Source organism: Tyto alba, unplaced genomic scaffold (genome assembly GCF_018691265.1).
Source record: "Tyto alba isolate M040663 unplaced genomic scaffold, T.alba_DEE_v4.0 Super-Scaffold_21, whole genome shotgun sequence".
NCBI lineage: Eukaryota > Metazoa > Chordata > Aves > Strigiformes > Tytonidae > Tyto > Tyto alba.
The window spans coordinates 7,199,249-7,324,789 of record NW_024881295.1 but is presented as its reverse complement, the minus strand read 5'-3'; the positions used below and the strand labels follow the sequence as shown (position 1 = coordinate 7,324,789).

Genomic DNA, 125,541 nt, shown 5'->3' with positions numbered 1-125,541 from the left:
TCCAATCATGTTTCCCCAAAGCATCCTCCTCTCATCCTGCCTAGAAACAACCTCTGAAGAAAAGCTTTGTCTCTACTAGTAACTATTTTTTTTCAATACCATCCAGCTTACTATTTTATAGGTGGAGTGTGGACCCCCATAAAGCTACTGCCACAAGTGTGACCAAGGGTTCTCTGCAGAGAACCTTTGGTATTTGCCACTGCATTTCTTTTCCCAGATGCCAGGGGTCTGTTGGATTCAAAATAGGAAATCCTTTCTCTAAAATGTACTTGTAACACTTGTGAAGTGGAACTGAGGTGCAGGGATGTGCAAAAAAATTTAGAGACGGTGAAGTAGCAGAGCAAATCACCGAGTTCTCCACCCTCTCCCTGCGACTAGCTGCAAGAAGTGATACAGAAATGAATGCTGCAGGCTTGCAGGCTGCAAACATTCTCCCAATTAAATAGAAGGTTTGAAATTAAGTTTCTTTGAAGAAAAAAGTTCTCCCTCATCCCACGAATCTGAGAGCCAATGAGCAAAGATGTCAGTACCTTGCTAATTAGTAATACCAGATAAAAATGTGTGGCCTAGGCATGTTCCTAACCCAGCTCAAGAAACTCAGTAGATGAATTCTTTCTCCATCTCCCTGCCTGCAAATTTTAAGTTAAAAAATATTTAAGCATGTAACAATTTGGGGAGAGAAAAGGGAAGAGATACATTTTAGTCGCCTAGTTAGTTGTGTGCAAACAAACGAGGTAAAATCATGGTGTAGGGTCACTAGCCAACATCAGTTAATAAATGAAAATCAAGGCCATAGAGACCACAATACTTAGGAACTATTTATTTGAGCTATGAATCTAGTCTTCTACTCACATTGATTACACTCTATTGATGCACAGTAAAGCCCCTTTAGTTTTTTGTTGTTTTTAAGGCAAACCCATGGTGGGGCAGGAGCTCATACAGTATCTCAAAAGCATAGAGGTTAGATGGTTATTCTCAACAAAGTGTTTGGGTGATCAGTGGAAGAGGAGCAATTCAGAGCCCTAGTCTAACTTAAGTGGTGGATCCTGCATCTCATTTCTAACTACATGGGGATCCCACAGAGACCACCACAATCTCATTGGGTGCCTATTGCCCCCCTTCCCCTTGTTGGTTCACTGCAGAAAGCTTATCCTTCAAGAATGACCTCGAAAGACTTTAGACTGTTTCTGGTGACATCGCTGTCTTGTGAAAGTGCTGCTATTAACAGAGTAGGACCCTGACAAGAGGAAGAGGAGAAGAATGCCAATAGTTGTCACTTGGGGCTCAAATCATATCTTGTGTAGGCCCTTGTTGCTGCAAACAGGCAACAGTGCTGATGGGGATAGACAAGAGATGAACTGACTTCCACAATCATGTTACCTGCACGTATACTTCTTTATCATTAGCAACTATGAAAAGGAAACCCAGCATGATCCTAGTACTGTTTAACCTACTTCCCTAAAAGTCACAGTCAGTGCTTTAAAACTGTCTTGAAGAGAAATAAAAATGTATGTCCCTTAAAGTATAAGACCCAGTCTGAGATTTTCCTAGCTGTTTCACACCAAGTCAGATAAGGCAACTGATTGTGCCTCAGCTGAAAATTAGAATCTACTGATCCATCCATCTAGTAGGATTGCCCTCAAGTCTACAAGTTATTTGTCACCCCTGCTGCATGCATGCTTTCTCTCACAAAGCTATCGTGTTCTGATCACTTGCTTTTTAAATGAATTGGTCAAGCTGTCTGCATTACTCGAGCTCGGCACTGATTCTGCTGGTTAGAGTTAATCCACCCTTAACTGGAAACTTTGCCTTAAGTCCTTCTTACACAGCATAAAAAGTGAAACTGCTAAGATAATGTGAAGGAAGGCAGGAGAGACTTAAAAAACTCAAAAGGGTAGTAGTTGTACACAGTCTTATTTTTGCTGTATAGGGGAAATAAAGTAAATCAAGCAAAATAATTTAATTGGAAAGAGAGGGGCAATTTCAGGGCTATTTTCTTGACTAGCTGTCCACAAAGGTCTGATACAGTTAGTTCCTTCTGAACTGAATGAGGTGTCTTCAGTAATTCAAATGCAGCCCTTCACATCTAAAGGACAGAACATACAAAGACTTCAGACTGCTGTGTTCCCTCATAGATGAATCAGCCAGTATTCCATGTTTAGTATCACCAAGTTACGGCCGAGTTATACTAGTGCCAAAGTAGATGGTGCTGAAAGGAAAGAGAGCTAGGCTACGCAATGCTTTAGCTGGTCCTTTCTTCAGCATGCAGCAGAATGCATTTAGCAATTTGTTTAATGCTAGTGGCTGTTGAGAAGTGGGAGAAAGGGTTGTTGCTACTGTTTTTTATCAAAGTTACCTGATTACAGACTAAATTGTCAGCACATTTGTATGCCTAGTCATGGATTGACCATGACACGGGACAGCTGGAATGAACTTCTTCGATTTGCTCTCCCCTCATGTTTTCTTCTGCTTAGTCATTTGTACTGTATCCTATGCTCCTGAACTATATCATGCGCTCCATGTAAAAAAAGAGCAATCAGAAAGTACACGCTACCTGTATGTACTCATCTTCCCTGGTCCAGACAGCTCCTAAGCATCAGTGTCATCTGCTAGCATGGACAAGGGTGCATAAATAAAATCCAACATAATTAAAATGTTACATTTTAAGTTCCCAGACCATTACGCTGGAAATTATTCAGTAGCTTTAGAAGTTTAGGGACAACTGAGGCAAGTACTGCCATGGTGTCAAAATGCTGTGCACTGCTTCGAGTGGTTGATATGTAGCTGTAAATGTCACAGCTTCTTTCCAAATGCTGCTTCCACTTTAAGCCTCTTTACAGTCACCTGTGTGTGGTGTCCTTGAGCAATAGGAGGACATCTTTGAGAACTATGACTTTTTCTTGGCACTCTTTCATAAAGCCACACATATTGCCTTCAAAACTTTCTACATGACCCACTTTATTGCAAAAATATCTCAAACAAATCAGCAAGCCAAAATGAGCCATAATTACTGAGAGCAGATGTTTCCTAAAATGCTATGTGAAGACCAAAACTGAAATCACCTTTGGGAAAAGTGCTAGCTACAGAGCAGCTAACCTCCAAGACCGTTTGAATTTATTTCCTCCCATGGTTCTTCTTTTTGTCATTTCTTCCTTTTAGCCTCTTATTTACAAAATAATTTGAGATGTTTTGGGTCAGAGTACACCTGTGTGTGAGGGCTACTCCTTATGGCACATTTCTGCTCAGAGCCTCTCCCATACCATTCTCTTCTTCCCTTCTCTTCCAAGAACTCTTTTTCCCCTCTTCCAAGCTTTCTAATAAATTGCAATTGCCTTCACTTCCTTTTTAACTTTTTGGGGTTTGTATTTTTTTCCACACTCAGTACTAGAATTATTAGGGTTTCACCAGAAGCCTAGGTGCTAGAAGCATCACCTGATGCTTCAGGATGGATATGGCATCCAATAGCTACCATGCTAAATAAAGAAGTGTTACCCATTTGAGTGTTATGCCTCATACTATGCTTGGGCAAGTAATGCCAAGTGTCCACTCATACCACACTCTCTGGAGAGCTTCCCCTCTGTTCCTGGGCCTTGCCGCACAGGCGCAGATTTAAGATGCCTGCTGCCACGTGGCTCTGTGCTGATTCATTGGCTTCCAACTACAGAGCAATGCCACGGTATTTCTAACTGTTAAATGATGATGTCTGGTGCCTTGTGCCCTGAGCTCACTAATATTTGTCTCTGGCATTCATTGTCACAAAATAAAAGCAGTCTATAAAGATAAAATAACACTGTCAAGAAGGGACAGTGTTGGAAACAGACTGCAGGAAGAGAGATATTATCAAAGCCTGATTCCCTTTTGGATTCTCTCCTGTTATGTGCTACACAGCCCCTCCTCCTGCCCCTTAAATATCTGGCAGCCAAGTATCATGTATTGGGATTATCCTTCTGTAAGGCCATCTCCTCTGTACATACTTTTTTTAATTGGTAGAAGACACCGTAAAAATGGCTTAGTGACTTTTGACAATGACTGGAAAGGGGGAACTATTTTCTGTCAGTATTACATTATATGTCAAGTAACAACCACAAAGAACTTGCTGACAATTCATCACCTGGAGGGTTTGTTTGGGCTTGGTTTTTTGTTTTGTTTTGTTTTGTTTTTCTCAGTGTGAATTCTGTCCTTTGGAAGGAAGAAGTGTACTAGAATTTCTATACAGAAAAGAGGAGCAGAGTAACAATCTCATTTCCATTGCCCCCATTGTATCAATCTAACCTGGAGCAAGAGACCTGTTTTTCCTCTGGTCTCCCTGCTGAGGTGGTTGCAGTAGCTGGCAGTTATGGTTCTCTTGGTATAGACCGCAGACTTCTAGAACTGGATTGATACCAAAACTGATTACATTAAATCTGTTTTAATTATCCAGCTGATGTGATGGTACTGATTCCTTAGATAGTCCCTGATCCAAAGATCTCAGATGCTATAGCTGATGACTTTTGGCGGTGAGGCAAGTGACTATTTTGTGTGGAAACAATAAATTGACTTAGGAGCCAATAGAGCTTTCCTATTCAGAGCTACGAGGCTCCTCCAGATGGTCAGATGAATCATTAGCAATACAGAAAACGCGGCATTCATAGGCTGAGGTGAGCCTTTGATAAAGCATAAGCAGAAACAGGGTCAAGCAGTAATTTTCACAAGTATTGGGCTATGTTGAATAAAAACTAAGAATAAAAACTAAATTGACATGTTAAACTGAGAGGAATTTTCACAAAAATTTCTGTCAAACTATGGAATGAAGTCCCTGCCCTGACTCTAAACAGACAGTACCTTATCTATGAGAAAAAAAAGAATATTTTATGCATTTCCTCAATCATGAACCAGGGCATATAATGACAGAAGCTTCAAAAAAATTTGGTTTTCATCCTGTGCTGATTCTCTTGAAACAAGCAAGATTTAAATGGCCAGTACGCCAAGGAAAAAAGTCCCATTCTTTGATGTTTGTGCAAAGAAGGGCACAAGAAGCCCAGACCAAGGATGAAATTTGGAAAACTATATCCCTTACTCCATTAAGTAATTCTACCTAAGTAGCACTAATAACACACCAGCACTGATGTGAGCATACAAGAATCTGCTCGAAGGAGGAGGCTCCAGTGCTCCCTATCTGCATGGACCCATTCCTGTTATTTTCTAAATGGCAGGACTGGTTTTGATCTCTACATTGAAGCACAACGATGTTTTGGTGTTGTGGTGGGGTTTTTTGTAAAGAAATATTTATCTTTTCTAATATGCTTCTTCCTCTCCAGAAAACTTCTTAAGCTGTATCTCCCTTTCATCACCAAAGCAGGAAAGATGCTTTCATCTTCCATCTCTAGTTATACTTCTCTCACTTCATCTTTAACAAAAAAAAACAAAAAACAAAAAAATCCCCTTTTAGCAGCAGTGTTGTTCAGAACTGTGTTGGGCAATTCTTTGCCCTTCGTAATCTCTCTGTCTCCTGAAAGGATATGGGTAAAACCTCTAATTTGAAATGGATGTGATAAAATATCTGTGCTAAGCTTGTGGGAAGCACAAAGATAAACATATACTCTGCAATATTGGCCTACACCACCTAACAACTGCAGAATAGAGGATGTAAACTGCAAATCAGGGAATCTCTTAAGATAGGAAAGTAGAAAAGATTCTCTTAACTTTGATAATTACTTTGTTTTACCTCTGAAAGAGAAGGAAAGAAAGAAGCCAACCACAAAAAAATTTCTGGGAATGTGAAAGTGCCTTCACAGCACCAAGGACTGCCACACTAGCTTGTATGCTGCCGATTTAATTTTCCACGTTGAAAGAATAATTTAAAAAATGTTAAGGCATATGCAGATGTTTAGCTCCTTTGTCTTAAATAATGTATTTCAGTAAGAATGTAAATGCTCTTCTGTATTTGCATTATTGTGGATCTTCTCCTTCAGGGTACCTAAGACTTTGCTGGTGGTAAGTGAAGAGAGTGCTCTGTTTCCCTAATCACTGTAGAGCACTAAGGGCATCTCGAAAAGGCTGCAGCACTGAAAAGAATAGAAAAAGGGATAGCCTATCTTTGTTACTCATGCATATTTCTTTACATTCAAGAGACACCGTGTTTGTGATTGTTTATCCACCTCTAAACAGCTTTTCTACTGGTTGGGGTTTTTTTCTGTTTCTTGTTGTTTATCCTATATCCTGTACATAAGGATTAGCTATACAAATAATACAGACCCAGCTCTTTTCTTAGTACCTTTTAATCAGAGTCTTGTAGACCAGGAGAAAATTTTACTAGATTGAAGCGCACATTCTTTTTCAACACATAAAATTCTGATTTTGACTGTACTTTATTATTTTAGTTTATGCCAGACCAGGGCAAACTGTGCAAAACTGTCACTAACTCATATCAACTGAACCAAAATAAACTTGGTTTCAACCAGAATCAGCACCCAGGCAGCCTTTTGCACAGATTTGACTGATTCTGTTTAAAATCGTACATCTTGGTTGGCTTTGTTTAAATTAGGTACTTAAAGACCTGAGCCTGAAGTAGGCTCTGGATTTCACTGCAGTATCGGGGCCTGACTACAGACAGGAAAGCTAAAACTGCAACAGCAAAAAAGGGGAAGAAAATTAAGACAGAAGGATCTGGGCTAGATATTTCTAAACTAGGTAATTAATAATAGTTTGGTTTTTTTTTTTCCTACTAGAGGATGTTTTCTATATATTCTTGTCTTGCAACTAAACGAGGCTTCCTTCCCACTCCTGTAATTTTTTTTTTTTTCCGCCTCCAAAGCCACAGAGCCTGTGACCTTGCATTCAGGAAATACCAGCTGAGCCTTTTTTAGCCTCAATGTAAATAGCTGAATTCAGTGCTGTTAAATTTTTTCAGCTTTGTTTTACAAGATTTACAGACATCGAAAAATGTTACGGCATATTTAAACACTGAGAACAGTTCAATTGTCCTTATCTTTTTGTTTAATAAATACACAGTGTTAACTCTGCTTTGTCAGGTTGGGGTATGTGAATGCATGTGCGTGAGAGGAAATTCAATGAGCTGCAGTGCTGAGAGCAGCAGATTATTTTTTGCTCTTCTCAAAGCAAATAGCTGTGATTACAGTTCATACACACCAAAAAAAAAAAAAAAAAAGAAAAAAGAAAAGTACAGGCTCTTAATGTGTGTCGGGCTCTGGATTTCCAGTTGGCTGCTTTAACACCTGACATGGACAGAACTGTGTAGTATTTTTAAATTTTTATGTTGGACTTTGACCAACATTCACAGCCACAGTGATGCTCTCTGCACGCTGTTGGTTGTTAGCAGCTCTATATATTAACTTTACATTGACCTTGTGAATCTTGCACCATCAGAGGCAGATTCACTGAAGATAAAAATCTGTCTCAAAATGCTAAAGCAAAATTTTGTGTATTGAAATAATCTCAGACCAGACATAATTTAATAATGTCATACGAACTGACAGAAAGAATCTTCAATTAAGGTAAAAGTTTTGATTCTGGAATACATAATACTGACATGAAACAAACTGCATTTTTGAGGCATTAAAAAACTATTCTATTCGTATTTTGGGATGCTAGATGGTGAGTTTTAGATCTTGTGATGTAAGGTGCAGTACGAATGTTATTACTTTTTTATTTTTTATTAATGCTACTTGGTTTTATGGGTAATGTAGTTAGAAAATTGAGATCTGTCTGAATTCCAGGGCTTATCTGGAAGTTCAGGACTACTCAGTAAAATCCTTTATTCCCATTCCTGAAAATGCATGCATTAGCTTCCTAATTCAGTTTGGAGGTTGCTTCCTCATGCATTACCTTAACAGCTGATTGACACTTGTTTTTACTGGCCCACTGTAGCATGAGCTGCATGTAGTCTATTTTATTTGATTATTACCTTGGAAGCCAAGATCTGCTTAACTTCTACTTTCATCCAGCTTTGTTTGGTATAAAGCAAAATTTAGCTCTGTCCAGCAGGGTGCTGAGCTGTCCCTCCACTAGTGAAGGCTATTTCATTTTGAGCAATGCTTTCTACCTTGCAATACTGAGGCCACCTGCCACGTGCTAAAAGGAAACGCAGTCTGGGTGATAGGAGGGTACTCATTTTCAGAGGTTGGTACTCCAACTTTAGGGTGAGGCTTCAGCAGCGTTACAGCAGTGCTGCTATTACTGTCTTCTGCAGCCGCTCTGAAAGAAGCGGGGTAAGCGTGGCACAAGGGGTGCCACCTCTCTCCATCCAGCAATGGGAAAAGGGGGTTCCACTGCAGCACTCGGCAGCAATTTGGATCCAACAGTCTCTTCTTCAACCATGTGGTGCCGGTGAAACTCTGGAGGGAAGAGCCAGGCAGCGCCAACAGTCAACAGAAATGGGGAAAGCGGGAGCCCACAAACAACTAACTGCTCTCGCTCAGTTTTCTCCCTTTTTGCGCTACCTGGCTGTTGCTCAAAACCTTTCTCCTTTTCTCTTCGTACTTATTTCTCCAGAGTTCCCTTTCTTTTTTGCTTTGATTTCCATATACCGCTTCACCCCCAGAATAAACCCATGAGAGGAAAAAGTAATAATCGTAGAGTTGATGCATGCCATCACTTTGTCTGTTTAGCCCGCTGGGTTATAAATATGTTCTGCTGAGTACTTTGCAAGGCAGGGATCTGTCCCTGAGTGCTTGTTAGGCACTGCTATCCTAATGTTCATTAAAAACTTTATGCCAGCTGAGGATGTTATTATTAGCACTAATTGGTGTAGCTCATCTTACTTCACTTGACATGAGGGCAATTGACAGTCTCCAATGTTTAAGAATCACTCTATTTGTAACAACACTTCATGCAGTATCTTCGTACAACCTCTCACATCTGCCAGGGGCACTTGCAACGTCATCAAAAAGCCTTCTCTAACTTTTGATCATGGTAATGAAGCAGTATAGGTTCCAGCAAAGAAACTTGCTTTTCTTAAACAGGTTTCAGAATAATGCTGCCTTTCATGGTACTCAATTTAGTATTTTTAAAGATTACTTTTCAAAACAAATATCCCTACAACAGCAATATGTAAACAGAGATTAATGTTATACATACTGGGACAAGTCATTTCAACTATGCCTGTGTCTTGCCAAAAAAATAGCAAAACTAAATGAAATTGATAGTATGGAAATGATAACACTCTTCTCTTGCCAAGTGTTAATTTCTAGCCCTGAGCGCCCTCTCCTACAAGCTATGGAGTCCTCAGCAAATTGCATTTCATCTTAAACATGGAAAAAGAGATTCAGAGACATGGAGTCTTATCCTTTTAAAGCATTAATGAGAGACAAAGTGTTAACATAAATGAATGGGACAAAACCCAATATTTTACTAGAATCTATGTAACATATGAAGGATGGATGCACTTCAGCTTTAAATAATTACAGACTCCTTTCTGTTGATAGTTACTTAAATTACTTGAAAGATGAGTGAATTCAGTGCAGAGGGATTTGTCTAAATATAATTGATGATGAGCTACTTAAATAGGTTTTTGGTCTGTTCTTCAACTTTCAGTGCTTTTTTCAAGGTGACCGATCATAATTTACAGCAATGGATAGCAGCAATTCCTAGCAAGCCAGCAGTGCCATTGATTTTGACCTAAGCTTTCAACTGGCAAGCTACCAATTACTTCTGTAAAGGTTTCAGCTGCTCTGTGTGGAAGCATACACAGTGCTGGCTCTTTGGCAATTTGAGATAGCAAGATAGCCAATGTATCAATTCTCTTCTATTGATAAAGCTCCTGGACAGTAGCTGCTGTAGTGCTACTTCTAGAATTGGAGATTTTTGATCATCTCAGATTTAATGACTTCCCCAAGCAGAGGACTTAATGTGCATATATTGCTTAGCAGTAATATCTAATTGGCAACAGACACAAGAGATACTGATTGATGGGCTTATAGGGGTGCGTACTAGAGTATACATTGTGCCCCAAAATCCCCCTCTTTTTGGTAAAAATGGGTCAAATGTAAAGTATATCACAAGGAAAAGATATGAAAGCATACTAGGCAAACCCTGAATGAAAATCTAATTGAAATTCACCATACAATGCTTGGTTATCTGTATAGGCTTAAAGACTTTAGTGCAAAGTGGAAGGTTTATTTGCACAAGTTTGGAGTCTTGCTTTTTGTTTTGGCCTTTTTTCCTGAGTAGCAAGGACTTTATCTAGTTTACAGCTTTTAAAGATACTGTATAAGTTCTAAAACTTCCTCTAATCACAGTAAGCAGATTTGCAAAATCCTTTCTCTTCTGTGCAGAGATCTTCATCAGACATACTATTCAACTACCAGGAAAGCTATTTCTTGTTATCTGCTATCACTGGAAACTCCATCTATCTTTATTGCTAGAATCAACCTTAAAAAAAATAATAAGCTGCTATCATACACTAAAATGCAGGCACACATACAGGATAAAGTATATGAGCTTTCCTTTAGGCCAAAAGTTATTTTAAAGTTACTTTATCATAACTGTATTGGCTTGGAGATTTTTGGTAGGATGAGCTAGAAGATAATACTTGGGCGGCACTGCCTGGAAGATCTTCTAGTAAGATAGCCTAACTCATTGCTGCCCCTACTTTGCTGCTTGATTTTTTTGTGTTTTTTAGATTGTAAATTCTCGTGGGCCTGGTTCTCTTCTGTTCTGCATTTGTGAAGATCCTAGCCGAGTGAAGTCTGAGGCTTGAGTTCCTCCAGTGCATATAAAGAAATAAAAGGCTACAGCACAGAGGTTGAGTAATACCATCTATAGAATATGTAGAATTTCCCTTGTAGTTTCGGGACTTTCTGAAGAAACTTTCGGTGATAGTACAGAGATTTTCAAAGAAGTTTTAAGCACTATATACCTTCCTTTTAATTTGTCTTGCTTTATTTCCAGTGGCTTTTGTTTTTTTCATGTGTAGTGGTTGTTCATAGTAATAACCCCTAAGAGAAAAGGCGGTGTAACGCTTCTGAAAATACAACAGATGCTTGTAATATCATTGCCCTCTCTACAGGGACTTCTGTAAACTGATTCCTTCCTACACTCAGCATGTTAACATCCAGGAGTGGAATATTGTTCCTGGAATTTATAATGGGTCCAGGGACTCCAAAAATTGATCCACGGGGTCTTATAATTACAGAAGCTCCAAACTATACGTTATCAAGCTGCCTCGACTTTGCTGGTTTCCAAACACAACTGAGTTTGCATTTACAGCCTATTCTGAATAATCTTCACTTGGTACATCCTTGCTCAGACACTGTCAAGCAGAATGATTATCTGACAAGTACCAATATGTTTGGAAATATTCAGCACAAGTTTTGGTGTGTTATTTAAATGAATGACTTCTTTCGTCACCCTTGAAATATGCATCGTCACTCTGGCAACCCCTGTATCCTAGAAGGTGTGCAGTGCAATGAGATGTGTAAACGAACAACAGGCAGGCAGAATGGCATACATGATGAATGAGAAAAACAAGTCATTAGGAAAGCCTGGGATAAAAACAGAAGGGACAAAAAAAAAACCTCTCGCATGGGGGTGAGGTGGGAAAATGGGGTTGGTTTCATTTTCTTCTGTCTTGGCAGATTTCTGGGAGTGCATGCTTAGAGTGAAATATGTATGAAAAAATGCAAAAGCCCATGAAAAAACATAAACTCCTTGTTTCCAACATTCAGTTCTTTTATGGCATTATTTTGTTTTCTCTGACTCCCTGTTATTTTCCACTGATTTCTCAAACGCTCCTATGAATAAAGTGTAACCCCCACACTGCTCTGCCAGGCTTTGTAGCTGCAGTCACTTTTCTTGCCCAGAAGCCCCTTCCTCCTCGTGAGCTCTATGGTTATAGAAAATTATTTTCAGCCATAGAAAACTTCAGCGAGTGCCCACAATCCCTGTTTCTGCATTCCTGCCACCTCCTCACCCCACTTGCAGACATTGATAAACATTAGCTGTCAGCCCGCTTCCTTCCAGGGCATCTGCTCTAATATCCAGCTCTGCTCTAAGCCCCATCGTTGGCTTTGCATATGGCCTCTACCTGTTCAAGGGAGTATATAACAAACATATTTCCCTCGGGAACTGAAGGGGAGTCAGGCTTGCATCCCCTCAGCTAGCATTTCCTCTTATTTCTGATCAAAAATATTATTATTTCAGTAAGCAAAATGTACTCATTTTTTTTCTCCTGTATTTGGGGTTTCCTTATTCTTTTTTCCACAGTGGTATCTTTACATCATGATTAAATGGATGAAGTTAAATGCTTTTCATATAATTTTTTTATTAAGAACTCTGGTATTGTAAAGTGGGATATTTCTGTAATAGTGTGTAACTCAGAATTGATGTTTTCAAGAATAATGTGTAATGCTCATTTAATTTTCAGTGGGATATGATTTTAAAATTTACAAATTTACATGTTATAAACTTTCACTGTCCTGTAATTTGGGAGAATTAAAATGCCAGTGCAAATCTGTGCAACTTTTTTTTTTTTTTTACTCACCTAGCTTAAATCTTAACTTTCTCCCTTTGGTACATGTGACTACCAGTAGGGTTCTTGAATATGTACAGGGACAACTGCCTGACCAATTCAGGGCTGACCAAAAGTTAAAGCATGTTGTTAAGGGCATTGTCTAAATGCCTCTTAAACACTGACAGGCTTGGGGCATCAACCACCTCTCTAGGAAGCCTGTTCCAGTGTTTGACCATCCTCTTGCTAAACAACTGCTTCCTAATGTCCAGTCTAAACCTCCCCTAGTGCAGCTTTGAACCATTCTCACACATCCTATCACTGGATCCCAGGGAGAGGAGCTCAGCACCTCCCTCTCCATGTCCCCTCCTCGGGGGAGCAATGAGGTCGCCCCTCAGCTTCCCTTTCTCCAAAATAGACAAGCCTGAAGTCCTTAGCTACTCCTCCTCCTCAGGGGATGTTCCTTCCAGCCCTTTCACCAGCTTTGTTGCCCTCCTCTGGACACACTAAAAGACCTTCACATCCTTCTTAAATTGTAGGGCCCAGAACTGCACCCAGCATGCCAGGTGAGGCCGCACTAACACCGAATACAGCAGGATAATCACCTCTTTTGCCCAGCTGGTCATGTTGTGTTGAATGCCCCCCCAGGGTGGGGTTTGCCCTCTGGGCTGCCAGGGCTCACTGCTGGCTCACACTGAGCCCACTGCCAACCAGCACCCCCAGGTTCCTTTCTGCTGGGCTGCTCTCCAGCCAATCCTTTCCCAATTTATATCTGTGCCTAGCATTACTGTCCCAGGAGCAGAATCCGGCATTTCAACTTGTTAAATTCTATCTCACTAATCATAGCCCAATGCTCCAATCTATACAGATCCTTCTGCGAGGTCTCCTGTCCCTCAAGAGCCTCAATAGCACCTCCCAGCTTGGTATCATCAGCAAACTTGCTAATGGTGCATTCAACTCCACCATCCAGATTGTTGCTAAATATATTGAACAGGACTGGCTCTAGAATTGAGCCCTGAGGAACACCACTGGTGACTGGTTGCCAGCCAGGTGTAGCCCCATTCACTACACCCCTTTGAGCTCTGCCCTTCAGCCAGTTCTTCACCCAGTGCACTGTGAACCTGCTCATCCCACAGTTGGACAACTTGTCCAAAAGCCTGCTGTGAGGATAGTATCAAAAACCTTACCAAAATCCAGAAAAACTATATCTACCACCTTCCCTTCACTCTTTAGGCAGGTGACCCTATCACTGAAGGATATCGAATTAGTTCAATAGGTCTTTCATTTTATGAACCCGTGTTGACTGTGCCTGATGATTGCATTATTCTTTAAATGCCTTTCAGTAGTACCCAGTATTGTCTTCTCCATGATTTTTCCAGGAACTGAGGTTAGACTAACAGGTCTGTAGTTCCCTGGGTCTTTCCTCATGCCCTTTTTGTAGACTGGAATAACACCGGCTAGCTTTCCGTCAGCAGGGACCTCCCTGGATTCCCAAGAGCTTTGGTAGACGATAGAGAGGGGTCCTGCCATAACATCCACTAGCTCCTTCAGAACTCTGGGATGAATCCCATCAAGCCCCATGGACTTGTGGACATAATGAATCTGGTCTAAGATTTTGTTTTACCATTTGGGGTTTTCTGACTGCCCTAAATACTTTTGTGGAAATCCCAGTCTTTGATGAGAATGGTAGTGCATGGGCAGAACACCTTATTCCTACTTGTATCAGCATCCATTTCTACAGGTAGTTGTCCTGCAGTAAGTATATCAATCCAGCTCAAGCAGTAAAATTTTTGGTGTTGGTAAGATGTTATGTGCCATTTTCCTGGGATACATTATGCCAAAATATTTATATATTAGGTACATAGAAAGTGTCAAACACCATAAGCCTCTTCATGTCTGAGGCATGTACTTGCTATTGTTAATACAAAGAGCAGTAGTAGTACCACCATATTCTATATGCATTTGTTAATTGGCTGCTTACCTCATCTACGTGTGAAGTCCCAACTCCATTCATCGCGTGTTCAGTTCAGACCAGAGTTCTTTATCTCCTCTGGACAGTTGAAATGAACCTGCAAATATACTGTGAGACTTTCTACACTGCACCTCCTCATCCTACAAAACCACAGCATCCAGCATAGCTTTTTGTTGGTCCTTTTTTAGTTCACTGATGGATTATAGACATCGTGCATGTTAGCCTATCTGCTTGTCAGTCACACTCTCAAGTTCTCCATTATCTCAGTTGCACAGTTACAAGATCATTAGACTGTCTAGCATTGCTTTGGCCAAGTCATGTTATTCAGCTTTAAGTACATCTATTCCACTGGTTTATGAATGCTTCTTGTCTTCTGAATTCCCTAACTCTTTTTGAAATAAAAAATGTATATGTTTCAAGGCACTGCAGGTGGGATACAAATTTGAGAACTTGTAAGACACCATCACTGGGTTTTGTAAATACCACGTTATTTTTCATGCGTACCAAAAAATGGGAACTGCCAAAACATCCCAATAATTCCCAGATCTAAAATCTTCTCCAGATTACATTTGCAGTAAGATGCTCCATGGCCAAAATATGTGATACGATAAAGTCATCATATAGATTGTGTGCAGATTTATTTGGGAAGATATTCTTCCCTTCAGGATTACAGAGTCTGTTTTTAGGGACTGGTCTTGTGTTTAGCATGCCAAATGTTTATGCAATTCATCTTCCATGCTGGTGCTCTGACGTGTCCTTGCTGTCGGATGTTGGAAAATTGTCCAGAGCAGAGGGGTGTTGGACAGCCTGAGAATCTGAGCTTTTTCCTTTTGTATTATCTTTGTTATCTAGACATGCTACTTTGAGATTTACGCAATTCACCTTTTGGAAATTTCCGAAGAGTGGTTCATATTTTTCCTACAACAACCCATCAAACCCCTTTCTAAATGATGGTTTTGACTTCTGTAATTCCTAATAGCACTATAGTATTTACCTTTCTGCACCTCAGCTTGCCCCTTTTCAGGCTGAGGCTGTGTAGGTAGGAAAACTAATGCCATATGTGTAAGCATGTTCATCAAAAAATGCTAATAATCCCACACCACTGGATAGTGATTTGTCTTTTTGGTTTCTTTTTGGTGAGGCCCTTCAGGAATTTGCATAAATTGGGAGACAGGTAGGCGTAAAATGGTGATGAATGGCTCCCTTGGCTTGAACACTAAACAGCAGCTCCAGCTTGAGTGATGAACTAAGGGTATTCAAATGATACTTATAGAAAGGTAAGAGATGTCTTCTCAGGGTGCTTCTTCAGCACAATTATCTCTGTTAATGAAGCATTTGCAGAGGAGCTTGCTGGACTTCTTGGACTCACCTCTGGACAACCACAGCATCACCAGTGTCAGTGGAACTCTGCCCATCTAAACGAAGCTGGAGGTTTTTGCACTGTGATTTACAACATGTGCTGCTTGGACGAAAGAGAATTGCAGTTGTACACTGGGTTTTAAAAATATTTTCACTCTTGAAAGAAGCCTGATTGACAAAGAATATGAGCCATTGAATTATAACGCACCAGATTTTACTAAGAACACTCTAAATATGCAAATTTATGAGAGGGGAAGCAATATTCTTACTCCTATTTAGGATGGATTTGATAGACAGAAATAATTCTCTTGTCACTTGTTACAGAGAAGAATTATTAATTTTGCTTTGTCTGTAGAAAGGCAAAAGCCAGCAATCATGTTACAAAGTAGGTTGCATAAATTGGTTGACTTTCAATGCCTCTTTCCTCATCACATCTTAGGAAGAAGAAAAGATTTCTTAATGGTGCCAGGTTCCATTAGAAGAGTAGAGCAACATAGTTTTAATTGACGCATACCATGTCTTAGGAAAATAACAGGCAAACTCCCTGACCATTCAATTACCATATAAATAAGAATGCACATACCTCCCCTCATATCAGCATCTTGCTTTTTTTGTTGTTGACGAAAATATGTTAATGGCTAAAAGCAGCTTTTCATTTGAATAATGACTTAATGCTTCTGTGAATTTCAGATGGTGGATTAAGCCCTTTCTTTAAGAGTTTGCAATTTCCCTATAGTTTACCAGCTGCCTTTACTCAAGGAAGAAAAAAAAAAAAAGGCAAATCGGAGACTTCAAACCTCAGCACCTGCTAGGGCGCTGCTGTGGTTTATAAATCTCTTCAGAGAAATGAAGCGTGCAAGTCCTCTGCTGTCTTTTGTTCAGAAGACTATCACTGATGGGAGAGAGGAAAAAGTCGAGTGGTGTGTGTTTTACGGTGCAGACCAGGCTTTTTTTTTGGTGTGTTGCCAGGTGGAGGTGATCCTTGGCAGGTACACACTTCAGATTTACAAGATAGCCGAGGAAAGAAGCAGCACTACCTTCTTTCAGCTTGACTGTAGGAAAGGAACCAGATCTGAGTCAAAATTAATTAATGTGCAGGCCACTAATGTTAACTGTTCGAGCAGGTAATTATTTACGGGGAAACAGTACTAGCTGTGGTAGTTGCATGTGATGCCTCCTTCATTCTGCACTGCAGACCATTCCTGCTGCCAGGAGTTTTGTTGTCTCTCCTAATTTTTCAGCAGTAGGAGGATGGAAAACCCATTTACTTCATATTCAGTGGATTCCCAAACAGCAGCTGCCCCATTTTCACTTGCTCTTTCCCATACTTCGGACACCAGACATCAAACTGGCTTTGATCCAGATGAAAAATCAGTAACACTCCAGTCGAAATGACAAAAACATTGGGCAATAGCACTTAAACCAACCATGAGACGTGGTCCGATAGTGTATAAAGATGTGGTTCAACAGCCAGACTCTAGGCCCTTCTCAATTTCTGAATGAAAGCTCCAAGTTCAAGCAGGTATTGCAGTTCAAATCACTTTCCTATTTTAGGAAGAAAAATAAAGGCAATACCATGCTCCCTACACCTCCTTTCTGAGATAATTTGGACTTGAACACTGACTGCTTAATAGGAATTTTGAGCATGCCAGGGAAGGTGAGAAAGTGGTCTGAGGCTGGACCGTGTATCAGTGGAGCACCCCAACCTGTAGTTGTATGCTGTGATATACAGAAGCACAGGGCTCTGCAAGTGGTGGTTACTAGACCGAACTCGCTGTTAAAATTGCAGACATGTCTGAATCAGCTGTTAAAAAAAAAGCTTCCACTAGATGGAAGGCTCTTCTTTCTGCTTTCTCCTCATCTATTCCCCCTACTCACCAAGTCTCAGACCTGAGAGCCACTGTGCTTTGATTGTACCCCCATGTCACTTGGAAAAGCACTTACACTGCACTGGCAATTCACTCTGCAAGGGCCATCTTCTGTGTCTGATTTTCAAAAGGTGTACTTAGCACATCTGTCTGAAAAGTCCAAACTGTTAATTATTCGCTCCAAATAATATATATGTTCAAGCTGAAAGCAGAAAAAGCATCAGGCTTTTCACAATAGTGATTTGTTTCTCCCAAGTGAATTCCTCAAAGCATCTATGTCTTTCTATCCCTTTCACTGTGGAATAAGAATCTACGTCCATTTGTCCTGCTAGAGAGGATAATAATCTACATAGTACTATACACTTGGAACGGTGCAGATAAAGGAATGTGTAAATGGATACCTTTGCTTGTATTTGCTGCCAGCAGCCATTGTGTTTCTCTCCCAAGATTCAATATTGCAATAATTGTGCTATAATAAAAGGATCTGTTTCATTGGTGTAGAAGGGGCTCTCCTGGTAGTGGAGTAAGATTTGGCTTAGCCATCTTCATCAAATAGAAAAAAAATAAGTAGGGTTCAAGCAAGCATAACACTGATATAGAAAAAAATAACATTAAAAAAATCCAGTTTAAGTTTTCTTTAGATACATTCTGTATTTTTTGGCCATTGATAGTACACTTGGATTCCTAATTTCATACATCCATTTTGAAAAGCAAAACACAACACTCCATAATGGCATATAGAGAATTTTCAGCATAATAGATAGAAGTCAACAGAAGCCATATGGAACATGAATAGGATTGCCTTGCTTTGTTGCCCATTATCATCTTGGTCTACTTCCATATGGTGATTGAGCTCTGTTTACATGACTTTGATGTGTAGGCATCTACGTTATTGGAGCTGTTAACCAATTAATAAAAATCTACTGCCATATGTGCTGATTCTACAGTTTGCTGTTTTATTTGCATTGGAAACTGATTTGGGAAGAACTCTGTTCTCAGTTCTGTTCTGATGATAATAATATCCTTTTCTACAGAAACTACACTCACAGTCGCACTTGTAAGTTGTGCTTATTGAGACGAAGCTCTTGATGTAAACCGATGCAAAGTTTTTGTAGGAATTCAGATTGAAGCAGTTCGTGACCTGAAACAAGCCGAATCTTCTCAGCCCATAACTTGGGAGCAAATTCTGATTAAGGAACTCATGTCAGAAAGCAAAGTTTAAGTCATTGCCTTATGTGTAATTCAGATAAATGCTAAAGATGAGGTGGAACGAAACTCATGAACAGGTTTCTGGACAAGGGCTGATGAAAATTATGAAAAGAGCTTGATTTTGAGGTTGTTTATCAGTTGTTACAAAATTTAGAAGGGGATTTAAATTTCACTCTGGTTGAAGGCCAGATCTTTTATGGATTCTGTTAAAATCTTCACGAGGGACAGGTTTTTTAATGTTTTCCTTCTATAAAGTGTGAGATTTTATTGACACATCTGGTATGCACTGAAAGGCAGGGCCTCAGCTGAGTGGACCACTGCTTGGGGCCAATGTGTTTCTTTCTGAAGCCTGTGGTTGCACAAGATATTTCTCAGAAAAATCCATATCTGTAATCTTTCTCCATTGATCCTGACTTATCTCTGCCCTCCAGGAATTCCCAGCCAGGCTCATTTTGCTTCTTGTTTACACTATCTACTAAAGCAACAAATGTATTTGTACAGCAGTGCTTTGGTAGTACTTGTGGGTCATACCACACTACTTTTGTAGTTATTCTATGCCTCATAATGAGCTTGTTTGAAATGAGAGTATGGATGATTTGCCAGAGTAAATTGTTTTGCTGCTAAATTCAGTGACACTTACACAGCAAATGAGGGTTTGGCCCATATTAGCATTTATTTCCTTTAAAAGGGAATGACTTTGAAAAGAGCCCGTAGATTCACGGGACTGTTATTATCATAGCTCACTAATGATAATTACTGTGGAATTTCCTGTTTGAGGAAATCCAACAGTGAGTTCATAAACATGTGTGAAAGCAATGAAGAGGAAAAACAAAATTCAAACTACTCTTCAGTCCCTTAAATCTTGCTTTCGATTCGCAGCTTCCTTCAGCATTCAATTCTATTTTGTAGCAATGAAAGGCTCTGACAAGTTGCCTGAATGGAGGGTAGTATTACCGAAACAAAACCAGAAACCAAGCAATTCTTTTTTATTGACATATATTATTTTTTACTCTAAGTGGTGCAACAGGAATTTCTACTTGCCTTTTAAATTAATGTTTTTGCTTTATTATACATACAGTAGTACTGCACTGCCATTTTAGAAATTAGAGACACATTGAGAATACTGGAGGTTCCACCGAATCTATGTATTTATATTGCATTCATTGTGGTAACTGATACATTATACAACATAAATAAAAAGACACGGTGCCCATATTAAGTCATTTTGTGTTAGAGAGCTCTCATTTGTGACTTTCTCTAAAGAAAATTTTAACAATAGTGATTTATGTTCCTTAAGTGAACCTGTACATAAATTACAGATTTAGAGATGACAAACATCATACATTTGGTTCTGGTTCATATGAAGTAAAATACTAGAAGATATACACACAGTAGAGTCAAATATGGTACACCCTCCTATATAGTAATCTCTTATTTTGAACCAAAAAAGGTTGCATGACTTACTCATCTTAGTCTGGTGAGGTGTCACAGCCTTACTCGAAAACATAACCTTGATGTTTCTGTTGATCTTTCCTCCAGTTTGCATAAGGTCAGCTGGCTTCAGTGTTGAGTCTTATCTTAGAGACCCACCATGCAACCTACTGCACCTTGAGAGAAAACAGAGGTGATCTTTTACCAAGTAAAAATGTGCACCCTGAAGTTATTCCACTATTTTATCAGTAAAACTTGCCTTCTGTGATGAAGTCTAATCTATACTTAGCTTTAGATCCCACCTTTGGAATACTCATCATCTACCAGCATGCTTAAAATAACACAAGTGGTATACACCTTGCACAGGCGTTCTGCCACCGGGAGATGATGAACAGCTCAGTCAGCAGCGAAGGCTTCCAGTAACAATCCTACAGTTCTTACAGTCATCGCTGCTTTGATTTGAATTTTGCTGCTCAGAAGATGTCAGTGACTGGAAGCTCTTCCAAATTTCTAATCTCCTTTTACAAACTGAGCTCAGTGCCATAGGATGGGATCCATGTAAATCTGTCTCTACACAACCAGTTTATTCAGACATGCAGAAGGATGCAGAGGGACTGACATACAATAGGGGAGAGTCATGCTGGATGAGGGAGATGGAAGTACGGTGGTCCAGCCAAAAATCTGGACTTGCATTCCTCCCCTCTCATTTGTGTTACTGCACTGAGGAATTAAATGTCACTCTCAGCAAGGACCTCACCATGGTCTTCTCCATCTGGAAGAAAGCAGTCTGGAGTCTCGTATCAACTGGGAGCTAATTAAGAAAGCAGCAAAGTCCATGGAAAGAGATCTCTCTTAAGACCAAACTAATACCAGAGATAAAGCTCTTTCTAGGTTCTGTAGGACAAACTTAACACTTCATTCACCCATGAGTTTCACTTCTGCATCTTCTTTTGAGATGGCAGTTGGAGTGCAATTGGAGATGAGCAAAAAGTTTTTATTTTAAAATAGTAAGATTAAATCCATTGACTGGGCATGTTCATAAAGGGGAAAGTAGAAGCAGTGTTCTTCAACTGTTATTTTTGGGTTGAAGACCAAATGTTAATACAACAAAGACACAAACATAAAGAAATGCATTTGAAATGGAAAGGAGGTATACACAAAGCAAAGCCAGAGCATTCAGGTTGCATACATAAAATCTCAAAGGCATGATTGTAAGTAAATATGGGAACTAGGCAATCTGAATGTGTGGTTTTGCAGAAGAAACCAGTGATGCAAGCTTTGGAGTAAAAAAATATATTTGGCTTTTTTGGCCCTGAGGGATTAGTCTAAAATCAATCACAGGCATGCTGTACCTTAATTACATATCAAACATAGTAGCCACAGCAGCCTAGGAAAGACACTGGGACGTCTAGACTTTTGTGTGGGACTTGTACTTGGTGAGAAAACAGACTGATCCAAGCAGCTATAGACTCTTTTATCTGACCTCATTAGTACACAAAGCTTTAGAACAAATGATGAAGGAAAAACTAATTAAAGATGTGGAGGTATACGAAAAACTAGTTAAAATGCATCAAGTCTTCACTAAAGATAGAACATACCAGACTAAGCCACTATCTTTGTCTGATAAATCATTTTCTCAGACAATGAAAATACGGTAGATCAAATCTATCTGGACTTCAATAAAACATTTGAGAGGATGCCATGTGAGAAAATATTAATTAAGATGGAGAGATGTGAATGAATGTAAGAAATGAAAAGTAAGGACAATAGTGTGTGCTGAAAGGGAAACTCTCGATGGAAGGAGGTTACTAATGCAGTTCCATAGGGACTGATCTCAGAACTAATCTTAGTTAAAATTTTATTAGTGACCTTGGCACAAAAACCATGAGTGTGCTAATAAAATTTGCTGATGGCTTGAACCCAAGACCTGCTGTTACAACAGAAAAGGATTGGAATACCCTATGGAAAGAACTGGATGAGTCTGTGGACCGGAGAAAGAGAAATGACATGCAATTTAATAGTAGGAATGCGAAGTTGTGCACTTAGCAGAAATTCCTATTAATTCTAGTAAAGTGAGGTGAGGAGGAAGCTTCTCCAGATGGACAGCAGAAAGAAAAGATACAGCATGAATGAATCACTCGGGAGCAGGAGTCCTCAGTGAGCCAACTTCTGTTTGGAAAAGGCAGTGCGAGGGGTGTACCATGCAGCCAGAGCTGTAAGGGCAGTCATACCAGGTCAGACCCCACGTCCCATAGCCCACGCTTCTTATAGTAGTTGCCAGTAGAAGCTGGGGAAGGTGAGTCTGACAGGATTTTCCCAGAGCAGCGGAAGCATCCGGCAATTTGTGACTCAGTGAGGTGGTGTTCTTGTGCCTCTAATTGTGTGCGTGTGTGTCCGTCGTCCCCCCCCCCCCCCCCTTTTTTTTTATTTTGCTTTTTACTTATATTGACTTATCTCAGCTTACTTCCCGCTCTTTTACCGGCACTGACAAATTCCTAGCATGAGTTTGAGGGAGTATAAAGAAAGTGGCATGATCCCAGTGAAGTTGTGGAACAAAAGATCAACCTGGTGTCTTTTGTCAGGATGCTGACTGTACTTTGGGCCTCCCCAAACCGCACAGGGTCACTTGGGTAGAACTAGAGGAGCTACTGGTGTCACATGCTTGTATAAAAGTATGTGAAAAGGGTAAATGTTGGTCATACACACTGGAAAATTACACTGGTCAGACATGGCCTGCTCACTCCCCAGGCACAGGGTGCAGTGCCACTGAAGGTTTGCAGTGCCGAGCCCACCAGCACGCGTGTGCCTTACAGCGAAGGGCCACATCTGCCTCCTCGAATGCACACGGCTGGAATGAAACACAAAGGGCGAGTCCCCCCTCGGAGCTCTGTGTCAGTATGTTCATTGCTCCCCGCTGTAGTCAGATGGCAGTGCTCAAAAACTTGGTAACTCATTTATTTTTCCCCCTGGACCACAAAGAGGCAGTAAAAAAAGATGAATTTCCACGTCTTGCTTTTGGATCTGGTTCGGTTTTCCCCCGTCAGCCCCCGCCCAACAGGCCGGCGGGGCTCCGTGGGCCCGGGCACAGCCGCCCCGGCCCCCCACGCCCGGCCGCCTCGCCTCCTCCTGCCGCCAACCACCCGCGGGAAACGAAACTGAAAGCCCAGGGCCGCGCTGCGGCTCCGACACCCACCGGCATTTGCTCCAAAAGCCGCGCCCCCCCCCCCCTCTACACCTGGGTGCAGCCCGAGCTCCCAGCGCCCCGCTCCGCCCCGCCAGCCCGGGGGCGACAACGAAGATCCTCGCTTCCCCTCCTCTCTGCCGCCGCCTCCATTTCGGTCAGCGGAGCCCGATCCCGGTACCGGCCCCGGGCCTGAGGCGAGGGCAGCTCCGGCGCGGCCCAGCCGCCCGCGGGTGGGGCCGGCCCCGGGGCGGTGCTGCCGCGGCCCACCCGCCTCGCCTCAGCCGGGAGAAGCACCTGTGGTGCCAGCGAGCCCCGCGCCGCCGCCGCCGCCGCCAGGTACGTGAGGCCGGCCCGGCCCGGCCCGGGGAGCGCGCAGGGGCCCGGGCTGGTCTGTCCGCGGGGGCCCGCCCCGCCCCGCCCCGCCTCGGCTCTTTACCCTCGGGGCTCCGCGGCGGTTTCCCCCGGGGCGGCAGCGGCGCCCTCCCGGCGAGGGAAGGTGAAAGCAGCTGGGCTTCCCGGGGGCGGGGGGAAGGTGAGAAACCCGCCGCCGGGAAGGGTTTGGGGGGCGGCGGGGCGGCGCGGCCCGGGCCCGGGGCTGCCTGGGGGGAGCCCGGCGGGACCCGCGGGGGCTCTGCCAGGGAGCGCTTCGGAGATGCGTGTGGGTGTGCACAGGTGGGTGTCAGACCGAGCGCACTTCGTGCTTCTCCTTGCAACAACCTGTCGTGCAGCCCTTCGGGTGCAAGGTGCGCTGCCTAAAGGCGAAGCAACCCACGGCGTGGTCTGGGATTTTATTTCCCGCCCCCCCCCCCCCCCCCCTCCATTTCTCTCCATCGGGTAGTGGCTGCGCCGAGCTCACGCCACGGAGGGTGCCTGGGCAGGCTCGGTGTGTCCTTTCTGCAGGAGGCTTTAATTTTTAGTTTACCACAATAATATGATTCAAAGGTCATAACCAGAGACAGGTTTATACAGTAACAGGTATTATACGAGGCTGTCATTTTACACCGATGCTTACACCTCAGTCTGAGAACTGAGCCTTGTGGCTCTTTGCGCAAGGATATGACTCAACTGAATAGGATTTTGTACCTTAAGAATGTGTGAAATAGTTTTGCTGCGTCTGATGGTTGATAGGTGAATTTGTGTTCTTGTGGCCATCCCCACTGATTTCATGGGGGAACTTCATAGGACGAAAAGTTTCTGTATGTGAGTCCTATTGCAGAATTGGAGCTTGCATCAATGCAAAACCTCATAAGAAACACAGAAAATGGGGTAAAACTTACAGTAAACATTATGCGATTGAGATTCTGTAACTATAAGCCATAAAATACCTCTTAAGAGAACATCTCCAGCGATATATATTGATACATTGTGCTTTTAGGGTTTTCCTTCACTTTCATCCTTTTTGTTACCAGCCCTTTGAAAATTGATGCCTCGTCACAACCATTATAATGTACATACATTTGTTCACTTTTCAGCACTCCTCCTATGTGTGTAGCATCATATTTTTGGCACGTAGTTAAAATCTGTGTCAGTGTACATGTGCACAAGAGGCTGTATTCATGTTATAGATGAAACTTTCACTCCAAGCTTTCCAGATGTTTGAGTGATGACCTTGTTATTTTGTAGCAAGTTTTCCAGGCAGAAGGTGGCACAAAGCTTAGTTAAGACCGATTTAACTCCGGGCAGGAGTTGTGGGGGGATGTGATAGGCTGGGAGTACAGACTGGAACCGGTTCTTCTCGTTTGTTGCCATTAAGCATTCCTACAATTCCTCCCACTCAGCTCCCCTTCCAAACGCAGGCTGGTAGAAGTCCACCAAAACCATTTAAGGTGGACAAAAGACACTTGCAAGGCAGGTAAGCAGCTCGCCTGAAATCTAATGGAAAAGCTTATTCCTTGTTAGATGCCTTTTCCCTTCCCACCAGGGTAACCAACCGCACAGCCAGGAGTTTCCTGACCTTGATGCTGTATTGTATTGATTACCTTGCTGGGGTTTTGGCTTTTTTTTTTTTTTTTTTTTTTCTTTTTTATTAACACAGGTGGGCTGTTGGCCTGGTAATTCGTCTCTGAGCTGAATGATCACTCAACTTCTTTTCATCCTGTCTTTCACTTCTGCAAGTCCAGCCCAGATGGCTGGATGCAGGAGTAAAGCTCCTCATGGAACGGTAGTCAGGGCCATTGAAGGTAGGATCCTTGCTTCTGACACCAAAGCCTCTTCCAAGGAGGAGTGACCTCTGCTTTTGGGAGACGTTCTGACATCTAAGTGTGATTTTTGCCACTGACATGTTCTAGGCCTTCGGTATGCTGCCTAAAAGAGCATGCCATTTTAGCCTGAAATCTAGCAGTTTGCTGAGAGGTTTCTGAATAGATCTAAGTCAGGCAGTGATGTTTCTGTAACCAAATAAATTATTTTTAAAAGTTGCTTTTACACAAGTCGCTTATTCCAGCATCTTCAGACAAAAATGTGCAGCAATGCTAGGTGGAACTAACTTTAATAAGTAAAATGAAACTGAATTCCCTGTGTGGTTTTCTTCATTGTTAGAGCAGGAATTCAAAAAGTAAATAAACATGGGGAGATGTAAACCGTATTTTTAAAGTTCTTCTGGATTGAATAAATGTTTAATAATAGTACTGTTGGGGAAATGTGTAAACAGTATTTTCTATACTTCCTTGAACTCTTAAGATTTTTTTTTTGTTAGGAATATAGATAGAGCCATGAAGTCATTGTGTGACTGAGCTGAGAGAATATTCTACATGCTTATGTGGGTATTGGTTTTTATCGGTTCTATTTTTTTTCAGATAACTTGTTCACAGTCAAAACAGTCCTTGGTGTAAAGGGCTTGTGCATACTATAACTATTTATGCTGTGCTGACTGGATTGGTTTAATTTTGAAATTCAGATAAAACAGAGCAGTCATTTTTTAATAGGCATTGTGTTATTGAAACTATTACTCTCATTTCTTTTAAAATTGATTTTTAATTTTTTTTTTCTTTTTAATGAGACTTAACAGAAGATTGTAACTCTAGGGTGAAGATTTTCACCCTGCAGACTGTCTAAACCACAGTCCAAGATCTTGCTCTGGCTAGGGATGTAGGATGCAACTCTGAGAGGTGGAAATTAGGGAATCCAGGCAGGATGCTGCTCAGGAGAGGGTCGAGGAGCTAAGGCTGGGGGTGTCTCGACAGCATTAGTCTGAGTAGCTCTTGCTGCTCATCACATTTGCAGCTGGGGTTTCTGGTTTCTTGCCAGCCTCCACACCAACAAAACCCACTGCCAGACAAATGATACAGACTGACCGTGGGAACCATTTACAACCTGCTTGTGAGTTATGTGAGGCTGGAGTCACAAAGGTGGACCCCCCCTTTGCTTTTGAAGAAAAAGGAAATTACATTTGTATCTGGTGGCTTTCCTGCACATCCCCTGCTTCACTGGCCCAGCTGAACTGCAGAAAAGAAGCAGCTATTTCATGTTCAGGATCGAAGAGGTCTGGTTAGGATTTATATATAAAAAAAAGAAAAAGCACATACTTTTTCATAAAAAAACAGGCTATGTGGACACTATCAAAATTTTAACAATATAAGAAAATAAATACAGAGGAAAAGAATTTGGAAAATATAAAATCCTGATGGTTTTAACTGATATTTTTTCCCAAAAAACCCCTGTAGAATATGTGGGTAAAAGTACTGATGAAGGGAAAGTTTAAGTCAGCAATATCTTAAGACTGAAAAGGAATGAAAATGCAGAGTAATTGTACAAGTATTACCAAAAGACCTTTATTTTAGCAACACTGCTGGATATTACTATAATAAGGCACAAATTCTGTTGTATGTGTACACTATTCCAGCCTGACAGCTTACAAACTGACAACCTGGTGCCTTTTCAAGGAGACAGTTGTCAAAAAAGCTTTCTTTGGATCAAATGAGGGACTGGCAGTATTACCAGTATACTAAGGAGTGGTTTTGTTGAACCATCAAATTTTCTCTGATCCTAACTAAAGTGAGCTTTTTTTGTTATAAAATATAGGGCGTTTTTAAAAGATTTAATCATTGACTTATAATACGTGGTTTAAGAAATAAGAACATTTGAGGGAATTAAAAATAAAGAAGAAATTATTATTCCTTCTCTGCTTCTACTGGATGTCTTATTTTGGTGATACTTACCGAATCTTTCATTCTTTATTACTGAATTCACTTTATATGATATTAATGCAATCCATATTCTTTTTAGAGTTTTTCTCCTCCTCCTGCTTACTCTGTATTTGGAGGCATAATCTTTGATCTATGATGACAATAATTTTCATGGCATATGCAGACATTGCAGACAGGGAATAAGTAGCATGAGCTGATGAACATGTAAGAAATGACAATCCTCTAATCATGCAAATATGGGATGTGATGGGTCAAGCCACGCATTTGTAAGAAATTTTTAATCTGGTGAGTGCTGCCATTTACTATACCTGGGCCTGCAGGTGCTTCTGAGAATCAAGGACTACGTGTCCAATACCAGCCACTCTGCATGGAATTCTAGCAGTTATTTGGGTTTTTTCTCTGTAGACTGGTGGCTATGCTCAGTTTTCTTCTATTCTTAAGCCAATTCTTTATGTCAGGCTAGTCTCCATATGCTTAGTTCTTTGAAGAGCAAAGCATCTCTCTATATATAAATGGTTTTGAGGAAAACCAAATATATATAGGTATCTCTTTAAGCTATTTTTTCATGCTTTTAAACTGTTCCAAAAATAAGGATTATACTTCTGTTTTCACTGTTCAGGAAGCATGGCAGGTATGTTGGTTAAGGGGAGCAAGCTAGGATTGGCTCTCCTGAGAGAATTGCTCTGTTCATATTACTTACTTGTTGTCTGTTGGCAAACTCATCATCCAAGAGAAAAGTTTTGTTTAAAGACTTGAAAAGTACCTCATTGGAAATCATTGGCAGAGGCAAAAATGGATTCTGAATCAACTTTAGTAGCTCTGAGACCATCCCTTCTCTCCTGCATGCAAGCCTTGTCTCTGACTACATCCACTACATTACTTAACAAGAGGGAAAGACATTTCAGTAGAAATGAACGGTGGTTCTTCAGATCACATTCTCCTTTGCAGAAGCTGAAGAAAGAATTACATGGAAAGAAAAAGTACTGTTCTGAGCCTGTAATTAAAAATAAGTCTTTGCACATATGCATAGGGACCTAAAATCACATTGTCGAGGCAAACTCATCTCTGACATTCCTGAAGAAACCTTAGTGTTAGGCTTGGGAAGCACACTGATATTCTTGTCACAAACTCTGTGGCTTTGTATCCATATATGAACTTTTAATTTTAAAAAACATGACAATTCTATTGTAGGATCTTATTTACACCAGTGTAGGTCATCCTCAATGCTGAATCTCAAGATTAGCTGTGTGGACTTCCAAGTCTTGATGTGATGGAATAACTGATAGCAATTGGAGGTTGCACTTTCTGAGGCCAAGCAATGTAAGAGGATGTAGCAGCTGATGTGCTGATAGGAAAAAAAAAAAAAAAAGTTAGAACAATCTTGGGTTTCATTTCAAGCTACATTAGTGGGCACAGATTTTCTGCTTATTATCCCCAGTTGGGACTCATTCAACTTTCTTATCTCATCTCTTCTCTCTTATCTCGTTCAAATCCCATTTCTTTCACTTAGCCTTCTCAGTAACCCTTGCTGAACTCCTATCTTACATGCTTCTTTTGAGGTTGGAAAATTTCAGCCCACAAATAAAGTTGTGAAGAACTGGAAATAGAGTCTCAGAACTGGAAGTTCAAGGTGAAACCAGCCAGGCTATGATACCCCTCCTGTCCATAATACAGAAAATCCCCAGCAGTGTAACTTCATTGCCTTTCAGTGATGTCTGCCTTAAGGGCTTTTTTATTGATTTGTTCATTCTGAAGATATCTTTGACACTTTTTTACATTAATATATTCTGGGAGTATTTCTTTTAACTGTAGATTCTTAGCAAAGACTATAACTGACACTGTGTGCTGTGCAGTGCTTGTATTTCATTAGAATTTTCTAACTTTGAAATTAAGCCTGCTGATGGCTTTGGGCTTCCTTTTTTATATGACTCACACACTCATCAGGGAATGTACTGTCTTTGGTGTGATGCTGCAGGATCATGGTGATAAAGCTGAACATCAGAACTTCAGGAATAGCATTCACCAGGAATTAGCTGTTCTGTGACATACAGTGATGTTCTCTTATATAGTGACATACAGTGACAGCACAGCTCAATGAAGATAACATGTAACGAGTTCCAGCCTATACCAAGTTTCTGCAGATAGACACTTTAAAACAAAACAGAACAAAAGTTTAAACTTTAAGCTCCTGACAGAGTTTTTGGGCATTTGCATGGCTTCATGGTAGTCCTCAGTGGGGGTTTTGCTGGCCATCCCAGGCTCACACGGATGAGCACGGCAAACTTGGACTAGGTATGAAAAGGGATGCACAAGAAAAAGTCACAAGGTTGTTTACAAGGAAATAGGTCTGTTTGGTTTTTTGTTTTTGTTTTTTTTTTTCCCCGTAGTCTCTAATGAAGAATCTTTATAAGTATCCACATATAAGTATCAAGATTAAGAACCTGATATCATATAACCTACGCTATTCCTGTTTTGTCTGATGTTGCTCTCAAACCTCTGTTGTTTCATACATACACACATGTGTGTCTACTAAAAATTTTCCACTCAGATGCCTACCAGCTAAAAAGCTGTAGAGCAACCTCTGAACATTAGAGAAAACTTTTTCCATGTCATTTGTTAGACCATTGAATATAAGGTCTATAAATGCATGAAAATGTGCGCACTGAGAAACCAGTGTATTGGATGCTACATTCTGAAATACTTCATGGTATCTTTTGTCACATAACTAAAAAGAACTAGAGAAGATTCCAAAGATAAAGCTAGTGAGTCCATTCTTATTGTTAAGAAGGCATTGAATTATTATGGAAGAATGCATAGTGTGCCATAGAAGAAACTGGGAAGACTAAGGCATTTCTGTTCACTGACTTTCCACTTCCATCTTTACTCTTACCATTCAGTATTTCAGCCTACTATGTGAGGCAGAAAAAAGTGCAAAAAGTATTTTGTTTGCTATATATGTAATCTTTTGTGTGTTTACACATACTAAATATGTAAATTAATTGAAACAATGAAAATAGTCAAGAGTTTTATGGGCTTTTTTTCCTCTAAATCTCACTCTCCTTTCTCTCTTGTAGATGTTACTAATGAAAGTCTTGTAGTGTCATGGGAGCTTTCACTTCTGGAAGCTGTCCCAAGCTTGAGAAGCCACTTGCTGGAAGCTTGAGTTTGGGGCTGAAATTCAGAAGTTTGGCATGTTCCCTACAAAACTGCTTTTGAACAAAGCCTATGCACTAAGGGCTGATTTTCAGAGAATGCTGACGCTCCTAGCAGTTCATTTATATCCATCTTCAATCCATGGTAGCATGGGAACCATGGTAGCTTTAGCTTTAAATCTCAGTTTGATATAACTGTGCTCTTCTGCAAGGATATAGTGCTTATTGTCACCTGTTGGATGAAATAGGAATGAAAAGGTCACTTTTCTGAAAAATATTCTATTGGTTTAGGTTTATGGGGTTTGCACCCTGTGTTTTAGAAGCTGAGAACTGGAAACTTCAACCTACTTGTTGAATGTTAGATGAGACTGCGTTTGTGGTGGGAAGCTAGGGAGGCCCCTACTGAAGCTGGGTGCTCTGGGGTGACTTGCCACAGAAGGTGGACGATACTTAAATTCCTCAGAAGAGAGTTTTTAGTACAAGTGCTTATCCTGTGCTTGGGAGGAAGATACTTGACAACATAGGAGTGAGAGCCTATCCCAACTCAGTTGAGGTCCGCGTGAATTACAGTGGTGATTTCCTTGAGCACAGAATCTCACTCTGTATGTGTAAATGGCATTAAACCTGTAGGCAAGTTTTCATGTTAAACTCTGAAGCCAGAAATAATAGTTGTCTGAAGGTTTAGTATTATCTTCCCTGCTTTGGTGTGTCTGCTGGGTCTTGTTTAATTGGCAATGGTTTTTTTTTTGATCTTGCCTAATGGTAGGAGAATTCTATTGTGACTGTGTTCAGGTAGCAGAGTAAGTTGTGGTTATGTTTGCAGCTTTGTTTGTCTCTGCATCTGGACTTATTATACTTACTGTTTTGCTTGACAGAAGGATTAAGCAGACTTGACAAACTCACAGTTGTAATCTTATCTTTGCAGTCAGAAGCCTACAAGTCAGGTTAAAAGATAAATTATTTAGACTTGAAAAGGAAAATACTGCAGAAAAAATGAAAACAAAAAAAAATATTTTTTTGTGCTTGATTCAACAGCTGTCTTTGCAAGTAGAGCTGGTAGTAATGCATATTGGTGTTATCCAAATGCAAGTGATATTATAGGTCTCTTAGAAGTCTTAAGTTTAGTTCTGGGTGTAGTGGCCTCATTGATGGTTCATGATAACCTGGTGACATCTCATGTATAAATAAGTAATGATTTCCTGCAGTTAAAACAGAAAGAAGTACAACACTGATACGAACATGAAAGCTAGTAATTTTTAAATAATTAATTGTAATTAGTGTTGGATATTGCATTTGTTTTTTTGTCTGACAACCTGGTAACTTTTCTCATCCTTTATTTTGTTATTCCTTAAAAAATGATTCTCTCCCTTCTGCAGGAGACCCATGCAAAGAAACTGGTTGTTTACCAAGAAGTCTGTGAAGACATCCAAGCATAGAATGGTACCAACTAGAAACCATTAAAAGTACCAATTAGAAGAAATTGTAAACTGGGCAAAAATCTTATCCTTAATTTCTTGAAGTTATCTTTGCTCTTAATTGTACCAATAGTAGGTAAAAGTTTTTTGATAGAAATATCATTTTAATTGAAAGATGCCTTTGAATGGTTAAAATAGCTTCTTGTTCCAGCTGTTAACATAGTAGGGCCCAATTACCATAAGTAGTATTCTTAGAAATTAACCTTTCAGTTTCTTTTTTGTTTCCTCTCCCATCTCTCTTTCCCAGCAGACAGTAAGTGTGAATGAATTGGCTCTAGAGCCAAATGATCCTTATCTGTCCTTGGGGTAATGTCCTGGTTGGGGCTGGACTAGAGTTCCCGTTGGTTTGGCAGCTGGGGGAGTGCTGCAGCACCCTGGGACCCCAGGGGCTGTCTGGGTCTGAGAGCCCTTACCTGGGGGCAGGGGCGGGGGGAGCACAGCTGGAGGGCTGGGCCCGGATTGGCCAATAGTCCATGTCATGTGACATTGCGCTCACTATATAAAGGCAGGAGAGAGTTGAGAGGGGCTCTTACTTCTGGGGGTATGGCTGTGGGGCCCTTGTGTTTGGGATCTCCGGCCGGGAGCAGGTGGGTGGTGAGCAGCTGTATTGTACATTACCCGCTGGTACTGCTGTCACCGTGTTGTTCTGTCACTGTTACTAAACTGTTTTTATCTCAACCCGCCAGTCTCCCTTTGCCCCTCCGATTCCCTCCCCATTCCTAAGGGGGTGGGGGGTGGGTGAGCGACTGCGTGGCGTTTAGCTGCTGACCAGGCTCAAACGATGACAGATAACTTTTATGGAGGATTTTAAAGTCAGATGGAGAGAAAACTTTACACTAATGTTTAAGAAGATTCATGAAAGCCTTCAGAAGCCTGACTAAATCTATGAAAAAAGAAAGAGGGGAGTCATTGGAAGTCATGTATACTAAAGACTAGATGAAAAAGCAATAGTACTTCTGAATTACACTTCAGCTGAAGCTCATAAAGAGCTCTACTATGGTACTGTTACTGACACTGAATAGTGCGCTTCTCCTCAAGGAGCTCTCTTTATTTTCACCAAGTATCTGCCAGATGGGTACAGGTTGGGGTGCAAGCTGAAGGTTTGGGTTCTGACAGCTGTAGTCAGAGGGGAGTGGAACCAAATTTCATTGTAATATTGTTCATCCTGGTACCTGTGGAAGTAAAGCAAAATATATCTCAACATGAACTAAGAGTGGCAAGATCCTAGTAGGTGAAGAGTGGCAGAACTGCCTCCTGATTAATCAAGGAGCTAATGCTTCTTCGAGGCACTGATTCATGAAAACCTTGAACACATAATTCATGTTATCTGGACTTCTGTTGAGTGTATATGTGAGCTGGTGCATAATGGCTGTCCTGAATGCCTTCCTCAATCTGGGCCTAATAGGGCTGTATATCCATTTTACTCTGAGGTATGGCAAGTGATTTACAGCTGTGTATTCTTAATATATACATAAAAGTGAAGAAAAGGATAAAAATCCATGTTTGGAAGGAGGCAGAATATGCTGTGAAGTGCTTTGTTACATTGATGGGATTCTCAAAGTTTATGCTTGAGTCTCTATTCCTGAAAATGAAGCTGGTAATCAGTGTGCAAGGTTATTTTTTTGTTTGTTTGTTTTGTTTTTATTTTTGTTGTTTGTAGGGGTTTGTGTGTGTGGGTGCTGTATAATTTTAATTGACCCTGTGAGAGAATGGTAGGCTTCTTCATCCTGGCCTTGAATTCTTTCCAGGGTTTGGCATCTAAGCTGCTTCTCAAAAAAAAAAAAAAAAAAAAAAAAAAAAAGGTAAAATAAAGCTGGCTTAGTAATACTCATTCCAGCTGTTTCATATGGCATATTTATTGATTATGGCCAACAACAAAGGCAGCACATACATTAATCAGTCTAAAGAAAAAATGTTTTTCTTGCCAACCATATTGGTAAAGCAAGTGCGTAAAGCATTTTTGGTGAGGTAAGTTGTGTGCCCATATTCTTGGAAAGGGTATAAATGTTGTTCAAGACAAATTAGGGATTTATTTAAAAGGTTACATTTTGAATTATGTCAGTTAGAGGAGAATAGCCTCACCTGACAACCTTACTTACTTCTGATCATTGCATTAATGAGTAATTTGTATGTTCTTTTCCTCTGTTGTATGGTCTTGCTGTTTTCCACAGCTGACTTAAGGTATCCTTGTCCCCTTGCTTTTTTTTTTCTCAAATTCTGCACTCTTATGTTTATATACTGCTTATTAAATGCTTATTGAACGTATCAAAGGGAATGTTGTTGAAAGGTGCATAATATGATAAGCTGCTGGGTGCACAAGCTTCTCTTTCAGGTCACCTGAAGGGCTTGAGTACATGAAAACCTACCAGTTGTTTTTTAACCCTGCTGCATTCTTTGATTTAATAAAAAACAGTATGTTTCCCTCTGTGCCTTGCTGAAATTCAGATTTTTGTCTCACGTTGTAGTAGTATTTTAGCCTGTAGCAACACTATAGACTGTAGCAACACTAAAGACTTCTTCAGCATGTGATATAAAATTTCTGTATATTTTCCATTTTCATGATGTGCTGACAGAGAAGAATAATGAATAAACAATGTGGCCTTGTTAGATGTTAGCATAAGTTTATGTGTGTATACAACTGATACACTTGGATCTTTAGATTTGTGTAGCAATTAGCATATGTATGTTTGAAAGTTTAAAAAGATCTGGATACCAGTGTTATTAAGTACCTCTGAAGAGCCTTCTAGTTGTGTTTCCTGGAGATTAATGGGCTAATATGAATCATTCCTAAAATATGTTACCAGTGTTAGATTTCTTAACTGGGAAATAGGATTTATTGTTTTCCACATGTTAGAAATTTTGATTCTTTTCCAAGATGATAATTTGTGCCTGTTTGTGGGTGCAGTTAAAGAGAAAGGTAATAAACCAGGTGCAATGATAGCAAGTAATTTTACATTACAGTAGGGAAACGATAGGATTTCTTTTGAAGTTGACTTTTGTTAAAGTACGGAAAAGGTCTGATTGCAGAATCCAGTTAATAATACGTCATCATTTCAGCTACCATGCTACTGCTATCGCTTCATTTCTTTTTCTGCAATCTTTTACCTGAGAACTGCACAATAACATGCATGAATATAGACAAATACCTTTGGATAAGGTGATGAAGTTTTCAGGGTAGAAGTCTTTATAATGGGGCAGTGGTTCCAAAATCAATATTACCAAATATGTGTGCAAGCACATCAAGCAGCAATAAAAATTTGATCCAGATCATGCAGTGATGCACAATTCCATTTCTGTCAATTTAGTCAAAGTACATTGAGGCAGCAAAAAAGCATAAATCCTTGTTTATGTCAACTTGAAGAGGACAGGATTTCTTGATGCCACATAAATCTTTCTGATAAAAAAGTTAGCCTACCAAAATTGTTTGAACAAATTTGGATTTGTGCAGTTCATTTATGCTGTGTCATTTCTTTTTCATGTGACCTCAGTTTTTCTGATCCAGTACAGGGAACTTGAAAGTTGCACATAATAGATCATTGAGCCATGGCATGAGATACTTCTCATGCAGATTTTAGCTAGTCTTTTTGGAGCTAGTGTTCTGTATGATGTACCAGGTAAGAGAATTACACCTCTAAAAGATATGGGCATAGCAAGCACAGGACAGGAAGCCTTTTAGCTGTATTTCAAGCTTTAAGTCTAACTTTAGGGTTGGGTTGGGTTTTTTTTTTTCCAGGTTTTGCAATTTAGTATGGAAAGATCTGTCTTTTTGTCCTTTTTCTTCCTCTACTGGCCATTACTCCATAGTCTTGGCTGACAAATTTATTATTTTATTTTGCAGTTTTGCACACACAAGAATTCCTTGTGCTTTTCTGCAGACATTACCTATCATGAAATTTTGCTCACAAAAGCCAGCAAAGCATGTGAGTTGTTAGTCAGTTTTACTTACGGTGGCAAGATGAGCAAGAAACATTTTAATACATTCTTTACAATTCTAACATCAAGAAAACAGTTGAAGCTCTTGAAATGCAAAATTGTTTTTCAGTTTTTGTTCACTTGCAATTCCAAAGCATCTATAGAAATCTAGCATGGCATGTGATTTTAAAAGCATAGATTCTGAGGATGGGATGTGCAGATGTGAATAGAGGGGAAGTTTGAGGTGGACTGAATATAGAAGTGTCCTGTTCTCAGCTGGGACAGAGTTAATTTTCTTCTTAATAGCTGGTATGGTGCTGGGTTTTGAATTTAGTGTGATAATAATGTTGATAACACACTGATGTTTCAGTTGTTGCTAAGTAGCGCTTGTCCTAAGTTAAGGATTTTCAGTTTCCCGTGCTCTGCCAGCAGGCAGGTGTGCAAGAAGCTGGGAGGGAGCGTGGCCAGGAGAGCTGACCCGACCTAGCCAAAGGGCTGTTCCATACCATAGAGCGTCACGCTCAGTATATAAACTGGGGGGAGTTGGCTGGGAGGGGCAGACGCTGCTCGGGCATCGGTCAGCGGGTGGTGAGCGGTTGCATTGTGCATCGCTTGTCTTTTCTTGGGGTTTATTTCTCTTTTTGTTACATTTCTTTTCATAACTATTATTATTATAATAATAGTTTAGTTTAGTTTAATTACTAAACTGTTCTTATCTCAACCTGTGAATTCTACTTTTTTTTTTTGATTCTCCTCCCCATCCCCCTGGGAGGGCGGAGGTGTGAGTGAGCGGCTGTGTGGTGCTGAGCTGCTGACTGGGGTTAAACCATGACAGAAAGGAAGTTGGATTCAAAGTTGGATTTGAAGCGGCTGTTGTTGCTGCTTGATTATATTGCTAGTACCAAACGTGTGAACTGTTTTGGACCCTCCTAAGCCCCTTGGTGCAAGCAGATCAATGTCTTGAGTTCTTATCTGAAACATTTACTAGACTGCTTTGTCAGCTTCATGGACATTGTGCATTGAACTCTTACCATAAAACACTACCAGGCTTTGCAGTACTAGATTTCCTGACTTGCACAGTAAGTTATGATAACTTACAAATTGGTCAGGTAGAAAATGTTTAATCTTAATACTTGTGAGTAGATGGAGAAATAATTGTTTCAGGCAAACCAACAGCTAAGTGGGTCTTCAGTGCACTGAGTAAGAAAAAATCCAGTGCAAATGGAGAAACAGTAGAACAATAGGTACTGTTATAATCATTTAACTTGATTTTTAATTTAGGATTTATAACTAAACATGGTCTATACGTTCATCATAGAAAATGGCTTTTGAAACTCTCCTGTGCTTTACAATACTATTTCATTTTGGTGCAGCTCAGAGGTGGGAGGAGTGATTGTAAGCCTGGGTATTGCTACATCTCGACAAGAACTGGAAATATTGGCCTGTGTTGCATAAATATAAGAAGAATATTAATTTATTTTAAAAGCCCTAATTTATTCCAGCTAGAGGAATCCCCAGTGAATAATTATGCAATTAAAAAACCCCTTTTTATGATAATACAACAACCCTTTGTCCAGTAACTTGTGAGATTAATTTAATTAAAAAACACAGTCTTAAAAATACACTTGTCTGCAATTGAAAGTGTGTAATCCCTTGAGATGGAAGTGCTAGTTAAACAAGAGTTCAGCCCAACATAATTCTGCCACATTAGTGTGTATTACAGTATATTAATTTAGAGAGCAAGTTCCATAGATGACTGATCATTAATGTTTATTATGATTACACTATAGTAATCTTTGTTTAGTCAATAAACATTTACACTGAATCAAAAAACGGTGGTGTAGTGTGTAATATTGCAGCCACTTATCCATGTTCAGATAATTTTGTCCTAATGATACAGCAAGCATACATGACTTTCTGTTAATTTGCTATACATTAGGCACTTTTTTTTTTTTCCCCGCATGCTTGCACTGTGCCAGATGAACGAGTGGATGTGATAAGAAAATAGCTGCACTGTTTCAGACAACAAAAGAGTATTTCCAAAACCTCTTTGCTAGTAATGGGTAGAAATAATCCCTTTATTTTAGTGGTTTTAGAACTGGGAATGGCTAATACATTCAGATATTTATATGCAGTAGGGAGACAATTTTTATTTCACTCTGACATGCTTAATTCTTCCCATAAATAGATTTTTTGACTCCTTCCAGCAGAGGAGGTGTGGCAGGGCAGGGGGAAGAGATCACGCTTACATATTTCACAGTCAATGAAATGACAATGCGTCACTGGTTTCCCAGTAGAGGAGGAAAACTAGTGATGGGCAGTCTAGCAGAACTTGTAGGTTCAAAGTATAACCTGCTCTGTTTACCTACCTGCTCCTCTCCTGCAAGAGAGGTGATCACAAGCATTGTAGAGTCAGGCAAGGTGCAGTATACTTTGAGACTGAACATGGGAAAATGTTTTACTGGGTGAGCGAGGTCTGCATGGCAGCCTGCAGTCCAGAGTCAGCTCGCATAGGAAAGTCAGGAGTGGACAGAGTTGGGTTTGTGCATCCACGGGGGTTGTTCATGGCCCAGGACGTCCCAAACTGCAACACAGCCCCTGCCGCCGTGGAGGGGGGGATCATGCTGCACTACGCAGTAACCCTGTACTGTCGTATTTTTTTTCCACTCTAGCATCTGTACTACTTTAGTTATGTTCTAAATTTTCTTATATACAAACGTGTGTATGTGTAAGAAAACCTAATGAATACATTGTTCTTCCCCAAGGTTCTCTCTCGGAGGAAAAATAATTCTATTCAACAAAAACTAAACTTCTTATTTCAGGAATGTGTTACGCAATGTTTACCATCCTCCCTGCTGTGAATTCACTTTCTTGCACAGTGTAGCAAATGTGGCTTTATCTATTTTATATACAGTGGATGTTTGCTTTAAATGAATGCAGTACTGGTTAAAAATTGCCTAGTTGATGGCATTGGAAAATGAAGTCTGATTTATTATCAGAACAAGTACAATATAGCATCTAAGCATCTCCCACCCTCTCTTCAACATTAATAAATTTTTGTTCTAAACAAGATTTGAACCAATGAGGGTTAAGAGGATGCTTCAAAATTACATTTAACATCTTTGATAAAAATGCTTACTCTTTCTGTTAAGTTACTGGTCTTTCCTGTCTTTGCTGCTATATGTCTGTGTGGTGAACATAGTTTGCTTTGTATTCACACAGGTAACTTAGTGACGAAAATTGTTTGCTTACTAGGTTATTGAGCCATCAAGCTTCACCAAACACTGTATCACAAATGAAAACTGTTGCTTAGAAAATTACAGTTCTAGTTGACAGTATAATTGTAAGTACTAAGGAAATACAAATACATTTACTCATTCAGTCAGGTTTCATCATTAACAGTTGAAGCAGAAACAGTATAGTGGAATGAATTCTTAAGCCTTAATAATTTAGGAATTTGTGCAAATAAAAAAATACCTGCTTGCAAGTTTCAGACAGAATTCTGTTCTAACAGATATCAGACTAGCAGTAAGAAATGAACAGAAGACAGGATCGTTCCATCCCATCTTGAAGTGGGAGTGTTAAAAGAGTGTAAGCACAAAAAGCCGGGGGTGAGTTGCCAGCAAAAATTGGTATCAAACCGAGAGTCCCTAGACCTAAGAGCAGTCATGCCTGGGAGTAAGGAACTGGGGTTTGGGGTACAGGCTCTGTAGGGAAGTCATGACAGTGGGGATGAGGTCCACAGAAATACCAAATACCTGTAGCACGCTGTCAACAATAATTGTTCTGCCAAGTTGAGACACCAGCCAGGGTTTCTGCATGGTGCTAGGCTACACTGGATGGCTCTGTCACGGAGAGTTATTTTTTTGTGGCTCAGATGTACAATGCAGATGTGCTCTGAGTGGCCCAGGTGCTGGAGGAGCAAAGCCATGTTTCCTTGTGACTTCAAAACTCCAAAGAAACAAAGCAATTCAGGTGTTTGCAGGGGTTGGGTAATTAAAGAATAATGCTTTAGTATTTATCTGGGAATAAATACTGAGAGAAAACCAGCTGCATGAGCTAGGGCTTCTTTCCAAGTTTAGGACAATACATACCATCACAAAGTAAATGCTGTTCTCCTATTTTCCAAGCACTGAATAGATGAACCTAGTAGAAAATTGCTTTCAGAGAAATCAGTGCTGTTTGATCAGTGTGTAACTTGGTATGATAGAGCACAGAGACTCGTGACAGGGAGACTGTCTTCCTTTCTTTCTGATTTTCAAGGCTGTGTCTCAATCTGTCGCAGGAATTAACCTTTGTGTGTGCTACTTCTCTAGTCATTATATGAAAAGAATTCAAAATCCCTCAAGCTAATGTGATATAGAAAGGAAAAAGTCTTTGTCTGGATTTCTTTTAAGACCATATGCATTTAACTTTTATTTTTACTCTTCTATTTTAACATAATATTTTTCATCTTAACCTTAAAACTAGATAAATTCTTACATTATTTCTGGAACGAAGTAGGGATGCTACAGCACAGTGTTGTTTCATATGGAGGTGCGGGGTTCTAACCTTTATAATTTCTTTACTGTTTTTGTTAATTCTGAAAGAACAGAGGTGTCAATTTAACATGTAAGAACCTAAACAATGTTAAAATTTATGCACAAAATAAATGCTGAACAGTTGCAGGAATATTTCTAATATTTTGCTTTAAGTTTTAGTTTTGTGTGTTAAGTGATACAGAAATCAATTTATGTAGATGCAATTAAGAATAGTGATTATGCTTTTAAAGTTGATTGAAATACCCATACATAGTTGGATAGCCTTTTGTAAACTTGCATCGAACTTTTCAAATTAATAATTTTCTAATTGTAAATATGAATTTACCAACTTGTATATCATCACTCAAATTATTTTTTTTTTCAGTTTGCTGGATTTTTTTTTCCTTTGAAAATTAATTTTTCATTGAAAGTTTGGTTAAAAATGTTTTGACATTGCAGAGAAATGTGACCAGTTCTAGGAATTTGCATATATTTACCTTTACTGCACCGGAATCAATGGAATTTATTGCAGCAGTAAGATTAATTTGGGATTAGAGCCCAAATGGAAAATGTAATAAAATAAAAACTGTTTAAATTGTCCTGAATTTCAGGCTTCGATAACACTTCTCATCGATATTGACATGTGGAAGTAACACTAGAGTATTTACTTTTCCAGGCTTCACAGTATTGTCATTTTGAAAAGGGTATTTCAGTTCTGTGCAAAACCGGAGATGCAGCCGTGCAGCTTGGCTTGCTGCGTGCAAAGCCTCCTTATGCAGCTGGCAGCCTTGCAGCGTACAGGGCTCCAGGCTGCAGGCGAATCTGTACTGGCTCTTGGTGTGGAAGGAGAAGGCATTGCAGTAACCGGGAGACCCCCTTTAGTTTAAGAACGGTTTCATCCATCTGTCTCTTTGCTTACATACTTCCCGTTTCTGATCCGCTCAGTGTGGTAGGTACAGTTGGGTGTTTACATCACACACCTACTCTACCACAGAGCATAGACCTCACTTTAAGACCCTATCTCTTCTCCAGAATATGCAAGCTGCTGCCAGATATAACAGAGCACGTGGCTATAGGTTATAGGCTCCATCTTCCTTCCTCCTTGGAGCTGGCGGAAGGCAGAGCAGCAAGCGGGGCTGGACCGCATCTCCTCCCTCCTGCAGTGGCTGCATTGCGTTGCCCACTGTCGTAATGCTGGGAAGGCAAAGGAGGCACCAGCTCTCGCAGGAAAAGCAGTGGGGGTTTTTTGCCTGGGGAAAATAAAATACCAAATGCGTACAGCAGATTAGGGGAGTCTGAGTCCTGTGTGTAAACCGCTGCTATCAGTTAGGTTACACATATGGTATAAGCAGTGGCCTGACAGAATGAGAAGCGAGAGAGGATAGGGGGCAAAAAAGGGGAGAGGGTAGCTGGGAAGTGTATGACACCTATAGGTATTAAAAAAACAAAACAAAACAAAACAAAAAAAAAAAAAAAACAAAACAAACCACCACCCCCCCCCAAAAAAAAAAAAAAAACAAAAAAACAAACACCCCTTTATGCTGCCAAGTGAAACTTAAGAGTTTCTATGGTACGATAATTTGTCGAAACTGCAAAGAAGAAAGTATTTTCTGTATTTTCACCTGTGATGTAGATCTCGATGCCAATGTTAACAAATACTGGTATTTCAAAATGAGTGAGTATGTACTCCATAGGTAGCCTACCCTCGTAGCATTTTGCACAAAATTGGAAGTGCAAGATGGAAGAACGCGAATAGTTTGCTGGGCATTAGTCCTGTTGCAGCAGAGATCTGGGACGGGGAGCTTGTTAGAGGAAAAGGCTGTGAAGAGGTGGCGGGCACTGAAGGAACGCTGCCATCAACTCTACCACTCGTATTACTTGCGTGGCTGTACAGCTGCTTTGCTGTTGAACCCAAGTTCCCTTTTAAAAAGCTAATCCATGTGTTGTATATGTCGAAATATGGTAGTCCTCTTGATTTTATTTATACTGTCATGAAAATTGTTCTAGGTTGTGAACAGGCCCTCTGAGTAGCAAGGAAGGCTTTTGACATTAGCTGAATTAGCCCCAAATCAGTCCTTAAAATAAGAGGCCCAAAGAACCACAGCCCATTGTGCTTTTGCTGGCAGTCTTGGTGTCTACTTGCTATGCATGGTCTAGCTGATTTTCACCAATGGGTTGCCAACAAAGAGTGGTAGATCAATAAAGAATATGAAAATAAATGATGTCAAATACCTGAAACCAACTGCTAATGACAAATATGGGCTTTGGTTTTGGTAGAAATTGTGTAGGAAAAACACTGAGGAAAAGCACTATTTAGTGCAGGCAACCTATGAGAAGAAAAGGAGGATGTTTTGAGTACGCTTTTCACAAGTACATTATGCACTCAGCTCATGTGTTGCTGTGTTTATAAATTCCATAGCAAAGTTCCTGCAGTATTATAAATAATAAAATAATCTTCAGAAACCACTTACCTGGTTTTGTAGACGATACCCCTTAGCAAATACTGGGTTTAGACAGAATTCTCATCCTATCAAAATGTAAATTGCAGACTGATGTTACACGGTGATCTGTGTCACACCTTTTAAAAGTAACGAAGAGTATCAGTAGAAGGCAAGAACATGGGGGGGGGGGGGGGAGGGGGGGAAGAGAGGAGAAACCACACTATTTAAATTTGAAGAAGAACATATCTGACAGCTGAGTGAACAAAAAGAATAGGCATCAAAGACATCTGCGCCTTGACAAATGTTGGGAGGAATCCCTCGTCTTTGTTTGGACTATCCATAGATGCGAGTTCATTATCAAGCAGTTCTGCATGCGTGACTGCCTTCATTTTCGATAAAGTAATGCTCTTTTAGGGATGTCAGTAAGTAATAACCTTGCACATGGAGGGATATAGGATGTGGTATTTTGTAAAATACTTCCAAATTTCTATTATTAATAAAAGGCTTGTAGTTTGGCTCTTTTCAGGGCTTTTTTTTTTTTACTGTCTTTTGGGTGAGGTGAGGTGGGGGAAGGCACTAAATCTGACAGTTTACTAGAAACGGTAATACGTAGCATGGAATGCTATTAAGGAGATTATGTTATCTCCTAGGAACAGAGAATGCTGTGGTCAACGGGAAATCAATTTCCGAGGGTGCTACAGTAAATTTGTCTTGTAACTGGAAACTTTCTAATTGCTGCCCCAAGGGAACAGTAAGCTGAAAATCAGGCAGATGGTTTCCTCCCCATTTCCCTTATTCTTTGATTCCATCTAAATTATTTCTAGCTTCCTAGTAACTTTGTGTGTTAAATGTTTGAGAATGTTTTAACGCTATCGTAGTTGCTCTCACTTGTACAGTAACATTGCTGTTCGAAAGCCAGATGTTTTTTGTTAGGTTTTGGGAGAGATTTAAATCTGTCTGCTTTAGATTAAGCCACTACTTCGAATTATAGCATTAGCAATTCGTATGAAGGAGAAATTGTTTTTTATTCCATGCTATGCAGCAGAAGGATCGTGTCCTTTTTTTATTTTTTTTTTCCCTTCAAGCAGGGACTCAGAAATGGCCTTTTTTCCCTGTTCCATCAATTCATTGAGACTTTCATTACTCATGTCATCTGAAAAGCATTCTAGGGTCAAAGATATAGCCTAGCTTTTGTGACTTATGATTTTATTCATGATTTACAGTTAAAATTCAATAGGATGGAAAGGCCAGTTGTAAATCGGTACTTTAGAAGGAAGGTAGAGCCCATTTCCTTATAAGAGCTTTGGGAAATATTTGGTTGAGATGGTCTATGAAGAGGAGATATATTGAACATTGCCTTTCTTTGTTCTGGAAGTTTGTCTGAATGCAGGTAGTAGTCTATGAAAACTAAAATGAAAAACATAACAGAAAAATAAGTCACAAAGAACTTGTTGTGGTCAAGTTCCAGTTTGAGCAAAAAGCAGAAAGGCCTGCTTGAAATACTCGGTGGAGTTGGAAGCCGAGGAGTGAATACAAACGTGAGCTGTAGGCTGAATTTGGAGCCCCTTGAAAACTTCACAGTATCATTACATTCCTACAAAATGTAAATATTTTCTTTAGGGAAAAAAAGTTGGGAGGAAATTGTTCAGGTAAGATAGAAAAAGTCAGTTTTCCTTCTTTTTTGCAACTACACTATGCTTCAGAAACATTTTAAAATTTTATTTGAAGTAGGTACTTATCTACCATTTATTCCTGACCATCACAGGTACACATGATCAGATAACATACCAAGTACTTATGAGCAAACTACATCAATCACTAAATCATCTCTAATACATGCCACAAATTAGTTTCTAAAAAAACATTATCAGACTAGTTGATAATTGTTAATTTTACAAATGCCTAAATACCACTTATAATAATAATAAACAAATTAATTACTGGTTGGAGTATCAATCACTAAATAATTTTTTTACATCATAATTTAAAAACAACAACAGAATTATCATTTTGAATACAATGTAGTAAAATGAAAATGAACTGAAATATATCTCACCCAGAATTGGTTCAATTTTTTTTTAAGAAAATTGATGCTCGGTGAGAAATTGCATAATTTTTTCTTTTGAACCTAATGGGACTCTTTCTTATGTTGTATGTGCTCTTAAATTGAGAGTTTCTTGTAAATGGATATCATTATTCTCAACAAGAAACAAGTAAGATTGTTACAAAATAGTTGGTGTTTGAAAATCTTAAAAGTGGTAGAACCATGTTTGTATTTTATCTGCAGTGCAGCAAGTTCTGGCAATGAATGGTTGCGTTTGATGATAATTACGTTAGTGTCAGATCTGTGAAATGCTTTGAAAATTTATGGAAAACCTTCATTAGCCATCAGAAGCTCTTTTAAATATGATGGTTAGCAGGTACTTGTTTTACTGTGGTATTTGGGAGTTGTAGTCATATACTAGGATGCAAATTTGTGGTCGCTCTAATGACTGATCTCTCCTCAGGAAGATAGGTAAACCTATGCTTATAATTAAACAGACGTTTACTTGCTTTGTTGGTGTGCATTTGATTTCTAGGAAACTACTTCTATATCCCTTCTCTGGTTTAAAAAAAAGAAAGGATGGTATCTGGCTTTCAGACTTGTGGGCCTGGAATAAACCTGCTTAAGCTTTAGGATGTGCAGGGTGGGCAGCAGCAAGCAGGCAAACTGTCTGGTCTTTTTTTGGTCCAAAATAATTTCCCAGTTTCAGTCTTTGAAGGAGCAATACAAAATCTAACCTTGGCAAAGGAGAACATCGTACTTCTGTATGCTTTTTTTCAATAACCAAGCCATGAATTTGCCCGTTTCCTTTTTATTTAATGTGTTTAGGTGAAGTCAAACTGGTATAAACCAGGAGTTTTAAATTAAAAGGAGAGTTATAAAAGCGTAAGTTCTTTCCCACCTAGACACCAGAGTCTGGATTTTTAGTTTAAGGGAAGTACTCATTTTGCTTTTTGGAGCAGCTGCTTGGGGAAGCAGATTTTATAAATTGTATTCTTTGCTTCTGATGCTCACTTTGGGTGTCTTACTTAGTATTCTGTTTACAAAGCACTCTGCAGAGTGTTTGACAAAAAGCAGTGATTACACACAGGAACTGCTGTTTTTTCAGTTTTTTATATGTTAATGTTCACTTAAAATTTTCATGAAGCTCTTTCATGTGAAATGTGTAGAACTTAGAACTGCTATAGAATAAGTGACTTCTGGTGTGAGGGTATGAAGTGTATATATAGCCTCTTCATTAGAGAAATAAGAAAAAAGTAAGGTTTAAGTTATTTCTGGAAGTGAATTAATCTGTAATTCTCATGTTTATCTTTAAAAATGTGTAATATATAAGTATTTTGAAGAACAACCCTCCTGAAATAAAAACAGATCAATTTGTTGAAAGTCTTGTTATTATACATAGCTTTTCTTTTTTTTTGGACCGCTGTTTTGAAATACTTTTATAATATTCTATGGTGTGAGAAAATGGTGGCCAAACGCCAATGAGCTGATTCCTCAACAATAACTGGGCAGTAGATTTCTGATGCGGGGATTTTTTGTTGTCTTTTTATATCTGTATAGTGGGTAAAATATGCCACATTTGTGATGACAGCTACTTTTGTTTATTTTTGTAGGGTTGACCCAAGGACAGCTTCATTCTGCAAGAATCAGTTAGCAAGATCTGCATATTGTTCCTAAGGGGAAACATGTCTGAGATTGACTATGAGAAGTTAGCTGAAATAGGTAAATATTTTTTATTATACTTCAAATGACATCTGTGTAAAGTTACAGGTGATTTAATAGAGCATCTTTAGTAAGTGAGAGGCTTCACCAATATTTTGTAATACTTCTTGGAGCAATCCAATATGACTTACAGCCACTGTACTGATGTGTACCCTATTAAAGCCATTAGGGTTGAAGGTTAGTTTAATACATGCAGTTTTTATGAATTATTGGTAGATGTTCCTAGTGCAATTCTAGGCTATTGGAATATCACCATCATCACATTTTGTGGCACAAATGGGAGTCATTACTCCAAACAGACAAGTATTGAAAGCGTAGAGATTGCTGTATTGCATGTTATCTCCAAAGATGTTAGTTGAGCTGAGCAATATGAACATGGCATTAGGGGCCTCATCATTTTGAAAGATTAGTGTTAGATTAGTGTTACATTTGATATTTTTTTTCCCTTGAGTTTTTGAGGCTGAACCCCAGAGCAAGACTCTTCCAGGTGTGGGTGAGTTTTTTGGTTGTGTTTTCCACACCTTAGTGCCCCTCCCTCCCCCCCCCCCCCCCCCCCCCCCCCCCCCCGCCTTTTGTCTCGCTTTCCTTGTCCCTCACCTTATCTCTGATTTCCCTAGCTCATGACTTTCAGAAGCAGCTGACTGGCTTTTTTACTCCTAGGCCTGATTCAAAATCCTCTGAAAACAATTTTCCCCTCAGTCTTGACAAGCTCTGGATCAGGTTTCTCACGTTGTCTCCCAGCCTGGGTTAAACAGCAATAACTGTGAATAGTAACAGATGATCCTCTGCTGTAGCTCATGGAGCAGGGCAAAAAACTCCTCTGTCATTTGCAGGAGAAAAATGGAGCTGAGGTATCCCTCAGTTTGGAACAATGTCTCTTCTTTTTTTATTTGTGTTTATTACAAAACATCTCTTGGGCTCCAGTCCTCTTGTTCACAGGTTTTAAAAAAAGAAAAATAAATATACTAAGAATTATCTTACTAGGTTAGGGCTAACTAGTTAACTAGCTTTTCAGTAGGTATGATTACTGTTGGGTCTTCTTTAATCCCGGTGAGTAAGTGCAGTACAGATGGGTGTGGGTATGTACTTTGCTTCTCTGGTTTTTAGGCACATCTCGGAGCCAGACAGATTGATATCTGTACTTTGTTACAAATCCTTACCCCTGCTTTTTGGCAACCTGTCTATTTTTATGCACGCTACAAAATAATTTTTTATGGAAGGAGTTAGTCTCTGCCTCTGTGCCAAAGGCTGTAGTTAGCACATTGGTTGTTTCTTTTGTGTTTAACTTAAATATACATTTCACTTTTAATAAAGCCTGGTAAATTTCAGTGGATTATGGTAAACAGTTTACAGCTCCTGCTTCACATTCCCAGAGACTAGCATTTTCTATTTCTTTTTCTCCCTCCCCTTTGCAACTTTTTGTTACTTTAGGTGGTTACAGTGCTTAAATGTGGGGGAAAAAAAAAAACAAAAAAACCAACACAAAACAACAAACAAAACCCCTAATAAACAAAGTAGTGTTTTCCTTGTTCTGGATTTTAACATGACTGAAATATTTTTAAAAGGAAAAAATTGTGAAACTCATAGACTGCGTGATGTATATTTTATTATTCTCCGCTCTTGGGACAAATATATTCTTTAAAGTGTGGAAAATACTTTTCCCGTTAAGGTTAGTGTAGCTTTTTATGAATGATACACTCCTGAAGGGTATAAAAATACACATTTTTGAAATAAGAATTTAAACTTTTTTTGTGTATATTAAAAGGACTTTAAAGGTATATTTCTAAAGGTAGATTTCTGCTCGCCGCCACCCCCCGCCCTGGACTGCTGATCTGTTTTCTGATGAGTCTTTAATGTAAATTCAGACATAAAGAAATGTAAAAGTAGTACATGTGTTCCTGACTTCTCTTTGTCTGTGAGAAGCCCAGCCACTAGTAGCATTTTTCATCCTTGTGAAATGCATTTTTGGTACAAATCACATTAAAAATGAGGCAATAAAGCTTTCATGTGGCTGTTTATAGGATAGAAAGATGCTGAGAAACTGTGAGTGAAAAGCATTCCAAAATATTTAGTAAGAGTTTTTCTCTAACACTTATTAGCTACTGGTATATAAATCTGGCAGAAATCAATACTTAATATATTCTGTCTGCCCTAGTGTGTCTTGTGTGGTGGTCAAGGCATATGAAATATGCAGATGATCAGAAAGGCATATGTTCATGAAGCAATTTTAAAAGTGGCACTAATAATGTTACAGATTCTACCTTCTTAAAATGTACATGATAAAAAGAGATGGATGATGTGAAGGGGGTAGTGCACCTAATCAGAACATTATTTTTTCTCTTTCTGTGCTGTTAAACTACCAAGACACTTGTGTGTTTGTGTAGCAATTTAATGTTATTCCTGTCAGTTTCTAGGAAATATTCATTTGGATAGTGTAGAAGCATTAGTGACAGTAATTATCCCAGAATCCGTGTTCATTTGAATATGTACTTAGGATCAGCTCTGTTTTGAACCTTACAACAGTTTGGAAAACACTTGAGAAATAAACAAGCCAAACAAAACCAAAAAAACCTGGAACAAGATTGATAGACCTTGTGTTGCTCATTTCAGTGCAGAGTAGATTTTAATTTTAGGATCTAGTCTAGATTCTACTGAAGTTGGAGTGCCCATTGATTTTTACTGGGCTTTGAGCAAACTTTTACGCCTTTGCTTGACCTCTAGCTGAAATTACATGCTGGATGGACATTTGGCTGCCTTGCCTATTGCAAGTTCAGAAGGTTAAAGGATTTCAAGGAAACAGTGGATTCTAGGGGAGGTGAGATGGAGATTTGTTTGCAGTTTACTAACTTGATGCTATGTGGTGAGTCTGCTCTCAGAGAGCATTCACACGTGGTGTTAATGTGGAGTAACTGTCAACGCACATGTTAGCATACTGAAACTTTGACTTCTTCATTTGGGCAACCTTGAAACAAAAGACAAGAAGCTGCAGATGGATGCAAGAAGCAGATTGTGGGAGTATAGGTGAGACAACACCAGCAGTCATGAATAGCAGGGTCAGAGCATGCCAGCTGTCCCGTCATTGTCAAGATTTTTGTGAGCATCGCAGTAGGTATTAATCTTCGGGTGGATGTGAAGGTAGCTTTGAGGTATTGAAGAGTTGCTTTTCTCACACATGAGAAAGGGTAAAGAACAAGAAACTGATTTGAAACTGCAACAAATGGTGATAAAGGCCTCTGGTTTTGTCAAACTGAGCTAAAATTCAACCCTTTAGTAATACATTGGAGGCAAAAGATTTTCTCTGTTCATTAGCACTTAAGCATTCTTGCTTGCTCCTTTAGAACTGCAGAAAGATGAAGCAGAAGATACACAGTCAGAACAGAAAGAAACATTATTGCCTTCACCACCTGAGGATCCTGAGCTAAATATCAATCACCCCTACTACGATGTTGCGAGACATGGCATCATCCAGTTAGCAGGTATGTTTGGAAGATACTATGCCTTTACCTTACTACATCACATTTTTCTTACTGTACTCCTCAAGGTGACGCATAGGAATCATGTTGATGCTTTCAGCCTTCATCCTGAAAGGCAGCTGAATAGAAATATGTGAGCTCAGTGCTTTTCTACAGATGAATTGTGAGCCAAATATTTGAGCTTAATCTTGCTTTAAAATATAACTATAGTGATATATTATAATCTAAGGCTTAACTGTGACTGTAACAGATTTGTACTTTATTTGTGATATGCTGTTTTGTTTTCTGAATAACCTGAATTGTTGTGTAGCCACACATAATCATTTTTCTAGTCTGCCCTGGAAAGGGTGTGCAACTGAAGAGATATGGGTAACTGTATAAACACTGACAAAAGGCAGAAAGGAAACTGTTGATGTAAATGTTAACTGCATGTATCATTTGACTTTCTGTTGTGACATAGAGAGAAGCTATGGGTACATAGCATAATTGAATATTGGATCATATAATGTTTGCAGTTATTTATTTTTAAAACATTCTGGCAACATATAAGACATGTAGGCATATTTATGATAAGGAAGCACCTCTTTAAAGTATGCATTACATATTTTTTTTCCTTTTGGTTTATTTTTGGCATCAATGTGCTTGTTAAAATAGAATTAATAGTCGCAATCCTGAACTAAACGTATACACGTAGAAACAAGTAGTAGTATTTGACACTGCTCATCCTAATGAAGTCTAAGATTGTGTCTTATTGTGCATATTTTTTGTATCCCATACTTTAGTGAGCCTAGATTATGATTTTTCAGGAAAATTTTGAACTCGGGTTATACATAGGTACTTTCCTGAATTTAAGCCATAAACAGGATGTTATCCAGGTCAGTATCAGCTTTAGCAAAAACAGTCCTCTGGTGAAGTATGATTGTCAAGGGCAGTGAAATCTGTGGTAATTTGACTTCAGACTTATAGTGGGAGTAGAATTTTGCCCACAGTAACTTCTCTTCTTGAAGCTAGTTACACACAGGATGATAATTACTTTGTACCTTCTTTAATACTAACCCCCCAACATAAGACTCAAATCCATAAACAAGGGAATAACAGATTGTCCTGCTTCGGGCTGGAATAGAGTTCCTGTTTGTTTCAGTAGCTGGAGGAGTGCTGCAGCACAGAGACCCCAGGGGCTCCCCAGGCCCCAGTGCCCTCACCTGTGTGCGGGGGCGGGGGGAGCACAGCTGGAGGGCTGGGCCCCGATTGGCTGATATTCCATGTCATGTGATGTTATGCTCACCATATAAAGGCAGGAGAGGGCTGGGAGAGGCTGCCACTTCTGGGAGTGGGGCTGTGGGGCCTTTGTGTTGGGGATTGCTGGCTGGGAGCAGGCGGGTGTCGGACAGCGGATGGTGAGCAGCTGTATGGTACATTACCCGTTGATACTGCTGTCAGTGTATTATTCTGTTACTATTATTAAACTGTTTTTATCCCAACCCACGAGTCTCCCTTTGCCCCTCCGATTCCCTCCCCATTCCCAAGTGGGGGGAGGGTGGGTGAGCAGCTGTGTGGCATTTAGCTGCTGACCAGGCTCAAACCACAACACAGATTCACAGTCTTGCAATTCAAAAGCTACTACCTACTAGCCCACTAGGATGTTTCTTGCTCAAGCACCAGTTTTGGGATGGGGGAAATGCCAAGATATAAAAGTGATTAATGAAACCATTGAAATAAAACTGACAAAGTGTGAAATAAATGTGTTAACAGACACACTTGGTACACCAGAATCACTATAACTGTCCACCTAAGCACCTTTTCCGGCTGCCATATTAGGCTACATGATAACACCTTTAAAAGAGATCTTCAAGACATTTTTTTTTCTCCTGCTATAGTATACTCAAGATCAAATTCTGATGGGCTGTGTATTATCTACTTCAACTTTAATCACGCACAACTACTTAGTACATGTCTGTTGTTGCTCCTTATTCTTCATTTACTCAAGCAGCCATGGGAGTCATAAGCACTTGGTATTTGTCTGTTTCAGCTGCTGTTAATTCTAAAGGGTCCTTGTGTGTTTATTTTCCTTTGAGGAACCATTGTGATTTTAGCAGCTATGGGCAGAGCTGACTGGTGATAAGCTGAAATCCCTCAGTCTGTGCTTAAACAAAGTTTTTCTCCATCCCTCCAGACTGGGGGAAAAGGAGACAAGCTGGCAATCTAAGTAAGTTCTCCTTGACTGATCAATAAGATATTCCTTGCCGATTTTTAAAATAAATAGATAAAAGTTTACTTACTACCAAGGCAAACTAAAACCATAACTTTCAAAAGGGCTGTGTCATTTGACATGGTAGAGTTAAAATAGCGAGGGAACTCAAAAATGGGGAAAACTTTGGAATGAGAAGGTGAAATCTACTGGAACAGCTCCTTTGAAAAATTCATGCTTTTAGTGCTGGTGAAACAGAGAACGTGTGGTAAGGACAGAATGATAACCAGCCTGCCCCTTCCTGAGCAGTCCCACCCAGCTTCATCTTATGCATAGGCCTTATTCCTGTGCTAGAGAATGGGAATGTGCTTCAGTATAGTGAAGGGAAAGCTACAGTGTTTTTTAAAGAGACCTACCTGTAGCTTCCTTAGCTTCATCTTGAAACTTGTTCCATATCAGTGTTTGTTTGGAATAAAGTCCAAACATTAGGTATACTCCTGGTTTAAACTGACTGGAGCAAATGGTGGTATTCACGAGATGAACCTCGGCTGAAGCGTTGGATTATCTGCAGTGGTTTTGTCCTTAATACTGCAGTCTTGTAGGGAGAAAAGTCCCCTAGCCATTGTTTAACCTCAGAAGACAGTGACTTTAGCTGCCATTTCAGTCAGAAATATATGATGGGGCTTTCCAAGTCTACCAGACAATTTAAATGCAAGGCACAAGCCAGGAGCTGTGCTTCAGAAGGCAGCCTGCACCCTCAAAAGCAGCTCTCATGGTGGGATATGAAGGGAGAATGCAGAGACGCACATATGAATGCAGAACACGGGGAAGGTGAAATATGATCTGAAGACATGCTTCGCTTCCGCAAAACAAGACCTTCCTAGCCCCAGTGTTAACTGGTGTGGGGTCAGGTTTGACTGTTTTCTGGGTTTAGATTCAAGGAAAGGATGAGCTCTTCAGATTTCCTTCCCTTCTTGGAAAAGGCCAGTTCCTTTTGAAACAAAGAATTTTTAAATGTTTTGTACCTGGTTTATAATGGCTTTAATAATCTCTTTGAATAAGACAAAGTATAATTTCAGTGTTTGGAATGGCTGTTGTAAAGCCATTCTGAAAGCTGTTCCTTCAGTTTTAGTTCTCTGACTGAAAGGCAATGAGCTGTATTGTTTGAAATGATTGAAGAAAAATAATTTAGGTGAACATATTTGCAGTAATTTATCCATCTCATAGTGATCTAGCTTCCAACAGTTAATTTTTTAAAAACCCCTAAAATTCCTTCTTGCTTCTCACACATTAAAATGACTTGTACTTACTTTCCATAACAATAGCTTTGACTGTATGCAAGAGAGATTTTTTGAGTTGTATTCATGCAGCATGAAAATACAATTAATTGAATAAGAATAGGCGACATTTTTAAAAGATGTAAGTTTTAGTAATTGTTTATTAGTTACAGACTGATTTATGTCACTAATACCAATGTGCAGCTGACTAAGCATATGTAAATGGAACAGTGCTGCAATGCTGGTTCTTTTTATTTCTGTTTTGAAGGAGAAATTTCAATTTGTTGTCTAAAAATAAACTCAAGCTTATTTTTCTTTGAGGCAAAAAGGGATGTATAAGTATATATGATGCATCAAACTTCCTTATTTGCTATAGTTTACTTCTGTAATATGATTGCTGAAAAATTTTGGCAACACCTTTTTGTTTTTAATATGTGCTTATTTAGTAGGACTCTGTCTCTGATACTTGTGTTTTCATTAATTGCTAATGACATCCTCTTACGTGTTAGAGAAAACTTTTTAATGGAATCAAAGTCCATCATTGCTTTAAATCTATATTTCCCTTCTGAGCCTTTTATTGATTTTTTAGTTATATTTTAAAAATTCAGGTATCCAGCCTGGGTCTTTGTAGAGACTGTCCATATTTTTCTTCAAGATCCAGTTGATTTCATGCCCTTTTCTGATTTTGTATCAGTGCATGAGATACAGATTGGAATAGTGTTACATAGATCAGACAGTGAAAGGTAAAGTTGTAATTTAGTTTTTCTAACATTTAAGGAGAAACTGTAGTGAATTACCTAATAAGCCTAAGACCCAAGTCCTAATAATTTTCAGTCCATCTTAGTGACAGCTTTGCTACTTCTTGAAATACCTTCAGGAACAGATCTGTGGTCTGTAAATTGCAGTGCCACAGGAAAGAACTGGGTTTAAAGATTATTTTTCTTTCTTAAAAGATTTAGTTTGTTGTTTAGGGTTTTTTTATTTATTTCCAAAGGCTATTCCTGAAATCAGTATCTCTGACATTATTTCATGAGTACCCTTGCAGGGAAGAGAAATCAACTGGAGAGACCTGAGACTTCAGCACTTTTCAGGAAGGAAGCTGAGGGCTCTGGTTCATGACCTAGTTGCAGCACAAGAGCAGATTTTAATGTGGGCTTTGCACTTTACAAAGCGTGTCCTAACTAATTGAGTCTTGTCATGTTTTTCTCTCAATTGCTGTGAGAGGAGCTCCAAGATAAAGGTTGATACCAATGAAAAGTGTTTCCTGCTCTAGTGGAGAGGGAACTTGCCTGAGTGATAGAAACATGGCTTCATATCCTTTAGGCAGGGATTGAATTTGGGTTTTCCAAATTATGCACCACTTTTCTTCTTGCTTCTTTCTCCAACCATTTTCTTCTCAGAATGTGAAAGGAAATAAATCCTTATTTTACTGCATTCCTCACTTTGAACGTAAGACTGTGAGTTATAGTGTCTTTTTTAAAGATAAAACTGAGTTAATTATATCAAAATATATGGATGTGCTTTGTTGTTGAATCTGAGAATATATAACAGATCTGCTTTAAACATCATTTAGTAGAGCAACAGGCTTGCTAAAATAAATAATGGCTCAAAGTACCACATTCAAATGTTTGGGTATCTTGACAATATACCACAAGTCATTCTACACCCCAATATATCCTATTAAAAAGAAAATCCTAGCACTATTTCCCCTTTACCGAGTAAATTTAAATTATATTCCCTTTCTGTTTGACTATGCTGCTGTTTCTTTGCATTCCTTAAATTTTCTTTTACTCTGTCTGTGATTTATCAAAATACATAGTTTTGGATCACTGAAAGCAGTTTTGATTTTCAGTGCCCCTTTTATGACTAGAGCATTGTTCTAGTCCAAAGAGTCAACCAGGTAGAACTGTACAGGCATTAGAAAGGTAAGCTTCAGGAATGGCTTTAACTCACCCTTATTTCAACTTATTTTACATACTTTAAGAGGAGCACAGATGAAATGTAAATAATTGATTACATCAAAAAGCAAGCTATCCTTTTGCTTTCAGTTGATCTGAAGAAAATGTACTATGGCAAAATGTTTTTCGTAGACAAAATTTAAAAGAAAATTTGCTCATGGAGGAATCTTTGGGGAATCTCTGCCTTCTGAGGAGAATGAACAAGGTTCCTGATGTAGGTAGTCTCCTGAACATTCACTTATAGTCATTCCTATTTAGAAAGACACCTGAGCATATACTTAATTTTAATTGCAATTCTAACGTTTTCCAGAATTAGCCAGGTGCAGTACAGCTATAATCCTCTCACAGAAAGTTGGTTTCTAAATAAATAGGTAGGCACGAGTAGACTCCAGAGGAATGAATGCAAAAAGGGAATTTAGAGCTGGTAGTGTTCTCTGTATTTCTTTGGTGGATCTGGTCTCTGTCCCAAAGGATAAACTTTACAGTGGATATTTTAGTACTTCATCTTTAAGCTGGCTAATATCCATTGTAATATATTTTCATATGATGGTGATCAATGCCAAGAGAAAGAAGACTCAAATCTCTACAGCCAAAGGTATAATAAGCTTCTGCTGCTAATATTGAGACTCAGCTCTGTTATCTTGGCTGTGTATTTCTTAATTGACTAAGAAGTTTGCCATTATGGATGGGCATTGATCCATAGTGGATTAGTTGTGGGTGTATTTACTGTCCATTACTCAGCCTAGGCAAAACACAGAAGTTTCATGATGGCTTTTTTGCGACCCTGTATTTTTCTGAGTTGTAGAATGAGGCTTGAAAGCAGTTTGTCTTGCCATTTAAGATAGTAATTGAGGCTTAGGCTCATTTTCTCTAGCTTAAATTCTATGAAAGAAACAAATATGTGAGCAAGTGTTTTCACTATTGTGGCAAGTCCCCTGGATTTTTGACCCTACATCTACTCCCGTTGAAACCAATGGCAAAACTTCTATTGGCTTTAGGATGTCACTTTACTGTAATATGATAATGACAAGCTTCAGTGAAGTAAAATGATATTTCATTTTTCACTTATAAAATACTAATGTTTAGTATCATCAGAACAAAAAGCTCTTAAAAAGTCATACTAAAATTACAGCATTCAAAAGATCTCATTTGCAAATTGGAATGAGCTGTATCATCAGAAAAAACTTTTTCATTCTCAAGAAGCAGTCTGAAAGTGCTGTGCCATCCAAATTCTTAATTAAAAAGTAGAACAATCCCCTTTCCCACTTGCCCTTCCTTGTGTCTTCCTGTAACTTTTTTCTAGTGCTAAGTTTGATCTCAGAAGTGATGGCTGATTCATACCTGTTTCAGCGAAATCCAGACAAATAAAAACCCCAGCAGATAGCTCCTCTTTTAATGTGTATAAATCTCATTTTGGGCAGTGTGCTCGACACCCCGCGCGGTACTCGCTGAGCACGGAGGAGGAGGCTGGCGTCGCCGTGCTGTGCTCCCAGCGCAGCTGAGAATCCTGCGGCTGCCCCGGGATGCGTCTGCGCTGTAGCAAGTGCCTGATCTGAAGGCTGGAGCCTCCCACTCGTGGGCGAGAAAAGTCTGACAGGTCTTTTTGTGGATGAGGGCAGAATCTGAGCCGGTGACTTTTAAAAAGGTGTAGGTAGTTGGCTACAAGAGTGTGAGTTCCCAGGCAGTTAAGGCAGTCGGTCTTTGGGAATGCCTTCTAAATATCTGGAGCTCAAAACCAGTGCAAAAAGGTAAGGGGAGGAGCGTATTTTTCTAGGCAGGGTAGAACAGGTTATCAGCTTTGATCTGAAAGTGTTTGGTGACATTAGCCTGTGAAATGAAGTAGATTAAAACAAAACTACCTTTTTGACCTGAAAGTGAAACGTGAAGGAGTAAAGCTGATATTGCAATTATTTTTCGCTTTGTCCCCTGAAGAAAATGAGACATATTTCAGTTCTGTCTTGCAAAGTCCAAGCAGTAGGGAAATACTTGTTTTGTGGGATAAAAATATACTCTGTGTGGATTTAAAATCAGCGTACTTCCCATTACACTTTCCTTTGAATGTGAAGATAAGTGCCACTCCCCACTTTACCTTTAAACTGCACTTTATGTGTTTGGGTAAAAATTGTATCCTTAAGGTCATGGAAATCAAACTATGTCAGAGTGGGAAGCAAATTCTGCAGCAAATGCCATGAGCATTTCTCAGGGTGCTCAGTCCCAGCCCTTCTGCTGGAGGACAAGGAAAGCCTGCTTCTCTTTTGATTGGCACCTCGTGTGTCATGTTAAAATTTGATGTTGTTCAAAACATTATTGATGCCTGTGAAGAAAGAACAGCCTCTTTTCTTTCATTAGCTGTCATCACTAATGGGAAGCTGGCACTGCTTTATTTAGTTTTTAATGGAGTTGAGGTTATCGGTCACCTTTTCTGGTTTGCTGTTGTTGCCTGTGTGGCACTGCGGGGTGGGAGAACAAGGTGCTGTGCTCTGCTGGTAATTTCGAGAACATTTCTCTGCCTCAGTTTTTCCACTATTGAAACCAAGCAATTATGTGTGTTTTATGTTCTAAGTGTATCTGCAGTCTTTTATAAAGCCGGGGATTTTTTTTTTCCTGCTTTTTAATTCAAGCAGTTGAATGTGACCAACAATTAGTGACTCATTTACTAATGTAACTGGAAACCTTTCTTAGATTTATTTTGCTCATAAAAATGATTGTCTCTAACAAACAAAATATCCTACAGTGCATTGTAGCACAGCAATTTTTTCACAAACAAGCCATGATTTAGAGAACAATCTTTTATTAATGTTTTAATTTAATTTTGTACATCATTCATATTAATGCATGTCACATTATAATGCCTTTATAAGTACTCTGAGGATATCAAATAAGGCACTTAAAAATAACTTCAGGAAATAAAATTATCATCTGTTAAAGAACAATAGGCAGACATACCTCAGTACATATAATTGTTTTGTTGTGCATGTTCTTCCTTTAGTGGTGCTTAAGCACCTTATTTAACATATGAGTCAGAATTTATTTTTAATGTGGAAGAGGCACCAGGCCTTGTGGGATGAAAAAACACCTTTAAGAAATATAATAAAAATAAGCAGTCAGCCAAAAAGGAACTGGAAGAAAGAACCAGACAGCAGAGAAAGCTGTGTTTTGGAAGTCAGAACTACAGGACTAAAGTGGTAATTGCCAAAAGTCAAGCTGAGTTAGATCATTAAAGCAAATAGCAAAAGGTTCTTTGGTTGTATAAATAAAAAAAGAGAGAAGTGATCTTCTGTAAGATAGAGTGGGGTGGCCATCAGAGGTAATCCAGCAATAACTGTCAAACTAAACTAATACTTCATCTTGGTTTTCAGTAAAGACAGAAATATTTTTAGGTCCTGCATGTGATGTTCATCTGCAATTTATTATCTAGCTTGTCACCTGTGTTTAAGAAAGATGCATTCAGATTGGAGCAGGGAAGCAAATAGCTAGGTTGGGGAAGAGATGGAAGATCTAACTTGCTCACAAGAGGTAAAATACAGGGTGGAAGGGGATAATATTATTGTCTAGACAGTCCTTTGGGATGGTAAATAGTACTGAAGGAGAAGTACTGTGTCAGCTGAGTGATGTCACTGTCAAATAAACAAATTGGACCAAACTTGCTATGACTTTTAGACGGGAATTGAGAAAGCAGGCTGCTAGTTGTCAAAGCAGTGAGCGGGAGGAGCAAGAAACTGAAAAACCTAACTGTTTTTTTAAGATAGAGCTCAACAAATCAATGGAAGAATTATGTGCTATAGTTCCTGGTGATAATACAGGCTTGGAACTGATAATGCAGATGTCTCTCAGTCCACATTCCTATGTGAAAAGTCACTAAGTGTTAATCAAACCTCTTCCTTCCCTTCTTCTGCACCTAAAATGCAATGGATTTAAATAGATGCTGTCCCATCATGACCTCAGTAAGTACTGTTGAGCACAACTAGGTAGGAACTGGACAAAGCAAATACAGGGTTTTTTTTTCTTAAGTGTGGAGTCTGTCAGGTAAGGACAGCCACCTTTTCCTGAGTTGAATGAAGGGAAGCGTGTTACTATCAGTGGTGGGTTTTCATGGGAAATGTGTGCTTGCAAATCTGGAAAGTGTTCTGTTTGTTCGATCAAGTAATTTGAACATCTCAAATATGAATTCAGTCTAAACATTTTCTGGGATGTTTCTGTGTTGCTTTAAAAGGAATAGTATCTCTCATGTAGATGTATGTTAACATCCTCACACCTCACAGTCTTCAGTGCTGAGTTACCTTTAGTACAAGCATGACAGCCTCAGCACCTGACTTCCCAGATAGAGGAACTTCGGTGTGAGGTGGGCATGGCATGAGCACTAACCTTGTCTTTACAGACAGTGTGGGTGAAGCTGTCATGAGTCAGAGTAAATGAACTTGAGTGCAGCAATGTATACCTTGCTGGAGGAACTGAGGGATGGACACTTAGGGATCTGCAGGTTATGAAAAGCATACTTGTATGCCTTGCTTGTTGTGTTTTAAACGTGATCTGAACGTAGCAGTGCTTCTGGAAAGGTGTATCTAAGAAAGCTTAAGGTGGTTAAAATCTGACTGAGATGTGTGACAAAATAGATACCCAAAGTGCTTGTAGGCAGAGCAGTGTTCTGATAAATTCCAGAAATAAAGCATAAAGAGTTTGATAAGTCAATTCAAAGACTACTAGGGAAAGCAGGCCTGTCTTCTATGACTGAATGCTGCAGGAGGACTCAAGTGTTCCCTGTCAGGAGCTGAGCACTACCAACCACCCCTGAATACGACTTTCCCAGCTTAGCTTCATCGTTTGCCCGGCAGCTGCTGCATTTCACTGCAGCGGTGGCCAAATTGCTTTCTGTAGGCAACGTGATTTGACAGTGAAGCTTCGCAGTATGTTTTGAGTAATGATGGGAGATAGAGGTAGCCCCAAATATCAGAAGATAAAAGCCATTCCTTCAGGTCACTGAGGTCTCATTGCATAAGTAAATGAGCATTGTCTTTACTAACTGTTTTGTTCACTAGGTGATGACAATTCTGGAAGGAAGGTGATTACTTTCAGTTGCTGCCGTATGCCCCCCTCCCATCAGCTCAATCACACCAGATTGCTGGAGTAAGTTTCTCTCTGTCTCCTACATGGACTACTTTACATTTAGTATGTGAACTTCTATTAGTTTGTTTTCAGGTGAATGAGTTTTCAGAGAGGAGAAGCAGGAGGCAAAGAGTGAAATGAAAGGAGGATGTAAGACCTGCTAGTATCAATATTAAGTGAATAAGATGTGGATGAAACTGCCAGAGTTATTTCACCTGGAATCTTGACTAGATGCAGCAATTCACTGTGTACTGAAATTAACTTGTCTTGCTTTTATTAATGAATTCTGATCATATTTAAAAATTTTAATTTATGATGAGGACCAATGAAAGGGAAATTCTGGTATTTTAGTGCTCCATATATATGTTCTCATGAACAGCAATGTTTGCCTTTATTTGCTATGCTTTATCTCCTAAATCATTCAGCAAGAGCGTTGTTTAGTTATTTACATCTTAGTGGTTTTCCTCTTTTATAAAAATATATGCATTATGTGAGTATATTATTCTTAACTTTTTTATGTGTATCTCACTTTGTAATGTTTGGGGTCTTGTGTTAAAAGAGGCTCTGAATATGTAAAATCACAACATTCTTCCTTATAAACGTGCTGTAGCAAGGTATCGGGATGTGTTTCTGCCTTATGGTTTGTCACTACAAGGACATCTGTTCTGCTGTGAGTGTCCTGTCCTTATTAAGCATTTTAAACCTATTTGGAGTTCTTGTACAGCCTCCATTGCCAAAATGTTTGAGCACCTTTCAACCATCAGTACCCACCACCATTGGAAAGGACAGAAGTGCAGTTATCTCAACTTTTCAGACACAGAGAGGGATTAAAAAACAGGTTACTTAAGAAATGTGTTTGAGACCACGTTGTTTCATTTCTGTGCTCTTCACAGCTAGGGTATTTCCACAGCCTTAAGCCAAAGCTTCCTGGGTAGCATAGAAAGAGTGTTATCTCCTAGGAGGAAGAGCCACACCAGTCAGCTCCTCACCTGGAGTTGCTACCTGCAGTGATTAATAGGAAATGCCAAAGAAAGGAGTGTGACAAACCACATTGCCAGCAGAACTTAGAACCCTTCCTCAGTTCTGTGAGGAGACGCCTTGGTGAAACTAGGGTTGCCAGCCCTTAGACCATTCTGGATTTGAACACTTATATGTTTTCCTCTATCTGAGCCAACATCAAATTCACTTGGACTCTGTGCTAAGGGAGAACTGAAGACAGGTGTCTGAACATGAAGCTAGCAATATAACTATCAAGTGATCTGCTTTTGATGTTGAATTCTGAGGAAAAGCTGCAAAGTAGGCCAGATTGGTAGGTATTTTGTGATAAAATCACTTAAAGAATTGATTTGGTAAAGCTTTTGTAATGTCCCTGCAATTCTGTTACAGCCTTGGAACAAGTAATTGACTGTACAGAAATACTGGTTATTTTATGACCACAAAACTGTCTCAATTATTTTTAGAAGTACAGGCTTTCTGGATGCAATGTGCCAAGGAATTTACATGCTGTAAAATAAAACATGAGACACTCTGTAAGAATGTTTAGATATATTTTCATTTCAAACACTTTTTAAAAAAGTATTGAATGATTGATATTAGTACTTGTTCCATTAAAATACCATTAATGTCAGGGATCAAAACTGCATTATATTAATTGCAGTGGCAGTCCTTGCCCCAGGCTATTTACGGTCTAAAATAGACAGTATGCTGAGGGAATAAGCAGAAAAATGGGACTGTGGGAGTACAGTGTGTTAGAGTGTACAGAGTACAGAGAAGTTAGAGGCTTTTCCATGCAAAGGAGGCTAGTCAAAGTGGCCTTGATACTTGCAGATATCCACAGCCTAATAAATGGCACATGGAACTATCTATTTTCTATTGAATGAAAATTGCTTACATACAATTAAGAGCAATAGCTGGGGCTCTGCTGCAGAATAATAAGGTAGCATTGAGAATGACATGAGAAAGTTGAAATCTGACACAGCAAGGCATGAGGCCAGATTGTACTCCTCCATCACTGCTTTATTTGAATCATTGAGCTGTGTAATAGGCCACAGAGTCATCTCAATTGTAGGAGAAAAGGAAGAGAAAAGCATCATAAACTGTACCATAAAAGAATGAACACCCAGAAATCTGCTTATAAAACATCTAGTATTATTTCAAGATGGGATAAATAGTGTAGTTCTTTAAATTAGTTTTAAGGGAAGTGATCTATGAATGCAGTCCCCATGATACAAACAAGGGAAAGGCAAATATATTCAAGAAAACAGTTTACAGTAACAAGTTGTAATTGGCAGTAATTAGGGCTAATGGATTTTTCAAAAATGTAAAAGGTTTTAAATTGAGAGGAAACTCCAGGATTTATTCTTTATTATTTTGAAAAGTCAAAATGACATTGTTTGCTTGTCTAAAAAGAAGGAATTTACAAAGACCAGAAGAAAACAAAAATTGCTGTCAGTTAAAATGCGTCTTTTTAACAATTCCTTGGGAAATGCAGTCTCATACTGTCTTCATCTTTTAGTGATGCACAAGTACCATAGTTTTTGTAACTAAATACATTCTTCAAATTTCAGGCTTTGCAGTGATGTAGAATTATTGACAACTTCTACTAGAGCAAGATGAGCTTGTTAAATATATGGAAGCAAATGTAAATTTGCAGTCACTAGTGTTCTGTGCAAAAATAGAACATTTTCATTCTCAGTTACTGTTTTAAAAATCTCATCTAGTAAACTGTCTTAAAACTAAAATGTTGTCTTTCTCCTCAGGTACTTAAAGTATACTTTGGACCAATATGTAGAGAATGATTATACGGTTGTCTACTTTCACTATGGCCTGAAGAGTCTGAATAAACCATCTCTGAAATGGTTACAAACAGCCTACAAAGAATTTGACAGGAAGTATGTCTCCAAAATATTTGGTTTACTCTTTTGGCTGTATAAGATCTGTAATTAACCTCCATGAAGGAAACAGATCTTCCCTGATCCACCCACAGCTAACTGAGTTCATTTTGCCAGTGCAAATTCTTATAATGATATTGGTGCTGTTGGGTCTCTTGTACGTGTCTCCTGTGCAGTACCAAGGAACGGCCTGGGTGCTGCAGTGGTTATCCAAAGGTATGAAAAGTCTTGGCAACACACCAAAGAACCATTGTCTTTTCTGTGCACTGTTTAACAAGATACTTGTGACACCTTACTGGTCATCGTTCTTGATCATCTTACAGTTGTATTTGAGCCTTTGATCATCCCAAGGCTAGGTTGTGTATAAAAAGGGAAAGATTAGTTTTTAACAGTCTGTATCTCACAGACCTTGCAGCATTCATTGGTTGTCATATGTAAAGCCCTGAAAGGACTGCTGTGCTTGTATATGCCTGACCTTTGGAGTAACAATGCCTGTGGTCATGACTTCATGTTTTAGTTGGTTAGGGTGTAGTCGAGGCCAAAGCTCCTGGGTGTATAGAATCTTAATAGTGGAAATTAAAGTTCTGATATTCCCTGGAAGTACACACCAATGAAATAGAAAGTTCCTATTGAAACGAGTTAACTTGTTTGTAAGTTGAGATCAAGAGGGCAACATTACTGAAAGCAAAAATACAGCTCTTTCCTGAGTGAGAGTGTATACGTGTGTGTGTGTGTGTGTGTTGGGGGGATGCATCATACAGGTCTGATTTTTTTCAATTTGGGAGCTGGAACAAGAAGCAAATCTCAAAAATATATGCTGTTAAAAAGATTATTGGGTGTTTCTAGACTATACTGGGGGCAGTCCCAGTGAAATACCCAACCCTACTTTGAAAATTTAAGTTGAGATGTGCACAAAACCTGTTGGTCATCTAGTGCCAGAGCTCGGACTCTTTTGAATCTCACCCAATAACCTCCTGAAACTCTAAACCGCACTAAGCAAGAAGATGAGGTTGCTCAGAGCAGCCATCTGAGCACTGGTGGGAAGCTGTCATGTGAAGCCTCTAACTGCTTTCGTGAGATACTGCTCTCCACTCAGCAACAGACCGAAAAAGCTTAGTTTTGCTAGTAGCTTTCTGAATGTGGTTAGTATAATGTATATGTTCTTTCTGGAACTGGGTAAGGGAAAAGAAATGCAAAGGATCTCTTATATTTTGTCTTTGATGAGAGATTTTGACTACAGTACCATTTTTTGCTGTGCCCTGACAATTCCTGAAAATGAAGCATCATACTATTTTCCTTCTGGGAGAATCCCAAGCTAAATTTATAGTTACTGTATGGAGAGAGGCAGTACAAGAGAAATATCTTCTTTGTTGCCTTTTGTCATGCCTATGAGCGCACACTGTGACTGTCATTTATGCCAAAAATCTGTTCTCTCAATTCCCCCCACCCTGACTCAGAGAACAGGGGAACCAGAGAGGGACAGAGAAGCCCAGGTAGCTGGGCTAAACCATACACCCATCCTTTGGTTCACAGTTGGAACTTCTTAGCATACTTTCATTGAGAAGCTCAAAGCAATATTCACAGCCCAACATGTATGTTTGGCTGTACTAACCAGAAGGGGGGGGGGGGGGGGGGGGAGGGGGAAACAACAGCACCTTTCAGACCTCTGTGTGTGTGTGTTTTGGGGTCAGAAGAAAGGGAGGACAGAAGAGAGTACAAAGGATGATATTAATTAGCTACCATCATAAAAGCGCATGTTCAACAGGAATAGTTTCAAAAGAATAGATCTTGCTTTGAAGGTTTAGAGTAGAGGCTCAGTAAAGTCTTTTGGGCATTTAATTGTAATCTAGGAAACTACCAAGTATGTAAGCTTCCACAGAAGCAATGGCGTATGCCCATTGCTTCAAGGTACAAAAGAAATTTAAAATGGAAACTTCAGTAAAGCAACTCAGGGGTTTTGCTCGTTAACTTTTATTGTTAATTTTGAATTCTTATCCACAGTGGTGCCAGTTGCACAGGAATAGTTGTTTGCTCGTGTATGATAGTAGCTTTGTGAAAACAATGCCTTTCTCATTCAAAGATGTATGGACCCAATTAAAACCCAAAAGGAAAAACTGTTGTAATTGATGAATTCTTCCCTTTTCTCCCCTCTTACCATAACCTGTTACAAGAAGATTTTTCTTAGGAGTTCACATCTCTTTTTTTTTTTTTTTTTTTTCCTTCTACCATCATTGTTTTCTAATACTGAGTGGAGAACACTTGGGAGGGGCGTTCCCTACTAGCAAGCAAACTTGGCAAAGTAATAAGCAACAATTTATATATAAATGCAGGATATCTCATTATGTGTTTCTCAATTTCATTTTGCAATAACATTCAATAAGAGCAGAGTCCTTTTGTGCAGCCTGGTTCCCATTTCAGTTTCAGTCTACTAGAATCTATTATTTATGTATCATGATATGACACTAGAATCAAGCAAAGCTATAATAGAGAGGGGCTTTTGTTTCATACAAAGGGGACCATCCAGTATAAAACAGTGTGCAGTTGGCTTCACCTTTACTAATTACTACCAAAAGAAGACAAAAGTAGTGGTAAAAATAAGGTTAAGTATAAATTTTACATCTGAAAATTTAGAAATTTTCTCCAGTGTGAAACTCCTGTAAGCAGAAAATAAAGGGAGATGAAGGAAAGTAATTTTTTGGGAACAGATTTTTTTATAGACTCTGTTCTCTTCTCGGTATTTTTTTCAAGTTGGCTAATTTCCCTTCTGTCCCCCTGATACTAAATATATGAGACAGCAGACATTGGTTAGGAATGTAATAGCATTATCTTGGCCTGCTATTGTATTGTCAAAACTGACTATTTTTTTAAAATTGGGGTGATTTTTCATTTTACATTCCATTTCTTCTGAATTAGGTCTTTTTAATGTATTTGAAAAGAATGCTGTATAATGTTCCTGTAATAATACTTCCCATTCAGTTGTAGCTATTCAGTTCTACCATCTATGATATTCAACAGTCTTCTAACAATTTCATTTTCTTTTCCTAGGTATAAGAAAAACCTTAAAGCACTCTATGTTGTACATCCAACTAACTTCATAAAAATTCTGTGGAATATCTTTAAACCTCTTATAAGGTACTTGACAGTTTATTCAACACATTTTCCTGCTTAGTTTAAGGATGGTTTGTTCTGTAATAAATTGCTTTTAAAAAGGCCTGAGGTAAAATATGTCAGGTAACCGCACAATACTCATTTAAACTGTTTTGAACTAATGAGTAAGGTGAGCTTAAGCTTGGGTATGAATAATGGGGTAGAGTTCTTTCTAAGAAAAGGGAGGCTGAATTCATAGTAGTTTTACTGGTACGTTAAAGTAAATATCACTTTAAAACATAGTTATTCTGTGGACCATGAATGACTTTTTTGTCCTGTTTGACAGCATTTAGCACAATAGAACTGGGTCCGTGACTGGAGTTACTAGGTGGTACGGTAAAGGGGATAATGAATGGTTAACCTTCAGTCTGATCTCAAGTGCTGAGATGAATAGGAATGATACTGCTTGTGTGTTCAGAGTTAATGGATAAGCCCTGAAGTGCCCATAAGAATTTGAGGTGGAGGGTATAATGGTGAAGGTGGATGTATTCTACTGGTGCATTCTTTTCCTTTGCATGGTTAAAAACTGATGCTATCTATAAGGAACCGGCAACAAAGGGCAGGTATTGCTGAGTGCTAGGATGGCTGGGCTTGCTTAGTTTCTGCTCCTGAACTTTGGTCACTTTCAAAGTAATTCTAACATTTTGTAGATTATATTATGAATGTCCTCAGGGCTGGAGAACAAAACCAGCTTATCTTGAGAAGCCATAATGAGCCAACTAAAAATGTCCATTACAGAAACTTGCAATTGATTAAATTTCTGACTGGTAAAAAGCTAATTAATTTGAAAGGGGAAGTTTAACTTCTAGGCAGATCAGAACATGTAAGAAGCATGTGAAAATAAAAAAGTAATTACAGCTAAAAATCATTACAGAATATGCAGTTCTTGAAACAAGAAGACTAACTAGAGATCTTTATTTTAACTGGCAGTAAAATAAATGCCAGAGATCCAGGACATAAAGCAATGATGAGAAAAGGGTGACAAGCAGGATGTCCAGTAGCTGATGGTGCCTCAAGAATGGGGCTGGATTTTCTTTTTGTTCCTGATTTGCTGTAGGATAGGTATGGAGAGCTTTCTAGGAAAAAACAAAACAAAACCCCCAAAAAAAACAAAACAAAACCAGAAAAACTCTTGATGGACATTACAACACTCAAGTGAAAACAACTTCTTTCTCAGAGGCAGCTCAGAGCTCCGTTGAGATAGCTTCAGGCAAGTGGTTTTGGAACACCAAGGGTTTTCAGTCTCTGCATGTTAATGCACTCAGTGGAGCCACAGCTGGACAACAGCTGAACTATTTGACTTAGAGTAATAATTGGTTGCTAATTCTTACAGAAAAGTTTACAGGTACCTATTCCAAATACTCATTTTCCTTACATCTTACTATGTCTTTGTAAATATAATGAATACTTTTTTTCCTTGGAACAGTGTGATACACTGGCAATTAAATCCTTGTTTACTTTGAATGTGAAAATGGGTGACCCTGATAAGCTTAAGCATTCATATCTAACATAGAAAATTCAAGACGGGGCTTGTCAGTTTAGATGCATCATCATCTTGACACTGCTTTCATCAGGATTGCCTGTTCCTGTATGTAGTCCACTTTCACCACTGTCTACCTGGGTACTTTTGAGTCTAATTTAGTAACACTCCACTCTCTGTTGTTAAAATGTGATCAACACGAACAAAGCTATATGTATGCTGGGACTGGCAAAATAATTGAAAGTATGAGTAAACTCTGAAAAGGTCCATAAGCCAGAAGGCAGGAATTAGCTGAAGCTAGGAAAAAAACCCTCTCTACTCCTTAAAATGGTTTAGCTGCCAAATTCTCACATGCATTTGTGCTTTGGGTTGACTCAAGTTCCAATTTGTCAAGTAAGGGAAAATGTAAGGTTATCGTTTTAAAACTGAAGTGTGGAAGTATCCCTGTACAATTTGCCTAAATTATACTCTCGCTGAAAACGAAAACTTATTAATATTGTTAATTTACTAGAATAGTACGACTTAAAATTTGTTCACAGTACCTTTTCCTTCCAGTTTAGAATAATCTTGTATTAGCAGATCATGCTTTTATTTAAGTGTCAATATTAAACCAAAGTTCACAAAAAGAAGGGAGAAAAATCCTCTGGAAATTCTGTTTCGAAACTTTGCTAAATTATAGCCCAAATTTATTTGTAGATAGTGCTTCCAATAAAAATAGCCGATGTAGAATAAATCTCATTGTCAAGAAACATGGATTTATTTTTCAGAGGTCTGTTAGTACATTTGGTACCTGTTAGTACACAGCCTAAGTACATTTACATGAACAATGTGTTTGCTGAGAACTGGACAAATGATAGAATTATTAGAGTGAATAACAAAAGTAATAAGTATTTTAGCATACTTGTATTTGAAAGTATTAAAGAAAATGTAAATAATTGACATTTTTCAAGCACTGGAAGTTGATTGATCTCCTTTCCAGTCCCAGAAGAGATGAGCAAGAAGGTAATGTGTTAAGTCAAATGTATTTTCTTCAAACTGCAAAAAAATTGTAAGAGCAGCACATTTCTATGTGTAAGCTAGCAGAAGCCACCCACTTGTTATCAAAATAATATACACTTAGACGGTGGTGGTGACGTGACATTTTTAAGGAACAGCAATAATTCCTAATTGCCCACAATTTAGTTACAAATTGTATGTTCTGTAACATGTCCTGTATTAACTGAGGTGATTAGTTACCAAGGGTTCTGTGCTAGCCTGTGGCTTAGGTAAGATGTTGAAATCGCAGGCTGTTTTGGATAAAAGGCACATTGAAGAGCTCCAAAATTGCACAGACTGATACCTGTCAGTGTTCCAAAATTGCTTCAAAAAGCTTCTAAAAATGCTGAAAGTGACTTGTATTTCTACCATCTCCCACTAGAGGGAGTGTGTGTATGTGTATTTGACAATCCAGGGATAAATTAATTAATGTGAGAGAATTTTTCTCTAGTTTTACTATCAAAGTTGCAGCAAAGTACACTTTTTATCATAAACACCTATTGTTTTGCTTGACACTTCATTACAGGATAGATATTTTCTGCTGTAGTAATTTTATATTTTCCCTGAACCTGGTTTGAACACCTCAGCCTGGGAAGTAGTGTGTACTGTCTGAAACTCAAGACCTAACCAGTGATACTTGGTGCTTCAAATTTGGAAGTCTGTTTTGTACAACTCATAGAAAAAACATATTATTCAAGATGTTTCCTAGGAGGTATCCAGCTCTTTTCAAAATAGGCTGATGGCCCAACACTTCAAGGGTGTACACTGTCCACACTTTGAAAATCTCCTCTGTCACTTACTACTTTATAATTTGTGCCTACAGCCCTATTATTTTGGTCCCTTGGCTAGGAGTAATACCTGGATAACGCAAACATGTTCTGTTGGCTGTGTAACATTTTTTCCAAAGTTAACAGTTCTTTTAGTGAGCTTTCCAATGCTGTGTGAAACCTGTTTTTCGGTGCCTTTTAAAGCAGTGTTTTTCATATCTATGCAAATCACAAAACATTCAGATGGAAGTCAGTTATTTTTATTCAAATCAGACTCTCAGGCATGCACTGTATATGTTTGATCATATGAAATGAAATACATCTTACGTCTCCTGCTGCTTCAATTACAGTCTAATTTTGAGTTGCACCAGCACTTACATTTTTGTAATAGAAACTAAACCCTTCATAAATGTTCCTCCCATGCTGATTTTTATACTTCTTTGTGATTTTTCTAGCCATAAATTTGGGAAAAAAATCACCTACTTGAATTATTTAAGTGACCTGAGAGAACATCTCAAATATGACCAGCTAAATATCCCTCAAGAAGTCATCCGGTATGTGGCAAGTTTAAAATACATTGTCTCACCTTTTCTCAGGTAGAGTTGCACCCTGTTCACTGTATTCCAAGCAGAATCTAATCCTATTTCTTCATTGATTAAAACTCTAATTTACCTGTTTGTGCTTGGTTGGATTTAATTCGAAAGATGCATTGCCATCAAAGACGTGCTGAAGTGCGTCAGGTGTTGAGAGAAGAGAATGCTGAATAGTGTTTTACAGTTTTGGAACATCTCCATCTCAGTTGTGGAGCTTTTTCTTAGTATAATTGCTGCTTCTGTGTGAGTGGTAGCAAAAACCAATCCATGTCATTACTGCTTACGAGCGTCATGTAATGTTCATGGGCGAAAACGTAATCCTGACCTCTTTGCTTGCATATTGTAACGGATTAAATTACTTCCTTGCTAAGAGCATTCCCCATCAGCAAAGCATTGATTGGATGTTAAACTTTATGGATACCTGTATTGTTAGTGGATCTGTTACTTTTATATTGTGCATGTATATGTGTTAGGGAGGAGTATTGGAGAAGGGGTGGGAGAGGAAAAGAAAAAAAAATGCATAGGGCTGGAATTGTCAAGTGCCAGTATTAGGATCAATAACAGTCTTTTCGACACAGCACTTTACATGGAAATGCTTTGATGTACTGACAGGAAGTGATTTTATGTCACTGCTGAATGAAAGTACCTGGAAGCTTTGATTATAACTGTTACTGATGCCTAGTGGGTTTTTACACACCTTTTGTGTAAATACAGAATAACAGAAAATATCTTACTGCTCTAAGGTTATAAATTGGATTGCATGGCTGCCAAAGAAAGGGGAGTTATATTTTGAGTAGCAAATAGGTTTGAATTTTGCTGCTAAATTATAGTGTGTTCCTTTTTTTTGATACGTTTATTACTATGCTCCATTGGCTGAAGCAAAAGAGCTCTTCTATGTCTTGCTTAAGTATTTTACCGCAAATACTACTTAAAAATTTCCCTAATGCTTAAATTAAATGTAAGTTCTGTAAGACCTGCAGCATATATGCTATTGTCAGGAGATCAGCATAATGAGCAATACTGGTAGCTGTTAATATATATATTCTGTCAGCTGTGGCACAGAGAAAATCAATGATTTCTTGATTTTTGCAGACATGATGAAAATCTTCGGGGGAAACAGAAGGGAAAACTGCCACCTGTGGTTAAGGTTCCTCCACCACGGCCACCTCTACCTACACAACAATTTGGAGTCAGCCTGCAATAGTAAGCCATGAGATTTCTAAAATATGAAATTTCTGTACCCTGCAGCCTTCTGTAATGTGCAGGTTTACCAGACAGAACATCTGCAAATATTTTGTTTATTATATGTTTAGTTTCTCATTCTATTTGAAAGTCATGAAACTATGAGGCTAGACAGTAGGTTTTATGAATTCAGGACAGGTGTCTCAGTGCTGATGACCTGGCTGGTCTTCGTGTTTACAATATCTTTGTGGTTGTTAGTGCTAGTACAGCTGCACAACTTCTTTCCTTGTGGACAGAAATTTGCCCATATATGACAGAGTCCCGAGATAATCTGCTGCTGGTGGATGCTGGCAGTATGAATGTGTTTTGGAGGTACTTAGGTGGTGAACAGCAAAGCCAAAACAAACCTTCAGGCTCCAAAATGGCTGCATAAAGCTAAAATGGATGCTTGAGCCTTTATATATTGTTGTTTTGTTGCTCACATATTGTTCTGATCAGAGTTTTATGAAATGAACAAAATTACTCTCTCCTAGAAATACCCTGACAGCTGTTTACATAGATTACAGCACTGTATGGGGTATAAAAAGTGATTTACTTTACACAAGGAATGGGATAGAAGTAGTACTTGCAAGATTCAATTTTGGTTAAAAAAAAAAAAAAGCCACAAAACAAACAAAAAAAGCCACAAAACCTTCTAGCTTCCTACCCACAGTAATTTCTGTCATCTTTCTATGGCATCCGTCTCCAAAACAGCTGAAGAATATTGTTCACATTCAGCAAAGACAATTTAGGCTGTCTGATACATGGACATTTGTCAAATCTCCTCCCACTCCCAGTCTATTTTTCTGGTTCTAATGATTCAGCTGTAAATGAGATATAAAATATAATTTTCCACTGGTTAAATGTTAAACATTAGTCCTCTCTGGAAGGCCTGAAATTAGTACAATCAATATCTATTGTATAAGAGCTACTGTGACATTAACTTTTATGATACCTCTTTAGAGTTCAACCTAACACTAGAAACATGGCTAACTCACTTCCCTAATTCAGAGAATATCTTTTAGGTGGGTTTCACTGGGTCATTAAGAAGGACAGTGTTTTATGCCACCGCTGCAGTATTAAAACCAGGACTGTTTTCAGGCATCAGGGCACACTCTATCACTTGCCTCCAGCCCAGCCTGGCTGCTCAAGCAGCTCTATTGAACTTCTTGCAGGCTTATGTGATCAGACAGCATGCTGTGTGCCACTCTTACCATCTGCTAGTCATATTTTATTTCTCTGACTGTGCCTGAGCAGTAAACAATGTCTTTCGCTGGGCTGCACGTGGTGAAGGTGTGGTGTGATGGCCATGCTTCCTGACTCTCCCGCTTTCCAACTGCATTACAGTCAGCAAATCACATCCTTGCTGCATGCTTTAGCTTTCCCTAGGTATAAAAAGGGTGGCTGCTTCATAAGAGCTTTTCTGTGGAAGATCTGCAGGTCGAGAAACACCAAGTAAGGCATTATTTTGATTTTTGACCCAGAACGTTCCAGCACTGGCAATGGAGGCTCTGACAGACAGACTCCCTCCGTGTGTGGTTGCAGTTCCCAGCACTCAGGTGTCCAAAGTGGATGTACATGAGGATATTCATTCCTTCTGTTTGCCCACCCTTGTCCAAATTCCCTCTTGAAGGAGAGGTGATGCAGTATCACCACTTAAAAATTACAGTAAAAATTAAAAAACAAGTCCGCTACAACTTCTAAATGAGAAATTAATTCCTTTATTTAGACTGTGTTTGTGAGCAAAAGTAAAGTTAATGGAGGAGAGGGAATGATATGTGTTGGGAGCTTCTAAAACCTGAACCAAAAAACTATCAACTTCCATCCTGATAAATGAACTGATTTTGCTAATTCCCACTCCTTTTTATAATCTCTACAACTCTAATGACAAAATGGCAGTGACCTCCCACCTGTCTAGCAAAGAGGCAGGTTTGAAGTTGCCTTCTGGGTGAGGCTCTTCCCTTTTTCTGAAGAGAGCTGCAGGGAGACTTGGATTTTATTTTGTATAGGCTTATGAGAATATGAGTGCTGTGTATTTCATTACAGATAGTAAAAATTGTACTGTCAGGGGTGCTGCTGAGATAAAGCTACTGTTGTTAAAGGACTGTTTCTCTGTAGAGTCGTCGTCTTTAGTTTAAGAAAATAAATGATAAGGCCTATAGGCCTGAGATTTCATCAGATTCGGTGCTTCTGGGATGATGATTTTTACTCAGTCAGTAAAAGGTTGGTGAATAGCATTTACCCAAAGCCTTCATAGGTGGCCTAATTTTGCTAAGATATTTGAGAATGGTACCCCAATCACTTCTGGCAGTGGAAGGTGGTAAAGCCATATCCTTTTGAATGTGCCTTCCAAAAAGCAGCTTGCAATGCTCTCTCTGGTAACACTTCCTCATTTAACTTTTTTTTTTCAGTTTGTATTGGTTAATACATTTGCTTTCCAGAGCTGTAAATAAAAACTAGAAGAGCAAAAAAGTGACTAAGCATAGGTTCAAAATATCTCACTTTTGTCCAACAAGCAGGGGAGGGAAAAAACCTCCTGTTTTGTTAGGACAGCAAAATGAAGCTGAAGGAAGTTTTCATGTAGACACTGATAAATGAGTGTCTGGGACTAGTGCCTCATCTTAGAGGAATCTGTTAACTCACAAAGGCATTTTTAACTTTGTAGAGTCAGATTTTCAAAATGACATAAGGCAACTGGGCATTTAAAAATCTGTGAGAGCTGGGAGTATAATTCTTTGAAATGTAATCTATACTGAATTGAGTTTAATTTATGAATGAGCTGAAGGGCTTATTATCAGGTTAGTTCAAAACTTTTCTTTCTTATGTTACTCTCATCTGCTCAGGATCCAAAATCTGAATTTAAAGTGGCAGCATTTGATCTCTTTAACCCCTCAGTGTCGCCCTACACTCTTTGTGGGTAGGAAAAAAACAGACATGCACCAAACTGACTTCATCTTAAGTGTCCATTTAGCTTTATTTACATTTACTTGTCTGGGATTTAAGTGTGTGCTTTATGTTAGGCACAGGCGTGAAGTGGAAAACCTTCCTCATTGCGAGCTCCTGCAAGGACTCAATAAATTGGTCATCACAGCTAGAACCTGAATCTAGTACCAAGTTTTCCTGAAGTTTCCACTGAAACTATATTAATTCAAACAATAAAAAATGAGCAGTTAAATCATCCAAAGTTGGCTTATAGGATGTCATTAGAATAGTGTGGCGGACTGAAGAAGATTGGCTGTCTCCCTATTTAACTCTTTATGTCTCCGTGTATGGAACAGACTCGCCCAGTTTGCTGAATGACAGTCTGTCCATAGTGTTTCTGATCCCCACCCTGGAATGCCTGGTGGCCAAATTGCACCTTTAAAGGTTTGAACTAATGTTAAAAGCTATATGATTTTCTTGAAAATAAAAAAATAACACAACTGAAACTAATGTTCGTCTTCATGGGGATATCAGATGGAACAGTTCTCCTGAGGAAGTTTTGTCCACTTAATTTTGGATGCTTAATGCTTAATTTTTCAGTTATAATGTAATGGGAATCCATGCTCGGATTTGACAGGTACTTAAGAATGTGAGTGAATGGGATAGATTGCACGCTTAGTATTTATTTTGTCCTTCTCTAACTTGCTAATTCAGTCGTCTTATGTGCAGGTAGAGTGAGGAGAATAACAACTGTAATGAGCTAGTTGAAAGGTTTATCAAGCCTCACATCTCCAATAGAGGGCAATAGCAGGTGGCAGCAGGGAGCAGTGTTAGAACAGGGCAAACATACAGCGATACTTGCTCAGGTGTAATGTCCCAGCTTGTAGTGATCAGAGACTTGCAGAGGAGAGTACTATGAAAGTGACTTTCTGTTACCAATAGCTATCACTTTTATAAATACAGACATTTCAAAGAATGCTCATGTATTATGTTGATATAGCAAGACTATTTTTCTGTTCTTTCAGCAGTGCTGCCTTCACACACAAAATGTAGAGGAGCAGGAATTAGCTATTTGGAATATATCCGTGCTAGTTTGGACTGCTTGTCAGGGTGAAAACCAGGATTTTTATTCTAAAAGCCATTAGTAAAGATTTTATGTTTAAGGAGGCAAGGAAAGATTTGGGGGACACTCTGCTTAAGTTGATCAGATAAATACAGTTAAAATACATGAATGAAGCTTCCTAAATATGCAACACATTAAAGGAATTAGTAGTTGACTATATAGGCCAAGTGGCATCATTGTCCTCTGCTGTATGTTCATCAAGGTCCTATAAACCCCTGTTGCTGCACCCGATTGCCTCTGTAATCAAGGAAGGCTACAGCTGAGCTCCAGCACAGAGCACAGAGTTGACCTTGACTAGCTATTGACATTGTTCTCTTTTCTCTAATTGGTTTTAAAATCTAAAATTAAATATCTTTTGTGGGAAGACAGGAAATGTTTTGTTTTTCTATCACCGTGGATGGGGAGAGGGGGCAGAGAAAATGCACAAAATTGCCACAACTGTACAGCTTTTGCTTGCTGAATTGTTATCATAAACATTTCAGGGTGCTTTCCTTTTGGTCATAATCTTTCCGCTTGCGCATGCTGTGCATGCGTGACCAGGGAGAAGAATGCATTCTAAACCAAATCTCAGCATGTCTCAGCAGGGAAAAAATGAAAAGGAGAGGAAAAGCAAAGAGAGAGAAAGATTATCAGACAAGAATACTTAATGACACTTCAGAACAATGTGTAAAGGCCTTTCGTGATAACTGTCCGCTGTCTAGAAATGAGTCATTGGATGTCTAATGTGTTGCAGTAACTAATCATATATCCTATAGTGAGGAGTACTCATTCTCCCTGGCTACTGTGTTTACCAGAATAGATCCCTCTTGAATCTGACACATTGCTGCAATACGATTCAGATCTGTGAATCAGTTATAGAAACCTGTACTGTGCGCTGAAATGCTCTGTTATGCTCGTCTTAAGCAGAAAGAGATCTCTCATTTCAAATTGCCCATAGTAGTGCCTGGTTTGCACTGTCCATCATGAAGCACAGCTGCTCATCACACCATCCTGAACAAGACAAGAAAAATGCAGATTACTCAACAGGATCCACAAAGAGAAGATAGAGGTGTAATTTCATTGACCTCTGAGCCGGTCTGATTTACATTAGCTGAAGTAACGTCTCTATTATTTGCTGTCACCTTAGGTCCAGTAAACTGAACGCTATGTCTCACATTGTGAAATGCTATGAAAATATGCATCCCAGCTTTCCCCAGTGTTGCAAAAACAGAACGATCTTTTGCATGTGACTTTCAGTGAATATCCTACTCTATTTTAAAATACCGTTTGTCTTGAGAACCTCTTTCATTGTACTGGGAATGGAACCTTTCCTCCAAGGGAAACAGGAATCCTGTAGAAAATGGTAGAAGTGCAGGAACTGTATCTTCTTTCCTAGAAGAAGAAAAATTATGTGTAGGTTTTATTATTACAAATTATAGCCCAGTTATTTGTCTCACCTCTCTGACAGATAAACTAGTGCTCAGCAGGAACAAGTGCTGTAAATAATCAGTTTGCTATTTATACATTGAAATGGGAAACACATTTATGGGTAACAATAATAATTAGAAAACATTTATAAAAAGCTGCTGGATTGCTATTTGGTGCCTCTGGAGTGAGCAGCTGTAAGAAAGCAAAAACAATCAGTTCAACTTCAGAGAGACTGAGAATGGGTTCCATGAGCTTAAATTGTCAATAATAAAGATGTAACAGCTTCCAAGCAAATTAAAGTCTTGATGATGTTCCCATTTAAGTGAATTAGGCTTTCGACTAATTTTAATAAAAGTTGCCCTAAATGTTTAGGGTACTGATCTGAATACACGAAACAAAATTATCTGACACCCAAGGAGTGTGTTATAACTCCCCTATTAGAAAGACTAAAATAAATATGTTTTTTTTTTTTCCCTTACCTTGATTTTATGTAGGCTTTTTCTTGCTGGTGTCCTGAACATTGACCTTGATACTGACCTCATCTACCAGCCCCTTTTCTTGTTTAGTCCCTTACTAGGGGCTATCATTTCACTGGGGATTTCAACTTTGCATGCTATGCAAAGAGCCCCAAGAACATCCTTCGTCATGTGTTTTATTAGCAAGGCTAATTTATTAATGGGCCTGCACAGTCACTGCCTGTTTTGTTCTATGTTGTTGCATCAGGGTTGTTACACAACACTGATCTGCTGCTCAAGGGAACAGTTCACACACAGAAGCTGCCTTTTGGAGCAGGGTAGGGGTTTCACTGTTACCTGTTCACCTGGCTCTGTTCCCTTTGCTGTGGCCAGCTTTTGCTGGGGCTGGTTACTCATTAATTTTTCCCCTCCAGGGTCTGGGTGGAAGGCAGGAGGAAGGGGAGAACAACCCGGGTCTCAGAGCACTGCACAGCTCCTGCATGGTTGTAGCACTAACACTGACCTTCCACTCTACAGTGTCACCAGTGTACGTGAAACTGCTGTAAGACTGTTGAAGCTGGAAGAAGCAGGAGAGACTAGGAGTGATGTGATACATATCCTGAAAGGGGCTGAGAGGATTTTGCTGCTAGGAGAGATATTTTACGAAGGTACTTGATTGTCACTGTGGGTAAGAAGAGGATGCTGCTCTGAGGACCAGGTCATAAACTTGGTCCTGGTAGCATTTCAAGCCATGGCCTTCTCCACTCAGGTTTTTTGTGAAGCACTTATGGCCTGTGGTTTAGCTCTCGTAAGACATCTGTGATAATGGGGAATATTGAAGTTGGACTTGGTCTCACAAGTCAGGTCATAAATCTTTCTTCTGACCATTATCATGTTGTTACGATACTGCAGAGAATGATTACTCCAGCAAGTCCTCTACTGTTTCATATTGAAATTAATGATGCCTTGCCAGTGTGTAAGGACAAGAAGTTGTATCATTTCATCTAAAGATCATACTTGCAAACAGCAACAAATTAGGAGAATTACTAACATATAAAACATCGTACTTTGGGATTATCTGAATTAAACTTGTTCCTTGCTGTTAGTCTTTTTCTTCCTGCAAGTGCATTGCATACATTGTAGAATTTATTTGGTCAAATGTCTAAAATTATGAACATGTTATGAACATGGTTTTGTGGAACTTCACTGTGTATTTTATCAAAATTCCTATGTCTGTTTGCATCAAGGAAAATTTCCCCTTTCCTAAACAGTTCCTGTTAGATGTAGATACATCAGTGTCCACAAAGTAGTATTAACCCACACAGAGAGCGGTATTGAATTCTATAAACTTCAGATTCTGATATGGATACTTTGTTGAAAAAAAGCAGGAAAAATTCATTCAATTGGTTGATTTTTAGTAAGGTTTGAAGAAGAGCTATGGGCTTATGTCAACCAAATTTGGCAGAGGAGTGGAGTTCTCACAAATACAACAAGCTTTTAAAAATCATTGGCTGGAAGGAGAAGAGCTATAGCAAGAATTCCCTTTTCTGTTGTCTTTGGCCTTCTGGTGTACCAGTTAGTATTTAGATGGCGATTTAGTTATGAGCTACTCCTTAACCTTATGAGAAACCATGAAATAAAGTGGTTACAGGAGGAAATGAAAATACTCTGTAAGTGAAGTGAGGTTATAGATGACCCAAAGAAATGTGCTTACATTATTATGATGAGGAAAGAGGTAGAACATAGGATGTAAATCCATAGCAGTTCGATTTCATTAGTTCTGCAGCTGAGGGAACAACTTCCTTTCAAACAGCAGGTTGGTCTAGGTATTTGAAACATATTGTTAGGACAAACTCTAGGAGCTGGATTAACAAGTTTATTACAATCATGTAACAGGTTGCATTAAGGGAAGTGGCACACAAAATATACAGTAGAGTAAAAAAAAAAATGGTCTAGCAGAACCTGGATAATATACAGACATTAGTGCCTGGGAAGAGATTGTATGGCAAAAATAAGAGGAAGAGTAGGACTGGGTGGGCAATGAAACTGTAACTGGAAGAAATGGCACTGGTGTCTCAGCATTGTGTCCTTGGAGTGATGAATGAGATCAAAATGTTTGATGGCTGAATAACAGAATAGTGTGAAGTATATTCCCCTGTCAGTTTGAGTAGGGGAAGTGAAATCACAGGGTGATTCAGTACCTAAGTCATGATCCTGCTTCGAGTCTTCTTGTTGGAGGAACATCATCTACCAACCCCACGTATGAAGATGGAGGTGACACACCTCCTAAGTTTGGAGATCCAAAATTAACCAGTCTACGTATCTTTTTCTAATTCCCATCATAGGCATAGGGAAGAGAAATATGAGGAGGAAGGGGGGATTTGACAATTTTCCTACCACGCCATGCTGACTTATGTTGCTCTAATATTTATTTTAAAGTAGTTTTTGTGTGTAGTGTAAACAGAAAATATAATACTGAATTGCTCCTTCCATGCAACAGTGTTACAGAAGTTGTATCAAACACACTCTAGTCATTGTAAGTTGTTATATGTTAATAAAGCAATAAGCAAATCTAGGTGGAAAGAAATCACAGCACTTGGAAAAGAAAAAGACTCTTAAGAATCATTCTCCTCTGCAAGTTGTGCTGGGTTTGCATGGTCAGGTTTTGGTAGCAGGGGGGCTACAGGGGTGGCTGCTGTGAGAAGCTTCCCCTGTGTCCAACAGAGCCCACACAGCCGGCTCCAAGACAGACCCACCACTGGCCAAGGCCGAGCCCATCAGCGACGGTGGTAGCGCCTCTGGGATAATGTATTTAAGAAGGGGAAGAAAAAGCCCTGTGCAGCAGCAGCCGGAAGAGAGGAGTGAGAATACATGAGAGAAACAGCCCTGCAGACCCCAAGGTCAGTGCAGAAGGAGAGGAGGTGCTGCAGGTGCCGGAGCAGAGATTCCCCGGCAGCCCCTGGTGCAGCCCCTGGTGAGGCAGGCTGTGCCCTGCAGCCCAGGGAGGGCCATGGTGGGGCAGATCTCCACCTGCACCTCGTGGAGGACCCCACGCTGGAGCAGGTGGGTGCCCAAAGGAGGCTGTGACCCTGTGGGAAGCCCATGCTAGAGCGGATTCCTGGCAGGACCTGTGGACCCAGGGAGAGAGGACCCCACGCTGGAGCAGGTTTGCTGGCAGGACTTGTGACCCCGTGGGGGACCCACGCTGAAGCAGTTGGTGAAGAACTTGTAGCCCATGGGAAGGACTTATGTTGAAGAAGCTTGTGGAAGACTGTCTCCTGTGGGAGGGACCCCACGCTGGAGCAGGGGAAGTGTGAGGAGTCCCCACCCTGAGGAGAAAGAAGTGGCAGAGATGTTTTGCGATGAACTGACCACAATCCCCCAACTTGCTGTCCCCCTGTGCCATTCAGGGGGAAGAGGTGGAGAAATTAGAAGTAAAGTTGAGCCCAGGAAGAAGAAAGGGGTGGGGGGAAGGTGTTTTAAGATTTGTTTTTCTCATTGCCCTACTCTGATTAGATTAGCAATAAATTAAATTAATTTTTCCCAAGTCAAGTCTGGTTTGCCCATGACAGTAATTGCTGAGAGATTTCTCCCTGACCTTATCTTGACCCACGAGCCTTTTGTTATATTTTCTTTCCCCTGTCCACCTGAGGAGGAGAATGGCAGAGCGGCTTGGAGGGGCACCTGGTGTCTTGCCAGGGTCAACCCACCACACAGGTGCAACCTCAGCTACTAGCACTAGTTTAAGACTATGTTTATGTGCTGTATAAACATCTTGTGTTTTCTGTGGATGAGTTGCAGCACTTACAGACTCTCCTGATACAGTCACTGATCTCTGTGCAATTTTGTGCTGGTGCTTTAGAGTTTGTTGGTGAAGCTGGTCACCTTTTAATATGAAATTATACACATTAACTCCACTTTAAAATCTGAGACTGGTCATTTATTTTGTTGCTGATTACTACAAAAATGTAGCAGAATACTCGGCAGATACTGACCATCTCTTTTCTTGTATTTTTTAAACTGTCAAAGAGGGGTTTTTTTAAATAAGATAATTGCAGAATTTTTTTGCACTGTCTAGACCAAGAAAACACTGTGTTCGATTTTTTGCCTCAACTGTTCACTCATGAAAGAGAAAGACATCTCATTTCATAGGAATCATTCAAAGCATTAATAATCTCGCTGCATCTCTTTGCCTTCAAAATAAATAGTACAATATCCTTTTAATTATACATACGCTGTGGCTTAAAGAGAGACAAATGACAAAGAAAAAACTGCATGATAAAAGGCTCCTAATTATGCAAGCATCCCTTGATCAAGACTTACTCTGAAGTATTCACTACAACTCCTTCCTTGCCTGCCTCTAAGCTGTCTTGAAACCCAATTCCATAAACAGTGTCTGACCAAATCTGGTGAGAGCCACCGCCCTCACTGCGTCGTGGTCAGATGCAGTCCTGCCTGCCGGGGCGTGCCAAGCGAGGGCAACAGAACTGGAGCAAACCCAGTCTAGAGTGGGGGCAAAGTGTAGTCTGAAACACCGTTCTGCTGCTCGGGCCTTGACTCGCCTTCAGTACAGTAAATAGCACTTAATTCTCACTTAGCGCCGTTGGAGTTACGCACCATTTTAGCAAGAAGAAAGCATTTAGGAATGTCTCTTTGAATAGAAGTCCAGGTCACCTGTTTCAGTGGCTCGTTCAGGGCCTGTTGGAGTTGTGGAAGGCTCTTGTGTTTGGTGCAGGCACCGAGGTATGAGCTCTTTAATTTGTGGAATTTAATGTATTCCCTCAGATATCTCTTAGGTTTTTGCTGAGACTGTTCTGTCTTGGTTTTGACTCTTTGTCTGTAAATGCCATTTAAAGGTTGTTACTTTTTTTTTTTTCCCTAACAGTATCAAGGACAAAAATAAAGGTGAACTAATCCCCCCAGTAATGAAGGAAACTGTATCGTACTTAAAAAGAAAAGGTGAGTTTTGTGTCAAAAGGGGATGTGTCTTTCATAACAAGGAAACTAGTATGATGCTGTGTAACACTCAGTGTCTGATTCAGCAAAGGTTACAGCTGCACATGATGTGTTTAAATCCTGAAACCTTAGGTAGCAATTGGGCACCGCTTTGAGAGCTTTGTTGGATGGGGAATACTTATTATTGGATTATTGTCTCACTATGGAAAAAAACAAAACAAACTTTTTGCTTTTAAGATTAGATGAGGAAATAGCAAATGAGAGAAGATGTCTTGAAATACACATCACCAACCGATGTCATATTGTTGGTTTTAAGGAGAACTCCCAGGTAAAAATCAATGAGAACTTCTGTTTTTATAGAACCAGTGTCCATAAAAACTCATTGAAAAAACATGTTTTGCAGGAATAAGTCCGAAGTCCTCACTTCACAAAATACTTTTACTGGTATTTACAGACCATTTGACTGCAGTTCATATCTATGGTTACATTATATAGAGATACAGATTACAAAGACCCCTGTTTAAAATGGAAGTGTCCAAATCTGCGTTCTCTACATCGCCTTCGTGTACAGTGAAAAGAGAGAGTAGACTTCGAACTGCTGGCTATGCCACTGAGCTCCCCAGAGCATACCTGACCATCATAAAGGACCAAATATCAGGTGCTGTCTGTAGTGTAAGTGCATTGTATTCCCTGAGTAGGGAGAAAGCCAGAGATAGGGCTGCAATCTTGAAATTCCTTTACCCTGTGTAATGTGATTTTACATTTTGATCCCTGTTTTTTAAGGCAATCACAGCAACATTTCCATAGTCCTTTGTGCTCCAAGGCTTCAGAGTTTCACAAATGTTTGTTAAATCTTACGGTACCAAACCTATAGCATAGGTACATTTATCTTACAAGTGACAGAACAGAAACAGCATAACACAGTTATGTGACTGGCACAACATTACACAGTGGTAGACCTGGGAATGATTCCCAAGATCTCTGAAAGAAGGGTGTGAGTTTTTAATAGGTGTGTCAAGTGAAGAAAATCAAAATGTGTTTGGTTCAGTTACTAAAAAAAAAAAAGAAGCATCATTGGCATTTAATATGCCATTAATTTGGTTAATGTTTAAATAAATTTTGAGGATCAGCATGATTTTTGTTAAGACAAAGACCAGACTCGGGTATCTATATGGCTGTTACATGGGGTTTATATGAGATTTTTCCTTATTTAAAGAGCTATTTGTATTGACAACACACTAATAATATAAAATACAAATTTTGAGTAAATTCTTCTGTAGACAGGCTCATCCACAGCCTATATCCCACAACATTCACAATTCTTGATTTGCATCCTTGAGCTGTCATTCTGAACAAAGTAGATTTTGCTTTCAGTATTCAAATAGTATGCATCATTGATCTCTTAATTTTAACTGTTTCTACTAGGGTTTGGTCTGAGTTTGAGTTTATTTGAACCCAAAGTGAGAAGTGTCAAACTTTTTAAAAACTTGTACTGAATAGCCTTCACATCTGTGGGGAAAAAAAAAAAATAGGGGGGTGGGATGTGAAGCAAGAAGAATGTTGCTTCTCAGCTTTATTGCTGATTCTCAAGAGAAATCCTTGCTTTATTTAAATCAGTGCAAGATCATACTGATTTAAATGAGAACACTCTAGACAAGATTCTAGTCTTGTCTTCATTGCTAGGCTGTGCTTCTTCGTGTTTTATCTTCCCCCATGGTAAATAAGACCATTAAGTAACTGCCTGTTTTATTTTTGGGGGGGTTTCACACCTTGAGTGAAGCTTTTAATGATATGCATAGGAGAATGAGAGAGATCCACTGCAGTGGATACTTGCTTACAGTTTGGAAGCAGTGGAGCATAGCATCTATAGGGATGCCTGTGTACAGAGCAGCTAGCTCCTCGCCTCTTGAAATTGCTGATTTATCTTCAAAATACCTGCAGCAGCTAAGGCCAAGTACTGGAGTGGGGCCAGTTCTGCTATTAACTGATCTGCAGTAGATGAAGAGTTCCTAATAGTCTTTATTGAAGACCTCTAGGTCCAAATTCAGGATTTCCACTCAAGCCCATAAAGCTGCTTGGATGTGTTGTTTCCAGACTGGTGCTAATGATGAAAACTTTGCAGGTGTAGCTTGTATCAAATATTGTGGTGGCATACAGGGAATGCAAATAGCTCACTACTAAGAATGTTGAAGGCAAGTTGACTGGCAGCTTGAGACAATCCCTGTAATTATAATTGTAAGTGGATAATAAGAGCTTATGTAGTGTATCAGTGCATGCCCCATCTGCAGATGAAAGCCAGACTTTTTCATGTTTTAAATTGTTATGAAACAATCATCCTTACATATATTTAGCTTATCTTAATAGGTGAATACCTCTTCCTCACTAATCACGGGAGTCAAGAGAGCTAAAATGAGGGTAAATGTGGACTAACATCATTACTTCTCACAGCTGTTATTATTTAGAAATTGAGTGAAAATTTAGTCACTAAAATGTTGATTGATTTAAACTTTTGGCTGTGCTTTGCATATCTGGCACTTCCTTGGACCTATTTGAAGATGTCAAAAAAATAGGAGGTTTATGGCCATCATTATATTGTGCTGGTGACCAGTAACTAGTAATTCTTGCACCAGTCTGACACAAATCCTCTTCCATGTCTTGCTTTTTGTTCTTTCTGGGTGTTCTGGCTCATCACTATTGCACCAGTCCCACACCCTTCCCTCTCACCAATTGCTGAGTCTAGCTCAGATACCCACAGTTTTCTGAAGCAGCAACTCCAACTGCACAGTACAGGGGAGGGGAAAGCAAGTTTTAGCTCTCATGGTTGTGACAAAAGAAAGGGTTTGGCTCAACCTTGTCATTGCAGAATTTCTCCTAGATGGAATGTTTGTTATTCTGAAAGCAGTAATCATCCTTGGGTTTTCTCCAAACTTCATCTTTTTTTGGCTAAAAACTCATCTGTTCAGTGCAGTATCAGCACAGTTTGTAAAGGATAGTCTCTGAGGAAATGTGATAATACTTCTGAACAAAGCCCTTGTGGCATGGTAATGCTGGTCACTGATACGTAGTCCAGCCATGCACTTGCTAGCTGGACTACCTCATTTTTTCCCCAGCCTTCTGTCCTTCTGCCCCCCCAGGAAGGAAGGGCATGTGCTCTGTCAACGTTGATATTTTCCAACCAAGCCCAGGTTTACTCAGAGCTGTCATACTCCCTATCATAAGGAGATCTCCACAAACCAGATTTCTAAGGAGAGATGGCTTGTCAGGTAGAGTGTTTTCTGACATTCTCAGCCAGCTGATGCTTGAAAGCCAAGTACCTGCCATGCCAAGGCTGTTAAGCAGTAGGTGATAGACATGCATTTTTTTACACTTGATTATAACTGTGCAGGTATCTGTTGTACCTGCTGTCTGCTATGATTTTAACTCTTTCTCTCAATCTGGAATATCTTAATTCTGCCATCAGCTCCAGCGAGTGTCGGTTCCTGTGCTGACAGCCCCGGGAGGCTGACTGGCAGCGTTCTTTGCACTCCAGACGCGGCCGTGAGCACAGTGAAAGCTTCAGTTCATCTTCCGGAAGTGACAAAAATTCAGTCATTACCCCATTCCATTTGATTTTGGCATAGTTTCCAGCCTCGCAGAATTAGCAGGGAGTGGAGTTTGGTTTTCACCTCAGGTGCGGTATTTCCATTCGTTCTTCCCATTGCTACATTTTCACATTTATGTACCTGAAATCAATTTCTGAAACTCTGACTTAGGTCACAAAAGCTTCTGCAAAATAATGCTTCATCAACAGATTTCTTGAAACACCAGAAATCTTCTGACATCCATTAAGTCAATTCCGTAGTGCTTAGGCTCTTACTTCTTGAACAGATCTGATGCAGGAGCTGTGGGGGTACTCAAACCAGGCACCAGCCTGCAGTAGTATGCTACTAGGCTAAGGAAACTTTTAGTCTCTAAAGTTCACCCAGTCTTTTTCATCTTAATCACTCTGATCCCTTTGACAGATTGCTTCATGTCACTTTTTTCCTCCTTGATGTTTACATTTTCTGCCTCTGTTTCAGACAACACTGCTGGTAGAAGTGTTCTATCCAGTGTGGAAGCATCCTCATCTGTACAAATGAGCCAAAACTCCTCTTCTTGTCCCGAGTTACTGAGTTGGCTCTGGCTCTGACAGCAGCAAGCATGATCCCCAGCAGCCAAATTAGCATTATGACAGTCAGCATGGTTTTCTTCCTCACACATTTATCCGACTCCGTATTTAGATAGCTGTTTCTGAGCAAGATGACTCTCACTGGATCCAGTTAGTAGGTCACCTAGTACCTTAACAGAGACTAAAGAACCTACTGTAAGCAGAGATTCCTCTACGTCTGTTTGTATTTGTCCTAGTTTAGGCTGGAATAGAGTTAATGTTTCTTCTTAGTAGCTAGAATAGTGCTGTGTTTTGGTTTCAGTACGGGGTTTGGTATGAGAAGAATGCTGATAGCACACTGATGTTTTCAACTGTTGCTCACTATATAGAGGAGGGGTGGTCGGGAAGGGTCTCTCTCTCTCTCTCTCACTTCTGGGATTGCAACTGGGGGATCTTGGTATTTCGGGATCGCTGGCCGGGAACGGGCTGGGTATGGGTCAGCGGGCGGTGAGCAATTGCATTGTGCATTGCCTGTTTATATTTTCTGTTATTGTCACTGTTGCATTTTATTACCATCATTAAACTGTTCCTATCTCAACCTGCGGGTCTCCCTTTACCCCTCCAATTCCCTCCCCCATTCCCAGGTGGGAGTGGGGGGGGAGCGGCTGCGGGGTGTTTGACTGCTGACAGGTCAAACCTGAACAGTATTATATAAACAAGATCTATTATGGCTGCCACCTCAGACACTATTACAATAAACTAAGTTTCTTAATTTCAGTAATAATTTTTGTGTTATTTTTTCAACAAAGGAAAAGAAAGTAGCCATTTCACTGCTTTCATTCTAGTTCCACTTTAGAGTGAAAAATGTTTTTAAAGTTTTTAATACAGAATTTCAAAAGTGCTTAATTTTAGTTCCTGCTAACCTTCACATGGAAGAATTGGTTTCCTAAAATGAGTTCTGAGTATCTGAGAAAACCATCAGCTCATTAAGACTAAGCCTTAGAGTTCATCTTTTGGATCAAACAAAAGAAGTGCGCTTAATTTCAGAAGTAAGGTGTCGGTATCATCCTGAACTCAGCTGATGATTTAGTCTGGCCAAAGAGGAAGGGTAGGTTTAACATAGCACATTTGTGACTAGATCATCACAGTAACCAGCAAACCAGAGGATATGTTTTTATATGCTCAGCCTCAAAACAGCAACCTCTGTCTAGTTTATAAATGCAAGGCTTGACTTGCACTTGCACTAAACAAGATTGATTTTTTTTTTGTGTGTGTGTACTAAGTTATCTACCATGCCATGAGAAATTACCTTGCTTAATTAAATACGCACTCTCATGTCAGAACAGTTCATAAGTGTTTCTAACCTGGCGTCGTTCCTTTAGCGGTAATGATCTTGATGCCTTGCTCACAGGCCCTTTTCTCCAAAAAGCCCAGCCTGTGCCACAGGGTAGTAATTTTATTTCTTCAATTAATAGGTCCCCTCAACCTACTTTGTGCTGAAGTGAGACTGTAAACAGGGGCTGCCACTTCTAACTGACCGTTTTGGTAACCAGGGATATAAGCCATGCCACGCTGTGGAGGGTGCCCAGGCCAGCCTGGCAGGGCAGAGGGGCCTGCTGGCGTCAGCGCCGCCCGGCCGCCGAGCCGGCTTTATCCGCCATAGGCTTTAGGATTCAGAAACGCACTTCTGCTTTTAAACTCTAATAAGATGTCACAGCTGAAGTTTCCTTTTGTGTCTTTTACTTGCATGTCTTTTTTTTCTAGAAAAAGCAGGTTACAGACTGGATATAGGGTACCGTGACAAATTAAAAGCTAGGTGGTGAGTGGCTGGTGGACTTGGTGTTTGTTTAGGTCAGTATTAGTACAATTTGCTGTGCTTTCTTAGTTTTTAAACTCTGACCTGCAGTTTGAATGTACTAAGTGATACACACTAAAAATAAAACTGCATGGCAAAATCCATATTTTGTTTGCAAACCCCACAACATCTAGAGGTCAAGTGACAGCTTTTAAGGGAATTTTTAGTTGATTCATTATGGTGTAGGTGTAAATGGCACTGTTCAGACCTGCATGAAGCTGTCAAATAAGTTACAAAGGGCAGGAATATTGCTCAAGCCTATCTCAAATATTAATACTCTGTCATTTTTATTGGTCTTATTCAAAATACCAGTTTGAAATACATAAGTAGGATTGGTTTTGTTAGTGTATTTTATGTTTTAGAGAGTATCCCCAAGGGTATAAATGACATGCTTGTCCATGTTTTAAACAATTTAAAACCAAAGCTAACCTGCTGGGATTATTACTAAAATGTCCCAAATTTGATAACATTTGCATTCTATAGAATGGCCATATAAGGGAACAGCTACAAAAGAATTGCATAGAGAACTGATTACTAAAGAGATCATGTGAGATCGGCAGCAGCTCAGAAGTGATGGAACAATAAACTCATTGTAAAGGAATCACACTACAGAATTAGAAAGCAGAAAAGATAACTGTCCCCTATAGGAAAATTATCTCTCAGGAGCCCCTGTTGACAAGTCTTTCTCTCTTACCTCATCTCTTTTGTTGATTGGAAGTGCTTTGCAGCACAAAGTTTGTGTTCAGTGTTGTCTTGTGGCACCACAGGAGAGTCATGGGTGATGACTAAGACCTCTAAATGAAATGGTAATAACCAACCTATAGAAGTTTAATGATAAAGTAATAAATGCCCTCTGGTATGATTATAGTGACAACTAAAGCTGTCCTTTATCTGTTCAATAGCAGAAGCAGTGATAAACATTGATTAATCTTTCCTCATCATCCCCTCCATGAAGCACAAATCTTGCTGATGGAGAAAGTTTTGGTTCCATTTTTTTAATGTGAATGAATACATCCTGGTGGTGATTGTCAGAATGGGTAGAGATGGATGGTTATGCATTCTGAATACGTTTGGATTGCTGCAGCTTAGCGAGTTTGCCTTCTGGCCTCTACTTCTTGTGATCAATCAAATATCTCTTAAAAATGCAACACTGGGAAAGCTTGACATTGGCCATATAAACATTTCTGAGTTCTTGGCTCTTTTGTTCTCATGTGAATGTTTTTACGTAGGGTTCATGGAAACGAGATAAATCCCAAGAGTAGTTCGTATTCCATCAAATGAAAATGAACCTCGCAATAAGCACAGTTTGTGTTTTTGGTGCTCAGGCATTGTAAATAAATTATGTTCAGAGGTGCCAAGTGTAAACTGAGAATATTCATTCATAAATCCAAAGGCTAGAGACTATGCTTTTCAAAACTGCAAGGACACAAATACAGTTTGAGTTTTGTGGAGGATGTACAGTTCTACATCCTTGCTGCTGCTTGTCAGTTCAGTAGGGCTGAACTGTCCCTTCTCTTCCCCTCTGCCTGTGATCTGCTGTGCACCTTCTTGCAGTGCAAATCATCTTTACAAACTGCAGACATCACGCTCACTTGTTCTGTATTCATTGCACAGAATACAAGGGAAAGGAAGGCTCTGCAATCTCCTCCTCAAACTTGTGCTGTATTGTAGCTCTAAAACAAAATGTCTCGAATTTGTCTTAAGCATAAAAATTCACAATTGCCACCACTTTGGGCATTTAAGATGTTACATTGAAGATGGACAATTAAAATATGCTATAAACTCATCAGCCCTCCTATTAAAATAAATTAGTTGTAATTTTTAAAAAGGAATCTTACCAGAATTAGGTAAGCTGCAAGAAGATGTCTAAATCAGTTGTGTTAATGAGAATGAAAACTGCTTCCAAGTCAGGATGGACACTTCCTGAGAGTTGGCAGGACCATGGTCAAAAGAAACATTTCCAAACTCAATTTGGGACAGAAGGAATTCAGATGCTCAGTCTTTGCTATTTCTCTTCTGAAAGCAGACAAATTAACAAAGGTTTTTGATGCCAGCAACCCTCAAATCAAGGATGATTGAAAGAAAAAGAATGTAATTTTCTCATCTCTCGTTCTTTGACAAGTTTTCAGCAATGTGACAGCATGTGTTACTTTAATTTATCTTTATCAGTTTTGATTTTCTATGTCTTTCCTATGGGACAACTGATGGGGGGGGAGGGGGTGGCAGAAGGGGGTTAAGTATTTTTAGCAACAGTTTATGAATTCGGAGTGTGACACAGTTGTGTCATTGCACTGTGAAATTTTGTCTGCTGTGGCAAAAGCCATCTTATTTCAGTGTGGAATTAAGTGCCTGCCTGTTTTCATTTATGATTACTGACATTTAAGTAATTACTCAGTTAAGTTCTCAATCACAGAATCACTTTTCATTGAATACAGATGGCTCCTTCAACAGTCACATACTACATTTTTCTGTATAGCACTTAATATTTAAAATTAAATTTTGCTCTTTTTGATCTGGAGAGTTTAGTGCAGGGTAGCAGAAGTCCACTGATCTCTATATCTATCTATCTATATTTTTTTGGTGAGGGGCAGGGAGCAGTTTGTGCTAAGTTATCTCAACAGAGGCTCTGCAGCATTGATAGAATATGTCAGTGACATGCAGCTGCATGTTTATTAGAACTGGGAAGCCCAGGCTAGCTGCTCATGTCAGTCGTCCCCTAGCAGTGTTCTGGCTAGCACTGCTGCTCCAGGGTTGGCATTCTCTGTGGACTGTGCTACCCATGCTATTAAGGGCAAAATAGTTAAACTTGCACACAAAGAAAATACTCCTCTTTAAAGTGACGGCTGACATCAGTCATGCTGTAAATGGGATTTGATTGAAGAACACTACTAACAAAAATTAAATAGGCTACATCAGAATTATTTTTTTAAAGGGACAAAAATGAATTCTGTGAGCTGTAGTGAACAGGTTTGTCTTCATCCAGTTCTGCTTCCTCATCCTGTAACTCTGCTATGTATTTTGTCTGCAAAAAGAAGACAAAGTGATTCATTTTATTTTACTGTGGGCACCTTGTGTTAGCTTAATTGTGGTAGTTCCAAGAACTGTTGGGGTTTTTTTTTCCCTAATGTCTGAAAAAGAAGAGACAGGACTGGAGAAAGTATTTCCTGACTGTGTATAAGGCTGTGTATTTATCCATCACAGTGAAATAACCAACAAGAGGCTTCAGGTCCCTTTCTTCCTTCCCATTCCTTGTTACGTGACCCCAGTTGGGGGCAGTTGCTAACGCTGTTCTGGTTATGTGGCAAGGGAAACACCATTGTTCAAATCATGTTTTCAGGTAGCTTTCCCCTGCCCTGCTTAAACACAGAAAGCATTAAGAGCAATTAATAGACTTACAGACATCTTAAAAAAGTATTCTCCTCGGTTCATATGTATCACAGAAGTCAGAAAAATACACTGCAGAAGGTCTGTCTCTGTACCCAGGCTCATTGTTTTCCCCCTTCAGTAGCACAATTGCTGTTGTCTCATATTTCTGTTTATCAATACGTTGAAGTTATGACCCATGCTTTATTTAAAAATTGATATATTATTTTTTGACTTGAACTTCTTTTATGCAAAAAAAAAAAATGTGGTTCTTTTACTTTAGAAGGTGAATATAGCTTTTTCTTTTTTCCTAAGAATTGCACTAACCTACATTTAATTAGTGTCATGTCATTTGGATAGGTTGCCACAAATGTAAGAAGGATTGGAGATACCCACTTTGGTAGTTGGCTTGTTTCCAGCTATGATCAAACACATTGCTGTATATATTGATTCAGTTTCAGCTGACCTGGTAAATGAATTCTGGGAGAAACACGGATATCGCCTGGATCCCATATTTCTGCAGACAAGGACAAAAGTTGCTTTTTCCCCTCCAAAAAAACATATCCAGCAAGAGCTTAGTGTTATGAGCCATTATAGTAACATTGATGGGATACAGGACCAGACAAGTACAGCTGCTGTCTGTGCTACAGATTAATGTCTTTAATTAGTCTCTTGAAAGCTTAGCCAATAAAGGCATAAACATGTTAAAAATTGATATTTATGACATTGTAGTTTATACAGTGAGATTCACATCAGATTAAAACATTAACTATTAAACCAATAGCTGCAAACAGAATTGCAAGCATTTGTGATGTCCATTTTCTGAAAGACTTGTTTCTAACGGAAAACCTCTAGTCCACTGACAGCCAGCATAAAATTTTACAAATTCTCAGGAAATTATTGTATTTCTTGTTTGCTGAGGGCAATGCCTTGATGAGCTAGCTGTTTGCAGCTGCCACTTCCAAAACCATGCCTTTAGACAGGTTGTGCTATAAATCTAATGGAACAGTTTTACTGCAGTGATGTTATTTGCTGTAACTTTATTCAACTGAAACATGATCTGATTGGGAATAAAGCAAGCAGTCAAATAGATCATAATTATTGTTGATTTGGTTCCTTTAGTAACCACACATATCCTTCTTGGATACTGTAGTTTGAGATGACATACTCCTTCCAGAACCGAGCGCATGCGCTAAAGTTTTAATATTCAACCTGTAATTTAACAGGCAAGGACATAAATGCTTAGAAAGTAACTAGGAGCTGTATTCAGCTAAATTCCAGGTAAGACTCTACATCTAGTCAGTGGAGCACTTTCAAGTAGAGCTTGGGGTTCTTTGCAAAAGTCTCTGAAACATGTATATGAAAATTTACTACCATAGTACATTATCAGTTATTTTAGTATACTGTTCTAAATTCATATGAATAGTACTGAATACTATTCTGTAAGAAATGAGTTCATTAAGGCATTTTGTATTCATTTACCAATTTTTCACACATGCAACCTGAGGGAATTTACAAGAATGACTCAGTATCTTTCATTAATGTATGACTCAAATTTTTTCTGGAACACCATAAAGATTCTTGATCATGCAAATAGATGCATGTGTACTTTAGTTGAAATACAGAAACATTGACTTCAGTCTGACTACTTACATGTGAGCCAAACTGCATTACCCAGTGGGTGGAAGGAACAGCACAAACTGGAGAGGAGGAAAGAGAGAAGGAAATGGGGATCCTACCTAACTCAAAAGGAAGAAGTACCACAAGTCTCAAGAAGAGTAACACTTCTAATCCCCACCCTGTTCTGCATAATAATTCAGATAAATAACTTACTTTGAAAGCTGTGGTCCAAATTAGATCCTCGATTGGAAGCATTTTATTGACATTTTTCCTCTGTGGCTGACGTCAGATTTTCGTTAGTCCCCAACATAAAAGTAGATAAGATAGATACCCTTCAGGAGCTTTATGATAAGTATTTCAACAGTGCCTCAAGGCTGGAATCAGGTATTTCAAAATACCATGAGCAGGCAGTGTTAAGTCCCACTGACTTCAGAGAGGGGTGGAAGGAGCAGTGGTCTGCCCCAGACTACCTTTAAGCTGGGGAGGCCAATGATAAGAAATAGGCTCGTCCATCCAGAGATCCTATGAAACGTTCCCCAGCCCAGTAGATCTTGTCTCACCCACTGACAGAAGAGGGAGTTTAGGGAATCTTTGCAAGTACTCTCTTTAGTTTGCTAAAGGTTTAAGGCAAGGAGAATAGCAGACTTACATGCATTGTTTGGGGCTCGGTTTACACATATGCTCAGTTAGAGTGGGTACATAGGCAGCCTGGTAAATCTAAATCTCCTGATTTTGTGTCATGAGGTGCAATTGAAAGCTACTTTTAAAGAAAGATTATAGTTGTCAAAACACTCCAAAACACATGAGGAAAGGTGGTAGTATTTCTATGAGACATGTTAAAGAAAGTGCTGTAGGCAATGTTGCAAAATTATTTGGTTGTATGTTCTATTTTCAATTACTTTATTTCCAAAAAATGAGTGTATCAAGTGGGTTTGTCCCCAAACCTCCCTCTGTTCTGTTTCAACTGAACCTATGGAGAAAAACAAGAGAATGGCAGCTTTTGCAGATGAGACCTGCATTAATTGTTTTTTCAGGACTACAAGTAGAGGGCCTGTTTAGAAGGTCAGCCAGCATCCAGACTATCAAAGATGTTCAGAAACTCTACAATCAGGGTAAGCTGTCATCATACCACTGCCAGCAAGAGTGTGAGGGCTTTGTTGGTCTTCATTTTGTTGGTGAAGGAGAAATGCTAGCTTTCTTATAATTACTTAATCATAAAACCATTTGTAACGTAAAATATCATAATAAGAGCACTTGTACAGAAACCTGAAAGATAGCAACAGGCACTTAATGCTTACTGATTAACAAGTCAGCTGATGTCAGATCAGAGATTACAAAATCTGTAGCAGCTAATAAATGATAAGGTTTGAGACAAAAATGGTCTGTTTTTTCATAACCATTTGTTTTGCTTCTGCGCACTTTGAGTTACTGTAGTTATGAAGTACAATGTCTTTGTGTCACTTTGCTTCTGGTGTTTTTCCATGGTTATGGCAAAAAAATATCATTTTAACTAATAATTTATGAAATGTAGTGAAGTAATTTTGAAAGTCACTGAATTCCCCGTGAATTCATTTTATGAAATGCCTTTATTCAAAGAATCTCTTATAGCAAGATTAATGAAACTATGAAAAATACAAAAATAAAATGCTAAGAGTTACCAGCAGCAGAATGCCAAAAGGTTTTCTGTTCGAAATGTAGCACAAAACAATTTTTAAGCAGTAGTTTAAAAAAAAAGTAAAACATATGATTGGATGCCTTTTTTCTTATTTTCCTCCTTCTAGGCAAGTCTGTGAATTTCGACGATTATCATGATATCCATATTCCTGCTGTTATCCTGAAGACTTTCCTTAGGGAACTCCCTCAGCCATTACTAACGTTTGAGTGTTACGATCATATCCTTGGAATCACCAGTGAGTATAAATAAGTTTTGGAAAAATCTATACAGCAAGTTGAACTGGACCTGGCTAATTCATAATCACTGCAGTTTGCTAACCATGATGCAGTTGTGGGTATATAATATTAGCGCTTCACTGCAGCCATGGATGGACAGCCTCATAATCTGTACCAGAGCAAGGTGGTCAGGGTTGCCAAGACCCTGTCTGCTTTTTACAAGATTTACTGGTTTATCTATAAATCATAGTGTATTATTAAAAACTGGATCAGACTTTTCACTGTCAGGGCTCCATTTTTATGTCATGGTACAGCACTGAGTCAGTCTGAGTGATAGAAGTTATGTCAAAGCAGCTTTAGTTTTACCAGCAAGATTGATAGAATTGTGGAAGCAAAATTTAATTGGTCATTTGTATGCTTCTTTCCTTTTCTTTCTTTTTTTTTTTTCTTTTTTTTTTTTTTATTGTGGGAGGGGATTGTTTTTATTGCAGCTATTCCCATGGGATAACATATTGGGGAAGAAGGACTCTAAAGCCATGAGAATACACTGATGATCTAAAGATCTGGTGCCACATGAAACTATGAATTATAAAACTTTAATTATGTGGCCTTTGTCAGGGACTAGGAGTTCATAATGCTGGCAAGGCAACCCTCTGATACATGGGGCTTTAATATCTGAGATCCCAGAATATGTGAGAGTTAGTACCTAGTACTTGTAGAGATGGGTATTTTGCCATCCAGTCTGTAGTCAAGCTAGCAGGGAACTCATAGAGCTTCCAGTCACAAGCACACATTTTTCAAAAATCTGCTTTTTGAGGAAATTATATTTAAATGGAGTACGGCTTCCAACAGACTCTGTTAGCCTACCTCTGGTAACCATGGGCTGATGCTGTTGCAAAGTGTGTTACAATTACTGTAATGACTGTTGCTGTTGGGGTAGGGCACTAAAATAGTTCAGACTAGGGATAAATCTCAGTTGCTAAATACTTATAATGTGTAGAAGTACAGCAAGTTTACTGTACCTAGAATTGATGTATTTAGGTAAAATTCTTATACTGTTCCCATCACTAGCATCTGTGCGTACTGTTTCATATCATTAACTTTATTCATGTATTTCCATTAAAAAACTTAATCAGGTCATGTTCACAATCCTCTGAATTTCTGTTCTGTTTTGCTATTTGCAAGTCTGTAGATCACCACCTTCCAAATCAAGGATTCATCTGTTCATACAATAAATATCTCAGGGCATTGAGAAAAACAGGTCTGTTCACAGGAGGGTGGTAGTCCCTCCATTTCTAAGGATAGTCACTCAGAACTAGAAAGAATAGGGGAAATTTGGAAAAAGGATGTATAAATGCTGATTTTTACTGAATTCATCTTGCGCTGACTTTCTGGATGTGATATTACTTTGTGATAGAGCTAAGTGAAAAATGAGAACAATTCTGGAAAGAAGCTGAGCAATGCATTGTCCTAGGAACACTGGGAGGTGTTTACTGTCATTTAAGTGTTGTCAAAATATGTTGAAAAGTGGAGTTTAAAAGGATTTCTCCTTGGGATTTCTTGTTATGCAGTGTGATGTCCACTATGTTTTCTTGGTGCTGTCGTGATATCCTGATTTTAAAAGATCTTAAGCCTGAGAGCCAAGCTGGACTGCAGCAAAGGTGTATTCTCAGTGACTACAGTGTAGAAGGGAGGTTTGAAGAGGTGTGATCACCGACAGCTGTCTTGGGATGATTTGAAAATTCTCATTCTGTTTTCTGGAAGACACCAGAGCAGGTTAAGAGATGTATCTACTACATCTCTTAACCTGCAAACCCAGAAATACAGTATCTCTGCTTTACAGTACTTTGCAATGATAGTGAAACTTTTCTCTTTAGTGTCTCATCTGAAACATGTTTTTAAAGAGTTATTGATAGGAGCTGTGAAATAAATTTACTGAGTGACCAACTAAATAAAATCATTAAACCTTGAAGTTTATAATTGGCAAAGAACTTTGGTCAGGAAAACTACTAATAAGAGTTCCTTTACCCAGTATTGCTACACTTCCTGCATTATTTACTCTGCAGAAGGCTGACAAAAAAATTCTTGGGATTCAGATTATTGTGTCTTCTGGGAACTGGTAGCTTTGCAGTAGGAAAAACGTCAACACAGGTCACCACAATATAGCTTAATGTATTTAATTCAGACCCTAAGGGAACATTTAACATGGTGGAGTTTTGTGTATGCACACATACTTAAATGCACCTGTAGCTGTGTCAGGGAGAGATGGAAATGGAACACGCAGAAAAAGCATCAGCACAAATGAGCTGCTTAGGTCAGGAATGATAGTAATCATCAGACTTAAGTCCAAATTGGTGTTAAACTTCCTGTACTAAAATAATTACAATATTCAAGCAAAAAAAAAAAAAAAATTTGAAAAATTGTCGCTTGGAACAACATTTAAAATATAATCCAGTGTTAGTGTAATTCTCACCCAGATTGTCTAAATGATGCGAGGAGTTTGGGGTCCAGATCTGGTTTTGCCCGTCTGTAAAAATGAGGTAATGAACCTGCTTAGGTTTATCTCCAGACCCAAGTGGCCATCTTACAAATCTTTGCTGAGACAGTGTTTTTGAAGTTAGTAGAGTGCCAAAAGAGCATTTTGGGCAGGATTGTGTCTCAACAAGAATAAAATTAGGGCATAAAATGTAGACATCTGGAATCAGTGCATAGAGAGGTAATGAGATTCAAATCAAGACCTTTTAAAGTCTTCTCTAGCAAAAAAAAAAAAAAAATACTTTGGCTATTTCACTGAATCTACAAAATACTCTGGAAGTTAGTCCTAGCCAGATAGATGATAATACAGAATACAGTAGGGTCATTTAAAGAGATAACCCTAACTGGTATATTGGTGGTAGAGGTTAGTAGAGATTAATTTTGAAGTTACTTTTACAGATGGATATCTAAATTCCAGCAGAAATAAATAAGGAGTTATTTCTTAGTAATATTTTGTTGCTTTTGAGTTAAATTAATACTGACTTTGATACTACAGGTGTGGAGAGCAGTTTACGAGTCACCAGATGTAAACAAATAATTCAAGGACTTCCTGAGCACAATTACGTTGTTCTGAAATATCTGATATGCTTTCTCCACATGGTAAGTATAGGCAAAATTTCCAAAGTAGTGCCAGTCTTTTCTTTCTAAATACGTTATTTTTAATTCAACATTTATAATCTCTGTAGAAAATACAACTGAAGAATTTAGAAAATGTGGTGAGGTGGTTGTGCAGTACTTGCTAATGGAGTGAACTCAGGGTGCAGAATCCTCCAATTCTGATAAAAGTCAGTACTAAGCAATGGTCTGGCCATCCCTTCACCAGGAAATTCTTTAGATGTAATGGAACTACTGTGTAAATTTAAATGGGAATGTGCCTATACTGGAATATTTGAAAGTCCTGTCCCCCCAACTCCACATTCACAAAAATAGGTTCTTATTGATACAGTCTTTGGGGTTTTTTTCCTATTCTGGAGTGAAAAAAAAGCCAGAAAATGGTTGTATAATTTTTGGTGGCAAAATAAAACTAGGTGAAATCACCTTTTTTTCGCCAAAGTATAAATCTTGGGCAACTAAAACACCAAATAAATTAGTGTAATTTTAGAAAGTGTTATAAATATTAATGAGCTTTAGAACAACAGTCGGCAAAATATTTTATATTAAATCTTACAAATAACATTTTCCTGTTTAAAATAACCTTTCATCCTGTAATTTACTACAGTTTTAAATTAAAAACTTGGACCACGCCATTTTGCAAGGATTTTTGGTATGCTTCTGGATAAATAAAATCATGTGTCTTTTGTCCTACTTTTTGATTTGCTGGGTTTTTTTAACCCATTTTTGGAAACCCCACTAGTGTGGAGGTTTTGGGGAACATCCATTAATAGTTCTACATTTAGCCTAGTGACATCCTTTGGTTGCCAGTTTACACACAGGAAAAGACAGTAACAGGAGTGTAAACTTCCCCTCTGCCTTTTCCAACACATTGCCTTTTCCAGATTGCATTTTTCACACCCAGGTGCCTAAAACTGAGGATCATGGTGTTGTTGACACCTAAGTAAAGCGATACAGCCTTCCAAAGCCCTAATAGCCTACCAAAGCTATCGCATACGTGGAATGATGCTGATTTTCACCAGTGGAGGAATTAGCCCTCAGTAACTGTTCTTGGGCTACAGTCGTGTTTGCCATATTCTAGCCAGTAGCCAATTTCAGAAACAAGTCCATTTAATCCCTTTTTCTATCAGAATGCTAGAGAAAAGCAAGATTAAGGGAAACACATTGATATGACCCTCACTCAGACAGCACTTGCAAGGTTCCTGTAGCATTCACATGTTCGTTTACTGTTGCTTAGCTGAACTCTAATGCTATTAAGGAAATCCTCATGTCATTTGCTATTATTTTAGCCACTGATATCTCTCTTCAGTGTTATGAATCGTGTAAGTGACTTTGTTCCAATAATAGATGCACCATCTCAACGCACTTCTTAAGAGCTGAGCACTTGAGGTGTTAATGAGGTGTGCAAAAGTACTACATAGTGTTTTCTGTAATTGGGCAACAGAACATAGCATTATTTTTGAGTACGCCTGGTTATGTAAAGCACAGCATTGAGTTGATACTAGTGCTCAGATCTGCAATTTTTGCTGATCCATGGCTTTTCATCCTTAATGTCTTAGGGAATATTTGCATTTGGAAAGGTCAAGGGAACGTGAAACAATCTAGGAGCTAGAGATTTTTATTCATTGCAGATCGGTGTGCTGCACAAGCTGCCACAATTCAAACTTCAACAGAGCACTCTACCAATAATCCTAGTTTTTTACCTGCGAGCATCAACCTTCTTACACGTAAGAGGCAATTTAATTCTTCCATGAGCTCAGCCTTGAGTAGTGCAAGAGGTACTTGTGGTAATTTCATGAAGTGGGATGAATTGTAATCACTGGATACAGGTTTTGAACACTCCAGGTTTGATACAGGCTTGTGGAAGAAGAAAAAAAAAAAATCCCCATTTTCTCTGCAGTCTCAACCCCCTTACTTAATGAAACAGCTCCTTCTAGTCCAAAGGTGCCACAAGAAGACAGTGTTACTCCTGCAGAAAAGTAACAGACTTGAATTTAAAAAATAGGTCCAAATCCTTTAAATTTAGACTGGCAGTGATTTTGCCAGTAATGAGCCCAGCGTGCTGTGAAAGGTATAAGCTGCCCATCTCCACTTCACAGTGCATCTGGCCACTAAAGAGGGATTTGCAGGATCCTCTTGGAACTGCAGTGGACTGAGGTCCCTAGGCAGAACTGGGCAACCAGGAGCAAGAGGGAAAACAAAGGCCGGTTTTCACAAGCCAGTCCATGAATTATGTCTGTAAAAAATGTCCATGCTTGCTCAGCTGATCTTGAGAGAGATGAGTGTGCACAAACAACTGTGTGTGTTCTACAAGCCCTGCATTGCACGTGCAGTCAAGTGGATTTATGAATGCACATGCAAACTTAAAGGGCTCAAAGAAGTCTTCTTGCAAATTACTTGGCAAAGCACTCTGAGGGCTACAGTTACCCAGTTCTGAAACTAGAAACCATTTTGTAGAAAGCTATAATTGTAGTTTTCCATGACAGTCTAAGGCTAAACAATTAGGAAAGTTTGTAGAGGCAATAATATCATATAATCTGTGTTTTTATAACCATGTCTTTGGTTTTGGTACCAGCTGATATGGCCTCCTCTCTATGCTTACACACTTTCCCCTCTCTGGTGCTTATTTCTGTCCCTGCGGTCATGCCTGATGCAGGGGAAAGGTGACTGACTTGACTGAAAGAACGATTGCAAAACCTGCCAAATTCAAAATGTCAAACTCAGACCAACTAGAAAAAATGGACAAGGTTTTGGGGCCCACGGGCTTTGCTTCAAATATGTAACTGAAGCAGCAATTAAAGCCAAGTACAAACTGGAAAAAAAAATGCTCTGAATGAATGTTTTGTCTCAATCACTTGTCCAATTGAAAAGTGTAATTAGCACCAGCAAAGCTTGGGGGTGGCTGGAGATGACGGAGCACGTGGGGAAGGATTTAGATGACTAAGCCTCATGGAGCAGATACAAGCAGTTGGCATGTCTGCAAGGTAGCTGAGAGTGTGGGATAGAAACTTATATTTCCAGTCAGTTTGTGTGGGGGCGTTTTAATATCTAGTCATTTTCTTTTGAAAGTGTTTTGTGGAGTTCCTTTCAGCACTGCAACTGAGAAACCAAAGAGATGGTGACATCCTTATATTTTTAAAATGTGATGGTAATTGGCTGTTTCTGCCCTCTGTATTTTATTGTTTAAATTCATTAGGTAGTGTAGTGGCTGCCGGGTTTCACTCCTGTGGTATCCATGAGGGTGCTGGGTTGCCAGTATGTAGAATCCAAAAACTGCCACAAAACCCAAAAAATTTTGTTGGGGGGAGTGGGATATTTATTCTGGGATAGTGAAGATATGTATTTTGCATTTGTTGATGTGGCACTAAATCTTCAGCGCTTATTTCCAAAGATGAGTTTTGCAATGTACAAGTTTAATCTGTCCAGAGGACTTTCTTTCAATATAGGCTGTCATTACTTATTGATTTTTTTCTATACATGTTCCAAGGAAAGTGGGGAAAAAACCCAACAAACTGGAGCTGCGTAGTTCTTTCTTGCAATACTTTTCTGTGATGTTCAGATGATTCCTTCAAAGGTATGATCTAGGTCCTTGGAGAATTGTCTTTTATTAGCTTGTCAAATTGACAGAGCAAGTGTATTTTCACTTGAAACAGAGATAATGATTGCTAACTTCATGAAGGAATGAAAGGAGTTAAGGGGGTTAGTCCAAATGCTAAAGATGTCACTTATGTTTCTGAGAATGTATCTTGGAGGTGCAGCCCATAAAGAGGTTGGCTGGCTGCATGCTGCCCTTACATGATCTAGTGTTGGAAGGAAACATCAGCTGCTCATGATGGTGTTGTAGGTGAAGTGGATGTGTTCTTGTCATTCAAGAAAGAAATCTGGCACTGGAGTAGTGGGAGGGTTGAGATAGTGCGAAGCCTGATCCCGTTGGGGAGGGATAAAGCCATTACCACTGGTGTGACAAGGCTTCCTTGCTTGCAGCTCTTGGTGAGCCGGCAAAGATTGTTGTGGAGAGAGTCAGGTTCAGCTGCACACTTTTTCTTGGATCTGCTCAGGCAGGAATTGCTGTGCATTTTGGAGTGAAACAACATGCCGTGTCTCCCTTGAATTTCTAAGTGTCAGCCTCATTGATGACTCAGATAAGGTTTAGTGTAGTTCTGCCTCAGATGATATAATCACTGCTTCATTTTAACTAAGGGATTTTCTCTCTCAGGGAAGAATCTGTGTCTTGAGTATTTTTGTTGATCATTTCAACATTGACTGTCTCCTTGGAGTGTTCACAGAGCAGTGGTGGGTGGGAAGAGATGGTTTCGTCTTGGAGTTAGAAGCATTATTTGAAATAGTTGGCCTAAAGAAAAAAAATAAGTCTAGCTCTCCCAGCAAGTTGCAGTGGTGTTACTTTGAGCTACAATGTTGGCCTTTGAAGGCAGCAGCTAGGTTAAGCAGGATGTGTTTTAACTAATGCTTGAAGACAGCACCTGTATACATATGCCTTGCAGGATGGTGTGTGTCAGGGAGCACTCCCAAAAACTGGGGGTAGACAACTGCAGTGGGTTTGGCTCCTTCCACCCTCCACTGTTCTCCAGTACTACACCACATGCTCCTGTCCCATCACAGGGTACCTGCCCTGTATACGCTTACAGTACCTGCCTTAGGATGTCCAGCACAAATCTTTGGGTTTGTGTTACAGAAGACACAACATGATGGGATGTAGCTCTTAACATTATCTTAGAGACTTTGAACTGAAAGAAACACCAAAAAATAATTTGTCCTCAATCTACAGGGGTTTCACATGTGCAATGTTACACAGTGTGGATGCAGCCAGAATGAGCAGCTTGACCCAAGGGCCTAACCTTGTTATATTTATTAGTGTCCAGATGCCAGCTTCACTGTCAAGCTGCCTTCACAGTAATACCTAGGTCTGTGTCTGCTTGTTAACAGGTTCCTTACCATTGTCCTAATTGTTTTCCGTCATACGTTATTTTGGTAGTAGTTTAGCTTTTGCTACATTGCTGTAGTATAATGAACTCGTGTCAGCTGATCTCATCTGAAACAGATTAAATGAACAAGATGGGCTTGTTGGTTTTTCTTTATGGTTAAATAGTGCATTGAGAGCAGTATGTGAAGGTCGGCAAGTTATGTGTGATTCGTGCTTTAGAAACCGTGATGTGGATTTTGCATAAGGTCATGAAGCAGGCATTGCTGTTTAATCTGACGACATGTTACTCTCAAGTTGTGAAGCCAGTCCTTCAAAAAGGTTGTTATGGCACCAGTATCTCCTTCCTTTATCCCACCCTGCTTCATGACCTTAGAAACAATTGAAGCCTTTAATATTTGTGGCAGAAATAGCATCACAGTAGCTCTGATGTCCCAGAAGGATAAGATAAAGATTGGAGGGAGAAATAGGACCTATTATTGGAAAAATTAATATGGTTAGGAATAAAATTTTATGCTTTTGGGCACACAAGTGCTTTTCCATGTCCCTCAAGGAAAAGATTTGCATCCTGCACATGAGTCTGAAGGGCATTTTATCCCATCGTGGCTGAGCAAATAGGCTCCTTGCTAGGTAAAATACCATGGAGGGTCAGATTGTGCTGTAGGAGGTAGAGGGAATGAAACCTGTGATACCCGGCAGAGGGCAACTGGAGTTTATGTATATGCTAAGAAGTGTTCACATGATCATATTATTTCTTAGATTTTCCTCTAGTGCCCTCAGGCTTTTCAGCTTACAGAGCTGCCTTTTCAGAAGGCTTTGTGGCAAGGCAGAAATGGAGAGACACTGAGAAGTAGAATTTTTGCTTTCCTATTCCTCCTGAAATTGTAGCAGGAAGAATACATGTGAGATTTTGCCCAGTAATTCCTTGTTCAGCTCCGAGATGACAGCTTCAGAGTGACCTATACATCAGTGTGTGACTGCATGGTCTTCCCATGACAGATTACTGATCAACAACTGCAACCATCAGCCTGAGAAGAATTGGCTGAATTACCTAGGTCAGGAGGAATCGAGAGCACCTTCAGCTTGCTGGCTCTTTGCAATAACAGGGAACTTGTCAGAAAAGACACCCAGACCATATTGAGCTTTAGATACCAGCCGTGCAATGCAGGAGAGCAAAACACACACAGATTCCCTGCCAAGCTCACACAGAGTAAAAAAAAAAAAAAATACTCCTGCTACCCAGTTCTCAACTCACATCCACAGATAAAAGTAGGAAACATCACCCAGGTGCAGAACATCTTTCAGTGCTGTGTATTTTACCTACAGCCCATTTTTACCTCCATTGCTTCAGAGGAACTGGGTGGGTGTGGAGGTACTTGGAAGCGAAGTCTTGCATCATCAGGAAAAAAGAAAAATTCTTCTAAACCCTTGCAAACAGCTTAAGAAGTCCTCAGGGTTTATTTTATAGAGGACTTAGTACTGAAGCAGATGGGGTAGCTGTTTGTTTCTGCTGTCCTTCCCTGCCCCCCAACAGAGATAACAATAGATTCCATATACAGGGATTTAAAACAATTAATTTTCCTAGCATAAGGAAACAATTCAGCTTTTTGCTTGACTTATTGACATCTCATCTTGTGCTTGAGGGACACAGACTCAAGAGGCCTCATAGCTCTGGGCTGCATAGTCAACCCTGAGGCTGTTAAGCAGCCAGTGATGTACCTCTGGCCAGAGTCTGCTCCTCAAGACAAGATGGTGTCTTGCCTCTCACTCGCTGGGGCACGTGTCTGCATATACCTATTCATGTTTATGTTTTTCCAGGTTTCACAGGAGAGCATATATAACAGAATGACAGCATCCAGCCTGGCCTGTGTCTTTGGCTTGAATTTGATCTGGCCGTCGAAAGGAACAGCCTCCCTGAGTGCTCTGGTACCTCTGAATCTCTTCACTGAACTACTGATAGATTTCTACACAAATATATTCAACTCCCGAACAGTGCCTGGTGAGATTTTACCTTAAGGCTCCTAGAGAGGAAAATGGAGCTGCCTGAGGGAAAGGCCTCCATGCCTCAGACTGAAGCTTTATATTCAGGGCTCTCTCCTGCAAAGAAAACTCTCGATGCAGGGTAAAGTTTCTATAGCTTTCCAAATACCAAAGATGTTGGGAGAAGCCTGCTGTCCCATATATTCTCATCACATGGGGGTGAATATATATGTGAACATTCAAAGACCAACAGGTCAAAATGAATCCCCTTATTAAACTTGAACAGCTGACAGAAGCTTGTATGTTAAAAAAATCATGACACTACATGCCAGTCTGTCATTTCTTTGGGGATCTGGAGACCTTATGATGTGGCATTATTTTCTGCATGGGCAGAACTAAATTCTGGACCACTCCTGAATTACAGCTTTCTTCCTTTTTTTTTTTTTCTTTTTTTTTACTTTTTTTATTTGAATGCAAGTTTGTTAGAAATGTCCCTGTTAAGTTAATAAAGATGGAATCAATTTTTAAGATGCTACAATTTCTAAACTGGTTTTCCACATATTTAAGTGTTTTGTTTTACACAAAAAGGTGGGGGCAATTGTGGCACATCAGGTTTGCAATTACCAAGAAGAATATAGTGTTTCCTGGGTAATTTGAGTTGTGCAGACAGCTAACTAATTATGCTTGCAAATATCTAAGATAGGAAGTTAATCACTGTAGCTGCACATGCAAAGTGTGTGGCAGATTTTTTTCTTCTTGTAAGTTCAAATAGCAATAATCTCACTGGGGTTTTGTCTCTAAATACTTGGACATTTTCATCAGTGGAGCTATATCTGTGAGTTTATAATACAGAACACAGACTGACTTTGAGAAGAGTATCCCTAATGTTTGGGCTGCATGCTTTTGCGGTTTGAGTTGATAGAAATTTGCTCTTCAGATCGGTTTCTCGAGGAAGCAGTAAGAGCAACAACTTGGGTAATATACCTTATATAACTTTTATATATTGAAAGTCTATTATTAGTCCCAATGTGAATAATTAACCAACATCAGGGGAGAATTTTTCAGTGTTTTCTAACTACGCCATTAATATTGCTTGTATTTGATGAACTCTAACATGCTGCTATTGCATTGTTTAACACTGATTGGTAATGGGATGGTGTAACAAAGTTATCATCTTAGCTGCCTGCAAAGCAAAAGAAAATTAACCAGTGGTAAAAAAGGGTAAGTGGTATTCTCCCTAATGCCCTGGTCCTCCTGCTTCTGTACAGAGCTAAAGAAGCAGAGGGACTATTTAGACTTCAGTAGAAGTAGCAGTCTTGAGAGGATGATTTAGGCATCCCCTCTTCTGCAAACACCGAGCCACTTTTTATCCTGTAGGTTCTAGCAGGTCGAAGGTTTATACTTCTGGCCTTCCTCTTAGCAGTTACGAATCGCCTGCCTGTGTAAAGGGTGCAACAGAGTCTTATTGCTCAGGGTAAAGACGAGTCGTTCTTGTCAGCAATTTCGGGAAATAATCAAGTATTCAGAAGGCTGTGGAATGCTGGATGTGCCAGACCTTCATTTGCCCAGTAGGTGTCATCTATAGCATTAGGCAATGATTAAAATTTGAAAAATACAGAGGCTTTGGAATGAGATCTTTTAGGACCAACTTCTCACGTTGCAGTTGTGCACAGTTCCTCAAGTGTCTTAAAGACAACTTTTCGCTTTTGAATATCTGTAATAACCACCTATGACTCCCATTTAAGTATAAAATCTTGCATAATACAAAGAGAATAATTAACAAGTATGCATGATTGTTTCAGTTCAGCAAAATGAGATTGCCAGGGATAATACTGTCATGGTTTTGTAGTGCAACTCACTGGTTTTACATCTGAGTTATCAGTGACAGCATCCTAGCCTTGTTGTATTATAAAGAACAAACACAATTATGCTCAGCACTGCTCAGCGACTTGGCAGCATGGTTTGGTGCATCAGCAGTCTGTTCTTATGGGGAGGAATTTGACCTCTGGGAATTAACAAAATCTGAGTATTTTGCCACTCTGACCTTGGTCAAAGTACATATATGTTAGTTTTGCTGTCTGTAAAAAGAAAGAGCACTTGACATTAGAAAAGTGCTTTGGGATTAAATGCTGATAAGTCCTATAAAGTGGTTGTTTTCCATTTCCCCATGTCCTCTTCCAAAAATCCAGCAACATCAAATGGCATTTAGTCTTTGGGCTACACTGCATAATGGGAATGTGAATCTTGGATAGTTTTAGCACAGTAACATACAAGAGCCCTGTGGGGTGAAATCCTGAGTTCATGGAAGTCAGCTTTGCTGAAAAAGTCTCCAGAGCCTGGGAAGGGTAGTGCCTCATAGATTTAGTTCTCCAACTCATCCTAGGTTGGGAGAGAGCAGGAATAGGGCAGCAGCGTGAAGTGAGCCCTTGGGGCACATAGCTGCCTCTGACCCCTTTACTTTTACAAGTACAAGCAAGGAGCATCCTTTCAGCTAATTTGCTTGCCGGTAGTCACACCTTGGTACTGGTATTGGGGACACTCCAAGCTGCAAGTCTGAATTTTGGTCCTATATGCACACTCCTATCAATCATCAAATATTCTTTAGCAGATGCACACAGGAAGCTGATGACAGAACAAGTAATTTTATTCACTGGGTCAGTGTTGGTACTGGTATTGGTGACACGCCAAACTGCAAGTCTTCCTTTTAGTGCTTTGCAAACTACCATTTTCCAGCAATGTATAGCTCCTCTCAATTAGTGAATGAAGAACAAAATCATCTCAAGGTGCCTTCTTCCTTTAAAGAGCAGATAACATCTGTTACCCACCAGTGCAGGTAATTTGATGCTGCTTAAGAAAAGCAGAGGCCCTGGTTCTGATTGCCGTTAGCACTGGTGGGGGCAGAGTGAGGCAGGAGGGTGGGGGGCTACTGTTCCCCTTTACCTTCCTGCCTCCCCAGCAGGCAGCCTGAGACAGTAATAAGGAGGGTACTCACCTCCACCCCAGCCTTTCCCTGTAAGCCAGCCTGTCACGGGGAAGGGACTTTCCCAAATCAAAGGCACCTGGGTACCAAAACCCTCCTAGCGATGAGACCCCAGCTCTGTTCCCCCTACCCCAAAGGAACTGGCGAAATCCTCCATCTGCAGCAGAAGCCCCCAGTCTCTGTCCTGAGTGCCAGACTTAACTATGACATTAAATCAGTTCTCATGAATAATTCAGATGGGTTTGGAGTGAAATTCATGTTAGAGAAATATATGTTTCAAATTTCCTGACTAAGAGGAGTCCTGGAGGTGTCCCCTGCAGTTACTTTGATAACAGTTTCTCTTTACAAATGATAATTGCACGATTCGAGCTTTTGTACAGTGTGGCCTTGTGAACTCTTCTCTCATATCAAAGAACAATTTTCAGATCATTTCCATAGCAAAAAGAAAGTGATTATGGAGATAATCTGTTGGAAACACACATGCTGGATTTCAGTTTAAAACAATAAAATGCAGTCATGGAATAAGAAATCAAGTGTTACCTAGCTGACAATATACAGAGTATAAATTGCCTAAGCATTTTAGTTTACTGAGCTGTTAGGAGTTGAAAATTGGTCCAAAGATTAGTCTGATTTTTCAAGATGCCTCTAGCAACAAGCACTGAAGGGGAGGGGAATACTTTTCTACCCTGAATCTATGAAGAAATCTAAGAGATTGAACAATGTTATTAACCGAGGGGGGTCTTTACAGTTCTTACAAAAAACTTCCATAGATGAATATCAGTTACATGTATGCAGAGTGTGCTGTACTCCTCAAGCAGCATCCATCACAGAATCTCTCAGAGCTTTATAAACTTTAATATATTAATTCATTCATAAGGAGACTAATAATAGAAAAACCCCAGATATTTTATTTGCATGTTCAATGTGTACTTAGGTAGCAAGTTGAACTTTTAATTGGATTGATAGTACAGTCACCCCCACACTCCCCCCTTAATTTCCTGAATAGTTTGTCTTTACAACCCTGGAACATGTAGGTTTGCCAACACTGCCACTTCTCAAGTGGCTGTGGGGTTGCTGGGGCGTGGGGGAAGAAAGTCAGAGAGAGCTATTGCCAGCACCTGCAATTTGTGAAGCGAGAAGCTCATGTTCAGTTGAAGCTCTAATGGCCAGTCATGTTCCTGCTCATGCTGCTCATCCTGCTATTCATTTCTAACATGTTTTTACCTACAAAGAGAAGTCTGAAGCGAACGTACCCTGCTTTATCTAGGCACATCTCCACTGAAGCCAAAGCTGTGACTGTGAGAAGTCATGTGTTAAATGATACATGTGGCTGGTGTTCAAAAGGTGTTCTGCTTTTCCTGGTGGAGTAATAGTTGTTTTCACCATCTGAAGAGTTTGATTTTTGTCTTTGTCCATGCACATCCTGGAAAGCCACTTCAGTGTACTGCACCTAACATAGCCAAGGATTCCAGTGTCCTCCAGCATCATCTGAGGGCAGTGGAGGGTTGTAGTGGGGTGCTACAAATGCCGTTATCTTTCTTGCAAACTGAAAAGCTTGAGAAAGGACTGCCTGAACTGATAAGATTTCTTTGGGGTTATGTTGGTGATTTTGGACAGTGAACTGGCCCGGAGACTAAGAAGGAAACCTTCAAATACAACCTGAAAAAAAGCCCTTTTCCAAAGCGAGCCTATCAGCACCCAAAAACCATTACTCAGAATTGTCATTCTGGGGGAAAAGAGTCTTGGTTTGCCTCTCCAAGCTGGAGATATGCAAACACACGACTACGCAAGTTCTCCTGTTTCTTCCTAACTGGGATCTGTTGCCTGTAATGCTAGAAAAGCCATGATAATTGTGCACAGGAGGACCATAGCCCTACTATTCTGGCTATTCCTCTCTAGAATAGCTGACAGAAGTTCAAGCTTAAAAATAATTAACTGATTGGAAAAATATTTCTGCTGGAAAGTGGCAACTCAAAAAAAATTAAAAGCATTTTCTGAAGAGGCTCGGATTTGGTGCCATTCTTTCAGAAATTGTGAAGTTCTTCTAGAAAGCTGTGTGCATGTCTCTGAGCCACAGGCCCCCGGGCTCACCCAGGGACTGGCTCTGGCTCTGCTGGCCCCTGCGGTGCTCCGGCGTGGGGGAAACGAGCATCACTGCTCCCCACCCACGGTCTCTTTTGAGATGGTGTCACCTCCCCACACGTGGCATTGCAATTATCGCCAGGGGTAAGGAGGGAGTTCTGCCGGAGCCGAGGGAGATGACACACATAGCTGACTGATCATTAAAGCTGACTTTTTTTTTTTTCTTTTTTTTTTTTTTTTTGTGGCCCCTATTTCTCCGTGGTGCAATCATCGTGCAGTAACTGCTTTCCAGCCTGGCGGGCTGTCTGTAGTCCCCGGCGCACGAGCCTGTCGCTCCCAGTGTTAGGGCTTGTGCCCGTGGGTAGTGGGGAGCAACTGGACCCGATCCCTGACCCAAACGGCTGGGCGGGGAGCAAAACTGCAGGCTGCAATGTGGAAACATGCTCCTTCCAAACACAGCTCAGTCTATTACCTGCTTCATTTTCTTTTGCTTCAATCCTCAAAAACTTACTCATTTAAGCTAGCGCTAGCCCAGACACTAATGCCAACCTCCTCATGCCTAATAGGAAGTCAGGATTTCTACCTTTTTGGTTTCTTTCTCTATTACATGGTTTGTGTTTCCCAATACTGAATTGTACTCTCAAATTATTTCTGCACTTCAACCTTTAATTGCCCACAAAAGCAGTTTACAGCCTCTTACTCTTCTGCCATGAAAATTATCCCCTTAATTAATGGGACAATAAAAAGCAACTGTAAAACGCACCAAACTGCATCATCTTTAGTGTCTGAACTGGATTTCTGCAGCAGTCATGGAAGAGTCTTCAGATGGGTGGATTTTTGACACTTCACCCAAGAATTTCTTGACCCAAAGCTCTAAAAATATTAAGGGCTGTAGTAACTTAATTTTTTTGCTTCAAAAGCTTCCAAAGAAATATGTTCTCCCCCTGCTTCAGCTGCCAGTATTGTCTTTTTTTTTTTTTTTTTTCCTATGTATTTCCCACCCCTTCAAAGCCACATCCTCTGCCTATTACCATTTACATCCCTCCTCATCAGCAGTCTGTCAGCACTCTGTGTAAGTTGGGGGATGGTGCTCAGGCTGACGCACGCACCCTCCACCACGTTTCTGTGGGGATAGGAATGGTCTGAGGCCCTCGTGCCCCTTCTGCGGCCGCATAAACTGAACTGCAACCCCAAGAGGTCTGGTTCTGCAGGGAAGTTTCAGATCACAGCGTTTGAGTGCGTGAAATTGCCCAAATCATGTTCCCCCCATCTCTGAAGCAGAAGGACAGTTATCCTTTTGATAACTAGATTGAGCTTTTATATCTAATAACCCAACACCTGTTGTGATGAAGGAGAAAAGAACTTAGGAAGATCTTTTCCTTTCCATATTTCCCACCTTCCTCATCAGCCTCTGTCTTTTGAAAAACCTACTATACTGGTGCATACATGAAATGCAGCCATAGCTGATGTCCAGTAAAGCTCATACTATATTTAATAACCATGCCCACAATAGAAACAGGATCCCATCAGGCTGCGTAGCTCTCCACTCTGAACCTGTGCATAGAGCTGAGCAAGGCACGGCCTGGTGTCAGTGTCTGCCTTGTTCCATGTTAGAGGCTGTTGAGGGGGCTTGCTTCCCTCCTCCCTTTCCCTCTCAGTACAGGAGCTCCCTCACACTCACTGGGCTACAAAACAGCAGCAGCCACTAGCCCCCAGATGCTTTCATGTTAGTCCCATCTGCATGGAGTACTTAATCCTGCCGCAAAACAGCTACACAAGCAAGGTGTCAAACTAGCACAAGCCACTTCCACCTCTGCAGAAAGATTAGCAGACCTACGTTCTATTTTGATCCCCACATTCTATTCTGAAGCTTGAATAAATCTTTGGGGTTTTTTCTTATCTTAGGCTTGTGGCTGACCTCCCAAGCAATACTGTAGCAAAAGCCTTCCAGGGTCCAGAGTGCACAGTGCCAGCCCTGATGGGTAAGTGGCCATGGCACAAGGACAAAACAAATCCATTCCATTACAAAATAACATTAAAACTCAGTAAGATAATGTCACTGTCTTCTGCACCAAGAGAGCTTTTACAAAATAATATAAATGAGAGGATGAAAATAATGAGAGGCTTTATAGAGCTCTCTCACAAGCCCTGACATTCGGCATGTTCCTGCCGGGAAGGCAATAAACACCCCATTCTCTGCATGTCACAGTATCGCAACTTCTCCACGTAATTACCACTTGAAAGTTAATAGGACTCCGCTCCCAGTGGGACGGCCGTATTTTCTATAGTTGCTGCATGTCCTGTGTCCACGGCCATCACTGGGGACCTGGCTGTGGAAGCGCTGTCTTGGAGGACAAGTTGTTTGAGGCTGCCTTGGAAATCAAGTGATTTCCCCGTTGCACCAAGGCACTGAAGACCATGGGTACTGCAGAGGTGGAGAGGCGGTTCCTCCTCCTCACAAGAGTCACGATGGACAACACCAATGAGGAGCAGGGAAGGATGAAGCAGGTAAGGAAACCAAAGCTGCCATAGGCTAACACAGAATCATAGAATTGTCTAGGTTGGAAAAGACCTTCAAGATCATCGAGGCCAACCATTAAGCTAACACTGCCAAGCCCACCACGAACACATGTCCCTAAGTGTCATACCTACATGTCTTTTAAATGCCTCCGGGGATGGTGACTCAACCACTTCCCTGGGCAGCCTATTCCAATGCTTGATAACCTTTTTGGCGACTACATTTTTCCTAACATCCCATCTAAACCTCCCCTGCTGCAACTTGAGGCCATTTTCCTCTCATCGCCTGTTACTTGGGAGAAGAGACTGACACCCACCTCACTACAACCTCCTGTCAGATAGTTGTAGAGAGCAATAAGGTCTCCCCTGAGCCTCTTTTTCGCCAGGCTAAACAGCCCCAATTCCCTCAGCTGCTCCTCATAAAGACTTGTTCTCAAGACCCTTCACCTGCTTTCTTGCCCTTCTTTGGACACCCTCCAGCATCTCAATGTCTTTGTTGCTGTGAGGGGCCCAAAACTGTTCAGTATTGGAGTAAGCCAACATTCAAGGTGCGGCCTCACCAGTGGCGAGTACAGGGGAGCAATCACTTCCCTAGTCCTGCTGGCCACGTGTCTGATACAAGCCAGGGTGATAAACAAAACCAGTGATGAACCCCTCAAGCTGAAGCTCAGCCCAGCAGCTCTCCACTGCTCTGCGCACCTAACCACAGGCACTGGCACATTTTTGGTTCTTCTAAACAATCAACATTATGGTTGAGAGATACAGTGAAAACAGAAAAAAGCAGTACATGCTGGCCAACGCAGAGTACAGCAGGCCAGCTATCAGTCTCTTAATGACCCGTTAATTCAGCCTTATCACAACTGCTGGAAAAATGCTTTTTGACTTAATACTTGTTTTGAATGCCCTTGTGTGTCCAACTAAATGTAGCAAACCGCAGTAAAATTTTACGTGAGAAGTGCCACTGGAAAAGTCATCACAGCAGTCATCAGGTGGAGGATAAGAAGTACCGACGCTAATGTAATGCGGTACCACAGGAGTGGATTGCTTTGGTGGTCATCCCTGGGAGTCTGCTCCTGGTGAGCCTGGTAAATCACCTGGGGCTAATGCCTATCTCATCATGATCATCGCGGTTTGGGTTGGGGAGGTTTTAGACTAAACATGATCTGGACAGAAAGCACTCCAACATTAATACATCAAATCATTCTTAAACCTGTTTAACTATGATCATTAGACGGAGTGTCTGGATTGGTGTGTCTGTCTGCCACAGCAGACAGCCAAAACTGCTCTGTTGGAATTGACTGTCTCCAAATCCAAGAACTGACCATGTGTCAAGTAGGAGTGGGTTGGCATTAGATGTGGTATGTCAAACTCTTCATACACACATCTTGCATCGCACCTCTTCTGGTCTTCCATTAGAGGGTCCCAAAGTTGAACAGCAGAAGAAAAGACACCATTAAGCTAAGGATGTGTATCAGAAGACATACCATACATTTTTATACACCCAACACTTCTGTCTTGGGCACATTCCTTTTGTCTTTGTGCACATGAGTATAGACAAGTGCAAATTAACTGTTGATTTGATGATCATAAGCAAATGATCAGCTGCTGGGGAGAGGATTTTTCGAATGCGCTTCTGCTTGTCCTTCATGCCAGCGAACTTCATCCACCCATAAGAGGTTTGCAGTGCCCTGTCCTGCCTCTTGCCAGCAAGAGCCCCAAAACTGGGCACAGGCTGTGCTTGCTGCTCACAGCCCCAAGCTGCTGCAACTGCTAAAGGAGAGGAGAAGACGAGGTGGGAAAGGGAAAGCACCTGGGCAGACATTTCTGGTGAATACATGCTAAATGCTGTGAGTGGGAAACAAAACCATTTTATGACAGCTGGTTAGGAGCCTCCACCTATGCTGTGCCAGATTTGGTCCCCAGCACACTAACGCATCCTGCTTCTTGCCTTCATCGCACCTATCCAACCAACCTCCTCCTCATGAAGCCAGCCTTGGTCTTGAAACCATGCACTTTGGCTGGGCCTAATCCTCTTTGCTCCATTCTTTGTTTATGGAGACCAAGGCTGGCTGATAAGCTAATATCGGCATGTTGGGGAATTTTTCATTCCCACATCTTCCCTTGCCCAGGAGTTTGACAATCATTTTTTTTGCCAAAGACTTCCACCTTCATGTTGTACAGAGAGAAATTAAAAAGACGACTGAAAATACCCAGAAAACATCTAGTAAAAAATATCAAATTTTTTTTTTTTTTTTTTTTTAAATTGAATTCCCTTTGTGGCTGGTTTTTCTTTGGCTGCGCCATCAAAAATGAGCTATCAAAGAAAGTTATCATTAGTTTTTAATTCAGGATGACTTCAGAGGGTGGCTCCGGCGTGGCAGCTGATGGCTGCCTGACAGCCCCCACATCTCAGCCGCCTGCCGAGGGGTGCAGCAGCGGTGGCTCAGCCTGGGGGTGCCCCCGCTCGCCAGCTGCCGGCACCCAGGGCCGCGGCACCCCCTGCCCAGCACCGGCACGCCTGTGGCCCTAGGGGGCACTGGGAGCCGGGCTCGGAGCCAGGGCAGCAGTGCCTTGGGGAAGGACCGCTGCAAAATGGTGAGAGATTGTCCCTGCGTGGTTATCTAGGGGAGAGGGGGAGGCTGTGACGGGGGGGTCCCCAGTACATCCACCTTCACCAGGAGCCCTGAAGCCCTCCCAGCACAAGGGCCGTCCAGCCCTGTGCGCAGCCGCTGCCGACAGCAGGATGGTGCCAGCAGCCAAAGGGCACGACTCAAATCTCACCTCCAACCAGGAGCAACTGATCTCAGCACCCAGAATTTAGCATTTATTACGTAGGAGCAACTGAGTTAAAACAACAGCCCAGCAACTCGGGCTGGCATCCATGAGACAAGACGTGCGCCCACAGATATTGCTTAAATGCTTGATTTCTCCCTGGGCCTGGATTGAGGCAAGGGAGAAACATTGGAGCAAAGCTTTATGGACACACCAAGCACCTGCCTGGCAAAAATCCATGTGTGCCTCAGCTGCGGTGCCTCGCCACCTGGCTGGGCTTGAATAGGCGTTGCTCAGGCTGGAACGTCTGGTGTTAGCAGAGGGTGGCTTTGGTGCTACGCTGAGAGAGTCGATCCTTCGGGGTCAATCCTGTCTCTGCCAGCACCACTCCCAGGGTCACCCTGGGGAGTCCTTACACCTCTGGTCCCTGTTGACCGCATCACGCAACAGACACCAAAGAAAACCAAGGCTTAAGTAAGTAAATTTATTTTTAGCTGTGGTGTAACCATGATGATTTGCGGGCAGTGATTTGTTTCTGTCTGGGCAGGGAAAAGCAAGTCTATGACCTTTCTGTAGCTTTCCCCAGAGGTCCAAGTGTTTGCCCAGAGCTGCTAAAGGAGAAGCATAAAGCTCTCCTGACCTCCTCCAACACATGGCTGGGCATCCCCCATTCCTGGCGCCATAGTTCCTGTGCTTCTTCAGCTGTACTAACAGCTGGCAAACGGATCCTGATAGTTCAAGAGGAGTCGATTTCAGTCTTGGTCCTTCAAAACCTGCCTCAGTCAAAAATTCTGATGCTCATCATGAGCTTAGGGCAGCGGGGTCCTGGTGAGAACCCACTGCTGGAAAGGATTGCCGAAGCTTCGGAGCAGGACCCCAAGCTTTTAGCTTAGTGCTCAAGTATTTCCTGCACTATTTTCTTTGAAGATGCACATCTGTGGCACCACTAGCATTATTCTTATGCCCTGATGACATACAGGATGTTGAGTTTTTTCTCTCCAAGAGGATTTAGAGTGCGCTTTATTTTTCTAGGCTGTTAGCTGAGCTCAGAAACAAGGTCTGTTCAACCTGCCCCTGGCTGATGCACCTTATGACCCTTTCATAGCACCACTGCAGGGAAACAACCCAGCTGGACCGCTGCTGGCAGCTGAGGTGTTATTCCAGTGACTTGGCATTGCCCTGTGCAACATGATCTTCCAAAATTCAGGAGGGCCACATCCCTGGCTCCTTACAGCTGTGATGATGGGGAGTCCCACCACCCTTTGGGCATCTCCTAGGGGCTGGAGCAGCTGGGGTGTGGGTGAACTGGTGGCCCAGCTCCATCAAGGGATGGAGGAAGGCTCCTTCTGCCTGCTGCTCAGGGAAGCATGTGGGGCCATCCATCCACCTGTCCTCAGCCCTTTCTGTTCACAGGGATTAGTTACAGACAGGCCAATGCTAACATCCCTATAACGTGCTCTCTGCGTATTCATGCCAACAACCTCCTCAGCTGCCACGAGCGAGTGGTACCCACACATCAATGCCCCCCTTAGAGGTCAAGAGCCACATACACTCAGCGCAGCCACAGCAGCTCCCGCGCCTCCCATCACGTGCCAGTTTTGTGCCCCCCAAGGACACGGTTGCGTTGATGTCACCTTCGCAGAGACTGTCAGCCTGGCCAGCCAAGCCAGGATGAGTCCAGGTTTCAGGGGAAAATGTCCCAAATTCAGGGTGCCCTCCCCGGGTGACCTGCCCCTGCCATACTCCCTGCTGGCTCTTGCAATGCCATTTCCAATAAACCAGTTGTGTTGCCCATTAAGCGAGCTTTTGACTAAGGAATGCAATTTGGTGACTGGAGGTATAAAAGAGAGAACCAGGCAAACCACGTCACATGAAAGCCCAGCAATCCCCACCTGCATCTGGGGAAAAAGGGGACTAACACAGGCTGAGTGCCACTGGAGTGTGTGCCCAGCCCATGGCACGCTGGGGCTGGGAGCACATTTTATTTATAAACCTCACGAACCCACTACTGACTAACGTACAGCCCAAAAAGGAAGGCTTGTGCTAGCATTTTACCATGGAAATAAATGTTTATGTTACTTGATAATACTTCATCTTAACAGCACGTGGAGGCCTGATGGCATTTGTACAGGGATTTATTTGTATTGACAATTGTACAGCACTGAATCAGTGCTGGAAAGCCTTACCCAGCTCTGCGGTGCTTTTAAATTTCAGCATGTGGTTTCACCACAGCAAAACCTGCTGCAGCTTTTACACCGCAGGTCTCCGGTTTTGAAGGCGAATTTGTGGAGTAAATGCAAATCGGGAACCGCAGAGTTGAGACCCCTGGAGGCAGTGACATCTGCCTGTCTTTGATAAGAATTTCTGAGAGTGAGAGTAAAGTACTTAGAGTGAAATTAAAAGCTTTGATCTGTTTCTTTGTTTCATTATTATTTCATGTCTGAGGCCTTTACATGTGCCTTTCTGTTCTTATTAGGCTGCGATGTTCCGTTGCTGCTCCAGCGCTACGTGGGCAGGGCAGGAGCCGGCGGCCCCCGGCCGGCAACAGTCATGGCCAGGACTCGCCTCATGGCCCTGGTCTGAGCCCGGCTAAATGAAACAGGTCACAGGCACACACCCAGGGCAGCACTGCCTCAGAAAAAGTGGCCCCCCCGGCCCCAGCACATCGGGTAAGCCTGTGAAGCCCCGACTGCCCAGGGCACGGGGCAGAGGTGATGATAGGATCATAGAATCCTTCAGCTTGGAAAAGACTCTTAAGATCATCGAGTCCAACCACAAATCTAACACTGCCATGACCACCACTAAACCATGTCCCTAAGCGCCATGTCTACACATCTTTTAAATACCTCCAGGGATGGTGACCCAAATTCCCTGGGCAGCCTGTTCCAGTGCTTGACAGCTCTTTTGGTGAAGAAATTTTTCCTAATATCCCATCTAAACCTCCCCTGGTGCAACTTGAGGCTGTTTCCTCTAGTCTTATTGCTTCTTACTTAGGAAAAGAGACTGACACCCACCTCGCTATCACCTCCTGTCAGGTTATTGTAGAGAGTGTCGTGGTTTGGGCCTGGTTGGCAGCCAACCACAATGCAGCAGCTCTCTCTCCCTTCCCCTCTGGCAATGAGAAGGGACAGAGAGCCAGGCTTGGGGTTCAAGATAGGACTGGGAGGGGAAAAATCCCCCTTTATGGTCACGAGCAAAAGGCAGATTCGTTAGGGGAAGAAAAAAAAGAACATACATTTATTACAGACACTAACAACACGTAACAGAGTAGGACAGTGAGAAGCATTGAGAACATCTTGAGAACACCTTCCCCCCACCCCTCCCTTCTTCCCAGGCTCAGCTCTGCTCCCGATATCTCTACCTCCTCCCCCAGTGGCGCAGGGGCAGGGAATGGGGGGTGCAGTCAGAGCTGCCACTTCCTTCATCTTCGGTGAGGGGAGCGTCCAGAACTTGTTCCTCCTGCTCCATCGTGGTCCCCCTCTCACAGGAGACAGTCCTCCACAAACTTCCTCCGACATGAATTCCTCCCACGGGCCGCAGCGTTCCCCACACTGCTCCGTCATGGGTCACTAACTTTCTCCGACTGGATTCCCTCCCACGGCTGCAGCCCTTCCTGAGCTGCTCCGGTGTGGGACTCCCCCGCATGCTGCAATCCTCCCAGCGCTGAATTACAGCAGCAGGGATGCCTTTTCCCATGAGACCCCGGCCTTCTTTGGGCACAGCACCTTGATCATCTGAGCAGGAGCCACAGGCCACAAATCAATGTCTGCTCCACCGTAGATCTCCATGGGTGGCAGGGGGGGGCCGCCCTGCCGTCTCACCACAGGATACAGGGGGGTCTCTGCTCCGGCACACCTCCCCCCTCCTTTCTTCCTCCGTTCTTCCACTGACCTTGGTGTTCATGCAGCTGCAGCAACTCTTCCTCACAAGTCCGACTGCCCATCACCACGTCCCTTCTGAAATACGTTATCGCAGAGGCGCAGCTGATGGGCTCAGTTTTGGTGCAGAGGTGGAGCTGACTTGGAGCTGGGGGAGCTTCAAGAAGCTTCTCACAGGGGGACACCCCTATAGCCCCCTCCCCAGCTACCAAAAATACTCCACCACTCACTCAAACCCAGGACAATGTCCTTCAGCTGTTAAATAAGTGAGGGATGGGGAAAGGATCCTGAGCTATCAGATATTTCCAAGGCCCTGACAGCATTTGAGATGCGTCTGCCTTGCACAGACTGCATGGAGTGGAGGACCTACCCATTACAAAATAGGAGCCTGCCCAGAGCCAGCATCCACAGACCATCAGAATTTTTAGTTTTATGCTGATTTCTATTGTCCCTTCTCTCACCTCCCATCCCACTATGCCGGCACCTGCTGTTTTCTTTCCCTGGTTGCCATTTCTTGAAAAGGAACGTTCACCCATGACATTTATGTCAAAACCTGACTTAAAGATCAACACCCCTCACCCCAGGTCTGAACCCAGAAATCCCTCGTTTCCTGGACCAGCTCCAGGCTTTTCAATAAACGGGCGAGAGGAGGAGCTGGAGATTGACTGCAGGTGTTTGCTGGAAGGAACAGCCCTGACTTCCTGTACAGGAATTAATGATAGACATGAGGGATTGATAAAGCAAATTTCCTTTTGCCTAAGGGCCAAATCCTGCTCTTGCTCACCCTCTTCCAGCCCAACCAACCTGAGGATCAGTGGGGAGAAGCTATGCACCAGAGAGGCATCTCCTTTAATTATGTCACATTTGACCATGACAGGGGATGGTTTTGCTTTGGAAAAATCACACTGAATCAGTGTTGTTATCCCAGTCTTTTCTAGTCTTAACACTGCTCTGTGTGAAGCCACAGGACAGCTGATGTCAAATCAAATCCCAACTCAGACAAATTCATGCAACCTATTCTTGCCTGGTTGTGTCTCTCTCCTCCCCGCTTTGCTGGCTGGATGAGGCCCCCAGAGTCCTTCAGCAGAGGTAGAGGGGAAGGGCATCTGGGACAGCAGCACCCAACATAGCCTCAGCTCTTCCCCAGCTGCTTGGAGACCCTGAGACCAATTTCAATGTGGGGGACAAAAAAACATGTAGAAATACGTTGTGTGAAAAGTCCTTGGAATCAGCCATTTCCACCAGGCTGGAGCCTCCCAGAGTCGAGCAGGGTCGGACAGATGAGCCTCACCACTGGATACAGATAATGGGGCTTGGTAACACCCCTATCTGGGCAAACTGTGCCCAGGGGTGATGGTGATGGAGCCACCAGCACTTCTGTCAGTGCCCATGAGGAAGAAGGGATGTGTCAGGCTCTCCTTTCCCCTCCCGGCTTGACACTTCTGCTTTAATGACGGAAACTTTGTTCTTTCAAAGCATGATGGGAGTGTCAGTTCATAGGAAGAGGATGAGCTGGGCAAGTAAACCAGAGAACCAAGAACTTCCCAAGGTCAGCTTTACACTGAGGTCCTGGGTAGCATTCAAAGATTCAAAGCATGTACAAGCTTTTAAAAAAAAAAAAAAAAAAAAAAGAAGTAGAGACAGTAGAGGCATAAACTTGGGAGCTCCTCTAACATGTATTCAGAGCATCAGCTGGGAAGTCATTAAATGGTCTGTCTAGCCATGATCTTAAGAGAAGCTGGATAAAACAAAGGAGCCATCATAGGTAAAGTACCAACACACCAACGTAAGCAAAAGCTCTCACTGGGACGGCTTAAAAATGCTTAGCAGCATCAGGCGGCATAGCCCAGGGATTAGCTCCTGATCTGGTAAGAGTCCTGCTGACGTTCCCTAAGGCAGCCCTCCCTTTGGCGGGTACTGCCCAGCACAGACACGGCGTCCAGCCTTCAGCTGGCAAGAGGGACGCGCTGCTGCGGCTGTCACCCGTCGGGTGTTCAGTCCCGTGACAGGGAACCTCCCGAGCCACGGTGAAGCCAGGCATTTAGTTGTCCCCTGGCAAGTTTGCAGCTAGAAATGATGCACCACTGACCTCCTGCATGCTCTAAGAACGGGACCCAGGAATGATGCTGTGATGATCCAGGTGGCACTCTCAGATGATGTGAACGATGTGCGAAGGACGTGGTTTATTTTCTGCAGTCATGAAGTAATCAAGAAAGATAATAAGAATGTAACACATAGTGAGTGGCTCAACGCATATGGTTTTTTATCATTCAGTTTCAAGCCATTAGAAAATTTCTGAGTTATTCAAGTGCACTTTAAACAAAAACATAATATCCATACCAGAATGCCATTTTTCTCAATTTGCTGCTTTGTCCACTTATTTTTAATGCTGCCCCTTCTTAATTCTCCATGGGTTTTTAACTAAAACAAAGTAATAATATTTCCATGGCCAAACAAAGCAGAAGTGGCCCCAAGGTGTAGATGAAGACAGCTGTGAAGTGCTGCTATGGAGGGACACAAAAGCCCATCAGGGTGTTGTGTCCATCACATCAGCAGTGGGACAAAGAGATGCGCTGGATGATGTGGAGAGAGGGATTTGGGTTTTTTAAAGACCTCGTAACTCCTCTGGTCCCTTCAAGTTGCCTGTGCCTGGCCGCTGGGGGAGGAGGGCTCGCTGCTGGTGCTGCCCAGCTGTTTCGCCCACCCATCTGCAGGACACAAAGTCCCTTCCTGGGGCTGGCACGTCTCTCGTTCGCCCTCGGGCTGCTGCAGCAAACCTCCTCTCCTCGGAAAATGAGTGTTGTAGAGGAGGGGGGGATGTAATTTTTAAAGAGATATTGGACTCACTCATGAAATCATTGTTTCAAGCTTCCTCAAAATGGAAAGTAATGAACCCAGCACCACTCTGATTTTCAGGGCAGTGCCTTAGCCACGATTCTCCCTTGGCACCCTGGGCTCTCCTTACATTTCCCCTCGGCTCCCCGAGGGGGAGGTAAGCGTGCGGGAGTTCAGGAGTGCAATGAGCGAGCCAGACCACCCGCTCGCACCGAGAGCCACAGTCAGGGGAGCACTTCTGCTCAGCAGCCTGGCCACGGCACATGGGATGGGTGAAAAGGTGCCGTTCGCGCGCGGAACGGACAAAGCACAAGCACCGACATGTTCACGGGGAAGTTTGCATCTCGGCAACTGGGAGACTGCTTTGTCAACAGCAACTGGGCTGCTGGTCAGCTATGTTTCCAGCATGAATATTGAGGGGAAAGGCTATTTGTTGCTTTTTATAAATAACAGAAGGATTTTGCTTTCGCTAAAACCAGTTAAACAATTACTTTTATTGAGTTAGGCTAAAGGTGTTATTAAATTAGTGTTGAAATTATAAAAGTTAAGCAAGCCTTTTTTGATCCCAAATTAGGCATATGGTTGGGCATTCTGTGGAATTGGGCAAGCAATACGATGGGGGGGTGGTCTGCGGTTAGGTGTCATGTAAAGGGGAACCTGGATGGGAGGGGCTGGGGAAGAATGGAATCTAGCCAAAAAGGAAGCAAAGAACTCCTGAGGAAGAGGAACCTGGACTTCGCTGGCCCCTCCTCGTGCCCCCCTCTGAGGGCAGTGGAAAAGTACTGAGAGAGAGAGAGACAGCCTTGGAGAAACAAAGAAAAAGGAGCTGCGCAGGTGTAAAGAGTAGAAAACCCGCCATTTTCGCTTAACCAATGAAATCTCCTAGTTGCTCTATAAAAAGAAGCCCCCAGCGCTGTATTCTTTGCTCCGCTTTGTCCCCGAATAAAACATTTTTTTTTTTTATATACGTGAGCTTGTTTCTTACATTGCTGTATCTCAAGTCCAAAGATGAAATGCAGAAGTGAATTAAAATTTCTGTGGTAAATGAGTGAGGCTGATAATCAAAGGTTGGGCTGTAGCTTTTCTGCTGCATCTACACAGCACATAAGTCATCTGCAATCTGCCAGTACAAATGCAAACAACCACTTCAAAGACCAGTGGCATCTTTTTTATTTTTTCCTTTTCCCTGGCTAGAATCTCTATATGCCTGTATATGCTTTGTAGTATTATTTTCTAGCATGACAATTTAATGTTTTGTTTGCTTTTTTAACAGAGAAAAAAAGCCTTTTGCTTTAATGATATTCACCGTAGTGAAGTTAAAAGTGGCTTACAGAAGCGGAGTCTGGCATTTCCTGTTTGCACCAGTCAGTTGCTAGTGATTGATCTCAGAAGCCAAGCTTCATTTTCTAAGCAAAATAAGCTGCAGTTGGCAAAACCTGATTAAAGGGAGTGGAGTTTTATCTGATGTGGCTGTTGCCGCTCATTTCAGTGTAGTGTCTCCCTTTTCAACTACAGAGGACCTGCAGAACACAGAACAAAAAGTATGCATCAGTTTATAATGCACTCTTCTAAAAGTTTAAGTGTTCCTAATAGGCCATCAAACTGCTAGGAATCCAGCATGTGATGGGTGTGTCAGCATGTAGCATAAACTCCTAATATAGCTGTTGTAGAGTTTGTGCTGTGCCTCACAGCACTCTTCTAGTTCCCAAAAAGGAGTATTAACTCTATTTCAGCCCAAATCAGGACATGCTGTCATCCTTACATAGATGTCTACTGCAAGAGAAGCCACTAGCTGGATTGATGCGACTGTTAAAACCATTGTGCGAAAACTGCTGCCTGTGATCATGAGCTAAATATATTAAAAAAAAAAAAGAGGTGCCTTGACTTTGCTTCCTGATTTTTGAGCCTTTAGGACATAGCGGACCCATTGTGGCTTCTCCCTCTAAGAATATAAAACCCAAAAACATCTGAGATACCATCGCAAACAAGTCATGCTAGAGTTCCTTATTCTGCTCGCTGGGGAGGGCTGGCATCACTCCATGTTACTTCCCAACAGTATGAAGAGTTCCTTTACCACTCATTTCTGAGGAAGGGGAGACAGTGAGAGAAGGAAGAGTAGGTGAAATTACATTTGAAGAGGAGCAAATATAAAACTGACAGGCTTGGAGACAACATGTTTCATTTGAATGGCTATTTGCTGAGCAGCTCCTTTGTGAGATAACTAATGGCATGTGAAAAGGTCCTACGCACAGAAAACAGTCTGTCATGTTAAAATAGAGAGCTCTGAAGCTGTGAAGTCTGCCAGAGCTGTAAAAATAACTTTTGCTCAGGAGGGGAGGCAGGGAACCCCACAGCTCCCAATTCTTTTCAAAGACAATGCCCAGTGCCGCAGCAAGGAACGCAGAGGCCACTGTGGCTCCTACAGATCTCCACCAAAACCTTAATTTAAATTACTGTTGAAGATTAAAAGCTAGCATAAGCCTACACTCCCTTGCAACCGCATTAATTATTAAGGCAACATGCAGAGCTCTGTAATTGGCTCCTCTCTGTTAGCATGGCAGCTGAGTTTATAGGTTAGGGTGGTGGCAGGATGATGATGATGATGATGATTACATACGCTATCTGGGGCTCCTGGTTTTGGGAGAGAGGTGTCTTCTAAAACTGGAGGCAATCTTAGGAAAA

At 40.6% G+C, this 125,541-nt stretch overlaps 1 protein-coding gene across 5 annotated transcripts; it reads left to right on the top strand.

The window, feature by feature from the left end:
* The first annotated feature begins 23,573 nt into the window (after nt 1-23,573).
* Nucleotides 23,574-106,673, top strand: ARHGAP8 (Rho GTPase activating protein 8). Of its 5 annotated transcripts, XM_032986200.2 has the most exons (14): nt 25,301-25,320; nt 32,142-32,205; nt 46,771-46,879; nt 50,218-50,355; nt 60,812-60,899; nt 63,638-63,769; nt 66,815-66,901; nt 70,654-70,752; nt 71,884-71,994; nt 82,805-82,878; nt 94,874-94,951; nt 95,621-95,749; nt 98,761-98,864; nt 105,634-106,673. In XM_032986200.2, exons 3-14 carry the CDS (start codon nt 46,843-46,845, stop codon nt 105,829-105,831), a joined length of 1,275 nt encoding a protein of 424 aa, XP_032842091.2. In that variant the 5' UTR covers nt 25,301-25,320; nt 32,142-32,205; nt 46,771-46,842; the 3' UTR covers nt 105,832-106,673. The 5 variants fall into 5 exon arrangements, with proteins under 5 accessions (XP_042651306.1, XP_042651307.1, XP_032842091.2 ...); XM_042795372.1 differs by lacking the exons at nt 25,301-25,320; nt 32,142-32,205 and adding an exon at nt 23,574-23,804; XM_042795373.1 differs by lacking the exons at nt 25,301-25,320; nt 32,142-32,205 and adding an exon at nt 23,918-24,000.
* Nucleotides 106,674-125,541: the final 18,868 nt, after the last annotated feature.

Excerpts from the sequence above, each read along its gene's own strand:
- ARHGAP8 (XM_042795372.1), top strand. The coding sequence starts at position 46,843 with ATGTCTGAGATTGACTATGAGAAGTTAGCTGAAATAG. Across the intron at positions 50,356-60,811 it reads TGGCATCATCCAGTTAGCAG|GTGATGACAATTCTGGAAGG; the intron begins GTATGTTTGGAA and ends TTTGTTCACTAG. Across the intron at positions 94,952-95,620 it reads TCAGAAACTCTACAATCAGG|GCAAGTCTGTGAATTTCGAC; the intron begins GTAAGCTGTCAT and ends TCCTCCTTCTAG.